This window comes from Triplophysa rosa, linkage group LG9 (genome assembly GCF_024868665.1).
Source record: "Triplophysa rosa linkage group LG9, Trosa_1v2, whole genome shotgun sequence".
NCBI classification, from domain to species: domain Eukaryota; kingdom Metazoa; phylum Chordata; class Actinopteri; order Cypriniformes; family Nemacheilidae; genus Triplophysa; species Triplophysa rosa.
This window is the reverse complement of record NC_079898.1, coordinates 4,871,681-5,015,859: the sequence shown is the minus strand read 5'-3', so window position 1 is coordinate 5,015,859 and position 144,179 is coordinate 4,871,681. Positions and strand designations below refer to the sequence as shown.

General features: G+C 37.6%; 5 protein-coding genes and 1 long non-coding RNA gene across 7 annotated transcripts; 4 read left to right on the top strand and 2 right to left on the bottom strand.

The window, feature by feature from the left end:
* The first annotated feature begins 3,330 nt into the window (after positions 1-3,330).
* On the top strand, positions 3,331-10,694 carry polh (polymerase (DNA directed), eta). The gene is made up of 10 exons (XM_057342136.1): positions 3,331-3,551; positions 3,621-3,755; positions 4,169-4,398; positions 4,575-4,738; positions 5,619-5,722; positions 5,801-5,920; positions 6,163-6,286; positions 6,371-6,436; positions 7,394-7,566; positions 9,936-10,694. Exons 1-10 carry the CDS (start codon positions 3,415-3,417, stop codon positions 10,690-10,692), a joined length of 2,010 nt encoding a protein of 669 aa, XP_057198119.1. The 5' UTR covers positions 3,331-3,414; the 3' UTR covers positions 10,693-10,694.
* Positions 10,695-12,955: 2,261 nt separating this feature from the next.
* gtpbp2a (GTP binding protein 2a) lies at positions 12,956-21,628 on the bottom strand. The gene is made up of 12 exons (XM_057342137.1): positions 21,227-21,628; positions 19,983-20,009; positions 18,449-18,633; positions 18,060-18,168; positions 17,480-17,677; positions 17,117-17,291; positions 14,561-14,780; positions 14,315-14,450; positions 14,135-14,193; positions 13,882-14,053; positions 13,622-13,786; positions 12,956-13,120 (listed from the first exon to the last, which is right to left on the bottom strand). The coding sequence occupies exons 1-12, from the start codon at positions 21,416-21,418 to the stop codon at positions 12,956-12,958; spliced, it is 1,803 nt and encodes a 600-aa protein (XP_057198120.1). The 5' UTR covers positions 21,419-21,628.
* A 2,013-nt stretch (positions 21,629-23,641) lies between these two features.
* Positions 23,642-25,892, top strand: LOC130559527 (otoraplin-like). Of its 2 annotated transcripts, none has more exons than XM_057342665.1 (4): positions 23,642-23,854; positions 24,264-24,403; positions 24,515-24,625; positions 25,370-25,892. In XM_057342665.1, the coding sequence occupies exons 1-4, from the start codon at positions 23,731-23,733 to the stop codon at positions 25,403-25,405; spliced, it is 411 nt and encodes a 136-aa protein (XP_057198648.1). In that variant the 5' UTR covers positions 23,642-23,730; the 3' UTR covers positions 25,406-25,892. The 2 variants fall into 2 exon arrangements, with proteins under 2 accessions (XP_057198648.1, XP_057198649.1); XM_057342666.1 differs by having other exon boundaries at positions 24,700-25,892.
* A 4,506-nt stretch (positions 25,893-30,398) lies between these two features.
* On the top strand, positions 30,399-30,808 carry LOC130558767 (uncharacterized). The gene is made up of 3 exons (XR_008963489.1): positions 30,399-30,441; positions 30,600-30,662; positions 30,755-30,808. It is a non-coding gene; the product is annotated as an uncharacterized LOC130558767 (long non-coding RNA).
* Positions 30,809-74,906: 44,098 nt separating this feature from the next.
* On the top strand, positions 74,907-126,040 carry pcsk2 (proprotein convertase subtilisin/kexin type 2). The gene is made up of 12 exons (XM_057342010.1): positions 74,907-75,309; positions 77,323-77,421; positions 88,927-89,040; positions 89,393-89,501; positions 89,603-89,640; positions 96,919-96,995; positions 101,611-101,699; positions 103,202-103,377; positions 105,706-105,921; positions 107,009-107,109; positions 113,962-114,189; positions 124,818-126,040. The coding sequence occupies exons 1-12, from the start codon at positions 75,127-75,129 to the stop codon at positions 125,305-125,307; spliced, it is 1,920 nt and encodes a 639-aa protein (XP_057197993.1). The 5' UTR covers positions 74,907-75,126; the 3' UTR covers positions 125,308-126,040.
* A 3,671-nt stretch (positions 126,041-129,711) lies between these two features.
* On the bottom strand, positions 129,712-140,428 carry LOC130559406 (filensin). Its single transcript, XM_057342447.1, has 8 exons — positions 140,046-140,428; positions 138,172-138,232; positions 137,262-137,357; positions 136,307-136,393; positions 133,570-133,683; positions 132,725-132,945; positions 132,259-132,350; positions 129,712-130,903 (listed from the first exon to the last, which is right to left on the bottom strand). The coding sequence occupies exons 1-8, from the start codon at positions 140,426-140,428 to the stop codon at positions 130,014-130,016; spliced, it is 1,944 nt and encodes a 647-aa protein (XP_057198430.1). The 3' UTR covers positions 129,712-130,013.
* Positions 140,429-144,179: the final 3,751 nt, after the last annotated feature.

Sequence of the window (144,179 nt, the reverse complement as noted above, 5' to 3'; positions counted from 1 at the left end):
TAATGATTAATGATGAATTTGAATGAATGAAATTAATGATGTGATTTTAACGAGGTGTTAATGATCAGTCTAAATGCTGTAAACATATAAATGCTGCAGAGACCTTCTTTGGCTTTAATATGTTATAATTATTATTATAATTAATTATTAATATGGAAATCTCAGTGAATCTCATGTGTGGCCATTTGTTCATTTTGTTACGGAGATAAAGGATCGTGGGTTTTACATAAGTTTTTGTTATTTTTCTATGGCATTTGATAGCGGTTGAACCCGGAAACGGTACACGCCCATAATGGTGCGTGACGTCAGGCTTGGATATCAATCTTATTAATATATGATATGAGGGTGATTCACGTATGCACAATTGCGGGTAATCTGTGATTTATAAAGGGAAAATTGCATGCAGGTGCAAGGTTTTATAAATCTCAATTTTTGTTTGCGTACGCCCTTTTCAGCATTCTGGCGTAAGTTCACTAGTAGGAAGGTTTCTACGCAGTTTTATAAATGAGGCCCCAGGTTATCTGAAGACCAGTACATCACGTAGCTACAACGTTCTCCATGGGATTAATTCACGATGTTATTAGAGGACATGGCTAGGACGTTTCTGGAACGTAAGCAAAAATTCTAAGAAATGGAACGTTGCCAAGACGTCCTCAGAACGTGGTCACAAAGTAATGTCACCGTGACCAAATGAAGACGAACTGGCGACGTTGTCACAACGTACTGTCTTAGCTGGGAATACACCAACAAATAAAATACATTCTTGAAGCTTCACTTATTAAAGGAGCCAGTCTTTTGCTGTTTTTGAGGCTTTGGTTATGTTTTTTGGGTGTTTAACAATGGATGTTCATGTTTCTAATTTAAAAAAAAAACGCTTTATATTTCACATATTTCAAGTCTATTGTTCAACGCTGTCCCTCTTCTAACAAAACGACTGGATTTCTTCCGGTCTATATAAAGTTGAAATATTTCACTCTGTGTAATTAATCTATATAATAAATGGGTTTCACTTTCTGAAATGAGTGACAAAAAATTGACCTTTTTCACTATATTCAAATTTTTTGAGATGTACCTGTATAACAATTCATAATACCCACACTAACTTCACCACAAAACAATAATAAATTAAGTCTGTGGCACTTCCCGTTTTAAGCGGGTTACTTTGAGCGTTTTCAAAGCGAATAAATCAAAGAATGCAAACAAAAGTCACGATGATGAAAGCTCATCTTGAGTGCACATCCAGAATGACTAATGGAGATATTTTGCCACGCCATGAAGTAAAGGCATGTATAATAAATGTACCTGACATATATTTTATACATGCTGATTTATGAACAAATGTGTACTGAACGAATTATAACAATTGCTTGTTTTTACCACCACTGTATAACAACTATCAGTAAACTTAGTTATATAGCCAGCCACAGAATTGCATTCATTCACTCTGTTCCTAATGACGTTAGCACTTTTGTTTAGACGCTAATATTGCTGCTGCGTATTGACCCGTCATCCAAATCTTCCTTTTCCTTCCTAACAAGAGAACTCGCACAGCCCATTCACACTTCTAAAAATGCACCAGTTTCACTATTCGTCAAATAGTATTGCCTAACAACCTTTTACGAGATATTTAAGTTAATTTCGCGTTCAAACTGCTCGACCTTTCGCTCCGTCGAAGCGATGTAAACATGGCTTAGTTCAGTGGGCGTTTTTTCCCCTACCACGATATATTGAACTCTAAACACACTGTATATTGAATTCATCCCAATTCACGATGACACACTGTTATTATAACAGGAAAAACAAGTTACATGACAAAAGCAATAGCTGCATTTCAACTGTTTATCTAAGCTTAAGTACAAACAGTAGAGCAAACGTAAAGCGTATCCATCACACTGACCACCTCAATGCATTGACGCAATGCTGCGTAAGCCCAGCGTGGGTGTTGAGGGGCGTTTCAGTTCGCCGTCAAAACCAATAGTAGCACTGTGCATTTGCATGGTGGCAAAGCATTCTGGGAAATAGCCAGTGTGTTCTGTTTTAAAAGGCTATATTTAACGAATATATATAAAAAAATCATGCAATCTAGGTTTAGATTACGTTATAGATTTATATGCATTCGGATAAATGCACGAAACAATCAACGCGTCTTTGGCAGTAAAGTCACATTACCGTCGAAGCGAAAGCATGGTCCTCACAGCCCTATATATTCTCTGTGACCCAACCTCTTCTCCCGGATGTGAGGGCGATCTGGCTGCGACATCTGTCACCCCATTGATCGCTAGTGTTGATTCGGCTGATCTGGCTGGCTAGGCGGGTGTCCCCTTCCTCCCTCACCGCTCCATGTGTGTCCCTCCCGAAGCTCTGCGCTCGGTGGAAGAGGACGAGTGCCCCCGGCGGACGAGCATCGTTGGTATAGAAGTAGCTGCTCTCCCCTGCTAGAACCTCCAAACAAGCTCAAGGCCCATTTGTAGGAGAAACGTAGGGAAGTCGAGCTCCAAGACTTCAGACACATCCAAGTGAGGCGCTGCACGTGGCAGTCTGCCTTTCTTTTGAAATACATTGTGTATAGTTATGCCTTTCGGCGTATTTATTTATTATTATTTATTTATTATTTTTTCATTTCATTAGGCTAAAGCTAAACTAAAACTTGTCAAAAACAATATTATTAACTTAGTTCCTCGGTTGATTTCAGTCAGCGTTAAACAGCATTTTCACATTATAAACGACGATAGCCTGATACTGATACTGTCTATGGTTATGTCTTATTAGTGATTAACAACAACAATAAAATCGAACAGATCAGTAGGTTATGAAACAGTATTATTCGAACTTTGTACATATTTGAATGCATTTTAACTAATGTTTTAAAACATTACAAAAGATCATAATTAAAATTGTAAAGTTTTATAACAGTATGAAGCACATAAACATAATTAATAGTTAATGTAGTTAATGAAACAGTTCCTTCACAAAGAGAGGGCAGCATTGGCTTATTTTTATTTACAAAGTAATCCTGGGTAAAAGTCCTTCTTATTTGTGTCATCTTTTATTCAATCACAATCAGTTGCTATTTTAACTGTGCTAAATTTAGCTGTGCGAGAATTTTAGACCCTTTACTACTAATTTGGGTTCGATTGGTAAATGACATCAAAGCATCGCGAGAGAAGATTGCTCGCTTCACTTCTTTATCACTCTCGCGGTAGATAATGTCATAAACCACTCTGTATGCGCAGTTTTGCACGTGTCTAACACATCAAATATAGAGCAATTGTTTAAACGTCCACTAGATGTCGGTATGCGCAGTTAGATGTCTAAGTAACACTGCACGGGGAGAAAGAAGAAGAGCACACGACTCCCAGCGCGCGGAAGGGACACACACTTTTGTTGTTTAATGATCGGTGAGGTTTTTTGGTGATGGACTTCGGTAAGGAGAGGGTGGTCGCACTGGTGGACATGGATTGCTTTTATGTACAAGTGGAGCAGAGGATCAATCCCGAGCTGAAGAACAAACCCTGCGTTGTAGCTCAATACAAGACGTGGAAAGGAGGAGGGTGAGAAATGGCATGTTTACACTGAATCCTAGATCTAGAAAAAAAGAATAAAAAGTGTTGTGTTTTCAGTATTATTGCAGTGAGTTATGAAGCCAGGGCTCATGGGGTCACCAGGAACATGTGGGCAGATGATGCCAAGAAGCTGTGCCCTGATCTGCAGGTGGCACGGGTCAGAGAGTCACATGGGAAGGCGGATCTTACCCAGTACGTGCCCCTTTTTTCTCTCGTCGACTTCGAGTTCACATACTTAATGTTATTAACTTCTGCAGTCTATTTAAGTAATTCAGTCATGCAGGCCTACTATATAATGAATGTGTTTAAAAAACGTTTAGCCTTTAACGTATTGTAAATAATAAATGATCGTTTTATTTCTGCATTTTTAATTGTTTTATATTCAGTGCTTAACGTGTTTTTCCTGCCACACACTGGGGCCATAAAACATTCCTGTGTGAAGTTCTTTAATACAGACTCTCTAGCTTTAGGGAAAATTGTTTACAGGGCTTCTTTCTGACTGTGATCACCATATTTTTAAACGAGGCCTTCAGGTTGGCTTCAGATGTATTTTCACTAAAATGAATAGTTCTAGGTTATGTAAGAGGGTTTTCGGTTTGTATCAGTTATAGGGAGGCCAGCGTGGAGGTGATCGAGGTGATGTCACGCTTTGCTGTCATTGAGAGAGCGAGTATTGACGAGGCGTACATGGACCTCACTGCAAGCGTACAGCAGAGGCTTAAAGATATGACCGCCCAGGACATTAAACCTGATCATCTGAAGAGCACCTACATACAGGGCTTTCCACAAAACACCGACCAGGAGTCACACAGCGAGAATGCAGTGTTAGATAAAGGTGTGTTGAAACAGCAAATCCCTCAGAAAACAATACTGCTGTGATGTCATGAGTAGTATTACATTTACATTTAGTAATTTAGCGGACGCTTTTATCCAAATTTTATTTGATTACTGCTGCAGTATACAAGTGTGAAGTGATGATGTATCTCTTTGATAATGTGTGTGTTTGAACAGAAGAACAGCGTGCCAGAGGACTGAAGCAGTGGCTGGACTCTCTGTCTCAGGTGAACGGTGCGGAGCTGCATTTGGCCGTGGGTGCTCTTTTAGTGGGGGAGATGAGGGCCGCTGTGGAGAAACACACTGGATTTCGCTGCTCTGCTGGAATCTCCCACAATAAGGTGTGAATAGGCAATGATGTTCATAATACAGCTAATACAGTTTCTTTTGCGGTGGTGCTGGGGGCGTATTACAGAAGGTTTCTTATCTTAGGTCTTAACTGAAGTTATGATACGTTAAATTAGGATTTTTCACAAATCTGTATTACAGAAGCAAATCTTCGCTTGATTTGGGATTCCTATCCTATCTTACAAAATCGTATCTTATCTCTAGTTAGGAAATCTTAAATTGCACCATCAAGCTCGGCAATCCACTTTCAGGTCTGTTACCAAGCAACCAACACTGTGCAAGCTACTGATGAGGTAAACAAAATGGAAAAACAAAACAAAAACAGCTGAGGCTGTGAAGAAAAAGTTTACCACCCTTGCTGTGTTCCTGTGCTAAGTTTAATATCATGTTGCGCGGCATTCTGTAATTACTTAAAAGTGTTGTGTCAATTGTTACACATCTTCAGGGTCCTCCAAGAGACTTTCTTTCATTAAACATCTCTGTTCTTCATTTTCAATTATTATTCAATGTAATGCCATTGGTGGACAGCACAATTGTGAGAGTTTTTTCTGTTTTGAAATCATTTTGAAGTTAGGACAGCTGTGGGGTCGTCCTAAAGTTAAGACAGTTTATTTGTCAAGTTAAGACGCTTCTGTAATACCATTTTCCTATATGTAGTTAAGATAAGATTATGCACTTAGGAAGTGCTGTTCTGTAATAGCTTTTGTCCTATCTGAAATTACCATGGTTACCAAACAGATAGGATAAGATTTTCAAGTTAAGATCGTTCTGTAATACGCCCCCAGGAGTTCAAGTTATTTTCTGACTTCTTGACTTCAAGTCCCATGTCTTATTAATTTAAATGTGAAAGTGGTTTTCTATTCATTTTTATAGGTGTTGGCCAAACTCGCATGTGGTTTGAATAAACCCAACCGCCAAACAGTTCTGCCACTCGGATCTGTACCCCAACTGTTCAGCTCACTTCCCATCTGTAAAATGTAAGTAGCTTTTCTAAACTGTGACATAATTCGACCTGCTTCTCAAAGTAACACGACCGCGTGATATGTGTTCCTCAGTCGTAATCTTGGAGGAAAACTGGGAACGTCTGTTGCTGAAACTCTGGGGGTGGAAAACATGGGAGAGCTCACTCAGTTCGCCAAAGCCCAACTGGAACTGCACTTTGGAGAGAAGACGGGGTGAACGTCAACATTAGAGTTTGTTCACTATAAAATGGGTGGATTTTAAAAGGAAATGCATACATGGACATTTTTAAAACTCATGAAATAAAATCTTAAAGGGGCAAGAAATGGTATGGATCGAAGTAGGGGTCTTTTTGAATGCAGTTTATAATGCACTGGTAAAGCTTGGAATTCTTGCTGATTTTGCGATCACAACAATGTATTTTTCTTGTTTTACTAAATGTTTATCTGTTCATCAGGCCGTGGCTGTATGACTTGTGCAGAGGAATAGAGTTTGAGGCTGTAAAACCTCGACAGCTCCCAAAATCCATTGGCTGCAGTAAGAACTTTGCAGGAATAACATGTTTGGCTACAAAAGAAAAGGTACATGGTGAATCTGGGATCGATATCAGTAACGTCTTTCATTTTGCACTCTTGTTAAGTTGATCTATTTCACTTCTTGTTTAGGTGCAGTATTGGCTTCATCAGTTGGCTCTTGAATTAGAGGAAAGACTGAACAAAGACAGAGAAATGGTGAGCTTTCTAATGCTTTAAAAAAAATGGTTAGTTTTAAATTTACATTTACGCATTTGGCAGACACTTTTATCCAAAGCGACTTACATTGCATTATACTATACATTTGTGTCTGATAGGGCTGTCACGATTATTATTAAATAATCGTCTGATCTCATCGCAATTATTGCACATCTCTAAAGAAGACACAAGGGGGAACTGTAGTGCCTGCATATTACATATTTTAGTGTATTTATTGTAACTAAAGCATTGTAATACTTGTAAAATGTACCACCACAACACAATAATAACTAAAGCATATACCATAAAAATAACCTGCAGTACAATTTAATGTTATTTAAGCTAATCTCAGTGTGAAAACCAGTCTACCAAAATTTCATTAACATAGAAGTAAACTTTTATTGTAGTCTTGTAAGTGAGAAAAAAACAGACTAGAAGCTTTTCTATGACCGATAGCATTTTAATGGTGGCTGATCAATTTACTTATTTACAAGTATTTGGCGGTTGTATTATTGACAGGTAAAAGCCTAAACCTTAAATATATGATAAACCAATATTTTCCGATGTATTTCCAAGAAAAAAAAACATATTTTTTTATATTCAGAACAATATGGTCGTTTCAAAGCTGAATCAAAAATGTATGTAATGTAATTAAATGTCGAAGCTCTAAAACAGACAATTAATCGCCAAAGCTCTCTTTTTTTTTTTTTACGTGACACGCTGCAGCTTGGCCGCTTTCTGCAGAATTTCTTCCAGTTAGTGGTTATAGTGTAGCTTCTATTATACCTACATTAAGATTAAGGATTGGCAATAACTTTGCAAAGTGTTTGTGCTATTCCATAGTTTTGATAAGGTTACATTTATTTGAATGTGAAGAAAAATATTATACCCTAAACTGTTGAATGGTATTGCATACTCTGCACTGAGATGCATTCTTGTTATGTGTTTTCTCTGTAGAACGGAAGAGTGGCCAAACAGCTGACTGTGGGGGTCCGGCAGGCCGGAGATAAAAGACCCTACAGTTTTTCTCGCTGCTGTGCTCTTGCAAGATACGATGCAGCGAAAATCACTGTGGACAGCTTTGCTATCATCAAGAGTCTTAATGCTGCAGGAAATCACCAGGAAGCGTGGTGAGTCCCGCTGGCCAATATCACTTTATACAGTGAGGAAAATATTGATTTGATCCCCTGCTGATTTTATAAGTTTGCCTGCTTACAAAGAAATGAAGGGTCTATAATTTTTATGGCAGGTTTATTTTAACTGATAGAGACAAAATATCAAAAAAACAATCAGGGGAAAAACATAACTTTGTACTTAGTGGAGAAACCCTTGTTGGCAAGCACAGAGGTCAGACATTTCTGATAGTTAGTCACCAGGTTTGTACATGTGTCAGGATACATTTTAGTCCACTCCTCTGTCAATCTTTAAGGGTTCTTGGCTGTCGCTCAGAAAATTGTAGTTTTCGCCTCCTTCACAGATTTTCTATAGGACTAGGGTCTAGAGACTGGCTAGGACATTTAATGTGCTTCTCCTTAAGCCACTCTTTGGTTGTCTTGGCCATATGTTTTGCGTCTTTGTCATGTTAAAGGCACATCCACGACCCATCTTCAGTGATCTAGTTAAGGGGAGGAGGTTCTCGTCCAAGATTTTACGGTACATGGGCCCGTCCCTCAGCCCCTCAATGCGGTGAAGTCATCCTGTACCCGTAGCAGAGATAAAGCCCTAAAGCAGAATGTGTCCAACACTGTGCTTCTCTGTAGGGATGGTGTTCTTGGGGTCATAGTCAGCATTTCTCTCCCTCCAAAAACAGGAATCAATTTTGGTCTCGCATCACTTTCTCCAAACCTTTTCTGAATCATTTTGGTGTTCATTGTCAAACTTCAGATGAGCCAGGTGGGCCTTCTTGGGCAGGAGGACCTTGCGGGTTCTTGAGGATTTCAATCTATTGTGGCATAGCGTGTTACCAATGGTTTGCTTGCTAACTGTGGTCCCAACTGTCTTGAAATCATTAACAAGCTTCTTCCGTGTAGTTCTGGGCTGATCTTTATCCTTTCTCATGATCATCTTTACCCCATTGGGGAAATCTTGCAGGGAGCTCCAGACCAAGGGCATTTGATAGTTATTTAGTATTTCTTCTATTTCCAAATAATCGCACCAACAGTTGTCTCCTTCTCACCAAGCTTCTGTCTGTAGCCTATTCAAGGTTTGTGCAGGTCTACAATCTTGTCCCTGACATCCTTTAAAACCTATTTGGTCTGGACCATGGTGTTGGAGAGGTTGAAATGAAAGATACAGATTCTGTTGGCAGGCATCTTTTATATACATAACAAGCTGATTTAGGAGTACTTTCTTAAAGTGACAGGACTAATCTGTGGTCCATATAGGCACATAACCAATATGTGGAGCCAGAATTCTTGCTAGATGGTAGGGGATCAAATACTTATTTCACTGACTGAAATGCAAATCAATTTATAACCTTTATATAACATTTTTTCCCCTGATTGTTTTTTGTTGATATTTTGTCTCTATCAGTTAAAATAAACCTACCATAAAAATTATAGACCCTTCATTTCTTTGTAAGCAGGCAAACTTACAAAATTATCAAATAATTATTTCCCTCACTGTATCTATATTTATTACAAATGACAGACTGGAAAATCTTTCAACATGTAAATGATGGCACAGAAAATCATTAACCCTTTCATGCACAGAGGTCATTACAGTGGACAGCATTTCTTTTTTGTAGCATGGGTTTTGATGGCCTTAAAGTCCCAGTGAAATTAAAAATGACTGCCTATTTTTTTCGTGAAATATTGCGGCGTTTATTGTAAATAGTTTATCAATGTGGGTCATTCTCTTTTTAAAATTCGTGTGCCCTCATTTTTTTTGTTAAAATCTGAAAATGCAGTTCCTTCCTGTAATGACTATCCATCTTAAATGATGTTAGACGGCTTAGGTGGAGCATCCGTTAACTCCTCCCCTTCAACTGTCAGTCTGCTGCCAGTTGCATTTCAAAATGCAACGGCTGTTTTTACACATCTAATCAAATCGCAGAGAAAGACGAAAGCCTACTTTTATCATTAGAAATTCAATATCACTCGTAAAAATACGGAAGTAAAAAAGATCGCAATTTCCGGAGACTTTAAGTGAAGGCCATCACTACTTAAAGGAAAAATGAAATTCACTGTGCGAAAAAAATTCAGAGTCTTGTTTTTCACATCCCAAGGACAAAAAAACCACAGAAGAAAAAATCCTGACTGAGGTTGTCATAATTTATATATGGCATAATTTAAGGGTCAATGTATTGGAATCGGCTGTTTGAACTTTCTACCCTATCCTAACTTTATTTGACTAAATCATAGTGAAATTCATGATTGAAACCAAACGTTGATGTTCCTGCTGTAAGAATAAGACATTGTAAGCCTAAAATTTACACCTTTGCCTTGGCTCTGTCATTTATTTATAAAATCAAAGTTATTTGATTTTGCCAATCACACAGGTCACCTGCATTGACTTGTCTTCATCTGTCAGCCAGTAAGTTCAGTGATGCACCATCATCCTCATCAGGAGCAATAACAAACTTCCTCTCCAGTGATGCACCTTCAACACAATCCCTTCGGGCCTCTACACAGACCCCCACCGTACACAAAACACAGCCCGCTCCCGGGGTCATCGAATCTCTGTTCCACAAAGCGGCTAAAAAGAAAAAAAGCCAAGTGGAGGAAGCTTGTAAAGATGAACCTACATTTTTGTCCCCCACCCCTGTGGAAAACATACCCACAGCTACTCCTCGAACAAACACAGGCGGTTCGAGTGCTGGTATCTCATCCTTCTTCCAAAAAAAGAGCCAGCTCTCTGATGCCAGCACTTCAATCCCGACTCGAGATGAGACAAACTCGGGTCAGGTTGAGACACCTGAACAGAGCTCCCGCAGTGGTACTAGTGACTCTGGCCCATCCGATTACCCATCATGCACTGCAGACGCCGCTGTATCCAGTGAGGATTTTCACACGTGCGAGCGTTGTGGACAGAAGGTGTTGGTCTGGGATGTACCTGAACACACAGACTACCATTTTGCTCTGGATTTGCAGAAATCACTCTCTTCCTCGACCTCTGGCGACAGCCACGTTGGAGCCAGAACACCTCAGACATCCCGTGGGAAGAGCAGAATGAAGATTCAGGGTGGACCGGTTGCTAAAAGAGCCAGAGCTCAAGGAGGCACTGCTACGCTGGATTCCTTCTTCAGAAAGATGTAGTGTATTCAAACTGTGTGCCTGTTAAGATGTTTTTAATATGATCAGGGTTTGATTATAACATGTTCATTTTGCAGGTCTGTTGTTGCCTCTAAAACTGTCTATAAGTATATTAATTATAGTCCATTAATGAGTATTTTATAACTTGGTTAACTTTTACTCTGGTATATTAAAAGCTTTACTTTTTTATTTTTGCATGTCACAAAAATGTTTCTCACAGAAGTTCAACAAACAAAATATGACTTCCTTGATTGTATTGTTCACTTCATTTCACTAGAGGGCAGAATACAACATATTAACTCATTAGTAACCTTTATTGAACGGTTGAGAGAGAAAGTGAAAATGTAGAGCAAAGCAGTTTATGCAGTTTGACATGTTATGGCAGCTCTCATTCATGGGTAAAGGACACTTTACCCTGCTGTAAGTTTCACTTCCTGTAGCTTTGTAGTGTCATTTTTCATGCAACTCTATCTAGTGTTGACACACAAAAAAAGGAAATAATGTACTTTAAATGACCTAAATAGATATTTTGTCAAACACAAATGGCCTTTTTGAGTTGTGTATTTATCAGTAGCTTATCTAAAATGATTCCAACAAAACATTGCTTCTTTAGTACAGTATGGGAGCAAAAAACATTTGCATGATTGCTGTGTGGTTGCATCATCTCACAGCTGACACCATTATGATTCAAATGAGTTAAAGACGCCTGGTTTGTCAAGGTAATGAAACAACACAACATTAAATCATCAAATGTAAACTATGATAAACTTTTTTATAATATATATATTTAAATTTATGTACATCATAATATACAAACAAACTTGTACATAAATACTCTAATGCACCAAAAAGTAAGGCAAAAATATGATTGAAAAAACATCTTGCATCTGAAGCCAGAAGAGTGACACAATATTAAATATGCCAATCAAAAATTATTCCAAATTTAAGTTAAAACAGTCTCCACTTGACTTTTCTATTTAAATACACATTCTTTTTGGTTCAAATTGCTTTTTCTATAATTTCACAGGAGCAGTGACGATAGAAACTTGAATATTACTCACAAAGACACAGCATGTGCAATGTGACAAAAATGCATGCAATGGTTATAAGACGGCACTAGGTAATTACATTTTGGGGGTCCTAGCTAACAAATCTATCAACCCCTTTTAATATAAAGGTTTTAAAATGTTTAAATCAAAAGGTGTTAGCACCAACTTCGGTGAGTTTGAAAAACAAAGTCCAATACACAGTCTCTGCAACAGACATCAGAAGTATATAAAATCAGTAACAAAGCAGCAACTGCTTAAAGCTCAAAACAAAGACAACAGAGCAGAAATAAGAGTCCTTTGCATAATTTGTCAAAAGGCAATAGTGATACACCCCTGAATGAAAGAGTCTCTTCACCCCGAAGAGTTGTGCAGGTGAGAAGTCTCATTCCGAGTGTATTGGTTAACATGGAATGCATTCTACAAGAGCTACATGTTTCCTGAGCTATTAAAGCACTTGAAAAAAACCACACATTATACTTCTAATATCTTCTAAAGCAACAACACTGAAAGAACAGAACGTTACTGGTGTATATCAGAGATTGATAGCAACACTGTTAGAGCTTGACAATGCCACATCAATAAAAGGCCTCTTTATAAAACATTAAAAAAATAAAAGATATCAGTGATGTGGAGATTGTTTTTAGCATTTGGTGGAGCAGAGTTTACAAGTCAGGTGACCATATGAAACTCTGTGACTAGCTGCCTTAAGAAAACACTATTCTTCATTGGCATCAGCTATAAAACTCAACGTTTAAAACAAACTACCACAAAATTCTGTCTCTTTGGCAGCTGTGTTTCACAATCTCTGTCATAGGGTTACTAAAATTTTTTTTATTTAGAACTACATTGAAAATCTGCCCACAAACAAACTTGATCTGACAGTGTGTGAATGTTCATCAGTGCTGTTTGAATGTGAAAAGAAAGATGTTCCGTTGACATCTTGTGTTTTTGCTACGGTATGCTAGCAATGTCTGAATGACAAACTGTGAGTTAACAAGAAACAACATTAAAAAGACACTGTCTGTGTAAGGCAATGAATTAAAACTGTGTTGAAGCCCTTTTATAGCTTGACAGAAATTGGATCCATGAGACCATCTCGAGACTTGAGAGAGGTGAGCTAAAGCGTGAACAAATAGAAGAGGGAAAACAAGAACGTGTGAAGAGTGAAGATGAGGTGAGGAGAAACCAGCAGGGGTTTTCCAGTCTGTGAAGTTGGATCAAGAGCTGTGCTGGTACTGCGACGCAGGCTGGAGTTTGGTGACCTGACCGATGCCTTTGGTAGCTCCCTCTCTGAAGAGCAGCTTGGCACCCACCTTCAAGTACTCTGGGTGTTTGAGGAACCTGAATCGTACCACGGCCTTCTCACCTGTGCGGAGCTCATCCTGACGGAAGATTTATGGGAAACAGAACAAAGGCAGACAGATAGATGTTAGCTGACCATCAAAGGAAAACTAGATTAAAACTAGTGCTGTCAATCGATAAAAAAAATGTATCTGATTATCACAATTTTTTAATCACGATTAATGGCACATAACATTAATGTTTTTAAATATACTTTTACATTCTCATGATTTCACATTTAATCTCCAAATTGATGTAGAAACAACAGATTTCTTTAACAACATCATTTTATGAATGAATGCCAACATTCTGATATTAGTACTGCAACTGATGACTGATCTACACTGAAGCGTCAAAGCAACTGTTTAAATGGTTTAAAGGCCTTTACATGAATAAGAGCGTGATTATATAATGTAACGCTAGACAAAGGATGACAAAATAAACGGATGCTGCGTTAATTGCGTTAAATATTTGAACCTGTTAATCTGAAAAAAAAAAATGTATCACATGCGCTAACGTTGACAGCCCTAATTAAAACTCACCTTTCCGTACAGAGCCTCAACTCTTGCCGTCTGCCTAACATTGCCCACGTGGACAGTCACCTGGAAGCCCTTATGGAAGGTTTTAGCATGGAAGAGTAAAATGATCTCTGCCTCAAACCTCCAGCAGATAGTGGGGTTCATCTCTGGACTCACCATCACCATACCCTGCAATGTAGTAGAATGAAAACTCAGATTTCAGAATCTTATAGTTCACCTAAATCATCCATAAATATCATTGCTACGTCACAGTGTGGATGAACCTTTCGTAACAGAGAGCGGTCAAAATCGCCCAATGCCAGCGTAGCTGCCTGGCCGGCTCGGAGCACCCTACAGCCAGAGCGGTTCCTCTGGATACTGCACACTGTCAGCTCCTGAAACTTTCCATCATCTGTGGGTCCAACCACCAACTGCTCCCCTTCACGGCAGATCCCGCTGCACATAACCCATTGTGATTACACACCAATGTCAGCTTTTACTACGGTTCATATGGAGCAAATGAAGGGAAAGATGTACCTGGAAAGAGTTCCACCAACTACTATCCCAACATCTGGAACTGTATAAATCTCATCAATCTACAGGATCACAAAACACACAGATACAGGACCAGTTCGGCTGAAATGAAAATCCAAAACTCTATGACTTTCTTTTGCCGAACACAAAAGACGTGGAGTCCATGAAAATGGAAAACTGTACCTGAAACTCGGTGAACTGTTGCATGAGCTCTTCTTGTTCCTTGCAGTTGCTGAGTGGAGGTAGGATGTTAAAAAACACCTTCAGCAAATCCAGGCTCTCGCCTGATACACTAGACAGGGTAAAGATCGGTGTGATGCTGCAAAATCACAACGAAACATGCCATCAATGGAGCATTACAGCAATCTTTCCTTCGTGATGGCCAAGTTAATATTGGTTTGTTGTCGATGGACTGTTTAAAAGTGGTACCTGGGAGACTGGGCAAACTTCTGGGCGGCAGTGACAGCATCATCTGTAGTAGCTACCAGCATGGGCACCTTGTTGCAGCCGGGCTGTTTGAGAATGCGCTCGAGTTGTCGGACCGTGCGCTCCACTGTGCTCTTGGTGCACAGGTCCACTTTACTCACCACGATAAAGATGGGCACCTTCAATGCCATAGCCAGACCCAAGTGCTCCCGTGTTGTACCCGCTGAGAAAAGAGCGCAAGATCAGCTTTGTAAGAGGAGAAATGGAGGGAGCAAACTTCTAAAAACCCCATCTGATAACCCGATTCATGTGGCATATTTTCAGTCATCAGGATTGAAAGGTCACCTACGTCAACCTCTGATTCAGAAAGAACATCAATGGATGACCCTACCGCTGTGTACGGACCATCTGATGCACAATGCACACAATAATGTCAAGAGCTGGTGAAAACCTGGTGCTATACATCTGGGGGTAAGTGCGTGCAGCTTTTTACCATTCAGGTAAGAAAACGTAGTTTAGAAGGTGCCAGGCGGTTACAAAGACCAACTCTCTGTTAAAGACAGTTTTGAAGAATGTAGGACAGCAAACAGTTCTGGGGCACTTTTGACTACCATTGTCATTTTTTCTACTATGGTAGTCAATGGGGTCCAAAATCTGTTTGGTAACAAGCATTCGTCCAAATATCTTTCTCTGTGTTCAACCAAACACATACATTTATATAGGTTTGGAGGAACAACTAGAGAGTGAGTAATTCATGACAAAATGTTCATTTTTAGATGAACTATCCCTTTAATCTATTCTAACAAAACAACAAGCACCAAAACAGTGACAGTTTGTTAGTGACAGGTGCTGAGGTGCCTAACATGGCTCTTGTCTGTGAGCTGTACAATGGGCCATTCACACGGTACGCAGGAGCGGTGGTATTGCCGTGCTGGCGCTCTCAAAAAGATAAAATAATTTTATCTTTAACTGCGCCTGCCGTAAAGGACCGTGCCCGTGGAAGTGGCAGGATTTTGGGTGCACGAGCATGGCTTGCGCGCCGCCACCGCTCCGCTAACGAAACCGTCCGCGTATTGCCGATTTCCGCATGTTTCCCCTTGAAAACTAGACAATCGCGACTGCCTCGTACCTGCCTCCCATAAGACAGTGTGGATGCAGGAGTCTAGATGTAATAACGCTATACCAGCAAAACATGATGAGCAAGCAAAATCTGAACATGTAAACAGATCAATACAGTACGTGAATAGATGTTCCTGAATAAGACACATCATTTGATCTTTGTGAATCCACTTCATTTCATTACTTTATGTTGAAGTGTTGTTCAATGTAAAAACTTTCACCTAGTTTCTGTTCAGACAAATGTAAGAAAGCCAACTACAGTATAGACTACCTGAAAAAGTGCAGACGGGTGTGCTTTAACAAAAAAGGTATTGGGTTAAAGGTAAAGCATGGTGTTCCTTTGCCCAGGCCCAGACCTGATCACAATGTGCCCATGGTTACTTATGTAAGTGTGTGATGAGCTTTGACAGGTCATTTGACAGCCAAATGTGCTGAGCTTCACCGTGTACACAAGTGTTATTAAAAGGCACACACCCCTCCCACATCAGCTGATTCACACATTCAGAGCATGAAAATAAACTGCAGGTCACATCCAGCGGAGATGTGCCTGTGTGGCAGTGCAGTCCGTCCAAAGTCCACCCATCATTTGAGGTTAATGATTGGTGGACAGCCTGGGTCTGTGTTTGCATGGATTTGTGCATGGAAAAACCAAAACACTGATTCTATGTCTCTGGTAAAGTGCAGCAGACACGGTGTTCCCCCTTAACGTCCTTACTGTTGCATAATATAGAGCGGTGTAGAGTTTGGTGTTTCACGTTTCCCTTTAAAGACGCGTGTGACCCACTCGCCTAAATATCTTCTATTTCTGGCACTATTTTCCCTCACCAAAACACAACACAGTGACATATGCTACAGGAAGACATCAAAGAATCAAAGTTGAGATCAAATTCAGCAAAATCTCTTAAACTGAAATACATTGAGCTGGTTATACATTTTATATGGTTTACTAGGAGTATGCAAAATACCAGACATGACGTCTGTTAAATGATAACTGTCTGATAACTGCTACACAACGCCACGTAGCCATCAAAACACAATATTATAATCTCTGAACAGTTTATCTGTAGCTTTATGCATGTTACGCTTATATGGGAGAAATCATAACAGGAGAGTTAACTGTCCGATCATGTAATGAACATTCGGCACTAGACTGACATGTCTCAGGTTTCTAAGCCCTATCCTTTCATTCAGGACCATCTCTGTCCCTGACCCGATCACTAACACTCAACAAGTGCGGTCCTCGGGTATTTTAGGGTATGGGAGACATGAGAGATGAGGGCAAAAAGGCCAAGAAAACAGCTTATTTACTGCACCATACCAAACATGAACTGATCAAATCAAACCAAACATCCCCAGGTTGATTTGTAGCACTTTCATTGTCTCTCGTTATTCTGAAGGGAACGGCATAAATGCAATCTCAAGCCTCCCATAAACACTCACCAATGCCGATGTTTGCACTGACAACAAGCATGGCAAAGTCTGGACAGTAGCTGGTTAAGCCGAAGATGGTGGTCTTCAGGTATTTGTGGTGGCCTGCCAGATCAATGAAGGTGATCATTTTGGAGGCATTCTCACAGATCTCCTCTGCTGTTCGGGAATCGCTGTAGTTCACTATCTGTGGTCAGATCAGACATTGAAGGTTAAAGGTCATCGCATGCTGAGGGCCTCCAAATACCAGACATCTTCATATTGTATGACAATCGGTTGTGAACATTCTTAAGAACTACTACTAGACAAAGTGGGTAAAAGGAAGTATTTCATCAAAGTGTAACAAAAGCTACCCTGCAGGCTTGGATTACTGACCTCTCCTTTGCTGTCAAAGCCCAAAAGCTCAAAGCTGATACTAGACGTTCTTCCCGTCTGGATTTCATGAAGGTGTCTGAACAGGTTCAGTCTCGCTCGGCCTCGGCCATTGTCCAGCTCTCCTTGTGTAAGTACACCAAGTAGAGTTGACTTTCCTGAGTCCACATTACCCAGCACAGCTACCCGCAGATCCAAAAACTGTTAATGAATGGAAGAAAGGATTGAGTCAACATATGCTTAGTCTCAGGCTCAACCATCTAATGCACACTGGACAAAAAACATTATGAAGCGTTCAAATGTAATTGCACAAAGGTTTTGTAACCGCATCATCAATTCCTTTTTAATGTTGGTCTATTATGATGGTTTAATAATCTGATCCTCTTGCCTCTTAGCAACATGTAAAGTGAAAACTGTGATTAAACGAACTCTGATCTTCCTGTGGGTGGTTCTGGGCCAGTATACGCTGAAATAAGATATTTTCTAGCCTTGACTACCATACACTTAGATAATGTAATACATAAGACGCATAATGACACACGTAACATGTTGAACGTGTTATCTGAGCATCTGAATTATTCACCTGTTGATCATCTGGTACTTTCCTAATGAGGACCTCAGCTATTTTGTGTTGATCATCAGAGTCGTAATCCACCTCCCTCTCTCTGAGAACTGTGATGTCAGCACCCACCCTGAACACAAACCAATCAAAAATGACAAATTATATCAATTCAAGAGGTAGCAATATATACAATCATCTAAACTGCCCATTAGAGTTCAGCATCTGTCTCTTCTCATTATTCTCTTTGAATAGGCCCATCCCTTATATTAGTAGGCCTCATTTTATAATAAAGCTGGTATAATATAACGGTCCAGTAATAAATGAATATCACAATTCTATAGACAATTATGTTTACACTAAAATAAAACGATGTATGTTATAATGTATGTGCACTGTGTTAATGCTCATACTTCTCAGCCATCCTGCGGAGTGTTCGGAGAGAGGCTTTCATGTCCTGGTCTGACAGGCCCACCAGCAGCCCATTGTCCTCCACACCAATCTGATACACAGCCTCTCCTCTGCCCTCCTGTAACCTCCATTTCATCTGTGTGGCCAGATGCTCAAAGCGGTACTCTGTGGGGTTTATCAGCTTTAGCTAGGTCACAAAAAATAAAACAAGGAGCTTTAGAACACAGAGTGATCAGTAGAAATCTGAGCATGAGTAGTACAAATGTAAGGTTTTAATAATGACGGGCGTGCCTGTGATGTGCTTAGCCTATGTCCACTAAATCCACTCTTGTTGTGTTTGCATGCCAAATATGCCAAAATGCTTATGATGCTTGCGTTTCTATGCTGCTCAAGTGTTGGCTAAATGAATTCATGTAAAAGGACAACAGCTGCGGGATATAAATAGTTCTGTTCATCTAATGGTGTGTACATTTACAGAAGTGACTGCACTGGGGCCAAGCTCTTACACAGTAATAACCAGTATATAAATGATTCTTGCCGAATATTTTATTTAAAAATGTATGATTTATATTTACTCTATAAAAGTTTTGATGTCCGAATTCTTATAAATAAGGTTAAAAACATAAACAGTTCAAAACTCTTGAATCTAAGTCTTAAATGCTTAAAATGAGTTATGTTGACATTTATTACCTTACATTTGTTTCAGTTAGGGTTTCTTTCCACCGTTTTTAGTATTTAAGATGATTTACAAACATGAAAAAGATGTGTCCAGATTTATCATTTAAAGTCCCCTTGAACAGGAAGTTGCGATCGTTTTTACTTTGCGACACATTTCCGAGTGAAAAGGAATTTCAAAGGATAAAATTAGTGGGCGTGGCTTGCGTTTTTCACTGCGAATGGATTGGATGTGTAAAAACAGCTGTTGCATTGATTTTGAAATGAAACTGGCAGCAGACTGACAGTTGAAGGGGAGGAGTTAACGGATGCTCTGGCCATTTTCAGATTTTAACTGAAGATTATGAGGGTACATGAATTTTAAAAAGAAAATAACCCACATTGATAAGCTATTTTCAATAAACGCTGAAATATTTCATGAAAAAATAAGAATTGTCATTTTTAATTTCACTGGAACTTTAAGGATTATTTATAACAAAACGAGAAAGGGCTCTATGCATGCGTGACTTCCGCGTTTAACGCAAGAACCATCGGCAGTTTCCGTTTGGGGAGACTTAAAGCAGAGAGAAATGGGAAACTGAGAAAATAGTTAAATTAAGCAGATGCTTTACATTGCGGCACACTGCAGTGGTATATAGAAGTGGCGTTCTACTGTATTTGAATGTTATAACGACATGTAAACTTATGAAAGTATCATTTCAAATACGGTAGAACAGCACTGCATCTGCTAAACTTAACTATTTTTCTCAGTTTCCCATTTCTCTCTGCTTTATGTCTCCCCAACCGGAAACTGCAGAGGGAAGTAACTCATGCATATAGCCCCAATGACATACTGAACATTTATAAAGATGTTAACTTCACCTTGTATTCAATGTTTCCCTCTTCAACCTGAAACAAAAGACAGAACAGAGTTGTTCGTGAATAGAGCTCAAAAGCCACACAGCTCAGTATTATTCACAGGCACAAAGACTTTTGCTTCCATCAGAATAGCAGAAAAACACAGTCAGTGAATCTGATGGGTCATTCAAAACCATCTTGTCTGAGTCACTTGACATCACCACACACTTAATGGAGCATTTTCCACATTTCATTGTTTTAAACGAAACAAAGTCAGATTAAGTAAAGGGAGTTTTACTCTAGTTCGACAGGACAGGAAAATGACAAATCACATAACCAGTTAAATGACTACAGTGTTGGGTAAGTTACTCTGAAAAAGTAATTAATTACTAGTTACTAATTACATATTCAATAGTGTAATTAGATTACTGTACAAATTACTCTCTCCAAAAAGTATTTAGTTACTTATTACTAATTACTTTCTATATCCTACATCAACCTTGATTAGTTAAGTGATTCAAGGATAGACATGAAACGGCTCTTTTAATTCATTCAAATAAATAATATAAACTACATAAAGTACTCTTATTTACTGACCAAAGTATTACAAATGTGAGAATTATACATTAAAGCATTCATTTTAAAGTTAGACTTTGAATTTTGATGTTAATTCCACTATTGCACACACATATATTACACAAAGTATTTAGTTTAATTACATCAGAAGTAACTAATTAAATTACAGAAAAATAAGAGTAATCCCTTACTTTACTTTTTCAAGTGACAAGTAATTAAATTACAGTAACTAATTACTTAGTAACTAGTTACACCCAACACTGAATGACTATAAGGAAATAAATGAATCAGGCATTCAGTCATCTCTGCCCGCCTTCATTTCACATATTTACAAACACAACTGTTGTCTTGCGTCAAATTGTGACATAAACAAACACACATAACAACGACCTACCAACCAAAAAACAATGTTAATGACATTTCAAACAGCGTCAGCGCTGTGACGAAGTAAATTACACGTGTGCATTTTATAAAACATCTGTCACATCACAGGGCTAAAAACAAACATTACAAATATATTAAAAAATATATCCCAAGAACCGTATTAGATGAAAGTACCTATATAAATGAATACATCTGCTTTATGTATAAAAACAAATGATACACCAATTAATTTTTTTTAAATAAAATAGAAGTCGATGTATTGTCTACGTTAGATAAGGAAGGGTTGTATTTAAGTTACTTCGACTCACCTCTGGCGGTAGATAAGGCGGGTGGTTATTAATGTTACTTGCTTTGGGATACCGGGCTGAGCGGTTTTTACACTTTTTACCATTTTTCGTGAATTTTCTGCTGGCAAGCCCAACAGCCCCATTATTAGCTCCCTGAGAGCTGGACCTTTGTGTGGAAAGGCTCCCGAATAGATCCGATACCCGCGTATCCATTCCGCTTCAAACTCTGAAATAATAAAAGACTGACTTGATAAACTACCGTACATATCCTACGCCATTCACTCCATTGCATTCATGATGAGGTCATATAAAAATAGAGCGAAGAGAAACATTATATATAAGCTCGAGCCGGCAGGGCTCAACCCCCCCAACCCGCTCAAAACGAGAACAACTCAACGTCCGGTTTAAGTTTGCAGAAATGCGACTTCTTCTTCTTGTTCTTCTTTTTAGTTGTATGGTGGGTAGCAGTAGCACTTACTTTAAATGTGCATTATCGCCACCTACTGTGTTGGAGTGTGGACCAGAACTAATCCCCTTTTTAAATATTAATCAAATATTTAAACACACACACACACACACACACACACACATATATATATATATATATATATATATATATATACATATATTCTCTTATTCCGGAAGTGCGTCACGCAAACTTGTTCCGTTCAGAACGTCATGCCAAGTGGGAAAATAAATAAATAAATAAACAAACAAATGTGTGTTGCATATTATAGAGACTACAATATAATATGATCATTAGTCAAACATTTGTGCAAAAACATCACTGTTTGTGTCCACTTGGAAAAGAATCCGACTACTACAGTACATGTCAATGGAAAACGGAAGTTATTGTCACTAATGAATATTCATCATTTCAGCGTGTTGCAATCGCTGTGTAATGTTACATGACTACATGACTGAAGCAAACCATTGCACTTGTTTTGCGTCAGCTTTGTTATGTCACAATTATCAACAATAACTTTTCTATAATATTTTATTTATGAAATACCATACAAATACTTTATAAAATACTGGTAAATATTTTAGGTTACTTTTTTATTTGAATTGTTGTTGCTTCTTTCTTTTATAGTTTGATATCTGAATGTGTGTGTGTGTGCGTGCGTGCGTGCGTGTGTGCGTGCGTGCGTGCGTGCGTGCGTGTGTGTGTGCGTGTGTGCGTGTGTGTGTGTGTGTGTGTGTGCGTGCGTGTGTGCCTGTGCGTGTGTGTGTGTGTGTGTTCATGTTTGTATATCCCGGTGGGGACCTAAACCTGAATACACACCAACACATGGGGACTCGTGTCACCGTGGGGACCAAAATTGAGGTCCTCATGGGCACAAAAGCTAATAAATTGTACAGAACAATATTTTTTACAAATCTAAAAATGCAAAAAGTGTTCTATGATCTTTAGGTTTAGGGATAGGGTTAGGGATAGGGGATAGAATATACAGTTTGTACAGTATAAAAACATTACGCCTATGGACTGTCCCCACGGGGATAGTCAACCAAAGCCTGTGTGTGTGTGTGTGTGTGTGTTCATGTTTGTATATCCCGGTGGGGACCTAAACCTGAATACACACCAACACATGGGGACTCGTGTCACCGTGGGGACCAAAATTGAGGTCCTCATGGGCACAAAAGCTAATAAATTGTACAGAACAATATTTTTTACAAATCTAAAAATGCAAAAAGTGTTCTATGATCTTTAGGTTTAGGGATAGGGTTAGGGATAGGGGATAGAATATACAGTTTGTACAGTATAAAAACATTACGCCTATGGACTGGATAGTCAACCAAAGCCTGTGTGTGTGTGTGTGTGTGTGTGTGTGTGTGTGTGTGTGTGTGTGTGTGTGTGTGCGTGTGTGTGTGTGTGCGTGTGTGTGTGTGTGTGCGTGTGCGTGTGTGTGTGTGCGTGTGCGTGTGCTGTGCGTGTGTGTGTGTGTGCGTCGGAAGCTTTTGAAGCATTTCAACTGTATTGTAACAGATTATATTTACATCATTGACATGTACAAAGCATTGCAATATAAAATAAATAAGAAAATAAATAAAATATAACAATAATTTTTTTATAATAAAAAATGTCTGGATATATTTATCTGCTTTACTTGTAAAAAACGCATGAAATGCATCTGTTTGATACAAACTATGAGCGGAAATAATTGTAAGATGTTAACTCTAGGACATTAACAATTATTATTACATGATATCATGGTTAATAATTAATAATAACTGCTTGTTTGTTAAATTGTAAATAGTCATAAATAATTAAATCATAATCGATGTTTTACCAAGAGGTTTTAACATTTATGACAAACCAAACAAAACTAGACTTTGACTTTAATCAGTCATATAGAGAGAGTATTTCACTGGCAAGTGTTATCCAGGAAACCGAGTCAAAAAGCCAAAAAGAACTAGATTTTCCCTGAGGTTGGAATGTGCAGCTGGACTGATTCCTCTCAGTAGAAGAGCACACTGGGGAATGTAGAAGTAAGAAGTGATTTCTCCTTCACTATCAGTCAAAAATGGACAAATCAAGTGGCTTGTTTTTCTTTTTGATCTGTTTTGTATGTTTATGTCAAACGGCAAATGCTGTTTTCATGGAGAAACTGGCAAACAAAAAGATTTGTGCAGACAAGGATTGTTCATGTGAGTTTACTCTATGATTGATGTTTCTGTATTTATTTTTAGGCATAATATTAAATATGCAAAAGGAATGAATTTATACATAATACTAAACTACGAGGCAGCATTGTGGTCATAGTAAATAGAATATTTGTGAGATAGCTGTCACATTATGAATGAGGCTATAGTTGTTGATAACATGACAAAGATTTTAAATTCAATTAGTGAGTTTTATCACACTGGTTTTAAACACCTTAAAATTAAATTCTTAAATCAGATTTCTCAGATTAGATAGGCCTATATCTAAATAAAACGTGACAAAAAGCTTTTCATATTTGTGATTGTTTGGTTATTTTAAACAAATGTTTTTTTTTTATAACTTTGTCTAAATGCTTATTTATGACAATATGGTCATACTGTATGTGTCATTTAGATGTGATTTCAATGGCCAAAGCTCTTGATGACTACATCGCTTCAGACTGCAGACACATAAACCTGAGAAGAGGCCATCTGATCTATGTGTACTCTAAACTCAAACCTGTAGAGGGAGCTGGAGTCTTCTGGTCTGGAAGTGTAAGTGACTGCAAAAAGTATTTTTCTTTAAACCAATAATCAGAAAGTTAAGATTGGTTTCTCAGTTGAACGATAAGAAACACAGAAATCATGTCAACGTTTCTCTTGTAGGTTTATGGTGATCATTATGTTGACCAGATGGGGGTCATTGGATATTTTCCCAGTAACTATGTAAATGAGACACACATATTTCAGAAAAAAACTGTTGAGATCCCAACTACAGTAAGTGCTGTGTCCAAAAAAGTTTTTCATATGTCCTGAAAATGCATTCATTTTTCTTTTCTCTGTGTTTCTAGGACATTGACTTCCTCTGCGTTTAAAGACAACAACCTTTGCTTTATTTAGTGAATATGTCATCATGCATTTGTTATTCCTCATCTGAATTGTATTATATACTTTCTTCTGTCTCAGACTGATATAAAAATGCCAATGCTATTTTATGTTTAATTCTTGGTGTTCACGGTATTCAGCCAACGTTTGCAGGTCAAGTGGACCCAAATTTATGTAAAGCTTACTTTAGTTTACACTGTAAAAAAAATCTGAAAAAAATAAAGATTTTCTGTCAGCTGGATTGACAGAAATATACCGTAAAATAATAGTTTTTTCCCTGAAACATTACAGGATATAAGGATATTTATACCATGGTCTGTTTGAACACTGGATTCTGATTGGCTGGAAGGTGTGCATTAAATTCCTTTAATGCACATGTGTGATTTGATTACATTTAAAATTATCTGATGAAAATTACTGTCATTTTCACCTGTTTGATCTAAAATTACATTGTAAACATCAATAACAGTTTTAACTTGGCAAATGACCATGGTATAAAATAGCCGGGATTATCCGCTGGGACGCCAGAAAGCTGGTACACCAGAAATAAACTGTAAAATAACGGGTTTCCCTGTAAAATTACATGTTTATGAACATTGTTACGAAAATGTGACGTGTGTATTTTTGAGTCCATAGGAGGAGCTGTGGAAAGTCCTACTACGCGATAATTAGGTGACGTCATCGGGGAGGATATAAAAAGGCTTTGACGCAGCAATGGCGTCTCTCTCGGCTCTCGGTTCTCCATTCCTGTTGTTCTCGCGGAGGTCTCGCCCAGCGCCTCTTTGGATTATTTTTGTTTTGTTTTATTATGCTTGGATTTTCGGTAATAACTTCGCTTTCTTTTTAACTTAGCAGCAGCGGGTAAAGTATTTATTTTTAGGTCACGTTTTGTTTATTTAGTTAGAGCTGAGCAAGGGAAGCAGTTGCCCGGAAGACTCACCGGGTTGATATTCTTTTTTCGGAAGCCAGGTAAGAACCTTACTCCGAGCACAGGTGTAGTTAGGGTTTCTGTTTTCTTAGTTTCCCTATCCGTTGACTGCAACATTTGGTTTTCTTTCTTCTTGTTATTGATTCGTTTGACTTCGATTATAAGAATTGATGTGAATTTGTTTTTGTTTTTTTGTTGAGGAATTGAATTTCGTTGATTCAAATTAAAATGGAGGCGTTTTTAAATTAATCAGGTGTTGTGGTTTTTTATATGTTCGGTCTGTTTTCTTTATTTAATTGTTTAATTTAATGAGCCTTAAAGCTGGTTATGGCCTGGGCCGTAACAAACATGTACATGTTACATTACAAGTTTTTTGGCCGTATTTCAAAAATACATTAAAAGAAAATCCACACACAAGGATTATTTAGTTTGTGTTAATAAGATATTTAATATAAAGAAATAGCTATCTTATACATTCATTCTTTAGTTAATTGCCATTTCTCCTCTGTAGCCTTCTGAATGTAAATACATGTTCTGGAATAATTTACAGTATACACCAGAGGGCAGTACTGTGCTTGTGTGTGGATTTATGTCTAATGTGCTCTGTCCATTCTGATAGAGAATAATAAACCATGGAGTTTGAAATATGTCCGTGTTACTCAGTCATACATGCATTTAGAATGATATTACTCCTGGGCTTTCAGAATACATGATTTCATACTGTACATTTGTAAACTCTATGGGTGGGTTGTACCAACAAGGTTTAAATCTAGATTAAATCAAGGTTTATTTAATAATTCCATTGCACCAAACTGTAAACCTTCTTTAATAATAATCAGGTTTATATTTAAAATATCATTTAATCCAGGTTTTAATTTTGCAGTAAATCTAGATTAATTTAAATTCTCAGTTGGGGATTAATTTTAAACCAGCTACTGAGGTTTAAATAATAAAAAAAACATTTATAATCAAATGTGCAGGAAAATGATCAGAAACAGACACATAAGTGTCATATCATGCTTCAGTGATGTTTATTGTAAATAAAAATGGAAATAAATAAAACACCACGAGTGAGGGCACAGTGGTTTGATAAACTGGGTGGTCGGCTGTGAAGGGTCAAGTTCAAGATGCCCTGCTTTATCAATACATACAAGCACAACGTCTGTGATTAAACTGGAACAGACAGACATCCTGATAAGAGTAGTTATTTTAGCGGCACCAGGGACACCGGTATTGTGGGCGCCCTGTATAAATTGTGGTCCTGTCCGATCCCGAACAGGCGCACCTCCCTTACAAAAATCCTACAGGACCAGCACACCTCCATACCTGCAGGTTCCTGCAGGATCCCACAGGATTTTCGTGATCATTTTCCTGTGGGACTCCTGGAGGTATCCTACTGGAATCACAGGAATCCTACAGAAAACCTACAAGAATCCAGTAAGAGTCCTACAGGACTCCTAACAGTATAGCCAAGGTGTTGGGACTTCCCCAAATAGATATCCATGAGAAAGAACCACAGAAATGGCATATTTAATTGTTTATTTGAGATTTTCACATAAAAGCTCAGATAAGATAAATTAAGCGGAAAACACTCTAGACAAAACTTTTCACAAACACTTTCTGTGGATCATAGCGAGAGGACACTGCTGATAGAACGCCAAAAAACTGCAACCTTTCTATTCTGTAAAAAGAGAGAAAATATACAGTATATTACAAAAAGGTTACAGTATAGTGTAAGCCAGATAAATTGACTAACTTGCTCAGTTGTAATGTGATGGTGAATATATGTCTGTTCTCACTTTCATTCACATGTTGAAATGTGTGTAAGTGAAGTGTGCTGCTTCTTTTGCCTAGGAGCAAAATATAAGATAAACATACAACAAATTAAACTAAAACTTATCTCTGAACCGAAAAAAGGCTACATTCATGTATTTATTGCATTTTAGTTACAAATGTGAGTCAAAATGTATGAATAATGTGAGATGAATAACAAATACTTTATTGAAACTAAAATTCAGAATATAAATATCAATAGTAACATTGAATTTACAGTGAAAATGCATACCTTAATAGAATTTTGTGTTCATCGTTCAGTTTTTCCCAGAACGAAGCTCTTATAAACTTCCGTGGAGTTTCCGGGAATCAACTCTGAACAGTGTCTGTCAAAACAAAAGAAATTCAGATCTAAGAGATACTCAGGAATCAATTAAAAAAACTTTTTAATATATGTGACCAGTCATAAGTAGCACGTTATATATATTTTGTAGCAATACCCAACAACTCATTGTATCAAAATGATCGATTTTTCTTTTATGTCAAAAATCTTTAGGATATTAAGTAGGATCATGTTCCATGAAGATATTTTGTAAATTTCCTAAATATATCAAAACTTAATGTTGTGAGTGGATGCAGCATTGTTAAGGACTCCAGTTGCACAACTTTAAAGGCGATTTTCTTAATATTTATATTTTTTGCACCCTGTGTTAGAATAGTTATATCGCAGCCAAATATTGTCCTATCCAAAACCACATCAAACCATACATCAACGGAAAGCTTTTTTATTCAGCTTTCGGATGACATATAAATCTCAATGTAAAAAAAATGAGCCTTATGACTTGGTTTTGTGGGTCACATGCTTGATATATAAATAAAGATAACACTTGTTATCATCTTACCTAAAATAAGTTCTACTTTAACTGGATCTAGAGGTGGCTTGGCCTGTGATCCCTTGTTGGCATTACCAAGTTTTCCTGACAGGCCATGTGTGGTCAGCATGCTCCTCCCATAAACAGCCACTGACAAATCTTTGATCATGGCTGACCATGAAGTGCCTCCTCTGCCACATGCCAGGAATGTCTCTCTGGTGATATTAAATTTTCTGTGGATTTCAACCTGTGAAATATTTGTCAAATAAATAGCAAAAAACTGGAAAGAAAAAAAAGTCTGCAACAAATATCCATATTCATATTGGAACACAATTCTCACTTTTTGGATAACCTATCCACATGGTACCTAAAAATAAGGTTCTTACATGGGAATGTGATTGAGGTACAGTTGGATGAGGCACAGTTTTAGGAGATGTAGCTGGTGGACACGCTGATGCAACAGGTCTGTTTATATTGATGTTTGGCAACAGCTCCTCAAATCTGTTAATAATATCTAAATATGAAACAACAAAAACAAAAATTATGACAATCATGACATCTGTAATTAACACCAAAAATGAAGTGTTTTTCATCTATATATAAGAAAAATGTATGTAACTACCTTTGCGCCTTCAGCTCCATATTTTCAGCTTTCAAGGCCTTGACTTCTCTTCTAAGGTCATCCAGTTCACGATTTTCTTTGGCTCTCTCTTCTATTTTCTTGAACAACAGCATGTCTTTATGCGGTTCTTCAACCAAAAAAAAATATTAAAATTTAATACATTTGTTAACAAAACATTCTCTAGATATAATTTACGAGGGAAAAGATTTTACTTTTCTACATTTCTTCTGTGGACTTGGTGATGGACTATTTTCTGGACTAAAAATTTCCTTTCTTTTTATTGTTCTATTTTCAGGAAGTTTGGCCTCCACTTTTTGTTTTCTCTCTGACTCTATCTGCTGAAGACGTTTCAGCAGCCTGTCCTTATTTTCTAAACAAACAAATAAATAAATAAAATGTCCTTGCAATACATTCATATTGCATCCATACAAATATAAAAATTGTTCTGAAATATTACTGTAACTGTTTACCGCTTAACTTCAAAACAGTTGCTGGAGAGCTTTCATCTTCATATTTCACATCAATGACATCACCCTCATTAATTTTTTTAAAAGTAATAATTATTATTATTAATAATAATATTATTGTTATTTTCACTCTGCATTTGTTTAGCTTTTGGGGGGATTATGAGCCTATTTTGTAAATAAAATTTTGTAAATAAAATTTGTATTTATTTATTTATTTAAAAATCGATTTAAATAAGATAAGCACTTAATTTCATTAATGGAAAGAAAATGTAAATTACAGAACAATCATAGTTTAGTGGATTTGCTGCCATGTCATTTTAAACACTTAAAATGAACAATTAGGCCTATACCTAAATGTAGCCACTAGGTGGCAAATGATCACTCAATGGCTCATTTATTGCTTTTCTGTCTGTTTCTGCATGGTAGATAATTTTTGTTTTGACAAAATATGTAACAATGAGTGATTTTTATAGTCTGTTATTCTTTTATTTCTGCATTGTGGCCGATTTTGGGCAAACCTAAGTTGTGCTCCTGAAATATAATGAACAGCGCACAAGGGTTAAAAATGCAATTCCTCACACATTAGATGTGATTGTGTCTATGACACATAATGATACAACTGCAATGCTTGAAAATGCAATTTTGTCTGCACGAATATCAATCTTTTAAAAATTAATGATTATAGAACATAATTTTTTAAGTTGATGAATATGAATTACATTGTTAAAAGATTTGTAAGTGTAACATTTGATTTATGAAAAAAGTTACATAATAGCTATTAATTTGTTACTTGCAGTGATTACTGACATTAGACAATGGAGTACAAGTTGTACCTACAAAAAGAGACAGCAGTTCCAACAGCTACTAAGAGAAGATGGAGTGGCCATGTTAAAAGTATGTTCACCTTTTGTTTTCTTTTTTAAAGTAAAAGTCCATAAATAAGTTTTTATATTGTGTTCCTGAGGCACAAATTTCTATTTAATGCTTTCCATTTTGATTTTAGGAAAATAAACTATAAAGCATAGCTACAACATCCATTGTCTCAAGTAGGTAAAGGTCATGCACAATTTTATGACATATTATTATATGATGCTTTCATCCTGATTGTCAAAGCTGTTAGTGTCACCACATTGACTAATCTTGTTCTTATATGATCAAAAGATTAACCTGTGTATTTACTTGTTTTTATTGTTCTGATGATAAGGATGACAACTCTGAAGAGGAGATCAGTTACCCTGTTACTGACATACCACCTCATGATTCCATGGTAGACTACTAATTTCCCTGTCCCTTATACTGTTTAAATATAATCTGAGCTATCATTGGCTTAATGCTGTTCACGATTCGGTTTGTTAACAGACAGATGGCAGATCTGACAGTGAAGAGGAGATCAGTTACCCATGCAAACACCACCTCATCGTTCCATGGTACAACATTGCTAGTTAAATGTACCTGTCCCTCATATGTTTGAATATAATCTAGTCTTATTTTGTCTTGCTTTTATTCATGAGTCTGATTGTTAACAGATGGATGGCAGATCTGACAGTGAAGAGGAAATCAGTGACCCATGCAACATCAGCACATCACCACAACATATTATGGTACAACATTGCTAGTTAAATGTTCTCATAATTTACCATAACATGGGATATCTTTAATCTATAGCAATATATGGTTATATGATTTTAAGGATGATGAATCTGCGAGTGAAACTGAGACACAACACAACACAAATGACACAGCAACGGATCATTACATGGTAAAAAAAGAAACTACATTATGTTTAACACTATTAATATAGAGGAATTAAGATACAATAGGAGCTATTTTTCTGTACAAAATAGAGATTTACATCTGTGCATTTGTGTGTTTAGGATGAATAATCTGACAGTGAGCATTATGAACTACAAAACTGTCATATGACTCCACCACAAGACCCCACAGTAAGATTGCACATTATATATATTTGCAATACTCATGCAGTTCATTTGCTGTGACAAAATTTTCCTTTCATGTCATCTTTGCACGAAACGTGTAACAATGTAGAAAATGCTCAGAATTTGTTTTTGATAAGTAGTTAGTGGGTGTGTTATTTAAATAGTGAATTGTGGCAATTTACTCATTATAGCTCATACTACAGTATTTACTCTCATTTATGGTAACACCTTACAATAAGGATCATTAGTTAACTACTTTAGTTAACATGAACTAAGAATGAACAATACTTCTATAGCATTTATTCATCTTTATGTTCATTTTAACATTTATAAACACATTATTAAAATTTTAAAATGAAGCTTAACTAACATGAACAAACAATGAACAACTATATTTTTATTAACTAACATTAAAAAGATTAATAAATATGTTGTTTATTGTTTGGTCATGTTATTTAATACATTAACTAACGGTAACAATTAACATTTTTAAAATTATATCTAATTTATCATAGTATGAACTGTATTGTATGATATAAAAATTATTTATGTATGTCTGTATTTGTGTAAGAATAAAATATATGTTTATAAAATCATTAGAGCTGGTACCATTTTATTTTCCACAATTCTAGATGGATGCTGCAGCAGGTGGTGATGCACAAGATGACAGTGGAGAGAACCCAAAATCTGTGAAAGAGAAGATCTACCCCAGTGCAAAGATTAGTCATGAAGAATCTCTACTGTCAATTTTATGTTATGCTCTTAGGCACACCACAACAAAATCTGCCCTTAGTGATTTATTAGACCTTATTAAACTACATTGTCCAGAAGGAACCAATGGAGTACCCAGTAGTCTTTATAAGTTCCTCAAAACATTTGATTGCAACTCTTTTGAAATAATGTGCATTTGCCCTAAATGTCAAAATTACCTTGGTAATGAAGTCCCAGATTGTTGTGCCTCAAGTGGTTCTGAACTTGGGGATATGAACTCACTTGTTAAATCAGGCAACATTTTTCTGAAAGTATCAATTAGAAAACAACTGGAAGAAAAGATGTTAGATACAACATTTAGAGCAGCATTAGATTACAAATGGACCAGGGGTAAAAGCAACCCAGATAGTGTCCAAGATATATTTGATGGAGCCATGTATAAATCTGTAGATCCCTTGAATGATCCAGACCAGTTTAACCTTTCACTTACTTGGAATATTGATGGTGTTCATATTTTTAAATCATCTCCCTTTCACATTTGGCCAATCCAAATCATAATCAATGAGCTTCCCCCACATATGAGAAGCAGGCATGTGCTGCTGGCTGGTTTGTGGTTTGGTGCTTCTAATCCCAAAATGAATGCTTTTATGCAGCCCTTTGTCGATGAATGCCTTCTGCTAGAGCAGGAAGGTCTGACAGTGCACAAAGAACAATGCTTGAATATCCATGTGTTTAGTCTATGTGTGTGACTCAGTTGCACGCTGCGCTGTCCAGAATGTAAAACAATTTAACGGGGAACATGGATGTAACTGGTGTTATAATAAGGGCGAAATTGTTGCCAAGGGAAATGGATTCACAAGGGTATACAGTTCAGAAAGTGGAGATTCAAACACACGTACCCACCACATCCAGCATTTTGATGATGTAAGAACAGCAGTTACAACAGGCACATGTGCTCGGCGAGTCAAAGGGCCATCGCTTTTAATGCTTTTAACATTTTTTAATATTGTACTATTTGGATATGACTACATGCATGGGATTTTACTGGGTGTATGTCGCCAATTGACAACACTATGGCTTGATACAAAGTACCATGCAGAGAGCTGGTATATTGGAAGAGATGTCATGGCCATTGATAAACGACTGCTTGAAATTAAGCCACCAGAGTCAATATTACAAGACCCCCACGATCCATGAAGTTACGCAAGTTCTGGAAGGCCTCAGAATACAGGAATCTTCTTTAGTTTTATTGTCTTCCATGCCTAAGTGGCATTCTACCCTGCCAGTTCCTTGAACACTTACTGTTGCTTGTACAAGATACTTACTGTCTGTTAAAAGATAACATTTCTTCACATGGCATATAGCTGAGTATCTGTTAAAAACATTTGTGAACCGTTTTGAGAAACTGTATGGGAAATGTCATGTGAGCTTCAGTGTGCACATTTTAGAACATGCTGCACAGTCTGTGAGAAACTGGGGTCCACTATGGTGCCAGAGTGCTTTCATTTTTGAAAGTCACAATGGCAACCTGCAAAAGCTCTTTCATGGCACCCACGCAGTTCCAGAGCAAATTGTCAATGCGTTTTTTCTTTTTCAGGGTGTTCCAAGACTTCTGACAAGTGTTTACAGCAAAGGACTTTGTTGAATGTATGCTACATGGTTACAAACTTGCCAAAAACTGTGTGATTAAAACAAATGTAGTCTTCCTGGGCTCACCAATTGTAAGACCACCAACACCAAGAGAGGCATATCTTCTCAGCGAACATGGCATTCATGTTCATCAGTGTGCATTTTATGCAAGGGCGTTAATTAATGGAAACAGGTTTCACTCAAAAACAAGCACGACACTATCTCGAAGAATTAACCATGCTGTTCTTACAGAAAATGGGGAAGTGGCAATGGTGCGGTCGTTTGTTGATGTGGGGCTTGACACAGGCTACACCTTTATTGATCCAGTTATCACTGCAAAATTTAGCATGGTTAAAGACAGACAAACAGGAACTACTGTCTCTGGGATAGTTAAGGAGAGCTGTATTTCAAGTGATGTCAAATTAATTAAGTGCTCTGAAATCAAAACAACTTGTGTGTACTTGAAAAACGTTTATGGAGTAAATAATTTACTTTGCATTCAACCTAACAAATGGGAAGTTGACTAAATAGACATTATGTAAAGTAATACTGTACAATATAGTACAGTAATTTGTACATATCTGTCTAATATATTCAAACTTACGTTTATTACGTGTTTAATACACATTTGTTACTGTATAACTCTGTTTGAGTCCACACTTAGTACAATGTGTTTTGCATTTTAAAATATTTTCATTTTGGAACATGGCCTGCTTATTTATTTTTTGTGAGGGTTTTAATTGTCATTGTTGGATGGACAGCCTTCAAAACATTGTATGAGAAAGTTTAAAGTGCACTTTGGACCAGATTCTTGGCATGATTGTATAGCATACGTTATTAATTTCCGCATGATGTCGTTTTCTTAACATTATTTGAAAACTTTATATGTGACACGTATAAACTGTTTTTAACATATTTTTTACAATACAATATTTCAAATCCATAAAATTTTGCAAATAAAGTGCTATGTGAAGAACTTATTTCTGTTTAGTGCCGTCAGTGAAATGCTCTTATTATAATTTTTGTTAGCAAATTATTTGTTACTGATAAGTACTTATTTTACAGCAGCACTGTATGTTACAATAGAACTTGTCCTGCAGGGTCCCATGCAAGATGAAAATTGCTGAAGGGTTTATCAGGATTTTAGTGAACAAATCCAGAGATGGCAAAAGTACACACATCCTTTACTTAAGTAGAAGTACAGATATACTCATGTTTAAAAGTACTCAAGTAAAAGTTGAAGTACTGACTAAACCTGTTTACTCAAGTAAAAGTATAAAGTATGGGCTCTAAAATGTACTTAAGTAAAAAGTAGCCAATACTACTACCTGTTTTAGAGTCACGCTCGTACCTCACAACTGAACTACCATTATGTAGAACACAAGTAGTGTTGTCAAAAGTACCGGTACTTCGGGTCCAAGTCGGTACCTAAAAATAAAAAAGTTGTCGGTACCTAATTTTCACAAGACCCGGTAGTACCGACGTACCGGGTCAACCGGGTACTGATGCTCTGTCTGACAGGTTGTCAGTCGGAAACTTTTTATAGACGCAACAAGACGTGATGAGCGGATAAGCGCGGCTCCGATCCACAAGAGATGCGCACAGAAATACTTCAGATTAAAGTCATATCACGAAGAAAACGAACAGAGTTTTGTGGTGAAACGAGGAAGCATCCGGATTTAAGTTAACAAGTTCAAGCGGTAAATTTCAAATTATATTCGCGTTTGCATTATGAATGTTGTAGCATATGTTAAATTAAAGGTTACGTCAAAATAAACATCCCTGTTTGCGTGTTAATTTGTTAGCGCCAATGCTAATCCAGTCAAGTGTCCTTATTAACCATTTAATGCTTTTATAACTGTAATGGAGTAAAATTAATGGGAGGACAGGGTGGGGTTTACAGTACCTATTTTATTTAGGCCTCTCTGAAATCTATGTGCTAGAAAACTATCACTAACTGCATGACTAGCAATGTGTATGTCTTGGATAGATAACTCTATTAGGTTTAAAAAGCCACATTTAAACTAAAGAAAAATATATCTGTTGCATTTATTATTTTAATATACAGTTACCTTAATGTAAGTAATCTTGTGTAAATGCAGTATAAAAACGGAGGTTTGTTTTAATATTGCATATGCATGTTTGTTCAGTCAGTTGGCTTACTGAAGTTTATTCTATTTGTCTTATACAGCAGCAGACTGAGGAAGATCAGCATCAGCAGAGAGCACACAACAGTTTCAGCAACAATTAACTTATACTTCATGTATACAAAATGGCATTGCTTTCTATACATTTATATTAACAATGAGCTTTATTAATAAAATTGTGTTTCAATTAGCATGTACTTGTGTTTTGCTTTGGTACCGAAATTGGTACCGAGAACCGTGGAATTTTACTGGTATTGGTACCGACTACTGAAATTTTGGTACCGTGACAACACTAAACACAAGCATAAAAAAGACTGATGGAATAAATCTATTTGCCACTACCTAGGTAGTGGAAAAAAACACAAATTTATAATACAATTATGATGTAAGATAAGAGTGTAAAGGACAAGCGTATTGATAATAATTGTGACAGAATTCCCTTTGTCTCAAGTTCTCAACCATAATTTTAGCTATTCTTTGTGTTGCCTTCCGCCTTGGTCCGTGGCAGCTTCTTAGACTACTAGCCTATGTCTGCGATGCGTAATAGCCAGGAAATGACTGTTTGGTACTGTGATTGTCAAAACATTTTATAACAGAATTTCACTGCTTTCAATTTTAGATTAACTGTCCCTTTAAATTTTAAGCACAGACCAGTCATGGACATATCATTACACAAAGGTTGTAGACACTTGGGAGATCTTGTCAAAAAGAGAAAACTGAGAAATAAAGAGATAATTAATTAGGCAAGTCAATTTACTTGGTAACCATTACTGTTTTTCTCGATTGGTTAAACACATTTCTTGAAATTATGCCTCGCTTTAAAATATTAAATGTTTAGCCTCTTACATTGTAGCCTACGTTACACTCGTTCAACATTAAAACTGATGTCAGTGTTGCTAGATTATGTGGATGATTTCCAGCCCAAAGGCTCACTAAAACCTACTCACGCTCAACAAAAACCAGCCCCAAATTTTAACTTCCAAAATAATGTGATAGTATGTTATTGTAATGTCAATCAACGTTGATAAGGATCGTTTTTTATTTCCTTATAATTTTAATCATGACAAGATGAAAAAATATAATAAAAATCAGGAAAATAGATCAAACAGATCAAACAAGGCAAATGCATTAAGAAAATTAGAAAATAAGACTAATAGGTTATGTCCAGAAACCACTTCAAATGGCAATCAGGAAATTAGCGCATTTTTGTGCAAAAGTGCCCACTATAATTAGTTCATCGAAAGCAACGCAATGAGCAGGTATTTTTCACTCGTTCATGAACTTAACGCACACACCACGATAGCAAAAAACATGCAATTCATACATACTAATGAACAACAGCAACAATAATGCGCTTACCTTAACGAGCTGCCTTAACTTCTGACAGAACTACAGTACATCTTTCGTGAAGTATATGTTTGTAGAACATGCGAATAGCTAAATAGCTAAATTACATATTTAAAATCTGGTCCTTTCGCGCTAAAAAACCCTACCATTCACGAGTCACCACATGATGCAGAATATCACGCTCGAGATCTGAGAACAGTTACTCCGTCTTCTTTGATTTGATTGGTCACCGCTTTGCTCTGTAAACAGTAACTCCCGCCTTCTTACATTTGATTGGCTAGTGGCCACCTCACACAGCGCTTCGGCTTTTAGGCAGACCTATCATTAGGTTGAAAAAGTCACGCAATGACAAGAAGTAATATTGATTGTGCATCAAATACAGATTAAAACTAAAGTAACGAGCCTGGTTTGAAAATGTAATAAGTAGAAAGTAGCCTACAGGTATTTGCGTAAAAATGTAAGAAGTGAAAGTAAACAGTCGTCAGAAAAATAAATAGTGGAGTAAAGTACTGATACCAGAAAAATCTACTTGAAGTATTTGTACTTCGTTACTTCCCATCTCTGCATAAATCCCACAGGAATAGACAAGCTTTTTCCTGCACATGCTTATACAATTTCCTACAGGTATACAATAAATCCTGCAGGAATCCTAAATTCCTGGATGTGAGGCAGTCCTGCAGGAAAATTGAGTGGACAATCCTGCAGGACACCTTCAGGATTGTCTCTGTCCTGAAGGATTTTGGTTCTGTTGTGCAGGATATCTGCAGGATCCCTGCACATTGAACCAAAATCCTGCAGGATTCCTGCGCAAACAGCCCCAAAATTAATCGCATATGACGGTTTAAATACAGGTTAAAATTTTAATCCACGATTTGTTAATCTCTGTTTAAAATTAAGTGGTGCAATGCAATTTGAATTAAATTAAAACTAGGATCAACAAACCCTAGATTAGTTCTAAACTCTGTTTACTTTAATCCTTGTTGGAGCAACCCACCCTATGTTAATGTTTTCAGGTGTTTAATCCTGTTATTGTTTTACAGTGATTGGGTGAAAATGTTCTAATTTGCATATTAAGATGTCTAAGAAACAGGAAATCCAAATGCAAACTAAAAGTCCTCAGGACACAGAACATGGAACACCTAACATTAAACATGAACAAACAATGTTTTTATGGTCTCTGATTAACTTGTCTGCCATCACAGTTCAACATTTAGTGTCCACAAGTGTCCATCCCACTCCATGTACTGAATGTAAAATCTTGGCATAAGCAGTGAGCCATCCAGATACTTTCCTTCTTACTGTTTTTTAAATAGTGGGCATTTGGACATGGAAATCAAGTAAAAAACATAAATTGTCTTTCAGAAATATTCCGTAAAATAACAGTTTTTACACTTTCCCTCTTTTTCCTGTAAATTTGCAGTCCTTTTTTGTAATTTGACGGTTTTTGACTGTGAGTTTTAGGACATTATTCAATAAAGATCTGTAAATATAACAGTGTTCACAATGTAACACAAAGTTTTTTTAAAGTGTACATTTCTTAAATTATTTTTGCATGCCATATAGTGAGAAAGTATTTGAACAGGGATTATACAAAGTCAGACTTTGAGTCATATGGGGTCAGTGTTTTGTCATTTTGAAGCTTGACAGCAATTGTCTCAATTCACTTTTGAGAAGAGCAGCCAATTTACATTTTTGAGTTAACTGCTGGGAAGCAAAGTGCGGTTTATTTAGGTATAATTTATCTTGCTGTATTTGCAAGCTTGCCTAATTTTGATTAAACCGTGAAGAAGGAAAAGGGTGAAAGAGCAAAAGGGATGGAGAGATATCCATCCGTCAACAACACCCCATCATGTTAAACTTGGAGATGTGCATATTATTCCCAGGGATTAATAAAAGCAGCTGAATATATCAAAGCTATAACAAGGTCTTATCAACGTAAGGCTTTTGCCAAAGAATTATTACTTTTTAATCATTTGTAATTAGCGGATAAGGACTTAATAAAAAGAATGTAAAGAGATTAGCTTTGAAGGAAGTCATTGATAAAACATTTCACAGAATAGAAAAAAATCATGACTTTTCAATACTTTAGTAACTTTACGTGATCAGAATTTTATAAATTTAAGGATTTCTGTGCTATATATTGCTCAGAAATCATCATTGTATAATATTACATTTCTATGTCAATTGAAACCCGGATGGAGCCATACAACAATTCTGTGCACAGTGTAATACTATAACATTAAATATTAATAGAAACCATTTCAAAACGATAACTCGAATAATGGCAAATAAAAAATATATGATCTGGTATTCCATCTGGCAAATAAACACTGAATTGTGTTTTTATTTACTCTTTTCATTAAATGCAGCTGAAAATACAGACAGACATTATGTGAGAGGATGGTGACGTGGCTTGTAATAGCAATAACTTTTTAGGTAGTTGATTTTATCGTGTCAAGCAACATCTCAATATGACTCACCCGCCACTTGTTTTCGCACATACACACACACAAATTAATGCAGAAGCGTAGTCTGCCCTCTGGGGTGGTTAGACATGGCTGGACATTTCCTGGTTCATTTAAGAGACCTTGGGAGTGCATCGGATCATTACATTGCCCTCCATGTTGATTAACAAAGACATTTTCATTCCTTCGCCATGCGTCATTCATGCTGGGGTGCTGCTGAAGTCTTCTCAGGGCACATGATTATTCACACTGTCCTAATCTGCTTGAAGTCATGTTTCACCATCATTTTAATCTGATTTTATTCAACTCTGGCACACAAGTCATTAACTGGCCTATTCTCTTAATATCCCTTACTCAGTATTACATTCTATCACCTTGTTTTATGATGTCGGAGGACTTAACAAAGTTAGCCTGATTATATTGTTTATCCTGTTAGGACTGTTTGATATGCAAATTGTGTGTGCCAACGGCTGGCTGAATGGCTATATTAGCACTTATGCATGTTGTGTAAAGATATATTTGAAACATTTTTAAATTTCAGTTGGCATTATGTGTTATACTGTACATTATAGATTTTGCAATAGATACATAAAAAACAATGTAATAATGACAATATCATCATCATTTACAAGAATTATCAACGTTGTTAGTAGGAGACTAAAATGTTTTAAAATGTCAACCCTGTTACCAAGATTCATATTCATATATTTCATCACTTCATCTTATGTTTTGTTGTAGGTGTTATTAGGAGACCAGATTAAACTGTCAACCCGGTTACAAAGATCCATGTCATAAACAATTGATAAATATCTCATTTTTCATCACTTCATCTTATGTTTTGTTATAGCTGTTAGTAGGATATATCCTGTTACCAAGATTTTTTATCTTAAACACCTACACACAGAAAAATAAAGGTGCTTCAGCGGTTCTTTGAGATTATTGAGGTGCTATTGCACCGCTGGCGTATAAAGACACAGTTAAGCCCCTGTATGGTTCTTCAGAGGTTCTCCGCCAAGATTGCACCACTATATATTGCACCACTGCCATACAAAGAGAACATGTTAAGCCCCTCACTCCTCCATATAAGGAATAGAACTGTTTTGGCACAAAAGGGCTGCACTTCATGCACGTATTTAAATGGCTTTCACATGGCTTGGTTTTACATTGCTTGGTTAAGCTTGACTGCAAAATAATGTTTGCATTCAGTATACTGCAGTATTATTACTTTTTATTATTATTATAATAACAAGAAATAATTTAACATGTAACAAACATAAGGGCACATTTCAATCCAATTAATAATCAAGTGGAATATATGGACAATACTTCATGTCTTGTTATAAACACTAAGCAGTCTGAAAAAGTTATGTATTATATTATATATTCATATATGTTTTTATTTTAGATGTTATTTCAAGGAAAACAGTAAATAACAGTAACAGTAAATAACTTGAGCTACCGTGATTGTCTCGTGCGTTTCAACTGGTCGCTCGCGAGTCTGTAAAAACGCGGGTCGGGCAAAGCACATTTTGAATTTCAACAGTCAAGGAGAGTCAAGTGCATCGCGTCGGGTTGACAGAGATATTTGTGGTAAATCAGAGAAATTAATATGTTTAATCAATGACATTATATTATATTACATTACATATAAACTTTAATTATTTTGTGCGAGAATGGTTTTTGCACAAAATAGCTGTTTAATATGTTTAAAAGATTATTAGTTTAAAACGAACTGTAAAGCATTGTGGCATGAAATAGATTTACAATAGCCTACAGGTAAATGTTTTATTTTCTATAATAGCATTCATAAAACAGGACTACAGTTCTCTGCAGTCTCAATGTTTTGACGGTAGATTTGAGCCTGCCCACTCGCCAAGACCGTGCTGCCGGTGTTGTATCAAAATCCTACTCCCCGTGAGATTACGACTCCCCTGTTTTCCCCTACGAAGGTTAGGGTTAGGATTAGGTGTGGGGGCGGGATTTAGAGATAGGGACCAATCACAAAGCAGCATCCTAAGTGAATGAACCAATCAGAAGTAGGGGAGTCGTATTTCGGTACAACGCCGGGTTACAGCGTCACTACAGCGGGCGCTGCAATGCAGAGGGACCGCAGGAAGAAGCACTTGGGTCAAGTGTTGGGTCAAGTGTTGGGTCAAGTCTAGACGTCATTTTCAAACAGAGGGTGATTAAAAGCATATTTATCCTATTATAGTAGCGTAACATTGCTCATCCGCTATGTTTACTGTGTATCATCCGACTCTCGCCAGAGAGAGATTTGCCGGGGTTTGTGCTAAAAGCTATTAAAGCAGACAGCAGAGAAAACATGTTATCAGTTTAGACGTGTTGTGTTCATGTTGCCATGTAAGTATGTGATCATATTAAGCCAAATCTATACATTTTAAAAATATAGGTATTAGTGTGCACATGGCCTGAATTATTAATTTTGTTTAATTAGATTTTGTGTGTTCATGAATTAGGATACAGTTTGGGAAGGACCTTACTCCTAAAATACTGCTCTTCAGTTTCTGACCATGAACATCTTCAATGTGGCAAGACATGGAATCCAGAGAGAAATGCTGACCAGTTTAGCAAATGTAAGGAAATTTTAAATATTATAATAATTATAAGTATAATTGCTGATTTCTTATTATTATTATTGAGTTAATTTTATTATTATACTTGTTGACTGTACATTATCCTTTACAGATCTCTTACTTTTTATTTTATATCAAAGTATGTGCCAATAACTTATGCTTTGTTTTTGTTTACAGTGGTATTGTAGATCTGGAAAGAATGCTGCACAGCTTATTTTATCATCCTCATTTTGCGAAAATAGTGGGTTTCACTTCTGTCTATTCAATGTAAGTTTTATAAGTTAACAGTGTTTTTTATTTTATTAGTAGAAACAAAATCTCTCATCCTCCTGCTGTTCCAAACTGTATGACTTTCATTCTTCTATGATAAGTAAATGTTTGGGAATATTAAGGAATTGATAACCACAGTCAACATTTACCTCAATTGTATGGTAAGAACGATAAAATGATAATGAATGACATCATTTGGTGTCTTGTGTCATACAGGTTTGTGATAAAATGGGTTTGACTGAATCTCTACTGAGGCTTTTATTGTATTCTCAATTACTCACTACATGTTTCATATTTTACAACTTACAGGATTCAGCAAAGCTAATAACAGGAATAATTCTTTGTGGCACTTCAAGACCCCCAGTTGTGAAGACATGGAACTGACTCTACAGAGGCACTAAAGAATCTCTTAGTGTCACGGTCCTGTCTGCGTCCTAGTGTTCCCCTGCCTGTTTCTGCTGTTTTTACCCTATGGACTACACCTCCCATCATGCTCCACGCTCCCTCACATTTTCCTCGGCTCCCATCAACCTCACCTGTCAGCGATACCCTCATCACAGAGACTTTATATATAATCTCCCAGTCTCCCTGTTCCTTTGTTCATTGTCAAGTCTCATCTACGTATATAGTCTGCAATTACGTTGTGTTCTCCAGTGAATTCTTTTGTTGTGTTTTGTTGTTGTGCTTTAAAATATATACTGTATTATTGGATATCTCTCCGACTGTGGTTTGTGGCTGCATACACCCCCCCGTGACACTTAGCTGTATATGTTTTATTCAGTGTGATATATGAAAACCCATCATTCGCACAACAAAATGTCATAGAGCACTGTTTGTTTAAATTTATTAGTGGCTACAAGACTGTCTATCCGGCTTCCCAAATTATACAACCAATTTATACCATGGTATTTTATGAATTGTATTGCCATAATGAACCTAGTACTTGTGGTTAATGGTTTAATGTAAAAAAAATAAGATTTAAGCTTTAATGCTGTTATGAATGTTATGTTTTTGTTATTTTGTTCATTTAAGTACTTAATAATAATCCTGAATGCTCAAACACAAAAATTTATTTTACTGTTGTTTCATAGTGATTATTCTGATTTAATAATAAATAATTCTGCTGTGGTTATTTAAGCTGTCAAAAATATGTCAATAATAGAACCTTTTCTCAGTCTACAAATATCCCTATAAGGTTCTGTAGACTAGAGCACCATTTTAGTGCTACGGGGCACCTCTTATGGTTCTACATAGCACCATTTGATAAAGGTGCTATATAGCACTAAAAACGGCTCCCCTATGATTACGAGCCAAAGAACAACTTTTGGTGCTATTTAGCACCATTTTTTCTTAGAGTGTAGTAAATGAAAAGCAATTCTTGTATTATCGTTGCTTCCTTGAGATGTATCGCTTCAATATACATATAAGCTTTTGCTAAATGCCTAAATGTAAATGAATAGAGTTATATAAATACTTCTTAATTATGCCCCCCCAAACTAAACCCAGCTTTTATTTCAGAGATGTATGATCTACTTACGGATTTTAATATCCATGTTGACACCCCCACATGTCACTTTGCAACTGAGTGCTTGCAACTATTGGACTGTCTTAATCTTAAACAGCAAGTTGATGTCCCCACGCATTCCAGGGGGCACACACTAGACCTGGTTATCTCAAATTTCACCTCCATTAGCAATCTTTTGGTGTATGATCTGGGTGTGTCTGACCACAATGCTATCTCAATGGAGCTACCACTCCCCTCTTCTCATACCTAGGGACAAGCGTCAAATCTGCTTCAGGGACCTGAAAAGGATCAATCTCGATGCTTTGGCTATGGATCTTCAGCAGCTCTCCTCCGTGGATTTCATCTCCGCTACCCAGTCAGTTGATTTTTACAACCAACCTCTGAGTAGTCTTTTAGATCTCCATGCTCCTATCAGATCCAGAGCGGTCACCTTTTCACGATCAGCTCCCTGGTACACCAGTGAACTGCGGAAGATGAAAAGAGCTGGCGGTGGCTTAGACAGCATCTTAAGGCTTCAGGACTTACTGTCCACAGACAAGCCTATCGAGATCATCAAAAGGCTTATGCAAGGTCCTTGAGAGATGCACGGTCACAGTACTACTCAAATGTTATCAATAATAGTCCTGGAAATTCAAAGAAACATTTTTCTACTATAAACAACATCCTCAAACCACAAACCCATTCACATTTAGAATTAAGCCACAGTGGAAAGGTGCAACAATTTTATTACTTTTTTGGGGAAGAAAGTAGATAATCGTTCTCTCCTATCCAGTTGTTCAGTGCCTGTCCCGGCTGTCGACCTGCAGCCTGGGATTTTCCAACCTCTTTGTGGCTTTGCCAATATATCACAGCAAGAGGTTGAGAATATCATTAGAAAGATGAAATCGGCTACCCGTGCTTTGGATCCATTTCCCACAGCTTTTATAAAAAATAACCTCTGTGTTATAAGTCCCCTGATCACTAAGGTCATAAATCTTTCCCTTCAGACTGGCCATGTCCCGTCTACGCTGAAAACTGTTGTCATCAGACCAATTCTCAAAAAACCAACCTTAGACCCTGAAGTCCTTGAAAATTATAGGCCCATCTCTAACCTTCCATTTCTTTCTAAAGTGTTGGAAAAAGCAGTTGCTCCTCAGCTATTGGTTCATCTAAAACAAAACAACTTGTTTGAGAAATTTCAATCTGGTTTTCGTCCCGGTCACAGTATGGAAACAGCCTTGGTCAGGGTCACAAATGACCTACTGATGGTGGCAGAGGCTGGCACACCATCTCTTCTTATCCTTCTGGATTTGACTGCAGCATTTGATACAGTGGACCATAACATCCTTCTTCATCGGTTGCACTCCACCATAGGTCTCTCTGACTCGGCTTACAGCTGGTTTTCATCCTACCTTACTGGTAGAACTGAACATGTTGCAATGGGAGAGGCTAAATCCCTGACGTATAATGTCACCTGTGGTGTCCCTCAAGGCTCAGTGCTTGGTCCCATGCTGTTTATTCTTTAAATGCTTCAGCTTGGTCGTATCATTGGCCGGCACGGAATTTCATTTCATTGCTACGCTGATGACACAACTCTATATAAGGACAAACTCAACTTCGTCTGCTGTCCATCCATTGTCTACGCTAACAACCTGCTTGGAGGAAATAAAGGCGTGGATGAATCAAAACATTTTTCAGCTAAATAGCTCCAAGACGGAAGTCATTCTAGTTGGCACTCCAAACCAGGTCCGGACATCGAAAATAACCAGCATTGCCTTCTTTGGTCAAGACTTTCCATTCTCTACAACAGTTACCAACCTGGGTGTTAAAATGGACTGTAATCTGACTTTTGATGCCCATATCAATCAGCTGTGTAAGACTTCTTTTTTTCATCTGAGGAATATCTCCAAACTTCGTTCCACACTGACATTTGCAAATGCAGACACGCATTTCTTTTCCTCCAGAATAGATTATTGCAATTGCAAACTCCTCATCGGGATCTCAGGCAAATGTATTCAGAGGCTGCAGTATGTTCAGAACGGTGCAGCAAGGATCCTTATTAGGGTGCGCAAGTACGTTCAGAACGGAATATTACTCTCATCCTTAAATCCCTTCATTGGCTTCCAGTCTCATTCAGGATTTAGTATAAGGTCTCTCTCCTTACCCACCAGTGTATCTATGGTGATGCCCCTCTCTACCTCAAGGAACTTCTCACTCCATAAAGCTCAACACGTAGCCTCCGCTCTGCCTCAGCATATCTTCTCAAACCCACTAGGACTAAGCTTCATACTATGGGCGATCGGGCCTTTTGCTCAGCTGCTCCCAAACTGTGGAATGCTCTCACTGACCATCTGAGGGCACCACAGTCATTTAGTGCATTCAAATGTGGTCTTAAGACTTATCTTTTTATACAAGCTTTTAATTGATTGAATCCTCTATTTTGTAGCACTTTGAGATTTCTGTAAATATAAAGTGCGCTATAAAATGTATTATTATTATTATATCCTATCATATACATTATTGAAATGTTTTAATTTAAGTTAAGATGGCAATTTATAGTACAAACACTTGAACATGTATTTTAATATGTATGGAAATGGGATTACATCAAATCACGAAGTCATGTCTCTTATGTGAAAATGCGGTGTTGTTTCTATTTGGCCTCTGGAGGGAACCAGCGTGTTAATTATTTAGTGGTTTGCATCTACATGTAAAAAAACAAACTCTATTTAACCATAACAGAGCTTTTCTTAAGTACTTATCAACGAATACATTTTTTCTCAAGTGTTTCCTTTATTACAGAATTTATTTGATGTTTTATTTTTGGGTTTTATAAATTTGTCTGAAATGATGGTTGTACCCTGTTCACTTTCTGTGCAACACAGCCCTGTGTGTTCGTGCATTTGAGTTTTTTACCCAATATCCCGTCACAGCATGCCACATCTCCTTCAACCCAAAGTCGATCATCAGTTAGACAGCATCAGCATTGGAGGGTTTCCATGGATACGGAGGGGTCTGTTGTGTGCAGCAGAGTGATGGTTAAACCTGTGTGTGTGTGTCTGTGAAAATGAGGGCAGCAGCTGTGCTCCTTCAGCCTGCATAGTCCACAACTGAGGAGCTCACAAAGGAAATCAATCTGAATCTCATCAGAAAGCATGTGAATCCCTTACAGTCTGCCAGGTGTAAATATGCTATTCACCAATGTTACTTGAGTTTGTGGGCTGGGAAATACTTGAAAAGCAAATCCTCCAGACTATAGTGAACACTGTACCAAGATTCAAACACATTTCATTTTTCTTATAGCTTTAAAGTTTAGCTTAAATATGTAGTATGAATATACAGTGCTTAAAATGGCTCTTTAAATTGTAGCATTAATAGTAAAATAGTATAATAGTAAAATATAGTAAATTAGTAATGAGTAGAGCCTTGAAATGGTATTTCTTACATCATGACTAACCAAGCGGATAGTGCAACCTACCCTCAAGCCTAAAATGACTGTATATGTCGTTTCTTCCTTTCTTACAATAAAAGAGAAGATCTGCACACTGTATTTCTCCCTTTATTTACAAAAAGTTTAATAAAAAAAAGGCAACGTTACGATCAGAAGATCTTCGTCAGGCATAAACACATGCACAAAGACAACAACCCAGTAAGTATAGATTCAAACATATAGTTTCAATTTCACCTGTTGATAATCGAGGTCAATTATGTGAACAGCTGAAACATACAACAATTAGAAAGTACCAACAATAATAGGACAAAATATACGTTTTTTTTCTACGTTTTTCAAAACATAAATATACACCCCAACAACCACCAAACAACACCCAACCATTCCCCATCTCTCCAAAATTTCCAAACAGTCAAAACTTAACCGTTACAATAAACATATTGAGATACACATAAAAATTCATAAGCAACAATTACATTTGAATAAAAAAATAAAAAAATGGGTTAAAGTCAAGTTCTAAGTTCATACCGTTAGGGAAAAGACTGTTTAGTGAATACATACAATAAGCTTCTCTTTTTAATAAGATATTGTCAACATCACCACCTCTTCTAGACAATTCAACATGTTCAATTCCAATATCTGATTGTGGAGAGGTTGTGTCTTTTCAAATTAAAATGTACTGCTACATGATTTTTTTGATCATTTGTGCGTATACTCCGATGTTCCGCCATCCTGGTTTTTAAAGCACGTTTTGTTTTAGCATATACCCAGAAGGACATTTGATCATATGACATTTTTACTAGTACAAGTGATTACACCCTTGATTTTGAACTCCCTTCCTGAATGAGGATGAGAGAAAACATTGGTTTTAATAGTAAAGTTACACTAAGCACAACGACCACAACTGTTACCCAAAGGGATAGATAAAAAATGGGTGGGTGGTTCTACAGATGACTAAACATCAGCCCTTACACGATGATCACATATGTTAGCGGGACGTTTATACACAAGCCTTGGTGGTTTCTCAAAAATAACATTGAGGAGAGGATCGGATTTTAAAGGGGTGCTGCAACGGTGTGTCATGCATTCTGACTTCTTTAAAATGTTAAACGTGCTGTTTTCTCATGCTTAACATGTTCAACTTGTCAAAAAACGAGTTGGGGGTATTACGTAGTATATCTGTGCTCGATACACTCCCCCAGCGATTGTACAGGTTTCGGAAAGTTTTTTTCGAACATATAAAACTGTTTCGTAACAATTTTTCTTAGTCCGTTATTGGACAATTCTCCCGGAAAAGCCCACACGGCATGCAAGGAGAGCACGAGAAGGAGCATGCGCAGACGTCACTTTCACTTGTGTGCAGAAGAGAGAGAGAGCATACGTTCGCGAAGTTCAGGTGTTTGTTTGTTCACTGCATTTGGGTGATGAATGTTATATAAATGGTGGATATAACGCTGGATTTGGAGATCGTTTTAAACTGATATATGGAGCCGTCCCAGCGCTAAAAGATGCCGGACATGAACCGCATGCAGTGAGTGAAACTGATGTCTGTGTTTTGTTGGCAATGGGTGCTTTATACGTGCTTTAGTTCAGCCATACCCCTCCCCCGCGCATGCGGTGTATGCTTTCGGAAATAATCGTACAGCTGTATCTATCTTTAATAAATGTGATCAAACTAAATACTCTTCGAAGATACGAAGTATGCGATACTACTCTATAGGTACTCAAGATTAATATGAGATTGGCAGAAACTGCGTGCGTGTGTTAGGACCGCTTTAAAATATACCAATGTTTGTCTTTGATGTTTTTTATCCCTAAACAATTAGGAGATATTGAAAAGCACACACAATGGTTTTATTGTTGGTTTTGAACCTTTTTTAATTTAAAGATGTATCTTGATTTTCATTTCCAAATCTCCTAACTGCGGAGTGTATCCTCAATATAACCCCTCTCCCTAAATCTATTTATCAGATCAGTACTTTGTTGTGTATATGATTCTTCAGTGCTACAGATATGCCTTATCCGATTAAATTGACCAAGGAAGGCTACGTTTCAAGTAGTATGATGGTAACTCTGTCCATGTAAGAGTATATTACGAATCAGAGGGTTTTCTATAAAGATCAGTAATTATTTTATTGCCATCTCTAATAATACACAGCAAAATCGCCAGTGTTAAAAAAGGTCAAATTAACTCTCACAGACAGTGTATATAATCCACATTTATCTAAAAAGCTGACACATGAATTGTCATAATTAACTGTAAAACATACACTCCAAAAAATGATTTTTCTGATGCTGTTCAACTTACATGAACAAATCACTTTCATTTAACACGATTGTATAGGTTTCTAGCTCAAACAAAAGAGGTTGAACATGATTCAATCATGGACAGTGGTTCCACATGTTTGACTACCTGATCAGTTTCTTACTTTCTTCAAATTAAATTAGCGCCTCTACTGGGCTGGCATCAGGCGATTCCACAGAAACCTTTGCCTTGATGTTTTGTGTGGTTTAATGTGCACGTTGATATGATGTTCTGGGACCTCGGTTGGTAGAGCCTTGCGTTAGCAGCCCGAGAATAATTGCATCAAACCCCCAAAAACGCACATACTAATAAAATGTATACCTTAAATGCACTATAAGTCACTTAAGCATCTGTCAAATATGAACATGCAAAACCAGATTTAACTAATTTTATATTGTGAAGACAGTGGGTAAGGGACTGTTACGATCCCAGTCTGTGTTCCCCTGTTATTCTGAATTGTCAGGTGTTCCTTGTTTGCCCGCTTGTTATCCCAGTGTATTTAAGCCCTTGTGTTTCAGTTGTTGGTTGTCAGTGGTTGTTTCTGTGTATTGGTTCATCTATGTTTCGTATTGCATGTGCACCTTGTTTCTTTGTTCTTTTAGTGTTTTGTACTTTGTGTTTTTGTTTTTGTTTATAAAAATCCATTGCACTTGGATCGGCTTCCTGCCTAGATTCCATTTTGTTACAGTGACTAAGTGATGTGTAACACTGACAGTGACATTTAACAGTAACAATTGTATTTGTTATTGCTAAATTTAAAAAGACAAAAAATCCTGTAAAAATGTTGCTTATTGTTAATTCATGTTAGCTCTAATGTTTTTAAATGAGACGAAAGACTCAAATGCAACATCTTCCTTTCCTTAGACATATCAGTCCAATGCATTTGTATGACTTGTCAGCTTTCTTGGCTCCTCTCCTAACTACTACCTGAACCACAGACTCAATCAAGTGAATGTATTAGTTAAGTTCACAATTTCTTAAAAATATTTGAAGAAATAATTAAATAATGAATTAATTAATTTCATGTTACTAAATCTAAACTATGAACATAAATCGTAAAACCATTGTAAAAGTAATAAAATAGTCAGTAATCTTCCGTAAGAGGTAATGTACAAACAGTCAGTTGTTATCCCAGAATAAACCCAGACTGGGTGGTCAGAACCCGATGCGAACCAAATCAGAATCAAGCATTACAGAGCACCGTGTAATAAAAACTGACACAATAGTACCACCACAGTTTCATTGATGTTTGTGCCAAAATGTTAGTTCCACAGCTGCAGTTCTCTTTGCAGTTGTGAAGTAATTCCTAGCTGTTTATAGACAGTTAAGATCCTTTATGTGCAAAGACAAGTTATCTAGCCGATAACACTGATGGTTTGAATGGTCTCTACAGCTTGTAGAACGCAGGAGCTATTGATCAGAAAACAACAGGATTGTAAAACAGATTTTTTTCAGGGATGCCGAACCAAGACCTATAAGTGTAACCCTGCTGTGAACACTCCAGTCTCTTAAACGTGGATAACGCAAATAACACACGGGTTACACTGGGTAGATTTACTTTTCTTTAGATTAATTTTAGAAGCATCGGCATCAGGCACAACAAACGCCTAACGCACAAACTCGCTGCTTCTCTCTCTCTTTTTCTTCCAAAGAGCACTCGCTGCCTTAAAGGGGCAGATGTACGAAATAACTTGTTAACTTATACATATTAAACTAGAGATCAAGATACATTTCTTTTCTCTTTTAAAATAAAATAGTAAATAAACAAAAATAAAATAAAACCGTGAATTAACAAAATTAAGGTTACATAAGCAACAACAGCCTTGTGAGCAGCATTGGTCATTGACAAGCCAAAAACCCAATTCACTAAGATGCAATAACTATGGATTTGGAAGGGAGAACTTGGTTTATCTCCATTGGTAACACTAACAGCCGAAAATGGTCATCAGCAGTCAATTGGAGTCGAAGCTTTGTCTGATGAAAGTGTCAACCTCAAGTGATTGATCTGAACTGAAATCATAATGAGAAAGACATTAAAGCAATTGACTTGAACATCCAGATCCTAAACCCAAAGGGTTGTGCTCGCAATAAGTTGGGGGTAATACCAGCAGGAACAACTCATGTCTCCCAGCAGGAACAATCATCCAAACGTTTGTCCCTGCAGGATCTCAGGAATTTCTTCCGCAATAAAGCTTCAGAAGAAAACCTTTGTGTGAAGGTTGGTGGTATTCACTGAAAGCATTAATCAACTCCCACCTTCACACCTGACCAGCTAACATGATGTCTGTGATGTATTTGACATACTGTCTGCCCACTTTTTAGACATTTCCCCAAGGTAAGGATAGAGTCATAGCAGAATGCACATATATGGACACAAACACACATAACACATTCGAACATAAAAATGTTTTTTTTTTTACAATTACATGAATACGTTTTGGCAGAAGCGTATATCAAAAAGGACATTTTTATCTGTATGTGTGTTACCTGGGAATCAAACCCATGACCTTTCATGCTGTTAATGCTACACACATGTATGAGACATAGTCAGTTTGTACCAGTGCTTCAATATAGAAATAAAGCATTTATACATTCTTAAAATAAAAGGCTTGAAGAACCCTTCTTCATAAAGAACCTTTAATATCTAGAAAGCCTTTCAGCTCCACAAAAACGTATTATATTACATACATATACATTACATACAGTATATTGTTGTGGAAAAAAGGGTTACAGAGGAAAATGGTTCTTTTAATCACCTTTGACTGAAAGGTTCTTTGGAGAACCAAAAACAGTGGCATCACTGCAAATAACCCTTTCAAGCACCTTTATTTTTTAAGAGTGTGTTTTTATGGATGTCTTAATAAATAAACCAATTAATACAAATCAAAGGGATTGCATTCATTGTGCATTAAATCACAGTTCAACATTTGTGAATACTGTTAAAATGTAATTAAATGAATGATTCCCAGAAATGTTTGTATCAGCATAACATAAAACATTACCTATGTGCAGAGTTCCCATGAAATAAACATTCAGTATGCAGAATATAAAAAGCAACTAGTAAGATTTTTTTGTGTAAATTTGCTCAAAATTTGCAGACAGTTTTCTTTTAAACTTTGTGGAAAAACTTGACACAAAATAATTAAGTAAACATTACTTAAAGGAGTCATCGGATGAAAATCCAAATGTTTCTGTGTTTATGTGCTATAATCGGGTCCCCGGTGCATCTAGCAACCCAGAAAACGTGAAAAACAAGATCCCAGTAAGTTTGTTTTGATGAGCCTTTCCCTGCAAGCATGTGAGAAATCGAGCCAATCAGATTTCGCTCCTGTTGTGACGTAAAAGCAGGATCTTATTATAATATTACCGCCCCTTAATCTACACAGTTCCACCCACGGCGCTCCGCCATTGTTGTTTTCACAAGCGACAGCGGTGTACGTGGTGTATGGCTAAAGTTTGTGGACAACATGCAATGTAGTCGCTGCACAGAGTCCTAACCTCAGAAGAGACTGGAGTGGATTTATTTTATTTTTAGTGGAAATCCATCAGAAACCATAAGTAAAAACCTGCTTGTTTGCACGAATCATTTCAAGCCGAAGTGCTTTATCAAGCTGGGACAGTACAAACAGGATTAGCTTCAAAGTTGTTCCTCAAGAGGGATTGAGACCAACTGAACGAGACAAAGCTGCCGATGTAAGTAATATTTATCAACAGTCTGAATTGACGTAAATGTACCGTATATATAGGAGGATAACGTTATCATATGATAGCGAAGGGAGCTAAGTCAGTCACGGGCTAAATAGAACATTCAAAGCCAGTGTTAAACTTACTGTATATAAGTGCAGATGGACACTTGGAGTTTAGCTGTATGAATGTTAATACATTATGTGCGTTAATATGTTCAGCTGCGGCAAGCTTTTGTTTTGCTAATGAACAGGGGCGAACACTGGGGTTAGTTTCGTTTTAAACGTCTCAAATTATTCGTCTTTAGGCTGAAAAATCTGTTATGCTCTCATGTTGTGTGTGTAACATTATAACTTGTCAATGACAAGCGCTAAAATCCACGTAATTCCGCTGAGATCTGCAGGTGTGCATTCCGTGGATTTTAGGTAAGCATACACGCACAACGTATGTGCATTAGAATGCGCTGCTTGCTTTGACAGATTTTTAGTCTCTGGATGAATGATTTGAGATGTTTAAAACGAAACTAACCGCAGAGTTCAGGAAACATAATTTAGCTAAACTGTTGCCATGGCAGTACTACACGTTTGTTGTGTTGACACGCCGGACAGAAGGGTGGTGGGGTAACTCATCATCATTTAGAGAGGCACCAAAACGGGTTGCTGTGAGCATAGCTGTTTTTAATGAGGCAAAAAGGGTTTTGTTTACACAGCCATTGAGTGTTTTAAGCAAAATGTGTTCCAGACATTTCATGAAGACCCTAATAAATCATACCAACTTGTTGAAAGTGCTCATACAATCAGTCTTTTAAAAACTGTGTAAAAAAACTTGTAAGTAAATTTTCTTTAAAAAACTGTGTGCAAAACTTTCGCAAATTTACACAAAACAATTAAGTAAATCCCAGTTGATTTTAACAGTGTACAGTTATTTTCTAGGTTGATTTCCAGCATTTCACATATTGCAGCTTTATTTGAATGTCCCAGTCACAATGTTTTGAGGTTGTAGCAGTCTGATAATGCTTTCTCATGAAAGGATTGAAGGATACAAAATGGGTTTGTGTTGTGCTTTAACAGCGGCAGTGAGAAAAAGTGACACGACACATAGGAAAATAAAGGGTTATTTGGACATACGATGCATGTTATTTTGAACAACATTAGTACTCACGCCTGATAAAATCCTTCCCCCATTATCATGTTATGGTCTTCATTATAGTTACCGGCATGTTTGAGGACACATCTTGGCCTAAATACAGTATGGTAATTGCTTTTCCTCCTTCAGAGAAATGGCCCAGAAACAGGTAATGGCAGGCTTCAGTACTTCCGACACAGTGCCATTTCACCACGCTGCTTTTCCTCTAACAATACAAAACACCACTGTTGTCAAGGTAAGGTCATTACAAGCCGTTTTGTCAGTGAAGTAATTTCTTCCACTTCGTTAAGTCACGCAATGTCTCATGCCAAAATAAAGCATGTGGTCTCTGTTTTTATGCAGGAGCGAGAAAGAGAGTCAATGTCTTGTCTGTGCACATTTGACTAATGCTGGGTATAGTGTGCACATGTATATTTTCTCTTTGTCTATACAATTTAGAATTTAAGTTGCTAAATTTATATTGTCATTTATACTACACTCAAAAAAATTATATGTTCAAATTAACCTTTTTATGTCAACAGGCTCCATGTAACTGGATTACATTGAATTTAAGTAACATTATCTATTTCAGTAAACTTAAGATACTTACATAAAGTTAATGCAATGTTGTTGAGCTGAATCAGATTAAGAGTCTTGTTTTTGTTTTACATCATTAACTTCATGAAATTCAATTATGCTAACATGTATATTTTACATAAAACCAATATACAATTTTTTTTATCGATTAGGTTATTTAATGAAGCCACTCAAGAACATTTTTATTATATACATTTTTATCATTAATCAGACACAACTTAATTTGTCTTCAATAAGAAGATATTAAGTAAGAAACGCAACAGAAATTCAAATGCAGACATGTAACTGCCCACCTAACCAAAGGCAACTCTTTTCTGAACAATGGTAACCACAAAACTCAAAACTATAACTCTTCAAAACCTTAAAGATAAACTCAACTCAACTTTATTTATATAGCGCTTTTACAATTTTCATTGTTACAAAGCAGCTGTACATGAGACACATTGACTACAAGCAAGCAGTTGTACCTGCAAAAACAAGAAAAGGTTGAAAACACAGAAGACAGACACATCCACACACAAAACACTCCACACACACAACACGCACACACACCAACACACACAGACACAGAGACACACACAGACACACACGTACGTACACAGACAAGTACGCACACACACACACGCTCAGTGAGAGCACACATTTAGGATAAAGGAGAGAGAAGCACAGGTCAAATATAACAGATAATAAATTCCTATATGCAATATTAATTAAGTAAAACTTTAAGATTCTAAAGCAGCCCCCCCGGTCAGGCAGATAGTGCAAAAACAGTATGCAAACGGTGGCGAGGAACCCAAAACTCTAATCGAGAAAAAAAACCTCAGGAGAACCCAGGCCCAACCAGGGGATTCCAGTTCCCCTCTGGCAAAAGCTGCTGCCTCTGCACAAGCTCCAGAGAACTTGCACAACAAGGCTAAATAAAATAAATAAACTTAATAATAAAATAAATTATAGTTTAAGATTATCATTAATAATCTAATAGCATTTGAAGTTTTGTGGTGAAGACATGTCAAGAGACCGCGTCCTTCTTTATCCAGCTCTATCATCTCAGCTCTTGTCAGGTCCCCACTTCCCATTCTCCGCTCTACCATCAGGTCAGGCCATGAACTGCATCCTGCTCGCTGTGGTAACCTTGGAACAATGAGACAAGACTGGCTGAGAGTAGAGTACTGTTCTGTACTCTTTGATGCAACAAGTACATCAGTTGTGTTTTTGGTTCCGGTTGATCTAACTAATGCAGCCTAAACCCTCTGAAGATTTATATTATGGAAGAGTAGTGTATGCAAGATTAAAAAGATGCGTCTTTAGTCTAGATTTAAACTGACAGAGTGTGTCTGCCTCCCGGACAGTGCAGGGAAGACTATTCCAAAGTTTAGGCGCTAGATAGGAAAAGGATCTACCACCTGCACTTGATTTTGAAATTCTAGGTATTACCAACTGACAGGACGCCTGAGAGCGTAATGCACGTGAAGGACTGTAATACAAAAGGAGTTCATTCAAGTACTGAGGAGCTAAACCATGTAAGGCTTTATAGGTAATAAGCAAGATTTTAAAGTTAACGCGATGCTTTATAGGTAACCAGTGCAAGGTTGACAGAACCGGGCTAATATGTTCATACTTTTTTGTACGTGTAAGAACTCGAGCTGCCGCGTTTTGGACCAATTGGAGTTTTTGTAATAAGCCTGCAGGGCAACCACCTAACAGTGCATTACAGTAATCTAGTCTTGATGTCATGAATGCATGAATTAACTTCTCTGCATCTGAGATTGACAGCATATGACGTAGTTTAGATATATTCTTAAAATGGAAAAACGCAATTTTACAGGTGTTGGCGACGTGGCTCTCAAATGACAGATTACTATCGAATAGAACGCCAAGATTCTTTGCTGACGACGAGGGTTTTATGGAACATCCGTCAATAGTTAAACAGTATTCTTGGTTGTTACTTATAGCAGTTTTCGGTCCAATAAGTAACACTTCCGTTTTGTCCGAGTTCAGTAATAAAAAGTTGTTACTCATCCAGTTTTTTATATCGACTATGCATTCCATTATTCGATGGAACTGCTGTGTTTCATGAGGCTTCGAGGAAATATAAAGTTGAGTATCATCAGCATAACAGTGAAAGCTAACTCCGTGTCGCTTTATTATATCTCCTAGAGGTAGCATGTATAATGCGAAGAGCAGAGGCCCTAAGACTGAGCCCTGTGGTACACCGTACTGGACTTGCGATTTGCGTGACACCTCATTGTTTATTGCTACAAATTGAAAACGGTCGGATAAATAAGATTTAAACCATTTCAAAGCTATTCCCTTAATGCCGACATAATTTTCGAGTCTATGTAGGAGTGTGCTGTGGTCAATGGTATCGAATGCAGCACTAAGGTCTAGCAGCACCAATAACGAGATACAACCTCGGTCAGACGCCAATAGCAGATCATTTGTAACTCTGATCAAAGCAGTCTCTGTACTGTGACATGCTCTAAATCCAGACTGGAATTCTTCATTGATGTCATTCCTTTGGAGGAAGGAGCATAATTGAGTTGAAACTACTTTTTCCAGAACTTTAGATATGAAAGGTAGATTCGATATAGGCCTGTAGTTCCTTAGTTCTCTAGGGTCGAGTTGGGGTTTTTTGACAAGGGGCCTTATAACAGCCACCTTATATGCTTTAGGCACATGTCCTAATGTCAGAGATGAGTTAATAATACCAAGAAGAGGATCTATAATTTCTGGGAGCATCTCTTTCAGTAGATTTGTAGGTATAGGGTCTAGTATGCATGTTGTTGATTTAGATGATCTAATAATTTTAGACAGCTCATCTTGATCTACGGTATAAAATAATTGCATTTTCTCCTTAAGGGCGCTGTAGTTAGTTTGTTCAGCGGGTTTCACTTCTGATTGCATTGTTATAATTTTTTCTCTAATATCTTGGATTTTATATGTGAAGTAGTTCATAAATTCATCACTGTTATGCTGATATACAGGATCAGAAGTCACTGACGATTTATTTTTTGTTAATTTAGCCACCGTGTTAAATAAAAACCTAGGATTGTGCTGGTTTTCTTCTATTAGTGATGAAAAGTAGGCGGATCTAGAAGTTATTAGGGCTTTCCTGTATTTTCGAATACTATCCTTCCATGCTGTACGAAATGAAATAAATGAACATTAAACGCTAACAAGTGTTTCTTTTTATTGAAAAATGCATAAAATAACACTTATTTAAGAAAATAACTCTCAAAATGCAGTTATACGCAAAGCATGCTGGGAAATATAAGTCCTCTGCCCAATTGTAACTATTTTATGTTAACACAACACAACTCCTTTATGTTGTCCCGACATGAATGGATTCAGTTATGTGACTAAACATAAAAAAATCATGTTGTGACCAAATTTTCCAAAAGTTGTGTTGATTTAACTTAAGTAAATTAAGTAAATTGAACAAGCAGCAAAAATCATTAAAATAATTGGTACAATAAAATTCAGATTTTAATCATTCTTCTCGAGAGACTCGAGGCTACAATGGAATAAGAAACAATACATTTCAAAAGCCTTAAAATATTAAGGACAAACCGAGAAGAAAGATTTGAATAAAACACGACACAGTTTTAAAGTCAGTTGACAGTGCGAATAAGAAAACAATAATCCTTAATAAATCCTTCTTTCTTTTTATGCTTTTGTCCATTCTGTGCTGAAATCATTTTTTGTTTAACTTAGATTTTTGTGATTATTCTACTTATGTACTCGTTGCTGTCATGTCAAAAGACAAAAGCTCAGTTCTTAAACTCTTCTTATGCACTACGGGTTATGAACCTTTATGCCGGTGATGAACATTTAAGCATGTCAAAGTGTGACTGAGGCCTAGTCCACACCTAAGTTTTCTATCTTTGCTTAAAAAAAATTGCGTCCACACGTTCAGAGCATGCCAAACCAACAGGTGGCGATATAGCCCTAACCTTAAAGCCGTGATAGCCAATCAGAAGCCTGGAATCTGACGTCAAACCAAGGAGATGGCACTGAACACTGAAACCAGAGTTTCTAAAAATCTTCACCCTGGCACGAGTCTCATATGTACAGTATATTCAGTTCTGTTTTGGTTTTGTCTTCTATTCCCTGAGCATGAGTTCATTATTAGTTAATGAACGTTTCCCTATAGCCCTGTCTGTTCCTCAGTTCTTTATCCGGTATTGTTTTGTTACGTGTTGCTCCAGCTATTCTGAATTTACTCTTCTGAATTTATTAAAGACCCCTTTTGGATGATCTCTCCTTGTCATGTGCATTGTTACTACAGCATTCCGTGACAAGGGGTTTTCAAAAAGGTACTGTTTCAGTGACCGGGTTCTGTGTTTGCGTTTGGACGAATGGCCAAACTGTATAGAAAAAGCTGTGGTTCCATGTTCGTGTGAACAGGGCCTGCAAAAACTTCACCCAAAATGGAGTAGTTGTCACAGATCTGCTAGACTGTCATCCCAGCCAATTACAGCGCTGATCATGCACACCTGCTAGTCATCATCATGACAATCATGACTGTATAAATACATGACTTTTGTTGTTGCTCTTTGATAGCAAAAGACTTCTAAAAGATGCAATGCCTGGATCAAATACAGAAGTTTTAAAGTGTGTTATTGCGTTGTCAAGCAGTGTCACGTTATACACTCAGACTACCACACAAGAGGTGACAGTGATATGCATACTCCTGATGCCAGCTAGCCTTAACACTGAAAATATCCATGCAGATGAATTTCAGTCATGCAGTATGCGCTAGACATTGATCGTCTGAACGGTTCGTTTAGGGGTCACACTTGGCTCCTTCGTGGTCAAAAGTGACCGAAGCCTTAAAAATGTAACTTATTGTAATATGTTTTTGTTTAATAATGTTTTTTCATTTTTAGTTTGCATTTTTAGAGAATTTGATGGTACTCATTATTATTTATGAAATAATTACCCATTTTTACCCACTGAAAACAATCAATTTTTATGTTTTAAAAATTTTCAATTAATGCATTATTTTAGGGTAAAACAGAGACCAGGCTAATAAAATCCATTTTTTGAAAATGTTTGATTAGAACCTTCTGGTTGTAAAAAAGCAAAAACATAGTAGTGTACAGTAGTGGCATGTGTAATGGAGTAACCACGGTAGGAATACAGTACTCTATTGTTTTTGTGTATAAATGAATCATAACTGAAAGGTTAGCTGCACATTTCTTTTAACATGTTGACATCACAGTAGAGGAAAGGAGTAAAGTGACTCATGATACTACATGTTGAAATATGGACTACAGATGCATGCATCTTTATTTAGGAACTCATGACTATAATCTCTAAATATACAGTTTTACAGTACATTTTCGCCCTTTAAAATAAAGTAAATAAAATAAAAAAATAAAGGAATTTCCAGAGAATACCATTTTATTTCGGATATAAGTTTTATTTGAAAATGAATGTGTTTTGTCTTCTTGCAATAAGTGTATTTCTTGTTCATGTAGGCATACATTTGTACATCCATACGTTTATTGAGAAAATGTGTCAGTGTTATAGTTATGTTTTATATTTTCTAACCAGTAGATGCTTAGATCTTTGCCGAAACTGTTTTATATTTATGAATAGTTATGTTTCAGCAAAAGGCTGTGGTTTTTAATGATGAAGTGACCAAAAGAGTTTTCTTACTGTTGTTATTGTAAAAGTACAGGCAGTGATTCAGTCTGACATTTGATTCAGCATTACCATTTAGCTTCTGGCTTTCAGCTCCACCATAATAGGCACAATAGACATACTGTTCAAGGTCAGACAGCAGCGTTCATAACGCTTACAAGAGTGACCTAAAGATTGTGTGTTGGTGGTTGACAAAAGAACCAATGTATACTTATCCATTAGATGACATGACATAAAAAACAGATCTCTTTCCATCAAATGCAAACAGCACTCATTTGAACTACACACAAAGCACAAGTATTGTAGTTATATAGGCTTATACAATATACAGTATAATATAATAGGACTTTGGTATCCATCAAAAAGTAATTGAATTGTGAAACCAAACAGTTACCACACAGAATTATTTTATGGAAAAACAAAAAAAATTCCATCCAGTTCTATAAAAAAATCTGTAATGGCACACTCCTATTAAGAAAATAATAATAATATGGACATTTTTATTTAAAGAAATGCTGCATATGAAGTAGCTCAATTTTGAAACAGATCCCAATACAGAATTCAAAGGTCAACAGGGAATATCTTTTTGCGAGAAGTCACATTTAAATACAGTTAGCTGGATTCACACCCTGAAGAAACATCAGATGGCATTTGCTCTAAAGATATTTATCTCAATCACAGAAACCTGCTGTGACTGTGCTGTCCAGTTGTGATAAATGTCTCCAACCTACTACAGTGCCACTGCAGTTTTAAACACTAGGATCAGAACATATTATTCCAATAATATACAAACAAAACAAATCCTACCTACAAAAAGGAAATACAGACAAAAAGGCCTTCTTCTTTTGGTTAGCCTACATGGCACGCTTCTTTGTAGGAGCTTCGATGTTCTTGGCCATTCTAATCTTCATTTGCCATGGTGGCTTTTTCAATTTCCCACCTGCTGCATGTGAAGCGTGTCATGACAACCAATGAACCATAGCAAGAGGAACAATTAAGGCTAAGTAAAGCAATTAAACGCTGACGCTGAATTGCGTGTTCACCGCTGTGACTGATATTACATTTTTCTGCTTACTTGAAGAGGAGTAATTAGAGGAAAATAATCCAGTGGAAAGATTGAGAGAGTTGAGTCACACGCCGCTTAACACTTTACAAACATACCCAACACAAGTGGCCTTTCTAATGCATGAACCACAAAAGCTTTACTACAAAATTGTGTTGATTTTAGTGATGCAGACCTTGCAGAACTAATATGAAATTGATACTGGCCCGTGTTAATTATTAAATGCATAGTTCACCCAAACTGAAAACAGCTGTCTTTATTTAGTCACCCTTATTTCAAATGTGTGTTATTTTACCCGTGATGATGTATTATCTGTGGATCTCAAAAGGATTGTGAATTACTCATGAGGCGTTCCCTGAAATCATAAGATACATAGAGACATTTTTATTGTATTTCATAAATAATTTCTAAGAAATACATGGTCTTGGGAGTGACATTTGCGAAGTGCAAAAGAGGGAAAGATTAGGAATAAATGTCTGTGAATAGAGTTCCTAACCCAAAGCTATATTTTGCGACTTTAGAAGACTTCGGAAGAGAACAGATACGTACGTTTCTTTTATAATATGCCACTACACTCTTAGGAGTTGATCTTGATCGACAACAATTTACACTGACATATCTTAAACTATATCAGTGCAATTGTTGTGTCCTTAGATGCACACCAGGTGAGGTTTTTTTGTAAAGTATGTTTTTAAAAACGACTTTAATATCTTAATTTAACTAAGGCCTAGTCCTGGTTTAAGATAATCCCTGTCCGGGAAACTGCCCCTTATTGTATGAATATTAAAGGGTGAGGTCCAAAAATGGTAAGTAAATACAATTTAAAAATATAAAGGCGGCACGTTATAAATTATTTTCAAGCCCCGCTGAAATGCTCCAAGCTTATTTTTAGTGCCTATGCAAACATGACCAACCACACAAACAAATACAGTACATGTGTGGTAGCTTCCTGTCTGTTAACCCGGTTGTGCTTTTATTTATTTGCTTGAGTGAATAGAGAGTTTAGAGATTCAGCAGGTTTGTTAAACTTAATTGCTTTTTCATTGATTGAGTCGTGTGTGTACCTACTTGTTGGGATGGAGTGAGGAAGGCTCTTTTAAATCTAGATATCTAGGCACCTTTCTGGTTTTATAGCTCAGGTTGTGTCTAATGCACGGTTTGTTTTGAGTGCTGTAAAATGTCCTTTATGAGAGCCGTATTTATTCTGGCAGATGTCTGATTAAGCCAGCAGTCTGAGAGGGTATTGAACCAGCCGTTCCTTTCATCAGACTCTGAGCATGCCGACAGGATTCAGCTCAATAGAAATGAAATTGTCTTTCTTTTAGCCCAGCAGAACCATGAAAAGTATTAGTAACATACCCGCCATTTTTTGTAAACACGACATTCTGCATCATTATATTTTTGACAGGAGATTACCGGTGTGCTAAATCCAGTGGGTCTCAAACTGGGGGGCCCAAGATGGATCCAGGGGGGCCACAGATTTTGTGACATTTTTTGAAATATTGAAATGTATATTGAAATATTTTATGCAATCAAACATCAGGAAAATAAGCCCAACAACCAAAATAATTGATGTTTCAACATTGTATAACTGAATATGTTATTGGTTTAATTCAAATTTTAAGTTTAAGATTATAAATCTTTATTTAGCAATCCTCCCTATGCAAAGGGGGCCTTACAATGGGCCCAATAATCATTGGGTGGTAGTGATGTGCGGATTGCGATTATATCTGCTGGCGCTGTGGATAATCCGCGGGTCGGGCGGGTAAGGTAATAAAAAAGTACATTCTGATTATTTGCGGGTGGGTCGCGGGTGGATAAGATCAGTAATTAATCATGCAAATATGAACTACATTCTCTAAAATATGAACGTGTTTTGAATGCATTTTCATCAGGCAGACAGCCCGGACAGGCACTAATTTGCAGACTCTCAGTTAAAGAAAAACATGCGTCGCGAGGATGGGACGGGGGTCCATTCTTAAAGATCCGATGTTTATTAGTTTATCCAGTCATTGCTTGGGCTGAACATATATTTTGAGTGTTGCAATGACAGAATTCCCATTATAAACCCTGTATTTATTTTATAAAAAATTGTAGGCAAATCTGGGCCATGCCAAACTTTTGTTTTAGAAATAACAGTTTTTATTAAAACCAGCCTAAGATCAACATAGTATTTATCAGAGATGAGCAAATGAGCTCTAACGTCACGGAAGCTGCGGTTAAAAACGAATGATCCACTGACATCACACTTAAAACAAAGAATTAGAATGAATAATGTGATGATCGGGTGTGGGTCGGGTGCAGATATCTAGATCAGGGAAAATTATAGGTGCAGGTGGATGATATGTTTGAAGCAACGGATTCGGGTGACATGAATGAATAAATGAATGAGGCATTTATATAGCACTTCATTGTGTATTGCTGTACACCCAAAGCGCTTTACAATCATATGAGGGGGGTCTCTCCTCAACCACCACCAGTGTGCATCATCCACCTGGATGATGAGACGGCAGCCACAGTACAATGACGCCAATGCGCTCACCACACACCAGTTATAGGTGGAGAGGAGAGCGATATAGAGCCAATTCAGAGTGTGAGGATTATTAGGAGGCCACGATTGAGAAGGGCCAGTGGAGGGACTCTGGCCAGGACACCAGGGTTACACCCCTACTCTTTTACGAGAAGTACCATGGGATCTTTAATGACCACAGGGAATCAGGACCTCGGTTTAACGTCTCATCCCAAGGACGGTGCTTTTTTACAGTTTAGTGTCCCCATCACTATACTGGGGCATTAGGACCCATACAGACCACAGGGTGAGCAACCCCTTCTGGTCTCACTAACACCTCTTCCAGCAGCGACCTAGCTTTCCCAGTAGGTTTCCCATCCAGGTACTGACCAATCTCAGGTACTGATCCGCGCATCTCTATTGGGTAGTTATCATTGGTAAACAATGTTGTGTGTAATATTCACATGAAGGCATTTTTATACAATCAGTTCTTAGCCATCACACTAAATAACTTCAGGTCACAGGAAAACATTACAAAAACATAATTTGATGAAAAAGCAAAAATGATTGACAATTAGCATAAAGTTTAGACGGCCATAAAGTTTTGTTCTGGGTGAAACTCCCTGTTCATCCATGCAGCCAGCATGAATAAGAGCAGGGAAAGCAGTGATGACCCCCTGGGTAAACAGTACAGAACAAACAGATGCCATTAGTTCTTAATGGCATTTAAGTGTAACACATAATTAAAGTGTAATTGAGACCTGTGAGGAGGAATATCAGAAAGTCGAGTCCTGATTATAAATGTGTTGTGGAGTTGGGGATGGAGGAGGGTAATTGACTCACGTGACCTGCCAGAACATTTTGGCAGATGTAATTATAACCAAAAATAATAAAGTCAAACCATGGTTACTATAGTAAATCATGGTTATTTTCAAAACTACAAAACTACAATTAAAAACTACAAAAAAACCCATCAGTTTGAAAATGCACATACAGCAGAAAATCAACTGGTACTGAAGGTTGGTACCAAGCTTCTGAATACATTTACATTTACGCACTTGTGCTTCTTTCCAAAGCGACACACGGTGCATTTAGCTATACTGTACATTTTTTATATCAGTATGTACTGTATATTACCTGGGCTCAAACCCATGACTTTACGTTGCCAGTATAACTCTCCACCAACTGAACATGGCTAATATAACACATAGACATCATCTCTCCACGCTGAGAATGGTTAATGTGACAGGGTTCATTTTACCAGCCTCACACTTCCCTGCTAAAAGCACTTCAGTCAACGAACATCCGTGTCAATGTTGCTTCTTCACAGGGCTTGAGACTTGACCTCTTGCCTTAACCTTCTGTAAGGACACACACCATTGTACACATCATCCTATTAAATTTGATCTGTCTGTTAAGAGACTAATTTCATGGTGGACTGTTTTGTCTCTTTCCTTTTTAGATTCTACAGCTGCATGCAATCTCTTTGCACAAAAAGTTGTAAATTAAGTGAGGTTGTGTACAGTTCCCCATTTACGTGAATTATTTTATATCAATAGAGGCTACTTTGAAAACACATGTAAAACACACTTTCCATTTGTGACTATTGTTTTACAAACAGGCTTATCAGTGATGCCTGAGCAAACATGCGGTGTACTCTGGTGAGGAAAAGTGGAAACCTACTTAAGCTATACGCCTTTGGGTTGTGAGTTAAAAACTGTTTACTTTTCTAATGGACAGTGTTCTTGAAGGTCAGGTGTTGCCTCTGTGATGGGTTAAGTACAGCGTACAGACAGAGAACAGTGAGGTACCATTACTGATTCTGCTAATGTAATTTGGAGGTGGAAAAGAACATCGCGCACACACGTGGATCTGTGTCATCATCTGTAACACTTAGATACAGTCATCAGCTTTGAACCAAATCAGAGGTCAGATTTCTGACTTAAAACTGGTTGGTTTATTGTCAATAATATAAAATCAGACATCAATCATGCATACTTAAGGGAATGTTCTGGAATCAAGTTAAAACAAGTTGTTGATGAAGATGATAAAGATTCGTCCTTTAGCTTATAAAAATAAACGTGTTTACAGTAACACATTTACAAAGGGTAATGTGACGATAAATCTACAGTACACTGTTTCTTGGCTGGTAAGTTTAATATAAATTTAAAGAAAAATGTCGAAACCTGGTTATATCCAATCTTTCACCAAAAAAATCACCTTATAAGACTCTATTTCATGTGCATTACTGTAAATGCAACATTTCCAGTTACAGTAAACGTGAAATGTGAACACAGGCCTTTTATTTTTAGATACTTTCATTTTAGGAAGCACTTTATCATTCACCTAAAAGGATATCACTGTATTTTCATCTGACGTTGTTGCTTGCAGAATTAGATTATTTTCTTGAAGCATATTCTCATGTGTCAGTTTGATCTTGACAAAATGAGCCAATCCCCTATCACCTACTTTTAAAGGAGTCATTTTTAAAGAGCAGCTTAATGTGTGTCATACTGTCATATGCTTTCATCTGTGAACAGCACAGATGGATCTTGAAGGACATTTCGCCTTTTGGTAGTTCCACCCATGCCGTCTTACAGCTATGACCAGGGTTGCCCTTGCGTGACTGTATTGTTTCCTCTGCTTAATGAGGGAAGAGGTAAGTGTCAGGAAAGGGGAATGCTTTTATTGCATGTGTGAATGCATCTAAATGCGTCACACTTTGTCCTACAAAGGCAAGTAGTTATGTTGTTTCAGTTGGTTCTATTACCGCATTTGTAAGTTGCTTTGGATAAAAGCGTCTGTTAAATGACTAAATGTAAATGTAATGTGCATTAGCAGTTACATTTTTCGGTATGTCTGCATACAACACAATATAAATCAGCCTTAAGTCATCATAAAACTTGGGCATGTTACTTGTCTCATACCTTTTACAGTGTGCTACAGAAACGAATAGTTGCCAATCGAAATGGTGCTGTTATTTTTCTAAGCATCAGACTTTTGGTTGATTAATTTTTGATTGGTGCATAATACTTTCTTAAATTTTAGGGCTGTCAAATGATTAATCGCGATTAATGGCATCCAGAATAAAAGTTTGTGTTTACAAAATACATGTCTGCGTACTGTGCATATTAATTTTGTATTTATAAACACATAAACAAATTTAGTACATTTATATTGCAAGAAGGAATTGAGATGGAGATTCGTTTTTTGGCTCTTTTGGCTTAGGGCAGTTTGTAGAGTTTAGAAGAATCCTAAACAGTGCAGTGAAATGTCCTGGTGACCAAGTGTGATGGCATCAGCATGTTTCTTCAGAAAATCTCATTTATTTTTTGAATTTGCATTAGACTTTCTGCCAGCTTAATACGTGATGACCCTAAAATACAGCTAAATGAAATAAAACATAATTTGACTGGTATCATGAAATGGGCCAGTTAGCCAGCATCACCTCAGCAGACACAGTCAGAGGCCTACATTTGTAATGTTTACAATGCTTTACAATGGGTTTTAAGAATGTGCCCTGATTGTCATATTTATCAAGGTAATTTCTTTTGATTAGGTTTTGCCATTTTTCTCTCGAGGAACTGTGAGAAACTCTGTTGTGTGACTGTGAATCACACACTTCTGTTTTGTCCAATGCAGACTGACATCAGCAATTCATTCATTAGAGCTGCTAAGTGCTCATTTCCCTCCAAGAACTGAGGTGAGAGGTGGGAATGAGTCTGATTATTCCATTTCTGTCCTCTCATCAATTAACTTAAGTCGACTTGATGGGTATGCAAGGAACAACAATTTGTTTTCTAATTCCTCCTCTAAGTACAAGCACATCAACAGAGGTGGGTAGAGTAGCCAAAATCTTTACTCAAGTAAAAGTACAAGTAACTAGAGAAATTGTTACTCAAGTAAAAGTAAAAGTCACTATTTTAAAAATTACTTGAGTAAAAGTAAAAAAGTATGCAATGAAAAAACTACTCAAGTAGCTAGTTACTTAGTTACTTTGTATCTGATTATATAGGTCTACTACATTAAATGAATATTAACGCCAATATTTTAATATTACATTTTAATCAATATTTTTAATAAGCAGATATCTTTGCAATATACTAGAGAGACTAAAGAATAGACAAACACAGAAGAGACGAGCATTTCTGTAAATTTCATCTAGTTCTGATGTCAATGTAGTTTACACAACTTATTTAGAATAATAGACCATGTCAAACTAAAGCATGAACTAAACTCAGAGCATTTCCTAAGATGATCTAGAACATCTGCAGTGCTCTCTTAAATGAAATACACATTTTTGAACAAAGCTCATGTTTTCTCGTGTTGTGTCACGTGTGTGTTGTGAAACGCTCTTACTTGTAAACAAACAGTAAACAGTGAACCACACGCCCATCAACACGTTTGCTTCCTTCTGTTCTTCAAATGTATATTTCTGCAAGCCCACGTCTGTGTGTCTGACAGGTAACGCGCATGTTGCGGTGTCTGACGAACAGGTCGCGCGGGTGCGCGCATAAGGCGGGCATTTATCATCGCTGGCAAACAATATGACACATTTGCAGTTTTGATTGTATAGATATAGATTCATATCCACTTCATCCAACGCTCTTTGTGTTCTGCGTGTTCTTAAATTTCGCGCTACGAGGAGTGAGTAATCCTGCTTCAGATGATTCAGATCGTGCTGCGAACTGAACGAATCATTTGAACTGATTCATTAGCCTATTCAAATGGTTTTGCCCATTGTTCAATTAATGCTTTCAAAAGAATCGACTCAAAAGAATCGATCACTCGGGAATGCCCGTAAAAAGAGACGACAACCTTGAAATAAACAACGCGTTTTATAATGCATATTTTAAAATGAAGGAACGAAGGAACGTCACACAATGTAAGTTATGTAACGAAGTAAAAGTACAGATTTTCTATTAGAAATGTACTCAAGTAAGAGTAAAAGTACACACTTTTAATTTTACTTAAAAAGTACATATTTTCCAAAATGTTACTCAAGTAAATGTAACGAAGTAAATGTAACGCGTTACTACCCACCTCTGCACATCAAAATTAATATAAAAGAACATAGATACTGTTAAAACTGCTTTAAAACCACATTCGCCTGGCTATTGTGAAGCATATTAGATACAGTTTTCAGGTGAATCTCACCAGAATGTTCATGTCACGTTATACCCCAAAAGAAAAATAATTTTAAAATTCTCATGTAAAAATTATCACAGGACTGTCTATTCTATTCCAGAAAGAGAGCATTCATGTTCAGGATTTTCTAGTCTTGTGGCAGGATCGTGACAGATCCCTTATGTTTAGTGTGAGAAAGTCATGGGTTGTTTACCTTTGACATCCCATGTGCTTTCTCGTGTCTCGTCATTGGCCCCGCCCCTCTCGTTTCCCGTATTGCTTCCCGGGCCGTGTTTCATTACCCTCACCTGCCCTGTGTTATCATCCCTAGCTTGTGTTCCCTTTAAAATGCCCTCATGTTTCATTGTCCTGTGCTCGTTGGTTGTACCCTTTACCTTGTGCTTTTGTGTTTGTATTGCGCCATAGTCGTGTGCGTTGTGTTTTGCCTTGCCTGTGGATACCCTTGTTTCGCCTTGCCTTGCCTTGCCTTACTTGTTTGTTTAAGACGTTGTGTCGCTGGTTGTTTTGTTAGTTTATTTTTTCCCCTCCGTGGGAAGTGTTTTGTTTCAGTTTTTATTTTAGTTATCGAGTCTTGTTGTCCTCATTGTGGTTTTTTGTTTCTTGTTTTGCCATTAAAGTCTTTTGTGTTAACCTCTTCACCACCGTCTGCCTGCAATTGAGTTCTTCTCCACGTGTGACCGTGACAGAAAAGTAAGTAATAATTTACACCTTAGGTGATATAACTATTTAGGGTTAAAGAGTTACATTTAGTTTTAAGAGTTGTTCCTCGTCATACCAACATTTTGATGGTTTAAAACGGTTAAAATTGTAAAATGATTCTAGTTCAACATATACAGTAATTAATTTTTTTCTGGGAAACAAAACCAAAAGTTAACATGTGAGGAAAATAGAAAAATGATATAAAATCATGTAAATCCTTGAGTTGATTCACACAAATGCACTCTTAAAAATAAAGGTGCTTAAAAGGTTCTTCACAGCGATGCCTTAGAAGAACCATTTTTGGTTCCACAAAGAACCATTCAGTCAAAAGTTCAGCAAAGAACCATCTCTTTCCTACTTTTTTATAAGCTGAAGAACCTTTTTTCACTACAAAGAACCTTTTGTGAAACAGAAAGGTTCATCAGATGTTAAAGGTTATTTATGGAACCAAAAAGTTATTCTATGGCATCGAAAAACCTTTTGAAGCACCCTTTTTTAAGAGTGCAGTCATGTAGTACATTGAGAGATATGACAGATACTGTATGTGCTTTAACCTGAGCAAGCCTTGTGATGGAAGCATACAGTGAGCACTAAACACACACAGCAAAGCAAGAGACTTACAGGTATCTGTCATTTGACACAAAGCTCAAAATTTAAACAGCACCAACATGGTGGCAGGACACTTCCGTTTCCTGAACGGGAAGCGAGACAGATGAATTTAATTGATCTCAGTCAGCGTCGAGTCGCATGGCGAATCACTGCCGGCTACTACAAACTGTTTTATCAACTGTCTCTTATATCCTCTTGCTAGTCTAAATGGATCTTACTCACCCTCAAGTTGTTCCAAACTTGGATACATTTCTTTGCTCTGATGAACACAGAGAAAGATATGGGAAAGAATGTCAATAACCAAACAGATCTCACCCCCCATTGATTGCCATAAAGGGAAAATAAATACTATCCGAGCCAATGGGGGGTGAGGTCTGTTTGGTTACTGACATTCTTCCAAATATCTTTCTTTACATACAAACCTGTAGTCCGTTTGTCTGTAAAGTGCCAATGTGCACGCAGAGGTCATTGAACTGTCACCCATTTCAGAAGATCCTTCCGATTCCTCTATATAGCCTAGAAGAAGAACATGCAAGCTTCAGTCTTTCCAGTCTCTGAAGTCCTGCTTGTTTCCCAGGCAACAATGAGTGATTTTGTGTTCACAAGTTTTGTTTGGATGCTCTTTGGCAGTGTTGATGTACATCTCACATTAGCTCATCCTCAGCAGTGTTATCTCTGATAAGATGCCTAGTGCAGGAAAGCTTTAATGAAAGCACGGGAGAAATAATATAACGTTATAACCTCCAGCGTATCAAACGCCAGAAAACAACAGATCGATATGTTATCATGTTCAAAAGGTCAAAATGACCAGGTGAGTGAATCTGATACAGCGAAAGGTCAATCCTCACATTGCTATTCTGCTTTTTTTATTATTTCCAGCGCACCATCAGAATTCAGGAGTTTCTTTGTGTCATGCGATGACTTGAAATTGATTCCAGAGAGCAGTCAGATGAAAAACCTGTCTGCGAGGTTTCCAATCCAAATATCCTGCACTGAGTTCTTCTGTCAAAAATATGTCTAGGTCATGTTTCATCCCAAATAGGGTTGTCACAATATCCGATTTGTTCTATTCTATTCTATTCTATTCTATTCTATTCTCACAATATCTGTTTTAACTTTTAAAATGAACAAATAACGCTATGAGTCAAATTCATCTTTAATTTAGTTTAATACTACATTTAGTTTATTTTTATACTCTTTCTATTGAATATGAAATTTAGTATATTTTGTGTTTTCTCCTTTTTTGGCAGACAAATCACTCTTAAAATTTGAGCATAAGGATTAAAGAGGGATAGTTTGTGGCCATTGTGATTCCCCAAAAAGGTGCTTCAAAAGGTTCTTCAATGCCATAGAAGAACCTTTGACTGAATGGTTCTTTGTGGAACCAAAAATGATTCTTCTATGGCATTGCTGTGAAGAACCTTTTAAGCGCCTTTATTTTTAATAGTGTAAGGCAAAACATTAAACAGGTGCTGAGCTATTTACGATGTTAGAATATTGTCCGAGAATTATCGATAATCAAGGTTTTTAATATCACGGTCATTGTCAATACTGGTATATTGTGAAACCCCTAATCCCAAAATAGATTTCTTTAAAGAAAAGAAATGTCCAAATGTCCTTGCTCAAAGATGAATAAACCTCAATAGTTGACTGCTAATGACAAACTGTCAGAATTAACTCCATAGCTCTCTAACTTCAAAATGCATCTTTTTTTTATTCTGATGCTGTAATGTGCATCATTGAACAGAAATCTCTCTTTATTAAATGACAATTAAAGAGCCCAAACAGCACGCATGATGATCTCACCTCTGTTAATTACAGGTGTGTGAGTTTCCGCTCAAATGCATTGAGATACCCTGATCACGGATTACAGCCCCGCCTTTCAGATTGATTCACAATTGCTTGACTGTTCCTACTGTTATTATAATGTGAATGTACATGCATGAAGATTTACTAATATAATATCTGGAGCGTTTATGGTAAATCGGACAGTGTATGAATCATTTGTGTCTATCCATTTGAGCTGATGAAAGATCGATTGATAGTCACTATAACTACTATTATACTTTTATGCATTTTAGATAATATCTCAACTATGTAGGCAGAATAAGTAAACAGGACAACAGTTCCACATTGTCAGATTAATGAACAACAGAAGGTAAAATGCTTTTTTTCTTATTTGGGTCCTTATTAGCAACTTACAATATAGAAGAAATACAGATTTAATTACTTCATTAGCAAACATTTCGTTGGAATTGATACATTGACCATGTTGTTTTAAAACAATGGCAGTAAATTTAAATCAGATTTCAAACTGTCCACTTCAATACATTTCTGTATTGCACAGTTTAGGCTGAGGACTATCACAGAGCAAGTCAGTTATCTTTATAATAATTGCAATAAATGTTATATAAAATTTACATTTTATGGTACAAGAAACATTTGGATTCTTTGCTGTCAATACAAATGAAAATGCAGTACAGGTATAAAAGCAAAACTGCTTCTTTCAGTAGCACCGTGAAAGTACATGTCACGTTAACTCATTTCATACCTTAAAAGCTCACCATTCAGCACCTATACAGATCCACAGACAGGAAAGGTCACTTTCAATTGAAGCGCACAAAGAGCGACTACAAAGGGATGATAACATCCCTTTGACATCATATCTACATTTGATCACAGTGAATAAAAGACTCACTAAAAGTCTGTCTCTAACAAAATGATGTTGAGACATTGCTGAAGAGCTGAGGCAAACTCCAATACTCGGTCATGCCTTCGCTATAGACTTGATGATCAACAGACAACAGCTCAGTAAACAACATCTGTTTGTACATGCATCCCTCCTGACCTCATGTTTGGATTCTTAATTGGTGTTAGTAATGGGCATTTGGTAAAAACCAGCCTCCAGCATGAAATAAATCAGAGCAGTTTGGTCTGTTCAGAAGACTGCAGTGAGGATGATGGACTTCATTGACTTTATAATCATCCTCGGCTATGAAAACTCACTAAAATGTTTATGTTTCCCATACATGTAAGCAAGAAACCTTTCAGACTTCTGGCACAACATCTTTAACACCCACATAAAAGCCAGTTTGACACTGTTTACTTTGTTAATGCAGTCTCATGCATGTGCACAATTCTATAAATTAAACAAATGTTTATCTTTGCAATCTTTTATTAATGTGTAATCAGCTTTTCAAACAATGGTTATTACCCACCCTCCAACCACATGACTTTCTTTTTTCAGGATATTATGTGACATCAAAGAAACAAATACATATTTATTTGAATGAGACATGTAAAAGTAATGAACACATAGAGCAACATGATAGTCCTAAAATACTCACAAGCTCTTAAAACAAAATGCTGAATGAAGTGTCATTGGATAGAAGTGTCTGTTGCATTTAAAAAGGTCCTTAAAAGCTTCTTTGCTGGGCTACGGTACATGGTTTAATAACCTTGAACATCTGACAGAGCATACTGTATGTTGCACAAAAGAATATTTGTAAAAAAGGTTCTAACTATAAAAAAATGGTAAAAAAAGGAAATGGTTCTTTTGAGAACCTTTGACTAAATGATGCTTTGGGGAAATAAAAATGGTTCTTCTATGCCAGTGTTTCTCAACCAGGGCCTCAAGATGACTTAAATGATTCAAATCAAACATTAAAATGAGCTAAAACAATACATACAAAGAATAAAATTGGTTATTTTTATAACAAATATACATCTTTATTGCATATCAAATCTTATCAATGGCATTGCTGCAAAGAACCCTTATATCACGTTTCAGGTTTCTTTTCTGATTCAACAGACCATTTGTTTTTGTTTAGTTTTCTTACTGTCTTTATATGAGAAGAACTGTATAAAAATAAGGACGATTAATTAATTACCGAACGTAGTTTTAGCACGCGCTCGGTGAAGTAGGGATGGAGGAGTTGTCCAGGGTGCTGAAAGTACAGTACTTCATTCACACCGAGGGAGGGAGAACGGCTGCCATCAGCCACACCCTCTTCACCCTCATTGGGCATCTTTATGTGAAACGTCACATGGAAAAGAGCCACACGTTTATGCCGATGAATTATAGATTAAAGGGAGGCTGAAATGCAGATTCGGTCCTATACACAAACCATCAACCCCGAACGACGCACGGTCCGACTCCCCACACCTCATCCACCGATGACTGAGGAGATGCGTCCTGAAAAGCCCTGGTGAAGTGCTCGAGCATTCAGATCATTCTCTGTTTGACAGCATTCACTCACAAACAGCACGGAGAAATAAAAAGCACACGATGCTTGGATTCTTTAGAGATGGGACAGCGGTGGCTCTCATACTGTTTCATGCATTAATGCATATAGCTGCAGCAGACGAGGAGGTCGTCTTGACGGATCATTTTCTCGTTCAGTTGCATGAGGGGACTGACGAAGATGCCCATCAACTTGCCCTGGAGCATGGCTTTAGAAGTGCGAGGAAGGTGAGTAGCAATGATCGCTGTAATACGCGCGAGAAAACGAGATCCAAAGTGTTCGTTTAATGCGCGCGTTTTCGTTTACGCATGCATTAAATTCATTGTATGCAATTATATCGAATCACACATGTCAATGCATTTGAGTACAAGATGTTCTTGCTTACAGCAGAAGCAAAATAACTGCAAATGTTAGATTTGTGCACTAGCTGAAATTCAAGTATACATATTTAATATCCTGTATTATGTTACCTAAGTTTACAAAGTCACTATTATTATTCTCGAATGGCCAAATAAATCATCGGCTACACTATTATACTAAACGGATCCTCAGTTGGAAATAATAAAGGAATGTTTACAGGATTCTGGGACTGCTGTCATAATATGGAGTAAGTCCTGAAAGGATTTAGCCCAAGAAACAAATAAGAGAAGAAATGTATCCTGTTTATCAAAGGAGATTTTTTCAATATTTTCCTTTGATTCAGATTGGAATTAGATTTTTTGTATTGTCCTTTAGTTTTGTTTCCAAATATATAAAGATAATTATGTAATAAATTGTAAAACCCTTATTTTTACTATGTGCTCAAGGATTCCCTTACAGTACTCAGAGTATTTATGGCTTTCGATTCAAGCTCAGACAAATCGAAAACATTATTGAATTTCATTATAAAACAACAGGGGTTGTCATTTTGATCATTCTGCTAATATTATGCTTTTAAGGTTCATTATTGTTATCAAAAGGTAAGCCATAAGAAAATGTTTAAGAATAGTATAGCAAACAATAACAGCAAACATGTCATTCATCTGACATAGCCATGTTCATTTATTCCATCTTCACAAAGTACCGTTTATAACAGAACTGAAGATTTGATTAGCTTGACAAATCATCCCTGTCAAATGTCAAAACATCACTGCTTCAGCAGTTCGTGTGTGGCCATGCATTAAAATATCACCTTTCGAAGCGAGATCGTTTGATATGGATTACTGTTTTTGTTTTCTTAAGTAAGATTATGTCTAAATAAGAGATCCATTCAGACATGTATCCCCCAACACACAATCTAAGTCAAGATACTGTACACGTTGATCTTGCATTACGGAATTCTCTGCTATCTTGACACAGAAAGTGCAAATTAATATTGCATTCTTGTCAAGGAAGGCGGAAGAACCCAAGCGCAGGCAGGCAGTGAAGGGGTTAACAGATAATATTTATTTTAAAACAAAACAAAACAAAACACCCTCGATGGGGGAAAAACAAAACTAAGAATCTGTAAAAACAAAGACTTCCCACGTGGGGGCAAAGATAAAACAAGAACAGCTAAACCCTAACTGAAAAAACACGACAAAACGTCTTACAAAAAACACAGCAGGATCACTAAAGCAAAAACACAAAACTCACGAACAAGGCATATAACAGGACCATGAGCACATACACAACGCAATACACGAGCACAGGACAAAGAAACAAGAGGGTATATATAGGGAAACACAAACAGGGATAACGACACAGGGCAGGTGTGGGTAATCAAACACTTAGGGAAAGATAACAAGGAAAGGAGAGGAGCAGGGCCAATGACAAGACACTGGAGAGAACGTATATTATTGTCAAAAGGACAACAATAAGTTTCTCTCCACACATAACCAAAGACTTTGTCATGGCTCTGCTACAGGACCAAGAAAAACATGACTAAGGAAGCAGAGCCATGACAATTCTAGGACTTTTAGTTCTCACAGCTTTGGATTGTCAAAGCAAATTTCATAGCTTTAAATAAATAACGTGTATGCCAAAACATTAATTAAAATATTGGCATTTTCCCTTCAAAATATAGATTACATGAATAAATTGAATGTTGACTGTTGCTGCACAAACAAAGAGACATTTTGACCTTACAAAAGATTAAACGCATGGCATTGACATTTCATTAAATTGTTCACACCAGGGCAAACATGCATAATTGTTTTCTGGGTTTAGATCATTCATATTCTTCACACTGTGTCTTCTAATTAAAGTGTGTTTAATTTCAGGTTCCCTTTGGCGAGGGGTTATATCATTTGTACCCACAGGACATCCCAAAAACACAGAGGAAACGCAGCCTTCGCCGCCACCTGACCCAGGATCAGCGGGTAAGACCTGTAATTTACAGTGTGGTGTTGTATGGAAACTTGCCCAGCCATGGCAAGCCAAAAACAACGCTATTTGATGCCAAATCCATTGTTTAACTACAGCATCAATCAGGTTTGTTTTGGTTCCAACCTTTGCTTGATCTTCGGTTCTTATTTCTTCGTGAGTCATGACATTTAGCAGTTTAGATGATGGATTGACTAACTCTAATATACATTCCTGTTTATCTGATGTCCTCTCTAGAATATGTAGATCAGACAAAACCTTTTGAATTCTTTTCAATCATTTACAGCCACAAACCTGCCACAAGTATTTTCACAAGGACCCGTCGAGATCCACCTGAGAAAAGCATTTATTTTGCATTTTGTTTATGTGCCGTCTGCTCTAAGTGAACATTAAAAAAGAAATATTTTAATTCGTACATTTTGAGTAAATTTGAGGCTCTAATCATCTTGTAAAAGCTGTACAGAATGAACTCACACGAGAATATTTCTGCACTTTTTGATCCGTTTCTACACCTTTATGTGAAGTCATTGATGACAGTTGAAAGAATTTGTAGTATGGATTGTAAAGATAATAGAAAATAGCTGTCCCGGCTATTTATTAACAGAAATAAATCTATTACAATTATGTGTTAGTACTGAAATCTAAATGACTCAGTTTGCTTTCTTAATAAACACTAATGTCCATGGTCCTATTGTGCATAATTTATCAATGCGTGTCATTCCAATTGTAATGTTTTTCTTATTGCAACCATTTATCAAATGAATAACTAGTTCAATTGCCTTCCCTTCTTCGCTGTCTTCACCAAGCCCTCTTATTTATTTAATTTTACTCCTCCAACCATTCTGGTAATGGCCACTTCAATTCACAATCCACTTCATTATAATCCATTCAATTCCCAATGGATAATTTTATGTCCCCTCAAACATTTTTTCCTGTTCAGAATAACCTTGTTTACCAGGAAATACATGGGTTATGGAAGTACATTGAGTTGCAACCCGCATTACATTACAAATGATAGCCAATGGATTTTTAGCATAAATCTGTGCTATTTCTTTGTACTGCATGGATGGTGTCAATAAGACCGTTTAAGTCAGAGGTTTGTTTGAAATTCATGTTGTTTCACTGATTTAAGTAATAAATTCAACAGCCACAGAGTCACCATTACACACTGATGGGATTTTGGGTTATATACAGTACATCATCTTGACATCACGACACACATCTCACACACATCTCATTATGAGCATTGTGAACTACTTAAGCTGCCTGTGATGGATTTACAACAACTTCTTGGTACAAATATATCATCTCATTCCTATTCAAGCAAAGAGCCATCAGAATAACCCTGGAAGGCCTTTCAGAATCAATGCGAAAGGATGAAAAGGGGTTTCTCTGTTGCCGAAAACCATTTTCAGCTCAAGTGTTGTCATGGAGCGAGTGCATTGATCTGTTTCTGGGTTTTTTTGGCGCTCTGTCATTCACACTCTCCTCTCAGCTTGTTTACATTGAGGGATAGCTAATATTTGCTCTGCTCTTCATTTGGACAATCCTCAGCCATGCTGGAGATGTTGCGTAATATAGTCCTTAGCTACGGCAACTGATTCTGTGACACAGCCTGTTATTGTTTCTCTGTGAAATTACGTCCTCCTCTCTGTGGTTTAAAGATGAAGTGTGTAATGTTTTGATAATAAAATGCTTTTTCTTATCCCAGCTCATTACACAGCTAACATATGTTATCCATTTAAAAGTCTAACCACCATGGGTCTGTAGTGCTTTCAGAACATTTCTCGATGGCTGAACTAGCGGCTGAAATGGGTCAGGGAAATCTGTTTGGCTACCTAATGGCAAATGGGGGAATGGTCAGAAAACCTGCTTGAAAGCAAACATTGTGCAATACTGTTATGTGTCAAAAGAGGCCCAGAAGATCCAAACGGTATAGCAATAATATGCAAAGACAGTCTAGCTTATAAGTAGTTGATAGTTAAGCTTGATTAAAAACATTTTAATAAAATGAAGAAAAATAATGATGCAAAGAGGAAATGCAAATAGTATTCAGGTGAAATTTGGTTTGGTAGCATTACTTGTATTATCCCCCCCCCTCGGATGAAACACATTTGCTTGTATTATTCATTTGCAAGTCAAGTTAGATACAACCATCTGGTAAATGAACACATTAATAATACATGGAGTTCTGAATCATGTTTAAGAATCTATATTCAGATAAAAAGAAAACAAATATGCTTGAATTCAGGGTGCATGCTGCACATTTGAAGCGTTCGGTGCCATTTTGAGCAGCAACATCTGAGTCACTAATGTGTCAGATGTGAGATAAGACAGGCTGTTCTCAGTGCAAACCCACAGGAAAGACCAAAGCCCCACCCCCCCGCCACACACACACACAAAGAGCTGAGAAGAGCGAGCTGACCATCACAACTTAATGCATCACAAACTATACTGCTACCATGTACTCATACTAGAGACTGAAAATTCTGGAACTTATACTTTTAATTTCATTTGCTCTGCCTTGTTGCAAAACTGAAATAACAAGTACAAATAATAAATTCTTCCAAACTGAAAGCACAGCCTATACAAATAGCTGATGTCAAAGTCTTTACGGCAGACAGAACCAACTCACCCATGAAGCCAATTTAATCCAAAGGTCATACTTGTACCTGTCACGTTACATTCTTCAAGCTCACATTATTACAATTAAATTACCATGTCCTTGAATCTTGTACCTGGTTATACTACTGTACATTTTTTTCTATTGCTGAAAGAAGAATGTGCACTTCATTTAAAACATATTACCACTGTATTACTTCTAACACTGAGCTATTCTTTATGACATATTTTTGTGAAGTTTTTGGATAGAAGAACCCAAGCGCAGGCAGCAGCGGTGAAGGGGTTAACACAAAACTTTATTTCTTAACAAGAAACACAAAACAAAAAAACCCACAAGGGGGTAAAACACTGAGGATAAATAATAAACAGACTAGACAGGCACACTAAACTGACTGGACTAACTACAGAACACTGGAAATAAACTAACTGACTTACTATGACAAGATGAAGATAATCCAAGGCACAGCGGAAGCACAAACAGAAAATTCTCACAACAATGAGAATAAGGCAGGACTGAATCTTTCAAACACTTGACTACACGAACACAGGCACATGAGACAACGAACGAGAACAGGACAATGAAACACGAGGGCATTTTAAAGGGAAGACAAACGAAGGATAATAACACAGGGCAGGTGGGAAACATAAGACACGGCAGGGAAGCAATACATGAAACGAGAGGGGCGGGGCCAATGACAAGACACGAGAAAGCACATGAGATGTGAAAACATAAACAACCCATGGCTTTCTCACATAAAACCTAAGGGCTCTGTCCCGATCCTGCCACACGACTAGAAGTTCCGAAACAAGAAGGCAGAACCGTGACATATTTTACTCTATTCGGTTGTTAAAGGGGTGCTGCAACGGTGTGTGATACATTCTGACTTCTTTACAATGTTAAACGTGCTGTCTTCTCATGCTTAACATGGTCAACTTGTCAAAAAAACGAGTTGGGCGTATTACGTAGTATTTCTGTGCTCGATACACTCTATGTTTTTTTCGAACAAATAAAACTGTTTTGTAACAATTTTTCTTAGTCCCTTATTGGACAATTCTCCCGGAAAAACACACGGCACGCCCACGCGGCACCAAGAAGAGCATGAGAAGGAACATGCGCAGACGTCACTTTCACTTGTGTGAAGGAGAGAGAGAGCACGTTCGCGAAGTTCAGTGTTTGTTTGATCACTGCATATGGGTGATGAATGTTATATAAACGGTGGATATAACGCTGGATTTGGAGATCGTTTGAAACTGATATATGGAGCCATCCCAGCACTTTAGTTCAGCCTAACCCATCCCCCCCGCACGCGCCGTATGCTTTCGGAAAAAATCGTACGGCTGTATTTATCTTTTATAAATGTGATCAAACTAAATACTCTTCAAAGATACGACATATGCGATACTACTCTATAGGTACTCAAGATTAATATGAGATTGGCAGAAACCACGTGTTTTTGAGGAAATTATTGCATATTTAAATTCCCCGTGAACCTGAAGTTGCGATCGTTTTTACTTCCGTCTTTTGAAGCGTTTCCGAGTGAAATGAAATTGTGAATGAGAAAAATAGTGGGCGTGGCTTTTGTCTTTCTCTGCGATTTGATTGGATGTATAAAAACAGCCGTGGCATTATGAAATGGAACTGCAGACTGACAGTTGAAGGGGAGGAGTTAACGGATGCTCCGCCCAAGCCGTTTTACACACGTCATTTAAGATGGATTGTCATTACAGGATAGGATTATGAAAAACAAATCGCTGACTGGCCACGTGGGATTTGGTTGAGAAGATTAAGGTTAGGATTGCGCTTTTATGATAGTTTTATAGCTCGACATGAACGGATATTAGCATTTTTTGTTGTTTGCCTAAAGCATCTTTTTAGCATGCGGATATTGCTCATTCTATCGACATGGTAGATTTGTAAAAGAAACTTGTGTCCATTACTTCCACAACTTTCACAAGACATTATATAATTAGAACATGTATGTGCGAAATCAAATAGTATTTGTATAGGCCTCAAAAAATGTATGTACAAAACAAATGATCAGGTATCAGGTCAGGTATTTCTTAAATAATTTGCTACAATTTGCCACATGTACTAATAATTTGCACGCAACGCGAGACAACTAGAGAGCGCTTAACTTTAAAACGTAAATATAGGTTTTAATAAGTTGCTTGCACAAACGACCTGTGGGGTAATTTTTTTAGGAGGACATGTTCAGAAAAAAACATGAGGTACAGTATCTATGTTTTGAGCATTAAATTCATTATTTATATATAGTGATTTTACTTTTACACTTACTGTTACAACGGAGATCAAAGCACTATTGAACAAGCATCATTTGATGTTGGGATTTTTTCACTGTTCAGGTGGAAGGTCATGCTGTGGTTGGTGATTAAAGGGGTAATGAGTATCTCAAAAGTGTGTGGGCAATTGGAATCGTCCTAACTGCCCCCTTAACAAGCTCTTAAGTTTTCTATTAACTATTAGTAGATATAAACATCTGCTTGCAGGATTGTGGACTCGAGTCCCATGCAGTCGGACCAGGCCCGGCTCCAGATATGAGATGAAAGACGGGCCAAGTGATTTTCCAGGTGGGCGGAGGAGGGGAGGCAACTATATATATATATATATACATGTATATATTTTGCCACAAACTATTTACTATAAACTAACTATTTACAAAAGAACTATTTAGCTTTTTGAATAATTATTACGTCTAGTAATAATATTGTATAACATTTTTATTTTTACATTCTTATGTACAGTATATATTTACTATTTTTTACATTTATTTTACATTTTACAATTTAGTGACTTTAGATTTGATGAAAAAATAAAAAGAGACTAAACAAATATACTAAACACTAAACAAATATAGAATAGCTACTATTAGCTAACAATATTTTAGTGGATTCACTCTTGGTTGTCTCTACCGAAACTCTGCCATATTTAGCTACTACATGTTTAAAAATGCACTTACCAGAAATTTCTAATATTTTGTTACTTGTTGCATGAGAAAATAAATGGTTTTGTCTACATCGTGTAGATGTAATGCGGGTTCGGGTCGCGGCATTTTTGTCAAATGGGTAGGGTCGGGTACGTAATTAAATTAGTGCCATTCTTTTAATTACTGCGGGTGCGGGTTTATCAAACAGGACCCGTGCTGGACTCTCACACAGAGTCGCTGAGAGAGAGAGAGTCGCGCCAAGTCCGTTCACTGCAATGGAACAGTTTTTTCACAGCAACAGCGGTTCACAGATCCTCTCTCTCAACGGCTCTGGGTGGAGGCAGGGTGGGCAAAGCCTACCCTGGCCCCCCCGTGGAGCCGGGCCTGACTCGGACTCAAGTCACAAATTTGATGACTTGCGACTCGACTCGACAAAATCAAAGAAGACTTGCGACTTCACTTAGACTTGGACACCAATGACTCGTGACTTGACTTAGACTTGAACACTATGACTCGTCAAGTCTTTATATATTTTAAAGGGGTGATATGACACGGCTAAAACGAATATTATCGTTTGTTTTAGATGTAATGCAATGTGTATACAAACAACGCTGTATTTTCCACATATCGTGCATGTTTGTATCTCCTCTTTGCCCCGCCTCTCAGAAACGCACAGATTTTTTACAGAGTTCATTGCTTTGAAAAGCGAGGTGTGCTATGATTGGCCAGTTAACCAGTGTGTAGTGACTGGTCAAATACTGCAAGCATGTGACAGAAATGTAACGCCTCTTACCATTTTCAGAACATCAGGTTCCAAAGCAATTGTACTGACAGGTGATAAAATGTCATCGGTACTTCCTTATATCAGTTCGAGCCCGAATCTGGCCGGAAAATGAAGATGATCAAGCCAATACATCAACTTTGCCAGCACGACTTAAACAGGATGTAAAGGATTGGTAAGGTTTTTAAAAAATATATTATGTTAAATAGTTAAAAACTATAGCTAACTGTTTTACCTTTTATATACGGCGTTATAAAGATTTACCGATAGTGATCAACCAGTGTTACGCCATGTCTCGTCGCGACTCAACAAAGACAATAAACCCCATTATAAACACGACATTTGTTGCCTCTAGTTGGAAAATAATTACTGATTATTAGGACTTATGTTGTCTTTTTTCACGTTGCGCGCGTGTCTGCATTTGCAGATTTGGTCGGTCTTAGTCAAATCATACCACGAAATGACGTAGATTCGTGGGGGTGTGGTTACACGAGGTGTTTCAGGCAGGTCTGGGTGAGCATTCGCTTTTAGATAGAATGCATCTTTTGTTCCCACACTTTAATTTTTGCAATTTTACATGTCTAATACATGCATGGGCAACTTATAACACACCAAAGACACACAAAGAAAAACATGAATTCGCACCATATGACCCCTTTAAAACCAAACATCGAATTTGTGATCACAGTCGGCTGTTCTCCGGAGCGGATCACACATTTAAGAGCTTTAAAAATCCTGACATCATTTAATCACCTTCATGTTGTTCAATAACTTTATACATTTTGTTTTATGTTTTATACTTATGAAATTTAATATTTTATAACAATACATAATAAAACAATAAAATAATGTTAGTACGAAACCTTGAATATACTATTCAAGACAAAAGAACAACAATTTTATAACTTAATTTATACCTGAATTCCATCTTTTACAGCATATTATAATATGAACGGAGTATACAGTAATATTACAGGCTTATACCGTGGGTCTGTTAAATGCTTCAATCTGATTGGTTGACAAACGTTCTATGGGTATGCATTAACTTTCAGTAAATGCACACCTATGAAGGTGTTCCAGGTCTGCCGACCGCATTACAGTTCCATATCACTTCGCCAAGTTTAAACAACAGAAAGGTTATAGTGTATGGAGGACTAAACCTGCAAAAATTATAAATAAATGAATGTATAAATAAATAAATATATAAACGAATAAATGTAATAATATGAAAATAAATACAGGAATGAATGGTTTGATAAAACAAAATAATTCGTTTTAGCTATTATTGATCTTAGCTTTAACTTTTCTTTTCATTTTTTAAATTGATTTATTATTTTTTGTGTCCATTTTTAATTATTTTTAATTATTATTATTTTTTATTTTTAGATTATTTTATTTATCCTTTCCTTTTATTTTTACATTTATTTATTTATACGTTTATTTATTTTTATATTTATTTATTATCGCATGTATTTATTTCCACTTTTATTTATTTATTCTTGTATTTATTCTTACTTTTCTGTGTCTTGTATGATAATTAGATGGGTTGGTCTTGCCTACTATTGGTTCAGCGTAGATTGAAGCGTTTGATCGATTACTCTTGACTTGTTTTGGACTAACGTCACGTCACTCACTGATCGTTTGCTTCGTGTATAACGTTAAGTAACTATGGCGGGCGCACAATTAGCTAGAGAGTTACAGCATTTAGCCAATGAAGTCGATAACCATGCATCAAATGACTGTGTGTCATTTAGATTAGGTGCGCTTATTGATGTTTTATTACAGATTGACGGCGAGATAAATGACAAAGTTCTCCCTCGGTTGTTAGCCTCTTTGCAGCACATTCAAAGTCTGTGCGAGTCAGAGGGTGCTATGGTGGTGTTACAGTTCAACTGGTGAAAATCATAAAGCACAAAATGTAATAAGGTTTAACTACACAGATGAGCTTGTAAACCGAAGTCGCAAGCTAACGCTTTGTCAAAGTGATAGTTATAAGCAGCCTTTCGGTTAGAAAAAGCGTAAAGATTTAATGTAACATGATGTAACATAATGTAAATGAATTGAGACATAGTGAACTTAAGTCACAAGTTAACACGGTAGTAATGAGCATCGTTCTTTCACTACAGGGGCCATCAAATGGAAACCATTCCTTCTAAAAAGACGTGGTTACTAAACGGTACTCGTAAACTACATTCCATAAGAGATAAATAACACAGAGGTCACAAGTTAAAACGGGCATATTCCCTTGATTCATCCAGCTGCATATTGTTGTGTGACATCTTGATATTATTGCAAAGATCCGCAGCAGCTAGCATTGCGAAATAGCTTAGTGTGATTGTTACCGTAGTGACACGCTGCCTCGCTTTATTGTATGGGTACGAATCCCGTGTCAAATCGCTTTATTTATTTTTTCACCTCGCTTCAGCCGTTACGGGCGATCATACCAATAATTTGCAATCTTAACAAGAATGTCAAAATCATGTAACAAGAAAGTCTGTGTTTATTAGACATCTTAATATCAAGTCGTCTTGTGCTTTCAGAATCGACGAATCTGCTGAGGTCGTTCATGCACCTCTTTGGCAGAGGACCTGTAACCGGAACTTGGTCACCACCTTAGCACCCCCTGACTCGCACAGATTTTGAAGAACTTTGTCATTTATCTCGCCGTCAATCTGTAATAAAACATCAATAAGCGCACCTAATCTAAATGACACACAGTCATTTGATGCATGGTTATCGACTTCATTGGCTAAATGCTGTAACTCTCTAGCTAATTGTGCGCCCGCCATAGTTACTTAACGTTATACACGAAGCAAACGATCAGTGAGTGACGTGACGTTAGTCCAAAACAAGTCAAGAGTAATCGATCAAACGCTTCAATCTACGCTGAACCAATAGTAGGCAAGACCAACCCATCTAATTATCATACAAGACACAGAAAAGTAAGAATAAATTCAAGAATAAATAAATAAAAGTGGAAATAAATACATGCGATAATAAATAAATATAAAAATAAATAAACGTATAAATAAATAAATGTAAAAATAAAAGGAAATGATAAATAAAATAATCTAAAAATAAATAATAATAATAATTAAAAATAATTAAAAATGGACACAAAAAATAATAAATCAATTTAAAAAATGAAAAGAAAAGTTAAAGCTAAGATCAATAATAGCTAAAACGAATTATTTTGTTTTATCAAACCATTCATTCCTGTATTTATTTTCATATTATTACATTTATTCGTTTATATATTTATTTATTTATACATTCATTTATTTATAATTTTTGCAGGTTTAGTCCTCCATAATAGTGTAGCTGTCACACAAGAGTAATCCAGGCAGGAAGCGGATCCACATGCAGTATAAGATTTATTAGAGAAGACAGAGTAACTTAATAAAAGAATAAAGAAACAAGGAAAAAAGTAATCCACGAAACATCTACCAACCAGGACACTGAAACAACGACTGACAAATGACAAAAGAAACACAAGGGCTATATAGACAGGATCAAGCAGGGTAACAAGACACACACGGGGAAGACCAATCAACAGGGAACCAATGAACAAAAGAACTACAAATGTCTACAGAGCAGGACAGGAAACAGGAACTCAAAAGAACCAAACTAAAAATCTAAACTAAAGGGAAAACACGGACAGACTCGTGACAGAAGCCTACAGGCCATCACCTCACACAGCACCCTGCTCTTGATTTGATATTTATAATGTCAAACTTTACTGTTAATGGAAACGTGTGCAGTTTCGTTTCAATAAACAAAGCATTTCAAAAACAAGAAATACATATATTGAAATCGAACAAATAAAATGGCTAAATACAGTGCCGATCCTAGACGTCTGGGGGCCCTATGCAAATTTTTGTGAGGGGCCCTTGTCATAATAGTTAAAATTAGATAAGCATAACTGTAAACTATAAGAAATAAAAATAACAATTATAAATCAATTGACACACTAAAACTGAAAGACAAAAAACATTAATCTGACAGTAAGAACAATGAAGTATAAAATTAAATTCACATTTTGATTCACATGTAAATAACACGTGGCTCTGGAACCATCTTTTTACTAATCAAATGAGTGATTTACTAAAAAAAAAAACATGATAAATATAGTTTACTCAAGAAAGCTAAGCATATGAAAACACATCAATTATTCTCTAAATGTAATGACACAAAAATTACATATTATCATGGGCAAACGAAATACAGTGGTGTGCATTATAGCTGAGTAGTTTGCGTATAGGAAGGATCCACTCTGACTAAATAGAAAAACAAAAAGAATTAATAAACACTGATGAAGACGATATTATGACAAACGTTGAATTAAACATTTGAACAATGTCCTGTGGTGTGGTAACCATGGTATAAGCAGAATAATTGACTTCGGCCCGTTCAATTATTCTAAAGTTAATGCACACCCGACGTGTGAGGCATTACCACCTCGGGGTGTGCATTAACTTTCGAAAAATTGAACTGCCCGTCGTCAGTTATTCCTTACATGGGGGTCAGACCCAAAATCAGGATGGTTAGAATAGCTGGTGTGTCCCACCACTACAGTATATCTTCAGTCAGGTGTGTGAAGTAAATTTCTACCACAGTGCCCTTAGTGAAAATAGTCTGAACTTCATCTCAAATAAAACATTGTGAAGCCTTTCTGACATAAATAAATATAAATCTACAATATATTTAATACAGTGAAACTGATTTGGGGAAAGAGGATTTGGGGAAACTAATGACTTGTTAAAGACTTGAAGTTTAAACTTGAGGACTTGGACTCGACTTGGACTAGATTGTCTTGACTCGGGATTTGACTCGAGACTTGCATGCAAAGACTTGAGACTTACTTGTTATGACTTGCAAAGCAATGACTTGGTCCCACCTCTGTCTGCTTGCCTCACTCTGTATGGTTGCAATTGTTAACTCCAAATGTATAGTTGATATATATCACCATATATGATTGTATATCCTGGTCATCTCAGCAAGGTTATATTTAGTACCACTGTAAGAGTCTTTCCTCTCCAAAAAGATGTCAAAGATACTTTAAAGAGAATTGCTGAAACTGCTGGCTGTAACATGTTTATTAAGCAATGAAGACTGAACAATCAAAATCCAATAAAAGTTGCTTTGTTTTGCAGGTGAAAAATGTGTTTCCTCAGGAGGGTTTTGGCCGTCAAAAGAGGGGTTACAGAGACATCAGTAACCTTGACGTCAATATGAGCGACCCGCTTTTCACCAAGCAGTGGTATCTTGTGAGTAGTTACCGTTCATAATATCCTCATTTTATTTGACCTTTAACACTGTGACTTTGTGTATTGGATTAATCTAGATTGACTGATGGCTCTTTATTCAAATGGTTTTTGCTCATCAGCATTTACATTCAAGCCAGAATCAAAACACGCCGGCTTCTTTATTTCTCCAGGGCTTATCATGACAAGTATCCCTGTTTTGCGGATGAAAATGTTGGTTCATTTAGTTTATCAGAGTTAACACTCCACGGCAGGGTTGCAGCACAGTGTAATATGTCATGTGCGACATTTATTTTCTTCACCTTGCTGCCTCCCTCGTAATATCTCATTTGAGGTGTTTGTATCGTTTGATTAGATAAATACAGGTCAAGCGGATGGAACTCCAGGGCTGGACCTTAATGTGGCAGAGGCCTGGAGTATGGGCTACACCGGAAAAGGTGTCACCATCGCCATCATGGACGATGGTGCGTGATCACTTTCAGAATTCCACACTTCACCTTTGATATTATGAATATTGTACACACAGTATGTGTCAAATTTAAACTGATTTTGAATTACCTTGCAGGTATTGATTATCTACATCCAGACCTCGCCTTAAATTACGTAAGTTTAATTTTAGTTGATTGTTAGTTTTCATTTTACTTTCTCATGTTGGGCTGAAAGCAAGGGCCTTGCTAAACGAATGAAGACAATAAAGAGATGTACTTAGCGTGAAAGGACAGTTATACCAACATGTGACAGTGCAAATGTGTCAGAGCAGGCCATATTCTAAACAAGTCAAGAGAGATAATTTGTTAACACTTTCCTCACCATTAAAGGGATAGTCCACCCAAAAATGAAAATTCTGTCATCATATAGTCACCCACAGGTTGTTTTGTTTCAAATAAAGAAATTCAAATTTCTGTGTTCTGTTGAACACAAGGAATGTTAGCAATTTTCAGTTTTCGGACATAACATACCACCATTGTATAAAAAATATTGTATTTTTTTGTTCTGTTGAACACAAAATTAGATCATTTGAAGAATTTTGGAAAAGTTCTGGGGCACCTTTAAATTTTTCCTACTATGGTAGCCAATTATGTCCCAGAAGTGAAAATTGCGAAACTTTCTTCCAAATATCTTTCTTTGTGTTCATCAGAACAAAGTTCAAGTTCAAAGTTTATTCGTCACATACAAAACCATTTTGTGTTTGAGGGTGAGTAAATTATGAAATAATTTTAATTTTGGGGTGAACTATCCCTTTCATTTTCTGTCATTCATGACACAACGCTTCCACTGCTATTGACAGTCGTTTTTGGAAAACCATGTTTTCACTCTTATACAATAGGGGGGCCATGTTACACATCTTCTAAAATTCTTTGAAACCAAAAGCAGTAAATGTTTTGATTATCGTTCTGAAATCTTAGACAAAAATGCTATTTTCTCAGCTTTTTATTCAAAATGTATTTTTTTGAAGAAACCTACCCACATGCAGGTTATAAAAAGAACGAATGAAGAAAGAATGGCAGAGGGTGTTCTTTCATTTACTATATATTTTCATTTACTATATATTGTTTGTTCATATATTCATATAATACAATAATATGGGGGCCAAAACACTTTTATAAAAATGATTAAAGAGTGCTGACTCGCAACTTTAAAATGAATGCTGGTGTGGAAAGAGTTAAGCAGTGAAATGCCAAGCAGACATTTGATGTTTGTGGTTGCCATGCAACATTGTAATTTGCTGCATGAATATATAACGAAACAAATGCAGAGAAACAGGTGTGAAAGTATCAGCTACTTTACAGTGGCTTTGACTGCATCTCATTGGAATTATTTATTGCGTAATATTGTTTCAAAAATGGTTTTGAATGTCGAAGGTGCATCACGTAAAGCTATTTTTGGAGTGATGTAAGACATACATGTATGTGAAAATATGAAACAAATAAAACACAACTCAGAACTCTGAGCTATGAAAGAGCAACCTCAATATTTTTTCCTGTGTGGTTGTGTACCTGTTGCACAGGTCTTGAGTTGGCTGTCCGGACACATTGAGATTCCAGTTAGTGACAGAATGCCCACCCACTTGTTTAAGGTTGTTGCTAAATTCTCCAGTCTGAATCACCAGCCAGCTCCTCTGTTCAAAGACAATGTGTCATTTTACTTCTCTTAATCTGATTAATGTTTAATGTTTACGCGGCTTTTGAAGAACTACAGCATGCACACAATGGATTAAATCCAATGTGTGGCCATGATCCCTTTTGTAAGTGGTTGCAAAGACAGTCTTTCTTTCCTCAAACAGATGACACATTTGCGTGTTGTGTGCTATTAAATATGCAGCTAATGGTTGAGTTCTCTTCCCCCGCTGAGATGGGAGTTGCTGCACCTTGGCAATTAAGAGATGCTGCCACACATCACATGAAATACTGTAGATCTCTTTCCATCTTTGCTAGTGTGTCTTGTCCATGTGTCTTTCTGAGGACATACTGTTGTTTTATTTCCGTTTCTCCTCTGACTAGTGTTTGAAATCGAAAACAGCCCAGGAAGTATTGGATTATGCATACTGTATTGACGGCTTGTGAGACTAGTTTTTTTTAGTATGTTTAGGATTAAACATTTAAATACAGGGCTGGCCCAGGCTCCATTGGTGCCCTATAAGTGAGATTTTAGATCAAAAATAAACAAAATAATAAATAAAAAAACAAAAAATTTGAAAGCAAAATTCCACCTCCAGTTTATATAAAATAACATGAATAATGATAAACATAAATATGAAGTAAATGAATAACAACTACACATTTTTAATTCCTTTTTTTAAATAATATTGTGTGTATTATTACCTAATTATTACCCCGTTATTACCAATTATTAACTAACTTTTAAAGTCAGTGTTTTTTTCATTAAAATTGTATAGAAATATCAGAGCTTATAAAATGAAATATTTGATTATTCATGTTATTCACTTGAAACCAGTGAACGGCACACAGTGACAGTGTTGAGAGTAAAGAAGCTCGAAATAAATAGTACATAAACATCAGTGACTAACATGAACAGTCATTAACTTGTGATTCTTGCCTCTTTATTGCTCTGTTTTCTGCAATATCATTTACATAATATAATTAAAAAAGGAGTATTTAGTGCAAATCTCAAATGCTAGTGGCAAAAGTGGTATGGTACGTTTGGGGCGTGCATAATTATCACATTAAAGTTAGTTGTTTTAAATGCCTTTTTTCCAGGCGTGTCTACTCCACAACAAACTGAAATTTTTTTTTTTAGAATACCGCTAGCACACTGCAGGCAAGCTCTCGAGTGCTTTAAACACTCAACATAAAAAACAACCAACTGAATATGTGCTAGATATGAATTCTATTCAACTTTTTAAACTTTTATTGTCACGTCTTGACACAGATGAACAGGAGTGGGAATCTTGTGTGCATAGTCCTAAACACAATAAATACACAATATTGTTAATGATTACAATATAGACAGTATAGAGAGTATAGATGTGTATAAACAGTATACACCGTTTATACAATATACACAATATTATTTATGATCTATAATACAATGTTTGTTCTGTGTGTGTTCACAAAAAATTTTTTGTTGCCACTAATCCTTGGTTGTCTAAATAGGGGGAAAATCCACACAGTCGATCCAGACAACACCATAAAACGCTCGCAGCCAAGCAATAGGGGGCATATACGCTCATGATGGGGGAGAAGAGAGAGCAAGTGTTTGTTATGTCTAGGGCAGAGCAATGAAGTCATGGGCTGTGTTTCTTTTGTATACATGTGTGTTTGTTTGGTTGTTCAACACAAGTAGCAGCACATTAGAAAAGCTCTTTTCCGTGTTATTTTGAGTTTTTGTCCAATATGCAGTGAGCTACAATAGTCTATTTTAGTATTTTTTAAAATATTGCATAATAATAGTGCATAATGCTGCACCTTTAATTATTATCTTTGTTTACTGTACATTAAGAATTATTAACTGAAATCTTTAAGTGTAAGTGTAACTAAAATTGAAAGCTTAGACTTGCAAAGATTATCTCTGACAAAATGTTTAAGAAATGCATCATGCTAGATATCAGGCAGAGAAATAGAGACCTTATTGTTTTGAGACCGGCTGTGCACCGTGGAAGCAGAAGGGCTGAATATGGAACACAGATGAGTTTTAACCCAAAAATAACCTCAGTTTGTGTCTGCGGTGGTGGATGATGCTGATGCACGCTTCACTCGTCTGATGTCTCCAACTGGGCCCAGCATTAATTTCCCATGTCCTCCATGGCATCGACTCCTCACAGACTCACTTTCCTACCAGAACTATATTCAAATACCCTCTGCGATATACAGGATGTAAAAACATATTTGAAACCCCTGAAGTGTATGAGGTAAAACATTTATTCAGGATAATTTCCACTAATGTGGGATGAGGAGTGAATTTGCATAATCGTTTGGAGGATTTTTTGACAAGGGACTGGGTTTAATTCCTCGCTTGCTAACTGCAATCTCAAGCCAAATGGATTTTTGCCAAAGAACAGACGGCAGCACGTTCTGTGTGTCGTATGGGCATCTTTCAACCTACAAGTGCTTTTCTCCGTTCGGTTACCATGGTGATAAAGTGAGTCTTTTCAATCTTTCACCCCCTTCAATGTTTTTTATTATAAAAACTTTGACCAGGAATACAATACTTGCATTATGAAGAGTTTGTGTTTCATGGTCAGTGTTAGTGCATTTCCATTCAAACTTTATTTGTGAATCTGTTGTTAGGAAACCAAACAGTTTAAAAAACATTTTCTGCAAAGGTAAAAAAAATGCTACTGCATTGCAATAATACAACGGCAGCATTAGCAATTCTTTACAACAGTTCTTCAACATTATTTTTTTTGCCAAGTAATAAACTTCATTAATCTAACTGATAGTTGTTTACAGTTGCCAAGAAACATTGCCAAGCAGCATGCTAATATAGAATGTGAAGCTGACGGCACACCCTATGTTGCATGTTGCAGTGGTCCGCTATCTTGGGAGGATATACTCCACTGCTGTTATTGTTTTGATATGTACCATTACTTGTTTAGTTTGATATATGGAGAAATCGAAAGTGAAAGAACCAGGGGATTTTCCTGAACGACTCTGCGTAACGCTATTGCAGTTTTTAAGCAAGACCGACCTACCATAGTTATATTTCCTTTATCAAACAAGAAAAACAAAACACTGCATTTAACGCACTAGCAGCGATCCTCCCAAGATGACGTAACATTCGACGTGACGTAGCTTCACAGTCTCTATCAGTCACATGTGAAAAAAGCAGTGTCTGTTTTATCATTTGGTAATTATTGTGTGACTGTGTCATACACGATTGTGATTGGATGAGTCATGTTGTAAGGTACAGATAAATGGATACCTGTGACCATAAATAACGCTCCTCCAGCAGTGCTTCAACATACTGCAAAAATGTGCGAACATCTTGGTCGGAGCATAGGTTGGTATTATAACCTGAAATAACAAAAGTTAGGTTAATTAACCATGTTACTTGTTAAAAAACTATACATATTTAGGTATTTATTATTTTATACAAATGTCAAAGGTATGCCTTACAGTCATTTTATGATTTGATGAATTAGGGTTTTAAGCATTTTGCTTTACATCAGGTTCCTAATATCCCTGTCATAGTTTTTTTATGGGATAGTAAAAGGCTGATTATTCCTTACTTATTTTTCTGATTATTAGTAGATTACACAGTATGCTATAGAGGGTATACATTGACGTCACTTTCCCACGTGAACATGTCTGGGCACGCTACCTTCAGTGGTAAAACACTCAGCCAAATGGCTGCTTTCAATAGGAGAAACAAAGAAACCGGGACTAAAACATGCAATTATTTGCTGAAATGACAAGCAGTGGTACTCACGTGGGAAAGTGATGACACGTACATACCCTCTAAATGAACGTTGAGTAGGGATGTAGAGTATTTCATCTTGTTCTGCATAAATGAATCTTGGACAGCAAAGAAGAACTGCAATCTTGTGTAGCTGGAGTAGAAGCACTAGAAGAGTTTTTTGAATGCCACAATATGAATAATGATCCAGGATTGTTTGATGGATTATGGAGGCACGCATTACTAATTGTTCCTGTTTCTGTAATAATCGTAAAGCTGTATCTATCTTTTTATATAAATGTGATCAAACTAAATACTCTTCGATGATACGAAGTATGCAATACTACTCTATAGGTACTCAAGATTAATATGAGATTGCGGTTCAACCGGACCTTTAAGACTTGTACACACCGGGATGAAAATCGCACGCGCTTACGCCAACATTTTTCAAGACGATTTTCGGCGTTCATACCCAAAAGATTTTCACTGGTGATGAGCCGATTGAACGAGCAAATTCACTCCCTGACATAGATGGCGCTGACTAAAAACCCTGGTACACAAGTTGGCGCTGCGCAACTTTATGCTTCTGACACTCGCTTGTCAAACAGAAGAAGAATACATCTTGCTTCCTCTTCGCCAATGTGTGCTTGGCAAGACCGTTTTGTGCTTGAACCCCACGAATTCGTGTTTTACTGTAACTTCAGTTTTGCGCGTCAGTGTGCACACTCACATTGGTGCTGTTTGTTTAGTCACGAGGCATTAAACGTCTACGGTAAATGCATGCGATTATCATCCCGGTGTGGACAAGCCTTTAAGCAGTATTCTTGGTTGTTACGTATGGCGGTTTTCGGTCCAATAAGTAACACTTCTGTTTTGTCTATATTACATCTATATTACTAATAGATGGCTCCACTGGGCAAGCAGCAGATTTTGCATGTAGCAGTGTGACTTGGATCCAGTTTCCAAGATCTATCCCTAGACGGCCAGTATGAAAACCTCCCCCATGTTATTCCAATCTCCCGGTTACGTCCTCCAAACATGTCATTAAGTCAGGTCCCAGGAATGAGAGGCTTCGCTTTGTCTCCCACTGACTCATCCTGGTAAATGGCAGACTGCATTCTCATCAGCCAAAGCCATTGAGTCTCCCAGTGAACAATGTTTTCAGCTCTGATTTAACGAAGGCCACGCTCTGTCCTCTCCGGGTAATGAATGCTCCAGATAATGAAAGAGTGTGTGGTGACCGGGACAGTGGGGTGAAAAGCTGTTAGACCAGAGCGAGAAAGCGAACAGGACATTTTCCGCGCTTCTCCGGAGGGTTCTGTCTGAAGAAGGGTCATTTGTTGATGTTTACTGTTGCTTCTGCATCTGTTGTGCACATGTTCTGTTTTAACTTAAGTGTTGCAAAATGTGTGTTGATGCCAGCCTTGTTATTTTTCATTTATTTATTCTTTTTTATGGAAAAAAGTATAATAAAATATTTGTTTGTAAAAAATCCCCCCCAAAAAACAGTTGCAACCACTCAGTTTTTAATACATACAGCAAACCTTCCACTGAATTTCCAGAAAAAAAATATTTATGACCTAGTTAGCATGATATAAAATTGCTCATACCGGTTTAGACATGTCATGTGCAGGGATGGGAAGCACATACAGGAAACAATGGGCTGGAGCAAACAAGACAGAACATAAAATTTCCTACATTATAAACCATGACAAACAGATACCTTACAACAAAAGATTAGGTCTGCACACACCTGTCTTTATTTACTTCTTTTCTCTGCCAGTTGTTTCCAAAAGCAAGTTCACACATAATTTAGGTGTCAATGTCTTGCTTCCTGCTGTGGCAAAATACATGACCTCATGCAGCGTGAAGAGAGCGAACAGACAGAGGGATGCACACAATGGAAATTCCAGAGATGGGCTCTAAATAATAAAATGAAATGCAGCTCATTGATTATTTTGACATAATTAGTTCTTATTCATGTGTAAAGCATGATGACTGATACATTTTTTGTTTTCTTTCCAGAACGCAGAAGCCAGCTTCGACTTCAGTAGCAATGACCCGTACCCTTACCCCCGCTACACAGACGACTGGTTTAACAGGTAATGAGGACTCGGACCCTCAGTTGGCTTGGCCTTGTTTCTTTAAGATGGTTTGCAGAAAGAATGATATGACAGCGTATGCTTTGGTACAAGTTTTTCAGCGGTTGGAGATTTTGCTAGAACTTGCACATCTATTAGGAGAGACTACTTTTCATTATTTCATTATTAAACATGTAGCAATGGGAAAATACAGCAAATTGTTGCACATGTGTACAGAAATCGGTTAGTCACAGAACGTTCCACTTTATTTAACCCTACTGTCTCATATAATAATGTAGCAATGTTTTTGGACTATGTTCATTCAATAATCTGTTTTGGTGTCCATCCACCAAGTTCCAACTAAAAACATAACATATGGCCACTACCACATGGTTAATGAGTGTTTAAATGGTTTTCTTCATTATGCAGAAATAACTACTTTAATACGCGTTGTTAACGTAACATAAAATTACTACAAAATGACAGTGATGTAAGATTTTGGTCCTAACATCCACCCTTAGCAAGCAGGCGGTTTATGGAGCAGAAAGTATGTTTCCTAGCAGTGCTTGGATGAAGGACTGCTTGTCTCTCAGTATTGATTTTCCTTACACGTAGCCCCATTAAGTCATCTCTCACTGGGCTCTTAGCCCAGCTGCATTAACACAGCCGTTATGCCACAGCGCTCTCAGCCTTTCCTTACACGCTCTTATCAGAGCATTCGAGGTCTGACCGAAAACACCCAGAGGTGAAGATTAAGAGCCAAATGATGCCCATCATTTCATTAACGCATTTGGCAAATGGTTTTTATCCAGAGACTTACAGTGCATTCACAGTGTACTTTTATCAGTATGTGTGTTCCCTGAGAATTAAACCCACAATGCATCATGCCCCAGGAGTTGAGATGCAGCTAGTGTGGCTCATCGTTCATGTAATATATCAAACCAAGGGTCGTAGGTAATTCCAATTCTAATTGTACCAATTGTACAATTGTACCAACAATTGTACCAATTCATACGAAATCAAACAAGAGTTACATTTATCTAGTTGGATGTCCCATACCAAAGTCATGGCATTTAGTGAAGTTGCTGTTTAACAAGCTTGAATTATACACCAGCTCCTGCGTGAATTATGTTGGTACACAAATGCTATTGACTTCACTACATCCCTGACTAATCCTTATTCAAACATAAAGTGAGAAGCCAGCAGCAGTATACAGTAAATGGGCCAAAAAATATAAAAAACTGAAATATATAAAAAACAACAGGGTGGCTGTTTTCTTGGCTTAGGTACTGTATATACAGTAGGTGTTTATAGCTGCGCTTGCATTTGTCTTGCATGTGTATGGAGGACAGAAGGTGCCCTATGGGAGGGAAGGTCAGTGAAGATTGGCAAGCCGACTGTTACAGTGCAGCACTGCTTAAAGACACAAATACACTGCTTAAAGATTTCACACTGTACCGAATACACATCAAGAACACACACACTGTAATAAGAGAGAAGATGAGGGCTTTTCTCTGTTGGTGTGGTTGTGAAGCAGGCTGGGTTGTGTGGTGAGAGCAGCAGTAATATCATCTGTGCTGCAGACTTGCAGCATTATCAGACGCTCTCATATAAATAGAAGCACTGTCTGTCTGAGAGGAAGGGAGGAGGGACACATTGCTGTGCTTCATGCTGCCGTTTCCTGTTTTTCAGACCATTTTAGCAGCGTATCTTGTGTTGTGGGGTGTTATTTGAGTAGCGTGAGGTCAGTAATGTACCCGATGTTATGAGTAATTGTGAGTCCACCTAGGACCCCAGCCTTCAATGTGTTATAATAACCATGTGTCTCAATCAGCTCCATAGGTCCATAGGTTGTTTTAGTATATCGTATACATGGGTTCGGGTGCTGGTAAGGACTCTGGCTCACTATATACTGGGACACTGATGACTTATTTCCCCACATTGTGTCTGCTTAAGCATGTTGTAAAATGTCACCAATGGTATTTATCACAAGCAGAATAGTCTTTGACTATTCTTTTGTAATACTATATTAAAGATCGCGTATGACAGGCAGTTTCTGCCGATCTCATATTAATCTTGAGTGCCTATACAGTAGTATTGCATACATTGTATCTTCGAAGAGTATTTAGTTTGATCAAATTTATAAAAGAGAGATACAGCTGTACGATTATTTCCAGAAAAAACACGAGCTGCCAGAGGTGGGACTACTGGGGAGAGTGGGATGGAACTACAGCACGAGCAAGCAACACATCTCACATTAATCTCATGTTTTGTACATTATGCACGTACACGCAGATTGCCAACAAAACACAGACATATGAATTAAGCCCTATTCGCACGGGATTAGTATTACCTGGGGACCTCTAGTCATTTGTAATAACTGCAGAGGTTGTCTGTGATCTTAATCCCGTGCGAATCGGCCATGTCTGTAATTTGTAAAGAAAATTACAAATTACCTACCATATTTTGATGAACACAGAGGTCCTGTGATAATATTAGTCCTGTGCGAATCGGCATCTCTGTGATTTGGGGGATCATATATCATTTTTCAAAGTTTTTTTCCACCGTTTGCAAATAATGGAGGCTGTTTTGAAGCGTTTTGGTATTATTTCGGGTGCTGGGTCATATCCATAAGTTACCGGGAGTTTCCCGTTGGTTTATTTATCATGGAAACCCTCGTAGCATTTGAGACCCGCGGTCTTCTGTCCGGTTCGCGATCACAGGTTTTAAATGCTGACAGGTACGGATATCATTAAACACCATACAACTATAGGCTATACAAATTATACGCAAAGCCTCGCCATCGCATCCGGGAAATAAGTCAGTAAATTTGAGTAAAATCTGTCATGAACAAGAAGGAACTCAACTGCGGGGACAAACAACAAGTTTTATTTAGCCAGAGAACACACGTAAGAAAGTCAGTAAGCAGATATTCCTAGGGACGTGTTCGTCCGATGAGATCCCCGTGCTGCAGGCGGGCAAAAGCAGCCGGTGAGCAGGACAACACGGCCGGGCCGATGATCCCACGAAGCGGCAGGCAGGAGGTGGGTGCCAGGTAGGGAGAGGTTGCGGGCTGCATATAATAATAAGTCCTCTGGCTGTTTTGGGGCAGGCTGCTTGCCGTGAACGTCAGCAGGTGAGCCCTGGTGGAGCAGATGAGAGAAGGCAGGAAAACAAGAGACTATAGCGTTGGAGTCTGAGACAAGATCGTTGGCGTGAGAATATTGCTAGGGTCGAACAAGACTAAGACAAGGCTATGACAAGACTGAGACTAGACTAGGAATTAGCAAGAACCGAAACGTGGCACAATTACACACAACGATCTGACAAAGGACGAGAGAACACGAGAAGCTAAAATAGAGGGAGAAATGATTAATCAAACAGGGAACAGGTGAGAACTAAACGCGAAACCGGTGAGCATCAATGAGGTAATGAATGGGATAACAAGGAGGGCGGGGCAGGGACGTGCACATGGGGAACTGTCAAACAGACACACAAGGAAAATAACAGAAATCTGCCTGATCAGACCGAGGGCATGACAAAAATCACAGGCTTTATTTATCCCGTGCGAATGCGCCACATGAAATACAGATGTGGGGAGGTCATATCTAAATCACACGAGGTCCCCAGATAATACTAATCCCGTGCGAATAGGGCTTTAGTTTGACTTACCGCGTGCAGTTCATGTCCGGCATCTTTTAGCACTGGGACCGCACCATCTATCAGTTTCAAACGATCTCCAAATCCAATGTTATATATCCACCGTTTATATAACATCCATCACTGACATGACGTGAACAAACTGATCTTGTAATATCGCAAGAGTAACGAGCTGCAGTGCAGCGGAGCCCATCTTGACGCAACGTAGACAACCTTGATGGTAAGTGGGTCTCGCTAGTCGGTTGGCTCGTGGGTGGGCTCTTTATTTCACCTTGCCGTGCTTTTCTGGGAGGATGGCAATAAAAGGAATAGGATCCAGAATAAAAAAAAACGTGTATCAAGTACAGAAATACTACGTCATATGTCTAACTCGTATTTTAACAAGTTGACCATGTTAAGCATGAGAAGCCAGCAAGTTTAACAGTGTAAAGAAGTCAGAATGCATGACATAGCATGGTACCCGATCATTAAGAAATAGCCTTCGGTATATAGGCTACATATAGTTAGGGTTGGGAATCGAAAATCGATTCCAATTCGGAATCGGAATCGAATACTTGAAATTATAAATTCAATTCCTCTCATCAATTCCTGTGTGCGTATGTTCACACATGTGCATGTGTTAACTTGTGATAAAGCACAAGAATCACAAATTTACCATATTTTTATTAGAGTAACTAATTCAAGTTAAACTATAATTTAAGTTAAACGATGGTAATACAAATTTTAATAAGTCAGACAAAACATGGTTGCTATGTGTACATACGGTGCTGGTTTGCAAACCAGTCAATAAGTAGGCTAAATGACCATACAGGTTAATATCTAAATGTTTTACTTCAACTGAATCGAAACTGGGAACCGATAAGAATCGGAATCGAAATCGATAAAATTCAAACGATAGCCAACCCTACATATAGTATCTGTGCAACATTACAGCTTTGAAAATATAACTTCATAAATCTCTGAATTCATTTTTCAGTCATGGAACAAGATGTGCTGGAGAAGTGTCTGCAGTGTCTAACAACAACATCTGTGGAGTGGGTGTGGCCTACAACTCTAAAGTGGCAGGTACAGTTCTCATGTCTGATGTGATGACCTAACTATGACTCCCTTATGTAATTATTCTTATAATTATTAACAAAAATACCAAGAGCACGAAGTCCTTTCTTACTTCTACTCATTTAACATGCAGCTCACATCAGACGCAATATACCTCCACCGCTGTGGAAGAAATCTATCAGGTCTCTGATACACAGAACATTTCGAGCTGTTTTTCGTTAGTCGGGGTTGTGCTCGGTAACTGTGATAAATGACGTGCGTTCATTTGTGACATCCCGTTGTTTCTAGCCTAATAAAATAACAGCTGAATTGATAACTCCCACCTTTCCCTTATTCACAGAAGCTAGCACCCAGCACAAACATCAGCATCAATAAAAACATAATTTATGTTCTGCTACACATTGATTTTATTCTATTCAAAAGGCCACAAAAGAAAAGGAGACTAACTAATGGCCAAGCGAATGGCTTTTGTTTACCTTTAGTCCGTCACGAAAGGATGAAAAGGATCTATATACACAGCATACACATATTGTGTGTCACATTGATCTTTAGCCTTTCTGCTACAGTTCTAGTGGATGTTTGTTTTTGAGAAGGTAACCTACTTTATTGTCAGTCAAAAGCTCATACGGACCATGTTGCAACAATAGTGGTCCAGAAGCACTTCCAGTATTTAAACAATACACAAACATTAGACAAAATATTTTTTTCAATATTGGCTGTTCACCAGCATTTGTTGTAATTGAAATGCTGGTCTGCATAAATAAATGCTGATATCATCCCATTAGGCTGAATATACTTTATTGATTAACACTTTAATCATCAACTAGATTTACCAAAAACTATGCTGGTCAACCAGCTTTACCTGGGAACAGCCGGCAAACCTATATACTGTAGAACATTACTTTCAGTAGGGCTGGCAGGAGAAAGATTGAAGAAATGGGAAGGTGAAACCTGGTCCGTTAGATTGCCAAACTGCTTTACGTGGTGCCAAAGCAATTATCTTCTGATCCCGTTTCCATACTTCTACACTACCACTGCAGAGCATGTGACATGTTAATATCGTGATGTATACCTCTTGTACCCATGCCACATTTCAGCAAGAAAGAACAAACTAGACTAAAAAAAAAACATAATTCACCACTGAAAAAAATCATAGGGTGAATTCACGTTGAATGGGACACCTGTTGACATCCATCTTAATGTCCAAAAGTGTCACAGTCAACCTGAATTCACCCTAACTGTCATCATTCATTCCCCTCAATGTCATTTAAAATCTGTATTTGACTCTTTCTTCTGTGGAACGCAAAGAAGACATTTTGAGAAATATCTTCAAAACATCTTCAAAATATCGTCTTTTGTGTTCTGAAGACGAAGGAAGGTCATTTAATTCTAACCCAGGTTTGAAGGTTTGGAATAAAAAAATATAAGTGCAAAGTTGCTGCCAGCTACTACAGTAAATGATAGATTGAGCTGGAAATAAAAGTGGGCACCTCGATTCTGTCTCGGTCCAGGTATTCGTATGCTGGACCAGCCCTTCATGACGGACATCATCGAGGCCTCTTCCATCAGCCACATGCCGCAGATCATTGACATCTACAGCGCCAGCTGGGGTCCCACCGATGACGGCAAAACTGTAGACGGCCCCCGTGAGCTCACCCTGCAGGCAATGGCGGATGGTGTCAATAAGGTAGTATACTGAAAACCGAAATTCCCATTCTACTTTCTGAAAGAATGTTTGCCGCCTAGAATGTTCCCACAGGTGTAGCACAGCAAAATGTGTTCCCTCATGAATACTCTTGTTTTAATTAAGATGGAACACCTGTTGTTGTGTGAAGAAACAAATGCAGAAAAATAGAGAAGTACAGAATTGTAACAGCTGGTTCAGTCAAATAAAAAATGAGGTTCATATTCCTGCTGGTCTCCTTGCCACTTTAGATCAACTTTAACAGCAGCCAACTAGTGAAAAAGCGAGTTATAAAAGCGCCTGTGGACGAAATATAAAATAAAAATGTACGCATAATAGAATAAAATGTGACGAACCGTTTTTGTAGCGATATGAACGATATTTGCAATTCCAAATTGCCGTGGCAAATGGGAATAAATCATGGTGAGTGTTTCTTTGCTGAGCTGGATTCACGAGCGCTACTTGTCAAGCGAAGCATCACTCAAAGTAATCTCTGCATGTTTTAAACAGCTCTTTGCAATTAAAATCAGAGAGGACAGGGACGGCAATGATGGCTGAAGACCAACTCTTTCTCTTAGGCTTTATTGTTTCAGTCAGAGAGGAGTAAGCCTGACGCGGAGGGTAATATTGAGTGCTGTTTAATCATCACAAGGGGCAGATGGCAAACACTTCTCGTATCCTTCATTTATGTATTTGTAGGATGCCCAGTGAATGTTAATTATACGCCAAATACAGTTCAGTCCTGTTGAGCTTACAGTAGCTGTTCTTCATCACGTGTTTCTGTTAAAGGTACAGTTTGTAACAATTTAGCAGTAAAATATCCAAAAACCACTAGGCCAGTGTTCTATATTTTTTTCAGTCGGGTACTTACAATATCTGAAATGTTTCCAACTACTTGTAAATCGTGAGAAAATCGCTATTTCAAACAGTGACACGGGGCCTGGCAGTCGCATGTCAATGGCGTCATATCCGCATTACCCTTTACTGACGTAGAAACATGATAAGCATGATTTCTCTTTCCCATCTGATTGATGGCCATCAGCGGTGGAGTTGAAGACAACAGATCCCATCATTCCACGCTCCTTCATAGCATCATCAAGCTACGCCATTGTTGTTGTTCTGAATGTGCGCCCTCTAGTGGCGGATTTTACAAACTGTGGCTTTAAGTTAAAACTAATGAAAGCATACATGAAACTATACATGAAACTAATTGGTTTGGTGGGTTAGAATGATGTGCCCCCCTTCTGCAGCGTCATACAATGCAAAGGAAAAGGTCCAAAAGTGGTTGGGTTTCTCCATATTTTACCCAAACCTGCATTTTGTTTAGTGGATACCATATAGCTTTCCTGTAGCTTAGTGGTTAGAGCATGGCACTAGCAATGCCAAGGTCATGGGTTTGATCCCAGAGGATTGCATATCGTCGGAAACAAAAAAAGTGTATAAATCAATGCAATGTAAGCCGCTTTGGATAAAAGCGTCTGCCAAATGCATAAATGTAATACCAGATTATTAGTTGTGGGGTGGGGGTACAGGGGCACATCATTTAATTCAGATTGTAACACGGCTGTAGCCACACATCACCTTTGCACTGCTTTGTTTCTTCACTGTAAAAAAATTGTTGGTTCAACTTTAAAAAATAAGTTACGTGGTTGACTTAAAATTTTGTGTTAAACTCAGTCAATTTAACCAGAAATTCATTATGTTAACTAATATGCTAAAGTGGAATTAACTTAAAATTTTAGGCAACCATTTTAAGTTGAACCAACAAAAAAAACCAATGAATCATTTTTTACAGTGTTGCATTGCTTTGTTTCTTAGCAATTGAATGTACGAGTGCCAATTTAAGAGAGCATGAGACCTTATTTTCTTATTTGTTTACTCCAAAGAGACTGGTGCTCTAGGTCCATGTAAGACCATAATCTGTTCACGGTGTGTAAGGATAGTAAATGACCATGTAGTGTAAAAATAACAATAATCAAGCACCCTCTTTGCACCACAATTGCACTGTATGAATTTCCCCGTCAGGTCGCCGCCGCTATAGAATACTAAACAAGACTAAAGAACACTTCTGGCAGCTAAAAGTATGAAAATTATATGTTCAAACAAGAAAACACAATGCCTCTGTATGAATCATCGACACTCAGAGGAGAGCGTGTAGTCTTTAAAAGGTCTTCAAAGTCCATCTAATTGGTAAATTACTTGCTGTTATGTGAATGCAATTTGTACGATAAATCGAGTAAATCTCTCACAGAACATCATCATAAAGATCTTGTAAATGCTTCTTATTGTGCGATAGCTGTTCTTACTTGCACTGCTTTACGTGTCCAACAGGGCCGCGGTGGGAAAGGCAGCATCTATGTGTGGGCCTCAGGAGATGGCGGTAGCTATGACGACTGCAACTGTGATGGATACGCCTCAAGCATGTGGACCATCTCTATTAATTCAGCCATCAATGATGGACGCACTGCACTTTATGATGAAAGCTGCTCATCCACACTAGCCTCCACCTTCAGCAACGGACGTAAACGAAACCCTGAAGCCGGTGTGGTGAGTATGTGTGTGCATGCATCCGGTGTTGTTGTGCTGTTTCACTTTTATGATTTCTTAAATTGCGTTTTAAAAGGGTCGCTACAAATTTTACAAATACTGTGTTTGATGATTAATGTGAATTGTATAATGGTACGGTGAAATCAAATGGTTTCGATCTTGCGATGTTGCCTCTGATGCTGTCAGGAAATTGTAAAAGCCTGTGTTTAAATGCTTGACTCAATTTGTTCTCAGTGTGAGAGTCTTAGGTGCCCTAAACCATCCTTTAGAAAGGCAATCCTTTATTCCACAGCATAATAATACAGAGTTTGACAGTGATAAAGTGACATGAAGTTAATTGTTTCATCCATTTTGTTCCCGAACAATGACTTGAAAATGGAATCGGAGGGATGCATTCAGTTATGAACTTAATCTGAAGATATCTTTAGGCTGAAAGACAGGATCTGAGATGAAGATGGTTGTTAGTCTGTCAGCCGTGATCCTGTCAGGAGGGGAATTGCCCCAGTCAGTCTGGATGCTGTCAGAGCGATCATCACTTTATCCCTTCAGTCTGAATTGAGCGCTGATCTGTACTATTGAAACCAAAATAAAACATCAATGTTTCATTTGAGATGTTTTTGTTTGTATGAGATGTGTTTTTGAATGTTTTGGATAATTGCCATTATTAGATTAAACACTTGAAGTGACTGAACAGTGTTCAGGGTCAGAGTGACAGATGACCGCTGTCTATTTACAGTATACTGTATGTGTTCCTAGTTTAAAATCCCAAATGTTGGAGCAGGTCACATATTCTAGCTGTTAATATGCGAAAGTAATTGATTTAATTTGGATATTTTGAATTTCAAATTTGCATCCAAACTCATTTCTGGCTACTAAATGTAACACACAACTACACATAGGTGTAGTTAAATTACTTGTCTCGTGTTTTTATTCATTGGATTAACCAAAACACTATTGTATGCTCTCTAGTCACCTGCTATTTGCTAAAGGCACCTACAGTTCAGTTTAATCTTCTAAATGAGGATTTGAATGGCACTAATGTTTAATTATGATTTAGTTGTCTTTGTCTCTCTGTGTCTGCCTGTAGGCCACCACGGATCTGTATGGAAACTGCACACTGCGTCATTCGGGCACGTCTGCCGCTGCACCTGAGGCTGCTGGCGTGTTTGCTTTGGCATTGGAGGCCAAGTATGTACACTTCTGTTTTCCGCAGTACAGTTCAGATGAGTAGTGAGAGTCTATTTTTGATTAGGTAGTTTTTATTGGGGAGTTGATGAGAAAACTTTACATTATCTTTGCCAATATAAAAGAATAAGATTCAGAGGTTCATTTTGAATCATTCGGCACGTGAATGCAAATGACTCACTTGTTCAACTGATGGATTGATTGTATACAGTGTTATTTTTGTGCCTTCACTTTTACACTCTGTCTTACTTTCACCCACATACGCAAACATATGCAGTGTCTGTTGCTTGACATCAGTCTACATAGTATTTCAACTGTATTTTATTTAGAGAATGATAAAAATATACAACAATGAAAATACAATAACTGTTACAAACCTTTTCGAGGTGATATGAACAGATATTTGAACAAATTACAGCTTTGATACTAGAAGATATACTGTAAGTGGTTTTATGACATTATTTTGCATTTCACCTTCTCAGATTGCTGTTATGTTAGGTAAACCAAACACTGTTGGCTGTTTTAAAAGTGGCAGGAGAACTCAGTATGTCCCGCCCTAACTTCTTGTTTAAGTTGCAGGTAGCAATGCATCGAACAAAGCTACGCAATTGAAGTCACTTCAGTAGGTCTTCAATATGTTGCAAAAGAAAAAATATTTAGTGGTTTAAATGTGGCCAGGTACTTTTTTCCATGTAGCTTGTAACTTTATAATATTTTGTGAAGTGCAGCACAACTGTTCTTTCTGGTTTGTAGCCTGGCTAGCTGCATATCAGTGGTGGTTTCTGTGTCTCTTGGCTGAAACACTTTATATTAACCAGGGATGCCAAACTATTTTCCTAAGCGGTCTAGCAGTGGACCTCAATGTCAAAATAAGGTGGCCATTGGCCAATCAAATGTAAGAAGGTGGGAGTTACCGTTTACAGAGCCATTGTGGTGACCAATCAAATCAAAGAAGACAGTTAAGGTTCCAAGGCAACCCACTACATTAGTGGCTAAACAATCAATATTTTACAACAATAGAAATGTTGAGCGATAGGATCCACTGACGCAAACTACAAAAACACTGTTTTAAATGGAAAATATGTCATTTACGTGATTCATGTAATGTAATTTGGCAATTATCAGTGTGACGAGACAGGAGATAGTAACCGAGCTGTTTTCAGCAGTTTATTAGGGATGAGATTAGGAATAAATGTGTGCATATTAAACCGTGTGGCTTTGAAAGTCTGTTGTGGTAAGCCTATAAAAATGAAAAACTTGTTTGCGAATGAATTCATTCTAAATTCGAATAGACTAGACAAACACGTTTTCTTTATTTGTCAGTTTATTCGTTTGACAAGATCAATTGTCTACAGCCTTTGTAAAATAAATCCATAGCTGTGTCTCAATTCGAAGGCTGCGCTTGTCGGGCACATACGTCATTATTTCAGAAAGGCATCCTTTACATTTCAAGGCAAGAATGAATCCAAGATGGCACCACAAGTCCTGCGGTTATTCTGCCATCATATAGAGCCAGTGCACCAGTTTGATTCCCGTCTCGAGCGTTTTTGGCCGGTCCCACTCCCCTGTCTCTATCCAATGCTTTCCTGTCTGTTCTCCACTGTCACAGGCAAAGAAGCCCATTTATCTTTAAAAATAAAGAAAATTTATCTTTAAAAAAATGTATCACAATGATTACGTCTTAAGAGAAATAAATGTTAATTTTACAATGATTTTTAATTGAAATGAGACATCCTCGATGACGTATGCGGTAGACGTGACCTCTGGTCTGTCCTCAAAATTTAAAGGGACAGTTCACCTAAAATGAATGAAAGTAATGAAATTATGTTATCAAATGTTATAACAATCACAATACTTCTCATGCAAGGTTTTTGTGTTTTTTTTAACTAATTTCTGACATCCCATGCAGTTCCTCCACAACATAACCCCCCCGGGCTGAACTCAAAAGTTGGCAGCCCTGTATTAACATACTTTCAGCTGTTGATGATTGATGAAACTGGCATGGAGGTGGCTGATCGCCTCATAAAAGTAATTGAAAGACACATTTGGTCCAAGCCAACAATTACTCTTTCACTGGATGCCAGCATAGAAATCTTGCTTGGCCTGCATCTGCTACTTTAAACTCATTAGAAGGGTGTGAAGCTGAAGTTTTGTATCATTGGCTTGGCTGTCATTGCTCTCTCGCTCATTTTTATTAGTTAGTGAAAGGCTTACGTACTTGAGATATGGGCTGATATTTGTGGAAAGGAGCTTTTTTGACTGAGACAAACTTACAGACCCATTAAATGTTTTTCACCATTTCTCAGGCACAGTACACTTATGATGCTGTTTTGCAAATATTAACACAATTCGTTTTCACCATTTTATTTAGTTTAAATGTAATCAATTTAATTTAGTTTTAACTATCATCTCTGAGGCATCCAGAGGAAACAAGCTTTTTCAGAACAATCTTTTGTGACAGTCAATTGTAACACGGGTCAGAATTGAGCCGATCAGAAAAAAAAAATAATTTACAACAATTATATTTTCACGTAAAATAAGAAAAGAAGTAATATAATGTTACTAAAGTGGTCCTGCTGTGCTAAGAATTAAAAAAATAAATAAACACAACATTTTATGTTTGTTATATGACGGGCGTTACGTATGACGTCATAGAGATGAGACGGAATAGTCGCACGGAGAGCACGCACTTTGCAGATATCGGGTGTGATCAAAGCGGATTTAAAAGGCAATTATAACAATCATCCTTGTTTAATATGAATAAATAATATGTAGTATGGTGTTATAACCCTTGTATAAAACTTATTTGGGTCATTTTAGTGAGATGATTGATGATATTGAAGTGAATGATAGCCGATTGTGGGGCCTGTAGAAAACTAATGCAGTTGATTAATTGTGTTGAAATCCCCCGGATTTGGTGAGTTTCAAAATAATATAATGTTCAATTCTCTGAAATGAAGCGTTAATGAGTTACATTCATATTTAGGAGTGTTTTATATGGGTTAATATGCATGTATTTGTCTAGTTGGTAATTGTAATGTATTGTAACTGTATGCATTAAGTTTATTTAGAGCTCAAAAAAGATGCTTATCAGCAGAGTATTGTCATTTATGTATATAAGTGGTCATGTGTGAAGTGATAAAATAGTATTTTCCACCCAGTTGAGTTAAAGTATGTAAGATATGCTGAGTTTAAAAGTCATATATGAGTGTCTATATGATATGTCCATGATGTTTATGGCACTGTTGTATGAACAGGTCAGGTTTTTTTGGGAAGTCTGGAACAGACTGTGATCCTGAGATGGCGAGCCTCCCAGTTTGAGAATCCTAAAAGAGACGGAAAGAAGGGAATTCACGAATCGTGGAGTGACAAGTGCTTTATCTGTTTTCACAAGTGGAATTTACTCAGCCTTATTGGTATTTCTCATCAGTTACCTCGACATTGCACAGAACTGATTGTAGCACTCTTGAACGTTTACACCACAGACATTAGTATACACTACAATACGGATTCAGCAGACTATTTTCTTTGCACAGGTACATACACACTTGTTCCATGGTTTGAGAACTGTTCATCTATGGTGAATTACTGACAAGTTTTTGTATTATTTTCAGTTATATTGTTATTTTTCTTGATGTGATCGGTTTATTGGAAATTGTATTCTTTGTGGGTTAGAGGTTCTAATTCAACCAAGGTAAAAAAAAAGAAAATCAAAACCCTCTTGGTGAAAGTATTTTCCTGGTCTGTCTACTCTGTGTGTTAGTGTGCATTCTCTCATTCTTGCCCTCAGTAGCGAACCTAGCGTTCTGGTCCATTACAGTGTATCCTACTATACTGATGAAGCTGGTTACACAATGGTAAAATATGCAACCAAACACACAACTGCACACGCGAATAATTTGATACAATATACTGTACAGCCTTTTAAAAGGAACTTTAAAATGATCGTTCATCCAAAATATGAAGTCATTTATTTACCCTTACTGTAATCTTGTATGGCTTTCTTTGTTCTTATGAACCAAAACAGATCATTCAAAATGTACTAGTTTTTGTCTTGAAGGCGTTATATTAAACACGAAATGCACATCAGTCTGGCCAGTCATGCGCTACGTCTCGCAGTACTTTAATGTCATACGTCACAGTGACGAGGCATCAACGCTGGCTCAAATTTCTAACCAGCCTGCACTGCTTCAAGTCCGCCGCCGATCGGTCTGCACAACGCCGCATAAAGTCAAACACACATATTGATCTTTTGTGAAGCCAATGCAATTCCTCGTCACATGATCAATTGTTCCACTTCATGGGTTGTCTTGGGCAGTGAGCTTACCTCTAACAAACCAGCAAGAAGGTTCTCTTTTGCAGATTTGATTCGGGGTAAAATAGCTAAAGAAATCAAATTAAGCCATAAAACATAATAATAAAGTTTCACAACAGTGGCAGAGCTTTCAAAGCTGAGAAATATAAATATATCAGGTCTGTTTTATTACAATTTAAATAAGGTTATTTACTGTAAATTTGAGGAATCCAATCTTCTTTTATTATCAGGATATTAAAGCAGCCTCATCCCAACCTCTATTCTTTCGGCATGTCTCCTGACCCCTTCTCTTCTCCTCGTTTATGTAATTTGCCTAAATAATTACTTAAGATTAGGTTATGGGCACACATGAAAAAGTACTTTTGGTTTACACTTGGTTAAATGATTCTGACACCTCACACATTGGAAACCACTGCTCTACTTATTGCTTCTATTGAAATCAAAGAAACCAAATCAACAGGGATTTAAACACCAACTGTGATAAACATGAATCTGATTGAGAAAGCTTTGTGTGGAATGAACTGGTGGAGGCAGTTGTGTCACATTTCAGTAGGGTGTTATGTGTTAGAACTGGTGTTAATAACTGTTGACATGACCTTCCCTGTGTAAAGGCCTTGTGTTTGCTCAGTACTGAATAATGATGTAGCTGGCAGGAGAATGGTCTTCTCTGCAGGCAAAAGTAAATGTGGATTGAAAATGGTGGTAGACTGTTAATGGTAAAATTGTGCCATCCGGTAAAGATTTTGCTGTACTTTTTTTCATTGTATGACTAGGAAGGATGAATAATGTGCAATACATTAACAGTATGCATGCATTCATCCATCTGTTTCTTATGCTTCTATGATCATCAGTACATACCAATATTAAATTATGTTAAGACGTTCACATAAAAATGCACAAGTAATTTATCAATAAATAATCAATGATTACAAGTAATGGCACCACAAAGAACTCTGAAAAATGAACAAGACAAACAATTTCATTCAGTAAGAGATTTTATTATGTAATTTATACAGGGAGAGGGTAAATAACATTTTATTTAATGAGCAGGCTTGATAGAAAATCATTCAACGACACATACAGACACGCAGAAAAGCCATTTTTATTTTGGAAAATAATATTTTGTTTCAAAAACATCCTTACAATAAAACACCAGTTTTACACATATGCATTTTATCAACTTACCTTTGAATGTGTTTGGGAAACAGTGAAATGAATGGACTTCAATGTAATGTTTGGAACTCCATGACACAAGTTACTTCAGCATTCCATTTTTCCAACGGACGTCTATGCGAGTGTCACAACTCTGTTTTTCAACGGCTCTGGTCTCTCCTCTCTCACTGTGCGTTCACACCGCCGCCGTCGAGAGCGTCAAAGTGGCCGGAAGTCATTCATTTTCAATGTGAGCCGGCAGCAAGCAGCAGCGCGTCTTGGCCGTTGAGGGCGTCGAGGAGAAATCAAGTCTACTTTATGGTAATGAGCTATGACGTTGTTCGGCGGCAACCAATCGGAACGTAGAAGTCCACCACTTGAGACTGAGTCTACGTCAGAGCATCCACAAATCTTTCTACAGCGTTGTTGGCAGGGCGGCCAAAGCGATTTTTGATGCTCTCGATGGCGGTGGTGTGAACGCACAGTTAAGGTCTGTGTTTGGCACAATGCAGTGGAGATGTTTATGGTTGCTAAGCAATGTCGCTATGTAGATCATTGAAGTTGAATTTAATTGGTTTTGATTTTGGCTCACCCAATCAGAACTAAAAATCAGAAACATCAGTTTTTTACAATATTACTTTGAACTATTCCTTGATGTCCACTATATTGTCAGCAAGATTTAAAAAAGAATAATGTTAAAAAAGGTTAAAAACATGGTTACTCACATTTGTGTATTGTCGGATCCTAAACAGTCTGCATAATCTTTTATTTCAGTCTGTCTGCAAAAGTCTGCAAAATGTTCAGTAAAATTAAGCAAAGAAACAATCTCTTATACATTTTTATCATTTTGTTTCTTGGGAAATTCTGTGTTTGCATTTTTACTCTTACTACGTGCTACATTTTGTACTAACAAGGAAATTTTGTGAGGATTATTTTACTGTACAATGACGTCATATGTTACAGCTAACTATCAAGTTTCAAATCGAAAGATAAAACAATAAAACAAGACAAAGTACTTTTTATTTAACAGTATAATAATACTCATAAATTGATATACTGTACGTACTAGTTAGGTCACACTGCAGGTTGAACACAGCACTGTTTTAAACATCTGATGTCTGTACTGCGCACTGCAAATTGCTCTTCATCTGAAGTAGAAGAGCTTCAAGAATCCATATGCAGCTGTAAGGGTTTTGTTGCTCTCATGCTACCTGCACTTTCTAGGAAAGCCCTGACTCAACCGAACAAATGTATTTTAAATTGCCACAATAACTATGTTTAGGAGATTTTAAGAGGGCTTGAACGTTTCCAGCGTATGACAACAGCAATTAAATTAACAGTCATCCACTTTATAGTGACGTTTTTCTGTCTTTTAAATGTGTGTGTAGTCCAGACCTGACTTGGAGAGACCTGCAGCACCTGACTGTACTCACATCTAAGAGGAACAAACTGCACGATGAGGTTCACCAGTGGAGAAGGAACGGTGTGGGCCTGGAGTTCAATCATCTGTTTGGTTATGGTGTGTTGGATGCTGGAGGCATGGTCAAACTCGCCCGTGAATGGAAGGCCGTACCGGAACGCTTTCACTGTGTGGCTGGATCCATGCAAGAGATACAGTAAGTACACATTATGAACATTAAAGTGCAGATAAGAGGGCAAAAAGGCAATCATTTTACTTTTCCAATCTGAAGTACTTCTTTGTGAAAGTATTCAACAACATCAACATGTAGGATGGAACTTGGTTTTAATAGTGGGAATTCATTGGATTGAAAAATCAGGCCTCAACTTTTTGTAGCGACTAGTTGTATGTACATTTTTCAATTAGCACAACTGTAAATTATCACTTGTGGCAACAGACTGTTCCTTAAATTCACCACTTTACCTGAGACAATTGAAAAATGTAGATGTTAGATGAAATTGATTGTTGTACAGAGTAAAATTGTTGCGTCCATTATACAGTATTATACAATTGAGCGAGTACCATGAAACTATATTTATTTATTTTAGTTCAATTTATTTTATTTTATTTATGTAGTTTCACAGTGTGAGAAAACATTTTAGGAAAAATGGAAATTATATTTAGTTCAATTAAAATGTTGCATTGTTGCAGCTTTACAGTGAATATGGTATCTATTAACACCAGCAGTATAGATACATAAGAAAATACTGTATAGAAATAACAAAAATCATTAAAAAAAGGACAATTGGCTCATTCATATCTAAAAGCTTTTGTGAGAGGAGAGTGCATCAAGATAGTAAAACATCCTACTAAAACAGTATTGTTTCAGAGACAAGGCTTGCCCCATGCTAAAATAAATGTTTGAGTTGTCTTAACTGAAAATAACGTGCCCTAACATATCTAAAAATATGTCAGTGCCATTGTTTTGTCTCAAGATGCACACCAGTAATGTTTGTAGGAGGTATTTTTATAAAAGCAACTGATATATGTTATTTAACTAAGGCATAGTCCTGGCATAAGCTAAGCCTTGTCTGTGAAACTGTGACTTGAGTATTAGACTAAGACATTTAATCCATTAGCATGACAGATGACAGGTATCAAATTAAACCTGATATTGCAAAATAATGATAAAATAGGAAAATTATATAACAGAAAGGAATTATGCACTGAAAAGAAACAATACTTTAAACTAACTTAATTCAATTATGGAAAGTGGTTCCACACAATAGAAACATGTTATCTCTACTCAACTACATAATGTATGATAAACTAAACTGAACTGAGTAAACTTAAACAACCATGTCCAAATTATGTGGCGTTATTATAAAAATCCACAACTCTCCCTTTATCATAAGGGTTATAATTATCCAGGGTTTATTATTTTTTAGTGTAAACAACATTGTGCTACAGTAGTGCCAAGGGTTTGATTCCCAGGGAGGACAAATACTGATAACATGTAGAACTTGAATGCACATCAGTGTCTTTCACATGCATACATGTATTTGAAGATCTGTATTGAAGAATATTGCTTCAAAACTCACTTATTGCCTAGTTATTCAGATGATTAGCCAACCACAGCACATCAACTACTCGACAATAAAAATTTGTGTCAGTATTATTACCATGGTAGTGATTTTTTTCCATATTCGTAACAAGCATCATTGTGAGATTGTGTCAGCCAGGTCTAAGGCTTTCTTTGCTCTGTGTGATGGCATATTGCATGTTTCACCCCCCCACTGACTCTCTCCACACATACACGCGTGCACACACACACCGCTCATTCTCACATCTGCTATAATTAGTTCTCTCCCACTCACTTGCTGGGCATAGCACGCTATAGCAACCGCCGCAATTACGCTGAGTTTCACTGGCATGATGATGGGGTTGAATGTCTGTGTGTGTGTGTGTTCTTATTTGTGTGTATAAGTGTCCCTGTCAAAACCCCCATAAACAAAGTGCCAAACTTCATATCATACCTAACACAGTTCATGAGAGTTTAGGCGAGAATAGCAGTTAAGCAGCAGCAGGAGGAGAAGAGATTGTTGAATTATAATGAGTAGAAGCATGCAGAGCATTTATCGTGCGATAAGGCTCATATCTGTGTCGGCTAATGACTCCCTCCAAGCGAATATGTGCAACTAACCTCCACTGAACAATGTGTAGTGTCACCATAGATGGAAAAAAATGGGGATTTAATTGATTTCGTGGGAGTCCCCTGAATGTACTGCTATCTAGAGTCTATTATGAGATCCAATGATACCTTTTCACTAACACTGAAAGCAAATGCATAATCACATCTAATCACAATCCTGTTGTACAGTTTCTTTTGGACTTTTACATTGAACTCATGAATATGCTAGTGTTGTAATTTCCATAAAGCTCACACAATTGTTTTAAACAGTATTTCGAATATGTTTTGTTGGCTTTTGATTCAAGAAAAACGAAGAAATGAATAAACAGCTAAAATTAGTTATTAAATTGTCATATGGCATTTTGTAAATTGGTACACTGCTAATTTCAATATACACAGGAAAATGGAAATAGGCCTACTACTGTACCTGCTCAAAATTAAAAGGTAAAATTCATTATGTTTTTGTACAGTCAATCGAACTAATAAGAAAAATTGTGATATCATCCAATACATTAATGCATATGTAAGAGGGACATAAAGATTTCTTGCACTGTAGGAATGACCTTAAAGGGATACTTCACCCAAAAATGAATTTATTCACCTTCGAGTTTTTCCAAATCTGTATAAATTTCTTTGTTCTGATGAACACAGAGAAAGATATTTGGAAGAATGCTTATAACCAGACAGATTTCGACTACCATAGTAGGAAAAAATACAATGGTAGTCAAAAGTGCCCCAGAACTGTTTGCTGTCCTACATTCTTCAAAATGTCTTCTTTTGTGTTCAACAGAACAAAAAACGATAAAGTAATTTTTCCTACTATGGGAGTCAATGGGGGGTGAGATCTGTTTGATTATAAGCATTCTTCCAAATATCTTTCTCTGTGTTCATCAGAACAAAGAAATTTATACAGATTTTGAACAACTCAAAAGTGAGTAAATGATGACAGAATTGTCATTTTTGGGTGAAGTATCCCTTTAATATGAATATATGGAACAGCACATAAACGGTTGTTGTTTTGTTTGCAGCTTGCTGGTTAGCTGTCACTGTGCTCCCACAAAGCTATTCAGAAAAACAAGCCATTTGCAGGCGGCAAATGACACACAGTGTGCCACCTTTTGTACCGGAGCCGTAATTAAAAAGAAAGCACCTTGTTTGCTAGCTAGTACATCAATAACAACGTTCATTAAATGTTCCCAAAATCCAACATCTCAGTTTCACAATGTCATCCTGGCCAAATGCCAGTTTATGCCAACGCTTTTTTATAGCCTCTAGACCACAGCTTAGTTTTAGTGTCTTTCCCAAAAACAATACAGCCATCACTTACTCACCCTCATGTCATTGACTTTCACTCTACTGTGTAACACTAAAACTGTTTTTAGGCTGTGTTTTCTATATTATGACACCTCACATTGCCACATCTATCGAGCTCCTAAATGGAAAGAAGCAAAATAATACAGGATTGCATTGACAAGATTGTGGCCAGGGGGTAAAAATTAAACCTTTCTGTTGTGTGGTAAAATCTGTGTATGGCCCTTTAAGAGATTTCGCTCCTGTTCACGCGATGTGGTGCGCTGGCTCTTTGTGCGCATGCGTGGCTCCGAGAGACCGCACGCTCCGTGTGTGTTGCTTGTCATCGCGATCTGATGTTATATGCATAAGTGTAATTCCAGGTAAATATCCTTTGTATGTGTTTATATACACCCGTATATGTTACATGTGGGTTATATTGCTCTGTCTAAATGTAAGTTGGATGATAAATGTTAATAGATGCAGTGTGTGCACATCAGGGGTGTAGCCAGAACTTTTTTTAGAGGTGGCCAGGTAAGACCCAGTGATTTTATTAGGGTGACCAAAAATCCTTACAGACAGAAATTCTTAGACTTCTACTGTAATTTACACCAATTCTTCATTACACATAGTTTGCTGGTCAAAACATACACAAAGAACATAAAGTAAACAATTTATTTGCAATGCTTTCATGTGCCAACATTATTTTAAAATAATTTGCTAGCTATCATTTGCAGTATGTTAGCATTTTGTATAGAAAATTGCAGTACCCCAACTTAAACTTTCGCGAAAATGTAATTAATGAATGAAATCCAGTTAAACACGCAATGAACTTCCATGGTACACAGACAGTACCTGTTGTCGGTACACGATCCGGGATGCCTGCACGATCCGTTCTGCGCATGCGCATAATGACGTAGTAAACAACGTCACGGTTTCCCTACACTATTGGTATCAAGCATGCGATGAAACACTTGACGGCCAGACGGCACAACTGGCGGCATATTTTTATAGGCTACATTGTGTTTTTCATTTAACAGTTCATGGCGGGTCTATTTTGATGTTTTAAAATGTAGCTTACGCTATGCATTACGATGTGTTTACGTGATTGCCAATCCAAAATAATAAAGGAGTTGTTACATGAACATACACGATTTTGGTTACATGTGGAATAAAGTCTGAGTCTTGAGAGTCTGTCACTGCAAACCTTCAGTTTCCTCCATACTCCCCTTTGCGATTCATTGCTGCATGGCATTAGGCCTACTTAACTTGCTGTGTTTCGATCTGAGGTCAGTAGTATTGTCAAAGACGGTTTTTATTAAAAGCTGCTAATATTAGTTAAGTTTAAATCGACTCATTTTGTATTAGTATGGGTCTATATATAGGCTAATATATCTATCTATATAATCTAAATGAGGAATAATCCCTTCAATGGTGTTTACAGAACACAATAAGGAACATAATATGCATTTCAGCCTAGACTATCTGCACTTACATGAAGAAAGAACTACAAACAAGTCTGGGGAAACGTTACAGAGTATTTCAACGCATAGTGTGCGCACAGAAGTGACAAGAGACCAGAGGTGGACAGTAGTGAAAATCGCGGTACAAAGGTGCTCAAGCGTGGAACAGATCGTGCAGTGTCGTCGCTAAACAGAATTATCTACTACGTCATTATGCGCATGCGCGGACGGATCGTGCAGGCATCCCGGATCGTGTACCGACACCTGTCACGAAGCGGTTAGCAGCTGTTCAGCTATAGCGCTCAGACTGTTTGCGTCAGTGCGTCAGCGTATGACATCATATTAATGCGAGAGTAATGTTCTCGCGTTACTTTCAGTGCATACGCTAAATGATCTGCGCAGCACTCTGTAAACTCCGACAGACATCTTAAAACTGCTTCGCACAACAGAGGTGGCCAGATAGGTGGCCATCCATCATTCAGGGGTAGCCGCATGTAGCTACGCCCCTGGTGCACATGGCGAGTGAACCTTGTGGTGAATGCTAGCGAGCATTTGGTAGTGATGGGAATTTTGATTCATTTGAGTGATTCGTTCTTTTTCAGTTCGTTCACCAAAATGATTCGTTCAGATTCGTTCACTGATTTGTTCAGTGACCATTTCTATAATACGCCAGCAGGTGGCGAAAAAGAGTTGTGTTATGTCAACGAACGTGTTAATGGACGTTTAAACTGATTACAGGCTTTATTAAAATGTGTGTCTCTGATCTACTCATTAAATAAATTAAATAAGTCTAAATAAGTGGTTCAGATGACCAACGCACAAGGTTTTTCTATATAAATTAAAAAGTTAATTGTTTGGTCATTTACACATTCATAAATCTAGGATTATGTTAAACATGAAGTTTATGTATTTTAAATAAACAAGCGTGCAAAGTAGCCTACCTGTAAGTGCTTTCTGCTGATTGCTGAACGAGACTCACATGCTAAATGACCGACCTACCCTGCACACTCTCCTTCAATTCGTTCACGAACGCGATCTATCTCTCTCGTTCAGACTCAACAGCGACTTGGTCAGTGTGGGCATATTCGTTCAGTGGAAGATCTAACCAATTACATGTCCCTTCACAGCCGGAACTGGAATGCTATTTGCTGACGTGACGCGAATGAGAGCTAACCAATATTTTTTGTTTTACACGTGGTTTTTCCTGGCTCAAAATGAGACGGAGGTGGTGCCATCCTGATCTTGTACACACACACGTAGGCCTACCGTACCTTTAAGTGGCTTAACCAAAGTGACTTTGAGTTTGACATATTAAAAGTTCTAATAAAATTAGATGACAATTATTAAGTTATATAAAACATTACTTTTATTCAACCAAACAGAAATGTTTTTTTTAATCAAATAAAGCTTTTCTATCATTTTCAATTAACTATTCAGCCCACAATAGCCAACTGAATTAACCAGTATTTCTAAATGAGCAAAGCTCATTCACATCTTGTATTCTCCGTGGTTAACTTTAAATGATTCAAGGATCTCTTATATTCGCTAGTGACTGAAAAGTTCAATAGTTTAAATGAATCGGTTCAAATGAGTCATTCGAGTGCGAGTCGTTCTGAACGCAATGTGCGTTCATACTGACGAACTCGCTGTGTACAGTATACGCTGATTCAACAATCCGACTGCACAGCTAAAGACATTGCAATGATGTACGTCATGTTAATTTAGTAAATTTAAAGAAATTGAACGTACTTGGATGCAAAACAAACAGCCGTGAAACACAGCTAGCTCTTGTTCTGCAACTCTTTTTAGCGCCTCAGTGTGCTGATAACGAAACAGCGCCTCCACTGTGGCATAATGCCGCAACTGCAGTTACAAATGACAGTCTGTTAAATGCACGCAGCATTTCTTGTGAAGACTCACAACATAATTTTAGCCTGAGGCGGCACGACATTTGACGGAGGCGGCCGGCTCCAATCTCTCTATGCATGAAAAACCCTGTTTACAGTTTTTAGAGAAGTGCATGACATGAATTAAACGTAATGAAGTCGTTTTTATTTGAAAGAACAATAAATTATACAAAATGCACATAAAACACCTGTGCTTGCAGTACAATAACTGAGTAAACAGGGCTTGACATTTTCCATGCAATAAAAATGACAATGTTAATTTGTCTTTGTTACATTTAACCATCAGCTTGCATTATTTTCGTAAGGATCTTTACATTGTGTACGTTTCTGTACTTGTTGAACAAGAGACCTCATCTTTCGTTCACGAGTGAGAAATAACAGCTCGTTCATGTCGTTCATTTTTCAGCGGGATTGTAAGGGGTGGTTTATGCCATTTGTAACCCGCTTGTTAGGACATATAAACACTTGATCAGATTAAAAACCGAAGTAGGAAGTTGTGCGCATGTGCAAAGACGACACTGGCTCGTACAGACGTAAGGGCATGACGCACGGAATGGAGCAGCTGTTTGCTAAAGAAACCAAAAATCATAAATCTGGCAAAGCGGTACACATTTCCATATGCTTGTCATCTCTAAATGAACATCTTCATGTTTCTATGCATTTAAAATGTCTTAACTGTTTCCCTGGAGTGAGTTTTTACCGCAATTTCTGAGTTCCTTTTTAAAACACTATACATTTGCAGATGTAGAGTACAAACATACTGTAGGCTAAAATATCTAGTCATAAAATTTAATGTATATGCGTAGTAGGCTACCGAACATTTATTTTATTTATTGTTTACTTACATGTGCTTTGGAAGGATTAACTGTTTTTACCATGGTAAGTCGCTGTAACGACCTTGCTGCATTGATATGTACTAGACATTATTTGGGACATTCTAAAACACTTAACGTGAAAAAAGCTTAACGTACCTAAACAGCGATCAAGGAAAACCAAATTTATGTCAAACCTTCCTTCTACTAAACACTTGCTGCTGTCAAAAGAATGAGCTCTTGTTCCGCGGATAAACAGCAACGCTAATTAGCCTACTGACGCAATAGCCGTGCGAGCATTCGTGCCAGAAGAACGCGCTGTATCATCTCATTTATATTTCTGTCCCTTTTTATCAGAGCTTTTAGAAACATTTGTGCTGTTTTGTTCTAGTTTGCTCCACAGGCTATTCAGCTCGATGTAACAACACTGAAGCCAGGAGTTAGCAACTTTATTACCTTTCAACCTCATTTCTTAATATTCGTTTCAGACAGGGCATAACTGGGTATAAAGAGTAGGCTACGCCACTTTTTAACACAATGCACGGTGGCTTTTGAAGTATATATTACAACTAAAATGACAGAAATTTGTATAAACCACGTTAAGCTGTTTTCTCTTATAATGGACTTCTATGGTGAGAACGCTTAACGTGATATTCACTTTATCTGCGGAACAAGAGCTCGTTCTTTTGACAGCAGCATGTGTTTATTAGAAGTCAAATTTGACATAAATTTGGTTTTCCTTGATTGCTGTTTAGGTACGTTAAACTACATTAAGCGTTTTTCACGTTGAGCGTTTTAGAATGTCCCCATTATTTTGCGTTTATGAATTGTACATTATTATGCTGGTGTCTGTGACATAAAATAAATACATCTGTGCTTACAACATTGTTTGAGTAGCCGTTTTGTGAATATTATAATGTCCACCGCGCCCGTCTCTGTTTACCGTTAATGCTGATATATGAGTCCGCATATCATCACTTCTAAAGTTCGGTATTAGCTGTTGTTGATAAACATTTATTCTAATTATTGTTTGCCTGCAGAACGCTCTGGTGGGTCTTGGTAGTTTTGTCATGGTTTTACCATGGTAAACCGCATCGGATGTGCTCGTGCTTCATTCGCACCAGACATTACTCTGCCTTTATAAACTGTACATTTTTTTTGTGTGGTTTGTAAAATAAAATATACACAACATGTGCTTTAAAACACTGTTTTAGTGGGTATTTAGGTGAACACTTGTGCAGTGTGCGCATGTCAGCAGATTATATCGGATTTAAAGCATGTCATGTAAACACGCACATCAATCAGATCACTTTATTTACCTTTCATGTAAACACTACATTCAGATTGCACAATCTGATTAAATTCAATCCAATGTGTCCATGTAAACGCAGCTGTTAGAAAGGTACAATAGCCATCACTGGGGTGATACCCTTAAAGGGATAGTTCACCAAAAAAGCTAAATCTGTCATCATTTACTCACCATTAGGTTGTTACAAACCTGTATGAATTTCTTTGTTCTGCTGAACACAAAGGAAGATATTTGGAAGAATGTCAGTAACCAAACAGCTCTCATCCCCATTTACTGCCATAGTAGGGAAAATAAATACTACGGGAGTCAATGATTGGGATGAGATCTGAGAAATGTATACAAGTTTGGAACAATCTCGGGGGTGAGTAAATCATGTCAGAATTTTCATTGTTGGGTGAACTATCCCTTTAATGGCACTTTTTTGTACCTCTACAGATAGAAAACATAAAGTACCTTTTGGGTATATAATTGTAACCCAAGGACCTATTGAGTATATTATTATGCACCTTTTTAATACCAATCTGAGGTACTAATATGCACTTTTTAGTTGCAAAGGTGAGATTTTTAATTTTAACCATTTTTTTTTACAGTGAAGCAAAATCGAACAATTTCTTTAAAAGCAAAGCCAAAAACGAAGTGTGTTTATTGCAAGATAGGATGTAATAAACATTAAAATTGTGTACAAATAAAATTTGAATTAATTGTGATTAAATGTACTTGTATAAACTAGTTTCCTGGGAAACTCAAGAGATCCTCACAAACACACACCCTAATCGGAGTGCCGTAATGGGCCAGGCTGGGAGACGTGCGTCTGATAATGCCATTACATTCACTTTATGGTCAGTCACTCAAGTCCCTTGCTGTTATCATCACAGCAGCACAAAACAGCTAGTCAGCAGCCCTCGCTGGGCCTTTGTCCTCACATGACAACAAAGCAGCCTTATGAAGGACGAAAAAGCCATCATCTGACTGAACCAATTGTTGGCACCAGGATGGTGCGGCATTGAAAATAGAGGAACATGTAATCATTTTTTGGCCAGGTTTTACTCTTTGTTTGGAGACGGCTGTAGCTCAAAACGGTAGAAACATAAGGCCATTTTCAACCCAAGCACAAAAGCATAGCTCTGGCTGATTTTCGTTCATTGGACACAAATGCTCATTTGAATGATTATTCATTTGACATTTCTAATTTTCTTTGTATCACGCTATGGTTAGAGAGAGATTCAGATTTGTACTTGTTTATCGGCTGCATTAATGTAAACTCTGTAAATGTCACTAGGTACATTATAATCTGATCTAATAGCCAGACCCAGTAAGAATCAACACACTTCCTGTTTTTACTATGTTTGATAATGTACAGAAATATATTCGTAGATGATTTAAAAACAAAACTGACTCTTTGATTTGGAGTCATAATTTACAATAAAATAACATTAAAACAAACAAGCGGTAAGAAGGTGGAAGCTTTGTGAAATATTGGCGTTTTTGTTCTGCTTTCCCATGTTCTTTGACAGCAATGACAATCTTTTCCAATTAAATGCTGTATATCTCCTCCGTATGTCTCCTTTGTTCCAGAGAGGTGATTCTGGATCAAACATATGTAACATTTTTCTTGGTTAAAAGCCCACAGCTTGCCTAAGGGTCCTCTATGGAATTTCTCCATCGACGTCAAACCCTTTTAGCGTGGTGCCAGAGATACAGCAGAGGTTGATGTGTAATGCACCTGATAAAATGCCATCTGTTGCCCGTGTATAAGCCAGTCAGACACTATCTTCCATCACCAGTCACAACCAGGTTTATTCCTGTTGCCTCTGGCTTTATAGTGGTATTTAATGTATGAGTTATTCCATCTTGCTCTCTTTTTTTCCTGCAGTAAAATACAGTCAGGCAATAAACTGATGCTGACAATCACAACCGACGCCTGCCAAGGAAAAGACAACTTTGTGCGCTATCTGGAGCACGTGCAGGCCGTCATCACCGTCAACGCCAGTCGCCGCGGAGACCTGAACATCAACATGACATCGCCCATGGGCACCAAATCCATCCTGCTGAGCCGCAGACCCCGCGATGACGACACCAAGGTGGGCTTCGACAAATGGCCCTTCATGACCACCCACACGTGGGGTGAGGACCCACGCGGCACCTGGCTCCTGGAGGTGGGTTTCCAGGGGGAGAGCCCACAGAACGGCGTGCTGAAGGAATGGACCCTCATGCTGCACGGAACACAAAGTGCCCCTTACATAGACCAGGTGGTGAGGGACTACCAATCCAAACTAGCCATGTCCAAAAAAGAAGAGCTGGAGGAGGAGTTAGATGAAGCGGTTGAGAGGAGCTTGAAAAGCCTTCTGAGTAAAAGCAACTAGCCATGTGCATGATATCTGGCCTCTCTCTCGCTCTCTCTCTCCCTCTGTCTTCTTTCTGTATGAGCATATATTCCCAGCTCATTCTTTCTCTGCTTTGGTCATCTTTTACCTTGTGATTATTTGATGAATGTATGTATGATGTGAGTCCCTCATATTACAGCGTATTTTATGAACGGTACAGTAGCTCCATCAAGTATTTGGATACTTCAGTTCCTGAAAAATGTCACAAATATCAAACCAAGTGGCTTTTTTATTTAAAAGGCAGAAATTAATAGTAAAGTAAAGTTGTAGTTCGCGAATGCCACATTCATCTTGATATTGCCATTGAGACATTTCAAAATGTGCGTCCAAATACTTTTTGAAGCTGCTGTATGTCCCACACAGAAAATATTAAATCCTACTTTTGATGTTCCTTTTTTACTCTTGACAGAAATGTATATAAACCAAATATATCGATACTTTAATATGTTCTTGCTTATGCTGCTGTCTTTCACCTTTGCTGTACAGTTTGTGACTGTAACCTGTTTGTGTGACTCTCTTTAACGTTTAGTAACTTGCAAACAGAACAGTGATACTTCTTTCTGTTACACTTTTTTGTGTGGGAACAATTTATATTCAATGAAGAGTCTGAATGTGAGATGTGAGTCATTCTATACATACTGTTTATGGCCAAACAAAGCATATTTCAGAGCATTCACTATATATAATAAATCTATTACGCTGTTTGTTAAAGCACTTGAGTGATTAGGACAATCATTTTCGCATACTGATAAAATGTAAGTCATTTATCCAAAACGTCTGCCTGGGGATTGAATATTGGGGAAATGGTTGGTAAGGGATAGGTTCACACATTACGTATAAACCAAGCTGCATTTTGAGTGGTGAGCGATGGTCAAATATATATATAATTATAAATTATAAATAACACGCAATGTTTTTGTTGTTAATTTCGATGAATGTGTAGGCTTTTTGGGAAGAGTGGAACCTGCCTTCAGATCCGTGTATCGCTTCCATGGCTGCAATATGATGTGACTGTCGCCAACTGGCAACTGAGCTGTCGAAATACACTATTGGGTAAATTGGCAGTGGGTTGGGTCACACGGACCAAAACAAAAACAGACATTTCAACACGGAACAAGCATTTTAAAGTAGAATAACTGGCTATAGCATTGTTGTTGCGATTCCATAAGATCACAACAAAAAAAGGGAGTAGACGAGCATACTTGAGGAAAAAAATTGCATTTTATTTATAACAAAACATACTAAAAAGAAGATTTAATTAAACACAGCTCGAGCCAAAAGTAAACAATACAATGGAATAAACGTAAAGTGGAGTCCAAAAAGGAAAGGACACCCCATCTGCAGGAGAACACCATTTAAGGCTAAAACACACTACAAGACTTTTGCTCAGATTTTCAGTCTGGACTTGTTGCAGAATGTCTGTGCCAGTCTGCAGATTTGACCAGTTAGTGTGTTTCTATCTGAAACTTTCAAAAAGTCTGCAAATCTGTTCAGATTTTAAAAGTCTTGTAGTGTATTCCAGCCATTAGACAGGAAACCCTTGCGTCGGTGTTCCCAATCTGCAATTAACAAACCAATTCCCTGAAACGAAATACAGACCAAACAAAACACAGGTAACAACCGGCAGGGCGTCACAACTTAGCATGTTTTCTAAATATCTACGAGCATGTTTTCTAAATATCTACAAACATATTATAGTTGTTTATTGGTTTATATAAAAGTCTTACATAGGCCTATACAGCTCCTGGTGTAGGTGCATGAAAGAGAGAAACCCTTTTGATACTGTCTAGACCAGGGGTCTTCAACGTTTTTAGGTGCAATGACCCCTTAGATGAGAGATGCATGGAGCAGGGACCACCTTATACTAAATGTGTAAACAGAGCTATTTAAATAGAAACAACCCTTATTGTCACGCAATATTATGTTAAGACATTACATTAGCACTATTATGCATGTTATTGTTACACATAGCCTGCCTACTTTTCTGTGCATTATTTGTATTGTAAATATAGATTGTTTGATTATTTTAAGGGATTTGCAGCATCATACATGTTGCATACTGTGAGATGGACAGTTATACATTTACTTGTCCTGGACCTTAGTTTTTATTAAGGCTTCAATGAGATGACTGACCCTGGTTAATGGCACAAAGACCATTGGAGGTAGACGTTGTCTCTGAAATGCAAAAGAAATCAGTGCAGATTTGATGCATTCTGTTGTAAAAGCAGGCCGTTTTATTAAGTGTCATTCTTTTTTTCCTCTTCCGCTTGCATTTTACCTTGTCTTTCTGCAGAGCATCGAGCAACATGCAACGAGTCCGCGTTATTTTTGGAGCAACTTGTTTGACGTGCACCACCAGTACACGGTGCGCGGTTCATTGATTTTAAACACCTACGATAGTTTTGTCAGAGTTTACAATGCAGATGCGGTGTGGTGTCCAATTAGCGCTTTATAGCTTTAACAAATTTGAACAGACGTTCAGAAATTATGCACTTTATTTGCACGCTCCTTATGCGTACTCTGAACTTATCGGAAGGGAGACAGAGAATGCAGTGCACTGATTCTAACCCTACCGGTTGTTGCAGATGTAACGTTTCTTCTATTGCTTCTGCTGCCTGAATGGATATTTTGTTCGCCGGCAGGTTAAACAATATGCGGGAGCTTTAATGAGTCCGCGCGGCCGCGCACGTGCACAGCTTAAAGAAAACAATGGTTGTAATATTTCTGTACCCATGCTTCACTTTTATAAAAGTTTGCCTGTGAGTAAACAGTAGCGGACCCCCAGTTGAAGACCCATGGTCTAGACTATGTATGAAAGAGTCACCATATCTGTCTGAAAATATCTAGCAATATCTCTTTTTCACAAATTCCTATGGACAAATATCAAAAGAAAATCTGATAGTAAAGTGTATTGTGGCAGTCAGAGGTCTTTTGAATGTGATATTTCAGTAGGATAGGCTACATGTATTTTCTTCCTCTCTGGACCTCTGAGAGTGGGTTATGCAGAGATGACATCTGTATCCCATGAGGTCATTTTCATGAAAAATGGATGACTTCCATTTTGCAGCTGGCTTACACAAAGAAGCAACCTTATTAGCTACTGATTTTTGTTTACCAAACAGTTTATTCTCTGATATTAATAGTCCTGTAGAGTTACTCCAGCACTACATAAAGACTCACCTCTAATCTTTCAATGGATCGACACAAGTCACTTTTAAAGGTGCACTTTAGGGCACATTTAGTTTTGAAGTGCATAGGGAAAACTTCTTTGAAAGCATGTCAGTGGACGTTGCAATGGTCCGTTGGAGGGATGTAGATGATAAAAGCATCGCTTTACAAATGTGACAGCACATTTATATGAACTTTGGTTGCAATGCACTCCGATGTCAAAAGACTTTTAAAAAGGAGGGCCCAGTTGTGCTTTCAGAAATCCTCTTTTCTGTATTCCCACTTGATCTTAAACTGACATGCCTCCACACCATCATTTTATACATAATATTGGCACCTATGAGTGTTCACACAAATCAGCAACACACAAAACAAAGTATTTTTGGTTACTGTTGTCATTGCATATTTTAAAGAATTTATTCCGGTATAGGGGTGTGACCGAGATATAATTAAACAAACACTATACAATAAAATTAGTCATCCTGAAGGTTGACCATTCCTCTGTTAAATAAAATAGCCTTTTGTACTCCACTGATATGACAGAGTCTACATCTAAGTGAACACCACTTTAAAAAATGTAATTATGTGCTATACATTCTTTTGGAAGAATGGTAATGCCATGAGTCACCAAACAGAAAACACAAGCTGAGAAGTATTTGAATTTTATTTGTGGCGCAATTAATACACATCAAGACTGTGGTGGCATATGTTGGCATATCAATTGAACAAAATCATACCAAATAAAACGCAAAATATTTGCTGTTGTGTCACAAGATAGAAAGGGTGAAAGAGGGTGATACATTGTTATTGGGGTAGCTTGATGGCTCTGTTCCAAAACATAGCAAGTTGCCTATGTACAGTAGGTAGCGTGATAGGGCATTATGGCACGAAATCAACAAAATATAGGTAAAAAGGTTAAAAACAACTAATCCTAGTAAAAATTTTAAGGCAACATCATTGTATCTCTGTAACTGTACTGTATCTTTAATGTAAACGACAATCCTAGAATTCATTGCAAAAAAAGCCCTTCATTCAAGATGGCACACAAAGCAAGAGAAAGATTGCTAACAAATAATTATAGATTCTATAAAACGTCCTTGTAAATATTTAAAAGTAAAAAATGGTTCAATCACATCAAGTCTTTTTTCTTAATATTCGTCAAAATTTTTGCTAATCAATCTTGTTGTTGTTAGCTTAGCAACATGCTAACTCTAATTTTTCTGTTTTGCATGGAGTTGCTGCCTGTGTAAAACATTTTAAATTAGCCGACCATCGAAAGCAAGGCTTACTGTGCTTTGGAACAGAGCCTGTGACTTAAAATATGCATCTTCTATTCATGTGAGGGGGAGATGGGGCGTTTTATTTTTGACTTCCCAAGTTTTCAGACAGTAAATGTCAAAGGCAATGATGCAGGCAAAAACAGCAGCACTAGTAAACAGCAGGCTGGAGGTGAAACTGGAGCAGGTCCATGGTAGGAATGACTACAACGCGCAGAATATTTCAGCAGCAAGCGTCGCTCAAGAAGATTTGTCGGAATGTTTCTTTTTGCTGGTCTTCTCGATCATGGTCTCAACCACTGTGGTCATCTCTTCATAGCCCTTCACTTTTTTGTCTGCTGAGAGCTTCTCAATAGACTCCACTACTTCTACCTTCTCATAGCTCATGGAGCTGTGCGATGGCATGGGTGGAGGGCCTCTGAAATTGCCTGGTTCCTCTGAGGTCTTGCTGCCACGTTGGGATAAGGGCGGCTTGGGGCCTGGAGGAGGACTGGGGCTTTTGCTGTCACGAGGGCCTGGTGGTGGGCTGGGGCTCGGTTCTGGCTCTTTCGCCTTTGAATGTGGCTCTCCATTTTTGGGCTTTCCGTTTCCGCCCTCCTTCCATTTTCCATCGTCTTTACCCTTTTCTGGCTGGGGCGTTGGTCCAATGGGGGGCATGGGGGGAGGAGAAGGTGTACCAGTCATGTCAGGATCGTAAGGAATCATGCCATCTCGGATCGTAACGAAGACGTGACTGGCGGAGGGGGTGGTTGAGATGAAGCAGGGGTCAAGATAGTTTGAGTCGCCCATCACAAGGACGTAACGGCCCTTGGTGAAAAAGTCAGCGATGGGCTCTGGTTTCCTAACTCGCCTCATACGGTCGTGAATGATGTTACAGAGAGTGTCGAAGGCCTTGCTGATCTGGGCTCCATCAGGCACGTCCTCACGAGGAACAGACTGCTCACTTCTAACCGCCTGTTCCTCCATCATCTGCGCTTTCTCCTCTTTCTCAAACTCTTCTGGTGTCCTCGCATCCAGTCCACTCTCCATAGCTCCTTTGGAAGTGATCTCTTTCTTTTTCAACACTTTCTTGGCCAAGGTCTTCTGACGAGGCTTTACGCTGGTAATGTCTTGGATAACTTGGGTGATGTCTAAAAAAAACATTTTTAAAATTAACATGCACTCTTAAAAATAAAGGTGTATCACAATGCCATAGAAGAACCTTTTGGTTCCATAAAGAACCTTTAACCTCAGATGTTTAACTTTTACAGATGTTAAAAATTCTTTATGGAACCATTTAGACGAAAAAGGTTATTTTATAGCATCGTGAAGCACCTTTATTTTTAATAGTGTCTGTTATATAAAAGCGTACTAGATATTTTAAATTTTTAATTAGTTCAGGGATGGCCTGCAAATATCTTGATCAATTTTAAGACCATGTGTCCACCAAAGCACTTTTGTCTAAATTGTTTTTAAAACTATAAAAACTGTTGTGGTAAAACAACACGATCTGTCCTTAACCTATCATATGTCTGTGTCTATTTAAGGACAACACATTTTGTGTTACTTTTAACTCAACGGTGTATTATCCCTCTCATTAATTGAACTCTAAATCAACATAAAACTTAAAACCAGCAGGCTTATTGTTTAGGTTAGTTTATTTATAGATCTACATCATTAAGTATCAACTGAAGATAATTTATATATGTAGGTAACACTTTACAATAAGGTTGTATTTGTTAACATTAAATGCAGTAAATAAAATAACTAACATGAACTAACAATGCGCATTATAGTTTTTCAGCATGTATTACAACATGTATAGTTAATGTTAGTTTGTTAATGTAAATACAGTAATTCATGATAAATCATAGTGCATTAACTAATGTTAACTCTTACAACATTTGATTTGAATGTATTAGTAAATGCTGAAATGAGCATGAACTAATATTATTAAATGCTGTAGAAGAATTTCTCATAACTAATGCATTAACTAACCAACCTTGTTGTGAAGTGTTACCAATGTTTTATCCATTTCTGTTGAAAAGATAAGCATCATAATCCAGCTTGGAGCTTTCACGGAAATTCATGGTGATCTAAGCTGGTCTTTTCAGATGATGTTTAAATGTTTTAAATGTCCCATGTTATAAGCACAAGGACAAAATGCAACTTAAACCATTTTCTTTTCCACTTAAGAAACCTTTTGTGGCTCAGTACAAACAACAATTACTCAAACGCTTCAAAGCTCAACGTGGTACCATGAACTCTCACATACGTAAAGGCCATTGTCATTTATCACTGTTAACAGGGCCATTCCAAAGACCTTAGAAGCAATTGGACTGTGTTCCTGAATTCAAGCCGCCTGAGAAGGATAACACGAGACACTGAATGGGCGGAAATCTTCATTTAAGGTGGCAGCTGCTGGCTGCTGATTTCTTGAATGTGCAGGACTATGATAATGATGCAGTCATGTTACATAAGCAACCCCCCCCCAAGAGATTCTCACCTTTTCCTTTCCTGGTTAGGCTAGGACTATGGGTGTATTTGTAATTGGTTGTTAACAAGGTAATGGGTGTCCCAATTATTGCTGAATTCAACCTGTGACAGTCAGAGGAGAAAAGCAAAATTAAACACAAAAAATTAAACACAAACATTTTGGAAAGAACCCATTACAAAGATCCAAGGCTTGTGAATACTAAAATATCTGTCAAATTACGACGTCAGCACCGTAGAGTAAAAGAGAAAATCTTTTTTTCACTGAAGTCTAAAAAGAAAATTTCCAGATAAAGTGATAAAAATGTAGTTATACTGCCACTGTGTGGCATAGCCTACAATAACCAAATAGCCAACAAACAATCAAACTTCTAACTACCGCAAACATGTGAGTGAATCTAACAGCAAACATGATTATTCACACTGCAGTCCATACAGTCTCATTACCATAATACAACTGATGATGATGATATTCTCACCTGTTGTCTTCATTCTCAATGATTCTCTTGTTCCTCTCAAGTTCATTCTCCAGAGAGGTCTGGTATACGGCCAGCTGTCGACAGTTGTTAGTGTATTTCTCGAGCGACTTCTCTGCCTCCTCAGTATCTTTCCTGAGGGACTCGATTTGTTCATTGTATAGTTGGATTTCATCATCGTAGCTCTCTTGTGTGGTCTTGATGGATTGTTCCAACACGGAGGTCTAAGAGAAACAGACACATGGCCAACAGATAAAGATAGATAAAAATACAATTCATAAAAATGTATAACTATATTATATGTATAACACAACAAAAGGATATCAATTAACTTTTACATGAAAACTATCAAATACATATAAATTATTTTACAGTTTTGCACTATTAAGCTAGTGTGTTACATGGAGAAGACAATGCTAAATGCAGTAAACTAGTTGTTTAACTGTGCCAGTTTATGAAAGAAAATGAAATAAGTAAATCCACTAAATTTTTCATATCTTTCAAATGTGGTGCATTCAATCAAGTGCAACAGTATAGCAAATCATCTGTCACTTTGTACAATTTTGCCAAATCAGACAGATGCTTGCGTAACATCCTGAAAAAAGAGCCTCTTGTAATTATAAATTCATAAAAGTTAAATCCACGTTTCTCTTTCTTCTGTAAGGCTATTGCATCACAGCTCAAATATATTTCACATATTGCATCTCTTTACTTTAGTTTACAAATAATTGTAATGGTTTTAAATGAAATGTAAATATTTTTATGAGATGTCCTCTAAGAGCAGTGCGTTCAGTGAGAGAGCATCAATCTTTCCTCATCCCCTGTCACAGTAAGGTACAGTAAAGTACCTCCTTCTGCAGGCGCTGCTTCTGAGCCTGCAGCTGACAGATGGCGCTCTTGTACTCCTCCAGCTGACTCCTCAGGGCAGGAACCCTCCGCTGAGCGATCAACCTCTCATGTTCCTGTACAGAGAAAGGAAAAAAAGGGGGAGAGCCTTTCGTACTCTGATCACATAGAATAAAATAAGTCACTTTGACTGTAGAGCTGTCAAGTACAGACACCAGACAATCTGAACAGTTTGATGCTCTGAAAGTCAAACATGCCCATAAACTAATCTTTATTCAAAAAGTATACCCAGGACATAGAGGTCTTCGAATGCCACATCAAGAATCAAGGAATCAACATGTCACTGGTAAGACCACAGGTATAATTCTCAGGTTTGAATTAACATACAGTAACATCACATGTAAACACGGTTTGGGCAATTTCAGTCGAATGCTTGGCTGCTATGTGTGAACTATCCAATCCCATTTTTAAATCTGACATTAAAACATGATTTACTAGTTTTTACAGTAAAGTTACAAAGAAAAAATCACAGGCTATACGTTTTTTTGGAGACCCAGTACATCAAGATCTCTATTATTGCTTTTGAATTTGACCTGTTATGTACAAAACGGATCACTTTCCACTTTCTTGTTGCATCTGTAGTGCTGTGGAAATACATGCACTTTGTATGCTTGGTAAATAAACGTTTCTCTGAGAAGTAACATTTGTGTAGAGTAATTGCTTAGTGATTTCGTGATTGGATTTAAAATGGCACTTACATTTAGGCAAACGTCTGGTATTAACTTCTGCACTCTTTTCTAACTGCATCACTTCTAGAAATGTCCATTTAATTCATTGTGATGACTGAACCAACCATCTAATGAAAGTGCAAGTGTTATTGCATCACTAATACAGGCTAAATCGACAGCCCAGAGTCTACTTTTATGGCTGCTACTGGCACTAAAATCTACATTTTCAGTCATAAACTTACAGAGTCCAAATTGAATTAGCCTTGTAAAGCTATTACATGTGTTAGTTCTTTTGTGTGGCCTTTGAGAAGCAAGGAAATGTCACGGGATTGAAAGGCAGATTGAATTTGATAGCTTGTCGCCCCGTCAAAGCACCCAATTACCACATGGCCACAGGTTGGATGATATTAGCTCAATGATTAAAGTAATAAATCACCCGAAAATGACGATTCTGTCATCATTTACTCTCACACTCCAATCCCGTATGACAAAAGAAGCCGTCTTCCCGATTCAAAATAATTTCGGGAATATCTGGTTTGGGGGATTCAGTAGTACATTATGACTCACACTAACGCATTAATAAAGCACCCAAAAGTGTGTGCTTACTCACTGCTTAAACTTTTGACGATTTCATCAACCATCAGGATGAAAAAACAATGTGTTTAATTTTAGAATCGCACTGAAATAATATGATAGATTACAATTCTTCAGCAGGTCACAATTCATCATTCATGTTCTTGCACAAATGCGGCACAAGCTAGCTGTTCAACCCTAGGTATAATCAATAGTAATTGTTAACAAGAAAGAAAGAGATAATCTGATAAATATACTCTTGGGTTGGATTCAACACAATGGGATTGCTTAATGATTCATAAGGTGCCGTGGTGGCTGACACCATTTTAGTGTAAAATTGGTCAAACATTGTGTTGTTTCTTCCACTAAAAACTAAACTGAAAATCATACAGGGTTGAAAGCATGAGTGTGAGTAAATGATGAAAGAACTAATTCATTTTCGCTGCTAGCTTGATGTGTGTTTGACTGCATCCGGTGCTGCACAGATCGATAGGTGTAGGACGGGGTGTCCAATGTCGGTCCTGGAGGGCCACTGTCCTGCAGAGTTTAGCTCCAACTTGGCTCAACACACCTGTTTGGAAGTTTCTAGTCTGCTTTGTGAGACCTTGATTAGCTGTTCAGGTGTGTTTGATTAGGGTTGAAGCTAAACTTTGCAGGACACCGGCCCTCCAGGACTGACTTTGGACCCCCCTGGTGTAGGACATCAAAGAAAAGCAAACGCAACTCAACGGTACTGCTTTCAAATCCCCCTCTGATACTTTTATGTCATACGCCGATCGATCGGTGCATTGAACACACCTATGATTTCTACCGCAATTAAAGTAGAAACTGAGGATGACGCGGACATTGACGCCATTGACAGGCGACGCAATGAGGAGGGGTGTAACGCTTATTAAATTGGCACTTTTTTCTGGATTTAAACATTCCTGAAAACATTTGGGATAACAAATGAACGACTTAAAGTTTTTGGTAAACTATTACTTTTAAATGGTTATAGTGATGCTTCTGAAGACAATCATCACTAGTGCAATTGCTTAGGCTTAGAACAAGCCCCTAATATTACAATTCTGCAGAAGACCCCCACATAGATGAGCAGTTTATTAGCAAATTAGCATTGGCCATATCGTCAACCACTAACAAAATTTAAATACAAAAATGTAAAATACAAAAGAAGGAATTAAAAGTATGATTTAGAGAAAATACTGTAGCATGAACATATTGTTCTTTCCTCAAAGTACTTGTGGTACAAATTTTAAATGCATACATAACACGACACATCTTTGTCAGCACCCCTGCTGAGATACATGAACATTAAAGGTGTCAGAGAGACTGATCACTGAGGGCACATTCAGAGCACCGCTGCCACCCAGTTCTTATTTTGTGTGACAAAAGAGAATCAGCTCGGGCCGAGGTGTTGAGAACCACAAGGTCACCCTACCTCTGAGACCGACACGTTTGCCAACAGAGGAATGGTATGGTTGATCTGATGCAGAATGTTGAGATACGTCTGAATCTCAGCGAGGTTCTGTGAGGAAAAATAACAACAGAATGGATGAATTCACATGAAGATTCACATGAAGATACACCTGACCAATGAGACTGAATGGTCCATTTCATTACTCAAGAACTATTTAGCTTCACATTATACTGTATGAATGAAATCCCATTAACAAAATATCAAATAACTGGCTCCTGCAAATCTTTTTAGTACAAGTTAAGGTCATGCAGGTTGAAAACATATTTCAAATACAATTGTAGTTTATAACGTAGCTAGGATTGTTACTGTATGTTTGCACCAACTGAGGAATTATAGCCGTAGAAAGATGGATGCTACAGTAAAAGTTACCTATTAAGTGTAGCTGTGTACTTTTTTTTCTAAAAAGATAATACTTATACTATTATGGATTACATAGACTTTTATTATGTGGAAACTCTGGAAAGTAATGTATGGGGAAACCACGGTGAAATGACACAGTCTCAAAAATTGTGACATCTACCTGTAACATCATTACATTAGCATTTAGTATAGTTGTTCATTACATATAATCTGACCAAATAATGTACATTTTCATTATATAGGAGTGAACTCAGCTTTCAACGCTGGAGTGCTATCTGTATGAAGCTGAAGTGAGTCTAGAAATGTGCATTAAGAAAGTACAGTGTCAATGGTGATGTGGACTGTAAGTGTCACTAACAGATGGACTGATGTTGTGTAAAAGGATCACTCTTATTTTACTTGGTGCATTCACAAGTGACTTTTCATCTGTCTTTTAATGCAGATTTCTCATTCAGGGCACCGTTCTGCTGGCAACAGTCAATTTCACACAAGAGATTTCCAGATGCTACTTAAATAGACAGAAGCGTAAATATGGGTTGCAGACACCCCTACCTACCTTTTTTTGCCTCTCTTTGGTTGCATTGACATCATCTTGGAGGAACTGCAACTGGATCTGATACTCAAGGTTCCTCAATAGCACCGTATCAGCTTCCTGCAGACAAGAGAGCAAATGGACTCAGCGAGGGATCACAGTGGTGTCACACAAATATTTTCTCCTAAAAATGTCACACACCATTGTACTTATTACACGGCTCATTTGAATGCTTGATTCTGATTGGCCAGACGCAACATGCCAAGGGTTGTTATTTTCAAATAACAAGCGCTCAAAACTAATAACACCCTGTAACCCGGATGCTGCAAATCATTTTGAGAGGGGCAGTTTAATATTACACAAAAATTAATTATAAATATGTCTTTGAATAACATATACTGTATGTCATTATATTTACAAATGATTAAACCAATTTGCCTGTTTGTGACGTTTGAATGTCGTTTCTTACTTTAAAACCGAAACTAAACGGCTTTTCCTCGCGGAAGGTCTGCATTCGATAAAAATGAGCTAATAAAATATTTCAAATTCACATTTTATGTCCAGTTTTTTTTCTCATGTGGCAAGTAGCCGTGTAAGAAGCGGGATAATGTACAAGCAGCCGGCTGTTATCGCCAAATAAGCCCCTTCAGTGAGATACAAGACCACACTGATCACACAGTGTCAGGGCTTATTTCTGTGATAACAACCGACTCCCTGTACATTATCCCTTACTTATTATTAAGCCTATTGTTACAGTAATACATTGTGTAATTTAATGAGCATTTGTGGCTTTTGTAATATTGGTGTTGTTGGCATTTACTTAAATCAAAGTCCTGCATTGCATTGATTTTACCACAGTCAAGGTTAATTGTAGGCACTGCATTAATGTTTTCCTGAAACTGTGGCTCATGGAAGGGTGCAGTTTATTATTTACCTTATTAAGCTGTTCCAGTGAGCGCCGCAGCTGTTCTTGATATTCACATTCATTTCTGTATCTGTGGACAACAGAGAGACATTTCAATACAGGTAATTTCAGAAGTCATGTGTGTTAATGGTGTGATCATTACAGTCTTATTGTGACCAGTGTTATTGATCAAGCCTGCGCCGCACTTAGGCTGCAATTTCTCTTTAGTTTGCTGCTCTATAGATTTCTGTGTTATAAAACACTAAAAACATGATCCAGACCAGCATCCAGACAATGTTTTCCACTGACTAAAGACATTTTGGCTAGCTGTTATTATTTTGGCTTTGATCTAACAAAACTTGGAAGAACCCAGATGGACTATACATGATATAAACCCGCAGACGTTTAAAGGAACAATACGGCATTTTTAGGAGGATCTATTGACAAAAATACAATATAATATACAAAACTATTTCTTCAGAAGTGTATAAAGACCTTACGTAATGAACCATTAAGTTTGTAATACCTTAGAATAAACTATTTATATCTACATACAGAGCGGGCCTTTGAATTCGCCGCCATGTTTTGTACAGCAGCCCTAAACGGACAAACAACTCTACAACGCGCGTTTTCTCTTCCTCTCTGCTGCAGTATCGTGGTGAAACGGATCGCGGGAAGATCCGTGATCCATACGGATCGTGCTCTCCGGTGCGGAACGCATGTGACCCACGGATTAACTGAAACTTTCAGTCTGAAAGTTTATTCATCATCGAGTAAAAGAGTAAAACGCGCTCTCGCTCACTCTCCAGTTTCAGCTCCAACGCGCTCTCGCTCTCTCTCTCCAGTATCTGGACAAGTACAATATTAAAGCGGTTCCAGATAAACAATGACGCTCAAAACTGCTCCGTCACACAGCTAACATTACACAACAACATATCTTGGTATGTTAGTATGTTACTCACATACTGATCTGAATCAAAGCATCCTCCTCGGGGATGATTTTTAGACGATCTTTCTCTCCAACGTCTCTCTGCTGGAAAGTATCTCCATAGATATCTGTGAGTACATATCTGCTAAAAGCCTCAGTACCGCGGGTCCTAACGCGAGTCCTAACGCGTCTCTGCTGTAAAGTCTTTATAATATTAGCACAGGTCCTAGCTCCTGCATGACTTTTATCCTTCTTTTTAAACTTAAAATCCACAAACCTTTTATTTTATGTAATACATAAGACATCGCTCTTTCTACAGTCTTTCTAATGCCCGCAAAATCTCTTCCCTGCGTCAACATGAGAACGACATCTTTTTGTACTGTGGTGGCCACCGTCGTGTTTGGACTGAGCGATTCGTGGCAAATCTATAATACAACGCTAGTGGCCGCTGTTAATTAAGAACTGCGCCTTTAAGTATAGTATATTCAGCAAAATTATATACTCGTGGCCAGGTTCTCCATGAAGCAGTATTGATGCTCTAGAGATGTTATCACATACTGTATGATATCTTTTGAGTAAACCTAAATGTGAAGATGTTTTCTGCTTGCCAACTGCACATTGAAAAAAACCTGAAATTATTATAAATTATTACAAAAGAGATGCTTTTTACATTTCTTCGTCTCATTTGTTTTCTATAAATACTATACCACAAAATTGTTTTATGTGGAACAGATCAATGGAAAGTAATAATACACTATTCAGTTCAATAAATAATAAAGATAATAATATAATTTTAACTAAAGTCAACATTTTACATATGTTTTTTAGGTAAGCAACCAATTAAAGGGTACTGTCACTGTTGCAAGACAACCCCCAAAAACCCTAATCTCTGTATTTATTATAAGATTTTTTTATGACCGTATAGTATTTTTCACTGAGTGCAATGTATTAAAATGTATTTCTCACGTTTTCTAACCTGCTGTTATACTCATCCAGCATGCGTTCAGCATCTTTAAGCTCTCTCTCCAATTTGGCTCGGTCAGACTGCAGTTCTCTGATGCGCTGTCTGTTGACGCTGATCTGCTGGATGAAGGCCTCCTCCAATCCGGATTCCTCCTCCATCCGCTGAAGAGTCTCCAGCTGCTTGCGGAACACGGCATTGCGCTGCTCCAGCACGCGAGCCCGATTGATGTAACATGCGAAGCGGCTGTTCAGCTCTTGAAGGCTGTCCCAGCCAAGAACGGACTTTGTAGAGTTCCCAGCGATTGTAGCAGTCTCCGGGCTGCTGGGCTCCTCAAAGACATCGGAGCGCTCATACTTATCTTTGCGCACCTCGCGCAGGTACCTGGTCTTGAACATGCCGCGTGCGGGATGGTATCCTGCGCGATCCTCTGCTTGTGTGCTTCTACCCTTCAGCACCTTTAGTGTGTGAAAACTAGGATGCTCACCCTCCGCTATCTCATGCTAGACTAAACTCTGCCCATTCGGGCCACGGGGCCAAATAGCTAAAACACTTTTCAACCTGTTATTTCACACGAGATAACCTGTGGATTCTTCCAGCGGAGTCCTCTGCATAAGGCTAGAGAAAGAATTGTCATGCTTTGCTGTAGAGAGCAATCTATTGAGTGGTTCTTTTGTTTTCAGATCAGTGGCCGTTTCTACAATCACAATGATGCACTTCAATGGCCCTCTGTTGACAATGAAAAATTGCACAGCCTGCTATTTCATGAGACAAACAACATTTTGACTACAGACTGGCAATGCCACACGTACACAGTCAGTAATCTGTCCATTGACTGCATATTTAAAATATCAGTAAATAGGATAATGCAATTTAGGCCTAGTCCACGGGTATTACACAGGTATTTTTATAAACAGAGTTTTTCCTTCTTCGTTTTAAAAAAATGCGTCCACACGAAAAGCAAAAACTTCCTATAAAGCGCTGTCAAAAGCATACTAAACCAACAGGTGGCAATATAACCCTAACCATAAAGCCATGTTGGCCAATCAAACGCCTGGAGATAGGAGATAGCGGCACACATTACAATGTCATACGCCAAATCTCCGGTTTCACCGTCTACACGACAAGACAGAAACTGGAGTTTCTAAAAATCTTCACCCTGGCCGGTGTTTTCAAAAAAAAATTTGTTTCAGTGACCGGGTACTGCGTTTGCGTGTGGACGAACGGTCAAACCTCATATAAAAAGCTGTGGTTTTGAAAATACGCGTGTTCGTGTGGACAAGGCCTTAGTATTGTCACAGAACAGCACTAGTCCTGCTGAATAAAAGCAGCTTAAACTAACCTAAGCCAGCTATATGGTCTTCCAGCCTGCTTGGGCCGGTTTCTTTTGGTCTAATTTTTCAGCTTGTCAAATCACGAAATGTTTGAAATAAGATTATCAACTGAAATACAAAAATAAAAGTAGTACTAAAGCTTATTGTCAGGCAATGCACAAGCGTAGAGCTAGTACACAACTCTGTTGAAAGAAAACCGCATATGCTGGTTAGGTATGTTTTGAAGCATAGTAGCTGGTTTAAGCTGGTTCAAGCTGATGCTGAGCTAGTTATGAGCTGGTCCTGAGCTAGAAACTAGTTGCTTTGGACCAGCTTAGGACCGGCACATGACCAGCTTGAACCAACTCATGACCAGCTAAGAACCAACTCATGACCAGCTCAAACCAGCTACCTTGCTTCAAAACGTACCTAAGCAGCATGTGCTGTTTTTTTCAACAGAGAAACTGGAGATTTATTAACAGGTGCAAACAACAGGTGAGTATAACAGCAGAATCTTGAACATAGAACTACACGAAACATTGCAAAGACAAGCCCAGACAACCATCGGAAGAGTCTGCACCGGGAGCCAGGAGGTGCCGGCAGTACAGGGGGATAGGGATTTTGCTGGCAGTACAGAACGCCATGACACTGGAGGCTAGAGTACAGAAGATACAGACGACCGTGATACTGGAAGCTGGAGCACATGAGATACCAACCCGTTCTCACGCCCGACTCGTCACATATTTATGCTCGGTCAGCGCCCCTCGGCATCACTTTTGAATGCGCAGGGTACCCCTTTGGCGTCGTTTTTCGATGAACAGGGAACTACGTTGCTGTTTGCTAAATGCTCCAGACCAAGATGCGTGCAATTCTTAGCATTTCATAATTATTTATGGTTTTAATATTTTGTAGCACCTAAACCCCACCCTCAACCTCACCCTAAACCTAATCCTAACCACTTCTCAGCCATTTAAAACACAGCACGTGAATAAAAGTACAGTCACAGGTATTTATTGCACAAACTGACCAAAAGCATTACAAAATATAACAAACAACTCGTTTCGAAGACCTTTTTGCACCAAAGCCGTACGATAACTTTACATGAAGATGCCATTGCGTGTCCGTGAATACTTGAAGTCGGCTCCCATTCAAAAGATAAACTGGAACAGCTAGATGCAGTCGGTCGCTGGAGCCAATACCGTTTCACGTTCAAAGCCAACGAAATGACGCGAGCGGTCATGAAACACGGGAGAGCCAATGACATCGAAGCTGACGTAACTTCCTCTGCATGGCGGCAAATTTTGAACGTCGTTCTTCACTGGATTTGAGATTTACGGTGGACGGTGATCACTTTCGCATCTGTTCCTCATACAAATCGATCGTTTCGCATTGGTACCATTTTCCAATGTCTGTATGTTTGAACGACATTGTGACTGCTTGTATTATGTGTTTTATATTACGATAAATAAACTGTTACATTACTTGCTCAAACTGTCTGAATAGCGTCATGTAATTATCCTGGCCATTAAACTTAAATTAAACCCCGAAACATCATCATTGCAAATTATATCTAATATAAATTTTCATATTGACGGTAAAATTTGCATGCCCTTCACGTCGAAAAACGACGCCAAAGGGGTGAACTGCGCGTTCAAAAGTGACGCCGAAGGGCACTGACCGAGCGTAAATATGTGACGAGTAGGGAGTGAGGATGTGTTGGAGATACAGATGGTCGCCATGGACATGACACTGGAGACTAGAGCGTAGGAGACACAGACAGCTGCCACACTCTAAAAATAAAAATGGTGCTATATCGAACTAAAAGTGGTTCTTGGCTTTTAGTCATAGGTGAACCACTTTTAGTTCTATATAGAACCATATATATAGCCATATATATATATGAACCATACACATTTGTCAAATGGTGCTGTGTAGAACCATAAGAGAAGCCACATAACACTTTATTTCTTCAATAAAAACAGTGGTTCTTTGACTCGTAACAGATGGCTTAAGGGGCTTAACAGGTTCTTTTTATGGCAGGGGTGCTATAGCACCTTAACCACCCCAAAGAACCACTGAAGAACCATACAGGGGCGTAACAGGTTCTTTATATGGAAGCAATGCTATATGGCACCTCAATTATCCCAAACAACTGCTGAAAAACAACTGAAGCACCAAAATATGGTGCAATATAGCACTTAAAGTGGTTCCCCTATGATTACGAGCCAAGGAACCACTTTCAGTATTATATAGCACCATTTTGTTTAGAGTCCATAGTCGTAACACTGGAGACTGGAGATACAGATGGCCAGCGTGGAGAAGACTGGAGATGGTCCATTTTCAATTTGAAAAGCAATACGCAAAATGGCAATGCAGTATGTAAAATGACAATGCAATTGTGTATTTAAATAACATATGCAACATTAAATGCAAAATGAAAATAACATTTCAATTACATTTGTCAGTTCCTACACTAGTTTTAATATGTTATTTAAATAGATATTTTTAATAAAAAGCAAGTTGCAAAATTAAAATGCATTCCCCGGATTGATTATATATGTTTAAGATAGTCAAGCAAAACGAAAATTAAAATGTTAATTTCCCTAAATGCATTAACAGGTTGAACATTTGGGATTGCATTTTCATTTACAGACAGTGTCACGAATTACTAAAGAGTCAAATGCAGGGTTCAGACAATATTTATTATTAGGTAACAAGCAACCAGAAAGAGCAGAGATTCATATAACGTAACCACAGCAGTGGAAACAGAGCAGAGTTCAAGAGATGACCAATATGTAATGGGCTCGAGCACTCGGCCAGGACGTTTAGGTTCAAA

What these genes read in the sequence shown, in the direction of transcription:
- gtpbp2a (XM_057342137.1), bottom strand. Translation starts at nt 21,418, where the DNA reads ATGGATACGCGGGTATCGGATCTATTCGGGAGCCTTTCCACACAAAGG. An exon ending in CTCCGCAGGATGGCTGAGAA is followed by an intron (nt 18,169 to 18,448) that starts GTATGAGCATTA and finishes GTTTGTGTTCAG; the next exon opens with GGTGGGTGCTGACATCACAG. An exon ending in AACAGTTCACCGAGTTTCAG is followed by an intron (nt 14,194 to 14,314) that starts GTACAGTTTTCC and finishes GTGATCCTGTAG; the next exon opens with ATTGATGAGATTTATACAGT.
- LOC130559406 (XM_057342447.1), bottom strand. Translation starts at nt 140,428, where the DNA reads ATGTTCAAGACCAGGTACCTGCGCGAGGTGCGCAAAGATAAGTATGAG. An exon ending in CTGGATGAGTATAACAGCAG is followed by an intron (nt 138,233 to 140,045) that starts GTTAGAAAACGT and finishes TGTTGTCCACAG; the next exon opens with ATACAGAAATGAATGTGAAT. An exon ending in ATTGAGAATGAAGACAACAG is followed by an intron (nt 132,351 to 132,724) that starts GTGAGAATATCA and finishes TGACTGTCACAG; the next exon opens with GTTGAATTCAGCAATAATTG.
- pcsk2 (XM_057342010.1), top strand. Translation starts at nt 75,127, where the DNA reads ATGCTTGGATTCTTTAGAGATGGGACAGCGGTGGCTCTCATACTGTTT. An exon ending in ACAGACGACTGGTTTAACAG is followed by an intron (nt 96,996 to 101,610) that starts GTAATGAGGACT and finishes TTCATTTTTCAG; the next exon opens with TCATGGAACAAGATGTGCTG. An exon ending in GCTTTGGCATTGGAGGCCAA is followed by an intron (nt 107,110 to 113,961) that starts GTATGTACACTT and finishes ATGTGTGTGTAG; the next exon opens with TCCAGACCTGACTTGGAGAG.
- polh (XM_057342136.1), top strand. Translation starts at nt 3,415, where the DNA reads ATGGACTTCGGTAAGGAGAGGGTGGTCGCACTGGTGGACATGGATTGC. An exon ending in GAATGCAGTGTTAGATAAAG is followed by an intron (nt 4,399 to 4,574) that starts GTGTGTTGAAAC and finishes GTGTTTGAACAG; the next exon opens with AAGAACAGCGTGCCAGAGGA. An exon ending in GTTTGGCTACAAAAGAAAAG is followed by an intron (nt 6,287 to 6,370) that starts GTACATGGTGAA and finishes CTTCTTGTTTAG; the next exon opens with GTGCAGTATTGGCTTCATCA.
- LOC130559527 (XM_057342665.1), top strand. Translation starts at nt 23,731, where the DNA reads ATGGACAAATCAAGTGGCTTGTTTTTCTTTTTGATCTGTTTTGTATGT. An exon ending in TGCAGACAAGGATTGTTCAT is followed by an intron (nt 23,855 to 24,263) that starts GTGAGTTTACTC and finishes TGTGTCATTTAG; the next exon opens with ATGTGATTTCAATGGCCAAA. An exon ending in CTGTTGAGATCCCAACTACA is followed by an intron (nt 24,626 to 25,369) that starts GTAAGTGCTGTG and finishes TTGAGTCCATAG; the next exon opens with GAGGAGCTGTGGAAAGTCCT.